Below are 144,179 nucleotides of genomic sequence, written 5' to 3'. Positions count from 1 at the left end.
TCTCCTGGAGTGAATTTTAAATGTGATTTGACTAAAAATTTTTGCAAATGCTGGTCATATGATGCTAGAAAGTGAGATACACAGCATAAGTAAACCTGCTGTGTTTGAAGAATCTTGCTCTCTATGGCTGAACTTCTGAGCTTTTGTCAATTTCAGTGAGCACAGAAATCTGCTTGTACAGATCAGGCCACAATTTCCCAAGCAGGACTGTTTCATTTTTCCATAATACAACATGTCAGCAGAACCATGAAGGGTAGAGCCAAGGGATCCTGGCTCTTGGGCTCCTATGTTTTCTCTGGACAATAGTTTTCCCTTAGAAACCAATAAGTTATGGACTAAGGACTGCTCCATTTAAAACTGTCTTGGGCTTTATGGCTAAAAGGATTTTATTAAATAGGAGTGATTACTAAAGTATGTTACTGTTCAGGGGGTGGTGAGGATAGTTAAATCTCATGAAAAGGCTTTGCTTGCAGCAGAAAAGCACTGTAACTACTTAAAAATATCTTTGCTTATGTTTTTATTTTAAAAATGGAAAAAGTGAGTCAGCACTGCAGGCTCTGTATTCACTGCTAAGTCCAAACTCAGCTGCTCTGGAGAGTCTCCCCATTCCCTGCCCCCATCTGTGCTGTTGGTACAAGTGAATATAGCTACTCCCAATTTAGCAACATGCAGTTGCTACCTTTGCATGGGCTGTAACAATCATCCTGAGAGATCTGCTGCTCTAAGAATTTCTTCTCCAAGTCTGTAACCTCCATAGAAAAATACAAAGAAAATAAATATGCAGGAGTCACCTTTGGGTGACGAGTGTATTCTGTCTCTGGACTGCTGGAACAAGAAAGTGATGGTGGTGAAGCATAGCAAAAAGCAAATGAATTTTCATGTGCCCTTGGACTTATTTATACTTAGTCCAGAGTCTAATACTTTGTGGTGATATCTCTGGGCAAACCAACAGAAATGGATCTTTCTAAATGCTAGGAGATTTTGTATCTCTGATTCTGCACTGCATTTTGTGTTGTGATAAAAGGTAGAATAGCTGTGTTGGAGGGTCCTCAGCAATTACTGGGTTCATAGGAAATAAAAGAGAAATATTTTCGATTCTAAGAAGTAAGTACGGTAGTGTTATCACTACTGTATGAGGTGTGTGAAAATATGGAATGCATCATCTTTTGTCTCCTAATGCCAAAGGTCTCCCTGACTAGCATGCGTTTTTTCTAAAGAAAAGCTATATTCTGTATTTTTATGATTCAGTTCCTCCTACGAGTCCCAGTCTGACAGGGTTTTCAATGCACACTGCAAGCCTAAGCGAAATGCACACCGTGCTTTGAAAGAGATACATTACATAAGAGGCCTCTGAGCTGGACTGCAGTGTAAACTGTCTCTGGGACAGATAAAGACCATCTCGCAAACCAGGATTAGCACTGATTCTTGTCAGGGGCTCTTGATTTGAGAGAAGAGAAGGAAATTTGTGTGTGCTGTTTTAGTGAGTTTTAGCAGCTATATAAACCACAGTTCGAAATTCTGATGTGTATCTAACCATCAGCATGCCTGAACTGTGTTTGATAAAAGGGGCAATGAGCTCCAGTTATGCAGCCCTTACTCCCTCTGGTTCTCCTCTGCAACCAGAGAACAACCAGGACTATTCACATATAAACCCTGAGCATTTGGCACCTTTGCTGCAGCAAGAGAGAAAGGGAAAGAAAGACAAATTCCCCATAAGTTAGTGTTTCAGCCACACTGCAGAAGATTTACTTTATCCACTGCTTGGCAAGTGATCCCCGCAAGGCAGCTGGGTGTCTGTGAGCCTGTCTGCAGATTCTCTACAATGGCCAGAGCCTAGCATCTGAAAGACTGTCTGAAGCTCTGGGGCAACAACAGTGCTTACAGTTTGACCCCTCATACTGTGAGTTTCACTTTGTGGAGTGAGAGACGGACCTTTTCTGAAGGTCACTCCAAAGCTCCTGGCCAGACATCCACAGAGAGACTGCTGCCTGTGACAGTTCACTTCCAGTCTCAGTGCAGACAGACTGCTTCCACTTTAAAGCCCAACAAGCTGCTTTCTATCAGCACATACAGGATGGGAGATGTCATCCCAGACCTCCAGGCAGGACAAGCACACACACCTTTTAAGTTCAGGGGAGAGAACAAAAGCTGTACATTAGTGAGATTTCCTAGTGAATTACTGGCATGAAAGAAGACAAAAAAGTGTGTTTAAAAAGATGAAAAAAGTGGTACATGCCAGAAACAAATCCCTGTAGTTATTGACCTTTATCCTAAATATGGATCTGCATGGTAGAGAAATTGGATCATGTTAATTATTGAACACCTCAAGTCATGCCCATCACAACACCAAACATTTCACTGGAGTTACTTAGCACCATGCAGACTTATAGGAATCCTCCATGTCCAGTTTCAAAGCATGAAGGTAAATTAAGGAATGGATTTACAAGGAGGATGATATAGTATCAAAATATCAAACCTATGGTCCTCCACACCATTATGTTTTCCTTCAACTTTCTTACCAAATTGTTGCAGAAAGCTGTATGTGAAAGCTGTTACGTGAAAGCTGTTACATGAAGCTGTTAGATAGGGATAGATAATGTGTCCTCCTGATACACAGAGCTTTCAGAAAGCCTAGAAGCAAACAATAAAATACTGCAAAATGTGGCCTATGGCAGAGCACAGCCTTATCTTTCAAATCTTCTAGGTAGTTTTAGGCTGCTGTTCTTTTATACATATTTATGTCTTAGGTAAAAAAGATTTAAAAAAATTTATTGTCTTTTTGTTCCCTTTTGCTTAGAGTTGCAGATAAAGTTGCTGAACTTTTATCAGCCAAACCATCTTCAAAACATATTTTCTTTCCAGGAGAAAGGCCTACACACAAGCCTTTTATGGCATTGTGTATTTATAGCTCTAGTCTGTACTGTGAATGAATGGCTCACTCCACAAAACACAATGCAGAGGCATTTGATGAGTGTGATCATCAGTCACGGAATCACAGGATCACAGAATGGGTCAGGTTGGAAGAGGCCACAGTGGGTCATCTGGTCCAACCTCCCTGCTCAAGCAGGGTCATCCCAGAGCACATAGCACAGGATTGTGTCCAGATGGTTCCTGAATATTTCCAGTGAGGGAGACTCCACAGCCCCTCTGCACAATCTGTTCCAGTGCTCCGTCACCTGCACAGTAAAGAAGTTCTTCCTCATGTTCAGGTGGAACTTCCTGTGCATCAGTTTCTGCCCATTGCCTCTTGTCCCTTTGCTCAGCACCACTGGCTCCATCCTCTGACACCTTCCTTCAGATACTGACAGATATTGATGAGGTTCCCTCTCAGTCGCGTCTCCTTGAAGCTGAACAGGCCCAGTCCCTCAGCCTTTCCTCCTGAGAGATGCTCCAGTCCCTTAAGCATCTTTGTTTCTCTCTGCTGGACCTGCTCAGTCCAGTGGAGGTCACTGAACAGGGTGTTAAAGGTGCAAGGAATCTGCTTGGTTTTCTATTCTTGCACAAAGAGAGGAAGGGAAAAGCTTAAAGGAAAGATTGGGTGTGTCACTGCAGGACTGGCTTTCTCTGAACTGCTGCAAAGCCAAAACTCTGCCCCCACTCTTGATTCTTGCATAGATCCCTGCAGAGAAATGGGGAAAAATGTCAGGACAAAGCTGAGTCATTACTCTGGCAACTGGTTATTCAAAACTTTCCAAAAGGTGGTGGGTGGTGGCCTTGGATCTGCTGATGCTCTGAGACAAAACATGCACAAGGCTCACTGGTGCTCCACCAGCCAGCAAGTTCATTATCTGCAATTCCTGCTAGTACTGGAAATAGCTTACATCCAGAAAGGTTTGGGTGTCAGTGCCTCATCCTGCCTCTGTCACCCAGTGATATGGTATAATATTTTACACTTATTTACATATTTACATTTTTAATGCCCAGCCTGCACACTGCTCACAACAGTATCCTTCTAATGTAGCAAACTTAGGATGGCCTTTGTCATCAGCCATATTTTCTGAATCCATCTGCTTTATTGAATCCCGGGGCCTAGAGGAACATCTGGGCCTTAGAAATAAGGCCGTTTCCTTACAAAACTGAAGGATAAGGAAAGATGGCATATTTGACCAGTAAAAAGGGAGATCTAAGTAATTGCTAATGTAAACTGTGAAATATACAAAATATTGCAGAAAATCAATCATACTCAAAATACTGTTTTGTATGTAAAACTGCTGTAAGAGAAATCTTTAACATTTTGAAATGGATATTGCTTTTCATTGGAAATAATGTTTGTCAGTAGTTGAAACCATGATCATAATTAATTCTGTACAGCTTTGATATTTTATCTTTTAGAACTGAAAGCATTTATTATACTGCATGATTCTTATTTATTTGATGTGTGCAGAGCATATGGAAGGATGCTGTGCAAAATCTTGTTAGCAAGTGAATGACAGACCTGAGCTTTTGGGGGAAAATTGATTCAGCTTAAATCTCTTCCCCACCATTAGGTATCTGCCTTTATCTCTTCTGAAAGTGTGGGCACCAAAAATAATTTAGGAGAGCATTTTAGGTAATCTGTTTTTATTATTGTAGGCGGATTTTATAGGAATGTGGATCTCAGTAGTTCTGACAGCAAATGTAAAATTTTCAGTAGTAGCTTCCCATGTAACTGTGCAAATCTGGTGTATGGACACAGTATCAGCACATAACTCCACCTCTCAGAAGCATCCTCCCTGTGAAATACTATGTAAAAGTGGCCCTCAAACTATTTTTGGAGGAGATTTCTGTATGCCTCCTCTGCCACCTTTTTCACCTGGCAACTTCCTCTTAATTAATATTACATACCAGTAGGGATAAACAAGATCCAGGTCCCAGTCCCTGCCACAGTGAGCACAAATCCTATCAGTGTAGAAAGCAGAGCACATGTTCCCTCTCTAACAGGTGTGGGTAGCAGGCATCAAATTGTTTCATTTTTTTTTCTATAAAGCCAGGCTTTACACATTACATTTGTAATTTGTAAATTACAGTTGTAAAGTGCAATTTGTCCCAGAAAAGAAGGACTCCTGCTCATCTCATTTGGAAGCAAGTTTTGAACTGATGTCTCTTGGGAAAGCAAACGAGAGCAAAAAGGGAAAATTTTATGAAGTAATTGTACAAAAAAACCTGTGCAACATAAGGCCTCAAGTTGTCTAGACTTGGAATGAATTTACAGATTTTTGTTTTATTTGTCAGGTAATTTAGCAAATATTGCCAAAACAAAGCAGAATTTTATGAACAAAATGTCTCTCAAAAGAACATTAGGATAACTGTGAAATCAAACACTTAAGAAAATATTTCTTTTGGTACAGTTTTGGGGTTTTTTTAAAGAGCCACAAGAAAGGATGCACCTCTAGATAAGGTGGTTTGGTTCTTTTGCAAATGCAGGCAGATTTGCAGGCCCTTGTTATTAGGGGGTATAAATGACGCAAAGTGCAAGTCATAAATGCGTGTTGCTGTGAAAGATTGGGTGCAGTTTTGGGTGAGCTGTGGTGTGATATTTCCATTTGATAGCTAGAGTCAGCCAATAGTAGCAGGTGGTGAGAGGCTGAGGAGCACAACATGTTCCAGCAGCACCTGAGGTTTGATCTCTGCGGCACGCGTGCTTCATGCTGCACAGTGAGCCTCTCTGTCAGGGCTTCCTTGTCCTCTTTGAACTCCGTGCACACAAACCTGAAGTACTTTTATTTAGTTCAGATCTTCCATAATGTCTGACCACTTCCTTAGAGGTGTATGTCACTGAACCAAGAAATAGTTCTCAGATATTCTGGTGCAGGCACTGATGATGCTCTAGCAAATTTGTATTGAATCCTTTTCTTTCTGCTTGCATTCAGCAGTTGTGCCTTCTGCAGGATCCACTCCCTACCACCCACAATAATTACAAGTGATGGGGTTTTAAATTCTTTGCTGAGCTGTGGTGCTTCTCTGCACAATTTAGAAAATGACCAAATCCATGATCAGAAAATAGATAAAATGTTTTGTACTACATGAGACCAGAAGAAGGATGGATGTTTCTATAATTCATTGTGGAAAAAGAGAAGGTGTGACCAGTGTTACCTCAGGGACTGTCGATGTGCCTACTGTGCTATGTTACTGCTTATAACAAGATGTTCTCTCGAAAGAATGCATCACCCTGGGAATGTGTTTACATTTAGGAATGGGACTAATTTAATTTCACAAATCAAAGGATGGCACCTAAAGGTCCAGTTTTGCTTTGGGCTCTTCATCTACAAAATTTAAATCTTTGACAAATTGGAATGAGCAGTTCTAACGCAGGTGATGTTATGGTTTAACTTCAGGATAAGTGGAGCTCTGTTGTAGTGACCCCAAGGCAGAAGATCACAGAGCTCATTTTGCACATATAGCTGTAGATCCAGTGGAAGCCTTTTGTGACAGCTTCCTATAGATGAAGTAGTCTGGAAAAGGCTCACATGCCACTGAAACCTAGCAGAGGTTGTTTAGGGTCTTTAGGTGGTGAAAACTTCATTTTAAATAAGAGTTTTGACCAGAATTGTCCTGCTTACCTACTCCTGCACCTGGGTTTTGAATTCTTTTTCTTTCAATATAAATATGTGGGCAGATTTTGTCTTTCTTTTCTTGGTTGGTTTCATTTTTTTATCTCTTCCTCACAAAAGATTCAAGTGTGCCTTTATGTCCCCAAGGAATATGGCAACCTCTAAATGGGACAACCACAAATGTGGCCTACAAGGTTGTATTTCAATTTTGCAGAACAAGAAAAGGAATAAGGCTCTAGATGGGATCTGTATTTTCATTTATTTCAGGATAGTACCCAGGACTGGTTGCTGCCATATGGTTATTGATGCCCACTGAATCTGTTGGTGAACTGCACAGTCAGAAGCCCCCAGCTGCATGAAGTTGTATTAGTCTAGACTGTAGTTGCAGAGAAGGGGACCTGTCTGTTCACTGTTTTCTTCTGATGTCTTCTAATGCTGGCTGTAACTTCCTCTGGATGTTGTGGGTTTCAATCTGCTTTCAGTTTTAGTGGTTACATTGGTTTGTTACAAAGCTCTTTTCCTAGTTAGGCTGAGTATATTTGCAAGCTGTATGTGATAGGAGAATCTAATATCTGTTTTTAATTTGTTTTCCCTAAATCTGTGTGGTCATATGTGCCTTTTAATTTTCACTTGTGTAAGTGAACAACTGAGTGAAAAAAACCCTGCAATTTTCTGGTTTTCTGACACACTGGAGTAAAAAGGTTTGGCTTTTCTGACACATAAGGCATCTGGCCATATTTCTGCAGACTCTCCTGTTTTGGACTCTGAATTAGACCTGATTTAAACCCCAAATACCCTGATGTAGGTCTTATTATAATTAAGATATCAGTTGAGAATTTTTCTTTTCAGTGAAAGTTCTTTGTTTTCTTTTCCATTTCCTTATGTACCAGAAGAATTTATATCTACACATTGTTTGCAGAATGCAAACAAATAATAAAGAAATAAAGACAATCTTCTAAGATTAATATACAGATGGATGGTATACATAAGTATATAAGGTGTACATGCAATTAGATTTTAAAGTGTTTTTCCCAGGTGAAATTTTGTGACTGCCAAAGAGAAAATAAAAATTGATGATAGGTGAAAAAATATTATGATATACTTCTAATGCATGAAAACCTTCATCTTGTGCCAGGAGAAATGAGTGTTTCTGGTTTATACTTGGTAGGTAAAAAAGCTGAAGTGAGATTTACAACTTAACTTACTCATATATCTATGCCATTTTCTGTTGTTTTCTGTACTGCATTTTTCTCCTTTCGTTGTCTTCTGGCATATTAGTCCATTCTCTACAGAGAAGCCTAATTAAAAAAAAAAAAAACAGGTAACATTTTAAGTCAGACTGAGTAGACTGTGCCTGATTAAGGAGAGAGTGGACTTGTATTTTGTGGTGCTATATCCTTTTGTGAAATGTTCTGTATATGTTGAATAGCTCCTTATAATGTGAGACCCTTTCCATAGGGTGTCCAGACTCCTCTGTGAGACAATGCCAGGGCCAGCACACCCTTTGGGAGTAGATCTGTTCCTTTAGGCCCAGAAGGAAAAAGGCCCAGTGCCTGTGCATAAGAGGCACTGGGCAGTGAAAAACTCTGTAATTCCTGCTAATCCAGTAACACAGTGAAACCACATGAAGGCCAGTCATTGTCCTGTCTTGGGCTGCTGTGACAGTGTGGTATAACCATTTGTAAGGAGAATCAGCTTATACAAAACTCCAACGTCCTGAGGCACACAAATGCCACATTTCTCCAGGAGCCAACATTCTCACCTTACCCCTTAACACTTAGCACAGATGTAGATGTGAAAGCACATTTGCTTAGACCAGAGAATCCCCTGGCCAAAGGCAGTTTTCTGCAGTTTTACAGTGCATACAGTTTGTGTTTACGATAATGCTGCAAAAGTAACTTGCTTATGAGTTGTGTGTCTTCTCATAACATCACTGGTTTCAGAAAATATATTTTTTCTTCTTTCTTCCTGTGTCAGAATTCAGGTGGAAATTACAGTTGTATGATGTCAGTGTTGATAAATAGGACTTGTCTTCCTGGACAACACCACTCTAAAATGATCTTGGTCGGATACTACTTTGTGAGTTCATTGTGGTTGTACACTAATGATATTAAGCATTCTAGTTTTGAGGAGTTTTATATTGTGGTTGACTGTATTGCAGAGATTTTTTCCTCATCCTTCTAGGTAGTGGTGGAATCACACTAGCAATGATGAGTTAAACATGGAATGAAAAAACACTGACATCTTGGTCATGCCTAAGGCAAAACTGCCCCAACTCTCAAAAAAAACCCTCTTGCCTCCTGAGTTACAACTTATCATATTGCTTTGTAGACTTGCTATTGGCAGACCAAGTTGAAATTATCTCCTATAGCAATATTTAATCCCTTAGCAGTGTATTTAAGTGACTATCCTTCATTTTCTACAAGGTGAGAGGAACTCCCATGACACAATAGTTTCAGTGGAAACTCAGAGCCCTTGCCACTTTGTTACACTGTGTCAATAAAGTGCTTTTGAGGCTATTCTGGTTTATAGTTTTTTAATTGCTCTACACATTTTTAGCACTATGTAAAAATAATCCTTAGTCTATAAATATTACCTTGTCATTAAAATAAATATATAATTGAAAAACAGCCTCAAAAGAGAGGGTTACTTTCAAAAGAGTTTTTCCACACCACTGGAAAAACCCAAGTTCATTTTCAATTAAAAGAAAGAGGCTGCCTGTGAACTTTGAAGTAGTTTCCTCAAGTTTAGAATGTACTTAATGTAATTGCATTTTGGGCTAACAGAATATTTCAATAGTTGAAATAGAAAGCCCTAGATTAATAATTGTAGTAAATGTGGATTACATTATCCAGCTATATCAAAACCCAGTGCTGTGTCCAACGTCCCAGCATTGTGGCTGTGTCAGGGAAAGGGGTTGTGTGTGGCTGCAGCTCAGCTGGTCCTGGTTGCCCGTGTTTAGTGACATCAGCATGGCTCTCCTTACCCCTCCCTCCTGAGGAGGGCCAGGTGGGAGTGTGTAATGGGTGAAGAAAGCTGTACTCAGGCTGGTCCTGCCCAAGGATGCTCTCAGGGTGTGGTGAAACGCCATGCTCTCCCCTGGGAACTGTGGTGCTGTCCTACGTCCTCTGGTCTAGATAGAGATTTTGAATTTCCTTTTCCAAATAGTATGCAGTATGAACTCCAAAGGACTGAAATAGCATGAGGTAAATCAAATATTATATAATTTTTGTTTAGTTATAACCAAAAGCAAAAGAAAATGTGCATTTACAGTGTTCAACATATTTGCTAATGCCTTAGGAAATGGGCTGATAATTAGTCTCCCTTGGAGAAATAATACTGTGTATATTCTACTTTTAAATTCCTTTTACTGAATGATCGAGCCAATCATTTTAGTAAAGCCAGTTATTTGGCTTTACTTTTACATAGCAAGTATATTACAGAGCAGATATATTAGGTCCTGAAAGTTCCAGAAAGAGAACCATGATTTAGTGTGGTTCTGCAGCAGAAGTGCAAAACCTGAGTTTTGGCAAATCTTACTGTGAGTATTTAGGAAGCTCCAATGTGGTGACCCCAAACTTTGCATTGGAATTGCAGGGCATGTTCCCACCTGACAATAATTTCATCCTGGGTGGTAGCACTGGTGCTCAGGAGAGCTGACTGACTTTGGTGTGGAGCTGTCAGACACTGCAGCTTGTCCCTCAGCTACAGTCTGGAGCCAAACAGGGATGCTCTTGGCATAGTCCAGCATGTGATGATCATACATCCAAGGGACTTCATGCCTTGTAGTCACAACTAAGTCTTCCCTGAGGCAGAAGATTTTGTCCCCTTTTGTCCTCTTTACCACTAGTTTGTTGAGGCTCCAAGTAAGTCATACAGCTTGCTGTAGAGTTTGTGGCTGAGCCTGGAACTGAACCAGCATCTTTGTGTCCCAGCCTATTGTCCTAGTCACTCTCTGTTCTTCAGAGTCTGACTCAGCGCTCCTCAAACATCTCAATTTCCATTTCTCCATTTTTTTCTGGTTTGGTGTTTTCCCCCCAAGCAAACTTCTGGCTTCACTTCTATTTTTCCTTCTTGCCATTCTTCATTATTTAATCTTTAAATATTCAGTAAATTCAATGAATGGCAATATAACATTGTGGAGAAAAACTGTTACAGTTGGATGATGCAACATAATCTCATTGCTTATTGTGTTAGAGATGATTTATTCTGTTTTATCAGTTTGTGAATAGGTTACCCTTTTCCAAATACCATGATGTCTTTTTTTCCCATCAGCTCACAACTGATCCTGTAAGTTCAATACTATTTTTTTTTCATTTCTTCAAATTAAGCTCCTTTCCAGAGGGGAAAAAGAGGATACAGAGTTCTCTCTGAGTAAATTTATAGAATTTGCCAGTGTGTGTCAAGTTTGGGCTGGAAAAAAATGTGGAAATGATAAAATGTCATCCAAGATAGAAAAGAAATGGAGGAATTCCTTTTAAGCTCAGTCATAAGAAACAAAATTAAAGATGTACTCCCCTACAATTTGGGGGGAGGTCACTATAAACAAAACTAGCAAGCTCCAGTTATAAACCATTAATGAGACAGACATTAAGAGAGTTTGTTTTGGAGGATGATTTTATGCTTGAAGGTATTAGTCTCAAAAGTACACAATGTTACTAGTAAGAGGAACTATAACACCTCTCTTGACATCATTGCATTGTTTCATGAACTGTTCTTTTGTTTTATCTCCATCTAGTCTGGGAATATCTCTTCTTTGCAGGTTAAAATTATAACATGTTGGCATTTAGCTGGCATCTTCTTGTTTTCTTAGTTTAAAGCCATGGTCAGAGCAATTTACTTTGGAGTAACAATTAGATTTAATGATACCAGTACTAATACTCTTCATAAACTTATTAGCAACTTTTATACTGTGTATGTACCTTTCAGTTTGGTGAGAACTGGTTCAGTTAATTTTGCCATTTAATCTCATTCAAATAGAATAGAGTCATATATATGGTTCTGTATATACATTATGGATGGGAGAGAGAAGGATAGTCCTAACCTCTGTTTTCTGTGGTCTGTTTCATGGACAACATACTGGGTTTATTACAGTGGTAACAGTGTTCTATTTCTTCCTCGTCTTTCACATCCTTTTTCTCTTCATGCAAACTGGATGTAAGAAACAGACTTTTTTGTTTGTCATTTTTCTGGTAATTTTTTCCTGTCTATCGTTGATGGGAAGCTGCAGTGTTATTGCTTGCCAGCAACAGTCAAATCTTAATGAGGTATCTGAGAAGTCCCAATGGAGAACCTGCCACATGTAGAGAAAATATAGAATAAATGCAGGAAATATGCAGGCCAATGCTTTGTTTTATGGATTGTCCTGTCACACATAACACAGAACTGTTCATGTAGTAATTTGTATGACTGTTCTTGATGAATATCTTTCAATAGTAAATTTCTCATAGGAAACTAAGTAGTTGGTTTCATCCAGGCATTTGAAAATGAGCAGCCCCATCTTCTGAGAAAATTCATGTCTATTTTATAGATTTATGCCCAGTTCTAAACTTAATTGATAGTAGATTAATTTCTGTTTCTCCAGTTTTTTGGTAACCTTTTCTTTCTGAAGACTCTCCTTCTGAAGCCTGTAGGAGTTTGGGTAGGGAAGGATCAGAAGCTGAAGCTTCCCTCCTTCTTTCTTTTTGTCAAGGTGCTTTTCCTACTGTTAATTTCTGGACTTTGACAACGACTGAGCTTTCAGCAGGCTGCTGCATGTTAGCACCCTGGAAACCCTAAAACTGAAGCTAACTTGTGCAGCTGTAGTGCTTTAGGCAGTCTGAAGGGTGACTTGCTTTCTATATCAGGGTTATGCTCACACTGCTCTCTGGCAAACTGTAAAGGTAAACGCCCAAAGAGGGGAAGGTAGTGGCTGTGGGGTGAGCTGTAAATACAGCAGTCTGTGAATCAAACCACTCTCCCTCTCCCACCCTTTCTAGAAATCTATCAAGCTGGCAGGCTGCCCTGCTTGAAATAAATGTGGAAAATATTATGTAACTCTGCCCCGTGCACTGCGCTCACAGCGTAGGCACTAGTCAGGTTTTGGTTACACTATCTCTTGTGGCTATTTTTGGTGACCAAAGGCTTCTCTCTTTAAATTTATGTCTGTATTTCCTTTGCCCCCACCCTCGCATTTATGCTTTTTTTAATCTTTTCCATCAACAATAGAATGCAACTCATCTTCTGCAGAAAGAAGAAAAAGCTGTTTAAGGGCTATTCCTTTTTAAAAATAATACACCCTTTCCTCCCCAACAACAACAAAAAGTAAATAAAAACCCCTAACAAACTGCTGGAGGAGGGATTTATCGCCTCTTGACCGGAGCCAAGCACTGAAACAGTCAGTCTCAGATCCCTTCCCCTAGAGTTATACGCTGTGTCAATACCTCCCTCTGCTGAAAGCTCTACATTCTTCCTCTCCTGCTTGACTGCATTTCGCTGTGGCAGGACTTGCATAGACCAGAAGGAATCTGTGACACGTACTCGAGCAGCCCGCTTGCTGCAGCACAGCTGCCCTACTGAGATTATACCCTCTGGGGAGTGCATAAACTTAAAACTATTTGTCCTTCCACAGTGTGACTGTTTGCAGACTAAAATCTGAGATTAGGAAAAGATGATAATTTGGAGTCAGATGACTTTTAAAAATACTCTTTCAGGAGCTCCTGTGATGGGATTCAGTCATTGTCAAGGGACAATCTGAAGACAATTCTATGTGTGTGTGCCTTACAAATTATTTTCCTTCAGTTTTAGTCACTTAATTAGTTTTTGTTCTAGAAATAGTAAAATTACTGTGTGGTTTGTGATCCATTGTGCTGCACAAACTACCATGTAAGACTTTTAAGTATTGTGTTACTCAAACAGATTGAATTATCTTAATGATTGGAAAATCTATGAATCATCTCAGCTATAACTGGCGTGTTTATTAGGGAGCTCAGTTTTTCAGAGGCTGTGGGATTAGGGACCCATGCCAGTCATTTCTCATCTCAGATCATTATAATATAAAGATTTTAAAGTGACCAACACATTTCATTTGTGCTACTCCAAACTCCATTTTAGGTACCGCAAACAGGCATACTAAAAAGGGTACTGATTTTGTCAGAGGTGAATGACTGAACTTTCTGGAGAATCAAGCAACTTCCAGATGTCTCAAGTTAGGCCCCTAATTTTAGAAGAGGAATAGAAGCAGAAGACCAAACCAATTCAAACCCAATATTTTTCTTTATGTTTATCACTCCCTTGGAACTTTTGGAGTGTCTGCCTGTGTTGTGGGAAAGGCTAATGCACTGCAAGGCCATAGCTGAGCTACAGCAGTTCACAGCTCTTTTTAGTTAATAATTTTTAATATTTCCTCATTATGTTCAGTGGCTTCAGATCAGATGAGTTTTCCCTCTATTTGATAGCAGATGGCAAAGAACCATTCTACATCAACTTCATTCTAGAAGAAGTACAAATTGGGTTGCTTCTATTAACTTTTTCAACTGAACTTTTTAATGTGTTGGGGGAAGTTTGGTAACATTGGAGGTGAGAAGAGTAATAAGGAATAAGGAAAAACCATAAATTCTGTGTACATAAAATTGTTCTGATTGGATGGGGTTCAAAAAAAGCAAACAATGCAGAGCACGGGTAGAAAGCAGACAGGAGAGTGCAGGAAGGAGCACAGCTGTAGGGAATAAAACACTCAGGGGAAGGTCATATAAGGAGGAGAAGAAATCGTCGTCATGTGGTGGAGTTTTCAGGAAGGTGCTATTGTATGCAGACTTGTAAGGAGAACTGACCTTAAAAAGGAAGAAATACAGGACTACTTGCTACAAAAATGATGGTAGGAATTAGGCTTTGTAGGAAGACTGGAGGGTTTGATTTAGAGTGTGCTGTCAGGTTGAGGTCTTATGGCTCTGTGGAAGATGGTTTTCCCTAGAAGGAGAAGGCTTGGTCAAGGAAACATGGCTTGAGGAAGAGCATCCTGTAGAGAAACAGAGGTGACAAAGATACCTATGTGATTCATTAAACATATATTTTTTAGGTGGAGGTTTGTTCATTCTTAATTATGGTGCAGAATATTCTACCATTTTTTGCTTCATACCTTAGATATTTATAACTGGTAGAAAAATGCTAGCAAAGTTATTTGGTTTACAGAAGGAAAAGCTTGTCATATATTTGTACTTGACATTTTTTTTCAAAATTACATGATCTGATATTCAGATTTTATTTGGATGTTAAGCCACTCATACACAATGAATATGGAAAAACTGTTTTTTCTGGACTTCACTGGCATATTGGATATGCCAAGGTTTCTAGCACTGGGCTGGATGTTATTACTGCTAAAGAAAAAGACAAGTTTTTTGCCTCTGACTTTTTTTTCCTCCCTAGGCTGTGGTGCACAAGGATGACTTAGAGAGAGCCATGTAACTGACTGAACTTTTCAGTAATTAACATATGAACATTGCTGCACTTTGTGTTAGTTTATTCTCTGTGAGAGTTTTAGATGGTTGTGGTTAATGTACAAGGTACCATCCTGTGCTTTTGTGTTAACTGAGATACTCTGTGATACTCTGATTGAATGTCTCCTCTAAACTGAGCTAGATTTAGATGGGGGCAGACAGGCTACAAAATGTGCATCCTGGCTGTAACAGAGCAGTCAGAAATGCATCTGTAATGCTGTGGGTATGTAGTTGGGAGTCAGCTGAATGATAAAGTCTAAAGTAGTGACCCAATGGGAATCTGCTGCTGGCTTTGGGTCTCAGGTGCTAGGTTCAGTTCTGTGAGCTCTGTAAAGCTTCCCCAAACTCCACAAGGCTCTTAAGGGATCGCTATGAAAGACAGATGAAATGAGGATATTAAAAGCCCGATACTTATAGCACAACTGAACTCAATTCAGTTTTATCACTCTTTCAGACAACAAGGTATATATTTATGTCGGGCTTTTTGCTCAGCAGAGTGGTCATAAAACAGGATGCTCCTAATGAATCTACAGTTTTAGTATCAAAAATGTCTGGACTAGCTGTGCCTACAATGCAAGAAACACAGCAATCTCTAGGATATCTAGAGTAACTTGATAGGGGCACACTTCTCTTGCAAAAGCAGTGCCACATGTTTATACTACTTAGTTTGGAAAGTAAAACAAGAGACTCTAGGAGATGGAATGTGTATGAGAAGGGCTCATTATCAGTTACGCTAAATACTCGATGAAACCTGAGGCCACACAAATCTCAACTGGTTTCAAGTTTTCTTACAGTCGAAACTCAGATCAGGTTCCTCAAGAGTTCAAGAATTTCTAAGCAAAACTAGACCTGCTGAATGCATAGAACTTGAATAGCAGCTTTACAGTACATGCTCAAAGCTCTTGCTAGAAATTAATAACTTTCCACAGCACCCATGTGATTTAGAGACATTTGATTAGCCTCCTCTTACAATTCAGTCCATAGGCAAACAAAAAGTGCATTTGTTAAGGGTTTTAGTATGGAGCGATGCACTTAAACATTTCATTGGGTGACTAACCTCTATAGGTAGACCATCTAGGTTCCTGTCTGGCTTTTAAGTATACACAGACTTTTACAAGTATTGTGCTGAACTGGTCATTTCAGCAAAGTCTGGTTGTGGTTGAGAGTGAGACGATTTATCTTCAATGAAAGCTTTGTGACAACAATATAGGTCCTGATTTTGGTTTGTAAATTATTTTTTTTGTTTTAGTATACTTGATCATTATACAGACAGGTAAGCTATTAAATGAAGTATTTGCATATGATTGAAGATTTTCTCTGTAAATTCTGTGATTTTAATCCTGGTGCTCTCACTGTCCCTGAATCCAGTGGCTGCAAAACCTGGTAATATGCGTAGTGTTTAGGTGTGAATATTTGAGTGAACACATTTTAATGTACATTTTCTGCTTGTTGTTCATTTCTGGCATGAGTCCTATGGAGAAATGGGCAGCATTATCCTACAGAGTAGTTCATTTGGATGTCTGAGTGTCTACATGCACATGTCCTCTCCCCTGGGTCCCCGAAGGAGTTATACAATGTACACATGCAAGATCAACAGGATGGTCCCTCCATTAAGTGACCGAACAGGAAACCAGGAGAGTTAACTCCTGTTCCTGATTCTTTGAAACTTTCTGCCTGCCAATCTGGGAAATCAACTTAGGAAAACTGAGGCACATGAAATCTATCAGTAAAACAGGAGACTAGGGTAACTTTGTGGTTGTATTTGAATAATTTAAATGGGCAAGGAAAAATGTGAATATGTCTTAAAAATACTTTTAAAACTGACTTTGAAGCCTTGAACACATGTCCAAGGATAGAAAATACTTTAAAGATGTGCTTCAGGATTATAAAAAAAATGTTGCTTTGGCTGTTTTCCAATACCAAAAGCAGATTTGGTGGTATTGAAATGCAGATTTGTATTTTTTCTGTTAATCACTCTTGAAATGTTTGTAGAACTCTTTAGCAAAACTTCACTTTTTTTTTTTTTCTTTTTTTTTTTTTTTTTTTTTTTTTTTTTTTTTTCTTTTTTTTTTTTTTCCTTGAAATGTCCATTTTTTTGACATGGGGCAAAAGAAAAATGTTTCTTGTTCTCTGGCTTTCTTAATGACGTCTCAATTTGTGTAGTCTTACCATTCCACTAAAGCAAAATAAGTTTTCCTTTCTAAAACCACCAGAGGACTGAAACTCCTTTTATTCTTTATTCCAATTAATTATAGGAACATTTTTTTTACCACCTCCAAATGCTTTAGGTGCTCTGTTTTGGTTTTAGTGTCAGTGATCTATCATGGCTCTGCTAGTTTCATGGAGGGGGATTATACTCAATTGTGAAATCCTAGGACTGCTAGGACAAGTGAGATCTGATGGCCTGTGGTTTTGTCTTGTTAATATGTCTTGGAAGGTTTTTGTGCAGTGTGTTCCTAAACTTTCTCTGTCCTTTCTGTGCAGATTCCTGGGTGTCTTACAATGTGTAAGACACACAGTTCATTGTAGCTTTTTTGTTTAAATGTCTACCGCGAAGTATCCCTGTTTCCTTCAGGAAAAGTTCCATGTATGCAAGAAAATACTACTGCTAAATCACTACTCCTGGTTAACTGCCTCAAAAAATAGATGGGATAGTTTATTCTTTGTGTCTTTGCTCTACTTAACTGCCCACCTTAAATATAAACTTTGGAATCCCCTAGGCCACTTCAGGCCATGGGAATTGTGCCTTAAAACAGATGAGGTCAATACAGAATTGCTAGATTTTTGAACTTTTTTCCTCTTCCTAGGCCACAGAGACAACATGTTGAAGTTTCTGTATAATTTTTAAAGTAATATTCAGGAATCCAATTTCTTCTTCTAAAGGAGAAATTCAGATGCTTAATGGATGACAGATGCCTAATGGATGACATTGCTTACTAGCTACAGCATTTAAAGTCTAATTGCAACCTGATCTGCTTCTCTTCTCTAGATCTTCCTCCAGCTGAGCAATCTGTCACCTTGCCAGTCCTTTAGCAACTTCAGGCACCTATTTTTGTGCATCAGTTCCTCTGTCACTCCAGAATTCCAACTCTGTGTTTCCCAGCAGCAGGTCCTAGGAGGTGAAGTGACTGGCACCTGCCTGTCCAAACAGCAGGGTGTCCGTTCTGTCTGTCTGTCTGTGTGGAAGGCGCTGGGCTGGCTTTGTGTTTATAAACTTTGATTGATAACTGCACCTGTGCGGCTGCCAAGGTCAGGCTGCCTTTGGGAGAATGTTTTATCACCACGGGCACCTGGCTTGGCGTAAGATTTAGAGACATGGCCTGTCTTTGATGACATGGTTCTGGCATTCTGAAAAGACTTTGTTGCAAGACATTGGCCTGTAAAGTCTAACCAAGTGACAGCTTTGCTTTTTGATAGCTGTCGGAAACTTGGAATGAAGAAGCAAGTCTAAACTCCATCTACTGATGTTAATACCTAATAGGATACAATAAATTTTCCCCACTGATGAATATGCTGCTTCTGAGGGCCTGGGGTTAAAGAGGTTAGAAATTCATTGCACTGTTTGTGTTTTGTAAAGCGAGTACAGGTACTGTTTTCACAGATGAGTACCTTTTGACTTGGTGAGGAGGGATGGCTGGGAAATCAGACCAGGTTACTCAGGACTTTATCCAGACAAATTATAAAAATCTTTTATATAGAGACTGCACAGACACTTTGGCCAACCCATTCTACCATCCTCATGGGGAGGAGAGTTTCTCCTAACTTCTGGTGTGAACTTCTCTTGTTTAATTTTTTTGCCCACTGTCTCATCATTCCAACACATATCACTGTTAATTATCATGTTCCAGACCCTCAGCAACCTTGCCTGTACAGGCATTGATGAGCGCCACAAAACCAATTCTTCTCCTTATTGAGCAAGTTTGGGTTTCTCAGCCTCTCCTTGCTGAGCAAGTGTCCTGGCCATGGTATCCCTCACACTGTTTTTAATAGAGGAGAACTGAAGAACAGAGATCTTAAGGGGGTAAAAGGTAGAGGGACTTTGCAAGAAAGACTAGGGTGGATGGGAGGAAAAAGGAGCCTTTGAAAGTAGCTCATTCTCCTAGAAGTGCCTCCCACCCTTGAAAGACATGGAGGGATTATTTGTAAAGAGGGGCTGAGACAGCCAGTGATAGAAGCTGGATGTGCTGATTGCAGGTGACACAAAGAAGAGCAGAAGATGATGTGGCTGGGAAAATACATATGGCACTTATTGGCAGGCTGAAAGGAAAAGTGGAGAAAGCTATGGACTGGGCACTATTGTCCTGCTTCAGGACCTTGAGCTGAGACTGATATGATGCAATGACTTAGTGATAACTTTAAGAATTGGTGTAAATTTAATGAGGATGTTTAAGTATGCTATAATTCTTTGAGCTGAGATTTCTATCCTTTGCTGTCACTTATTGAGACCAAAACTGCAGAAATCTCTGTACTTGCCTCTTGTGTTGCTAAGTACTGAAAGCCTGAATATATACTACCCTTTCTGCAAGTCTTGGAAGTTGGCACTTCATATCACTGCTGGAAATTTAAAATAAGAGAAATTCTAGAGGTTGCCTCTCAACACTTCCAGGGCCTTGACGCATCACTGTAATGACAGTGCTATGTTGACTACAGCTTGCTTTTTCTTATCCAACTAAGGTCATATTTTAGTTAGAATGCTCTGATCTGGAATAATTAGAAGTAAAATCAGTCAATAGGATGTTTGAATGTTATGTTACTATAATCTCTCTAGAAGTATTTTGAGCTGTACTTGCAGTAAGAGAATAATTTTGGAACAGAACACTTTACTGCAGGGTCTGACTAATGTAGGGGTTACATATGTTGGGTTATGTGGTATGTTTGAATATTTTGTGGTGGTTTGTGGTCCCTTGATATCCATAAAATCGCTGCTTGTACTCGTGACAGGAGCCCTAACATTCATAAATAACCTGTGCTCCTTCTTTTTCACTTCCTGATGGATAATTGGTATGTTGCCTAAAACTCCAGATCCAGCAGAAGCAGTACACTGGAAAATATAATTCTTCCTAGTGATTTGGGTAATAAAAATGTCAGTCAGGCTTAGGCAAGGATGCTAAAGCTTTTCTATTGAAGTCTGTGTCACAGGATAAATACGTGCATGTGTTTTAACCCACACTGTTTCAAAGAGTTCCTTTGGCTGGATCAGATAGTTTAGTCTCCATGTATGGATTTAGGTAGAAAAATGATGCTGAAATACTTCTACTATATAAGTTTATAGATAGTGTGTTTGAAGGGGAAATGCACTAAAAGTTTCTGTGGATGTTCTAAACAACAGAGGAAAGGTCTAGGCTTCAGCAGCTATTTAGAAGATGAAGGTGAAGACCTTCAATAATTTCTTATAATGACTGTCTTAACATGTGGACAAATAGATGTCCTTTTGGCATACCTAACTGTAAGCAAAAAAATGCACTGCTGTTTGTAGTTTTCATCTTTATGCTATATACCACTAGTCCTTGTTCTCATGGGGCACTTAGAAAATATCTGCTAGAAACACAATACAGCAGAGAGGAAGCAGTGTAGGAGGTTCTTGGAGTATGTGGAAGATAACTGCCTGACACAGCTGGTGAGTGAGCCAGCCAGGGAAGATGCCCTGCCGGACCTGTTTGTGAACATAGAAGAACTTGTGAATGAGGTGATGGCTGGATGCTGACTTGGTCATAACAATGACAATTCTTGGAGAAGTAAGTAGAGGGATCAGGAGAACTGTCCCCCTGGACTTCTAGAGGGCAGAGTTTGGCCTGTTTGGGAGACTGGTTGACAGAGCCCCTTGGGAGGCAGTACTGAAAGGCTAAGGAGTCCAGGAAGGCTGGATGTCCTTCAAGAAGGAAATATTGAAGGTACCTGGTTTTCTTCAAACTGTGCAATCTGTTTTTCCCCCTGCTGCTTAGTTTCCCACTTGGAAAAAAAGCATGTTGGCTCTGCAAATTCGCCTGCTCCCTTGACTGTCTGCTTTTCTTGTGTGTTCTTGCATCATGATTGCTGGTGTATCAGAACAGTCTTGTATTTACTCTGCTTATGGAGATAGTAGGGAAAGTTGCCCGAAGATTAATCTGAGGAAAATAGCTCTCAAGATTTGACAGGAAAATTGATGACATGCTAGAAGCCGAATTCTATCCAAATTGCTCATCTAAAGCACTAACTGGAAAGATATGAAGAAACATACTAGGCTTTGGAAAGGCCTTTTGAATCCTTAATTTTGTGGATAATGTCTTTGAATTCAGTGGATTTACCCCACTCTGCCACGAAAAAGGAAGATGTGTGAATGTGACTAATTAATTTTTTTCCCTTTGGAGTAAGAGTTGTACTTCTTCAGTATATGTGCTAGCTGCATAAAAATGTCAAGTGTTTCATCCCCTTTCTAAACTGGGACACTGCAGAACAATAACCAAAAGAATTGTTATCCTGATGGTCTCCCAGTCCCTGTCCAAGCAGATCTTTGGGTATGGCCCTCTGCTGTTGTCATCCATCTTTGCATGGACAATAGTTAAGCCTATTGGTAAAGGCTTTGCAATCTGTAGGCACTCAGCTGCAAATTCATGATCTGTCACTCTTAGACAAAATGAGGATGTCTCAACAGCTCAGCTGAAGTGAAATGTGAACAGGAAGTCAAAATTGGGCCCATGTACCCTAGTGTCATCTTTAATCTGTTTACATCTAATAGACCTGTTTCTACTGAAGCTAATGGAAAAATTGATTTGCTTAATGGAATATATTTGTCTTAATCATATGCTTGTTTTAATTATATGTTCTGAATCCATATCACTTCTAGAAATCCCCAAGTGGGTGAGATTTTGTTGTGCTGTTCACTATAAAAGCAAATATGTGAAAGCAAAATTGTACCCCAGGCAGTGCAGATTTTCAGTGCTGTCATTTGAGACGTGGATAAGTTGAGGGTAACAGGCACCCCCAAGCTCCCCTCTCCAATTCTCTCTTTTTCTTTTTAAGGTTTAAGGATATAAAAGTCTGTAGGAACTGTTGATTTTGGATCACAGCTGGTGATATTTTTTTTAAAAAAGGAGACTTTTGCAGTAGCATTGGATGAATTACAGTTTCACTGCTAAAGTAGAGCATAAAACATGCTTCTAGCTTCTCATAGAGTCAGGGAGTTTATATATTTATTTTAATTTCCACCACTTTCCATTTCTGTGTGTGAGCATTTATATGAAGCTTTTATCTTTACTACGTTCTGTCGTTCGTACCACAGGGTTGCCACCAGCTGGCTGAGGTCTAGTTTCCATGGCTGTAGTGGTGGGGGCAGTTCAAGTGCTGCCATTCCCCCTGCCCAGGGTGAGCAAAGCTCCTCAGGGGTGGCTGTGCCGTGAGCACCGTGGTGCTGCGAGCAGCACGGCGTTTCCACATCAGCCCATGACCTCACGACCGTGAAACCGTGCACGGAAACCACCAAATGGGTACCAGCTTCTGAATGTGCCTTCCTGTTTTTCTGCTGTTTTCTGACTTGCGCTCAGAGTGTAAACAGACCTTTGTTTTTGTTCCTTAGCACGTCTCTGTGGCAGCTTTCTCCATTCAAGCAGCAGCAGAGAAGTGAGATTTTGAGTACCACTGTAAATATGGTAGTCCTGAAAACCTGTAGGCTAGCTTCAAGCTCTGCTGAGCAAAAACTGATTGGCCTCAAGTAGTAGTTTTGCTTGATTAAAGAATGTAGATTTGGCTTTTTTTATTTCTAATTAATATTTAAGACATATAACTTATTGTTCTGCTAGGATACTGTAAAATTAATTTTAATTTTAATAAACTCTTAATTGTAGTAGCCAAGAAATAATGCAACAAACCAGAAAGTATCTTAAAAAAACCTAACCAAACGAAAATCAAACCCAAAAACTTATTGTGCAATTTACATTTTTTTAAGTAGTTAAAAGTAGAATCAGGTGAGGTCAGTGGGCTCATCAAAGGTCTGTTGGGTCATATACAGGCTGCTGCGTAGGAACTATTTGTTAATAGAAAATGAAATATTTAAAAAATGTATGGTACATTCACCTACACTGGTTTTTACCATCTCTGGTTTTGTATTCATTGGTTTTGGTGAACTTCAGTATGAAAAAAATGAGTTTAATGTATTTATACTAAAATACTGAGTACAAAATTGTAATTAAAATATTCAGTTTAAAAGTAACTTATGTAAGAATGTAGATTTGCCATCAGTTGAAATCTTGACCTCCACTCTTGATAGCTTGCTAAAAAATAAGCTTGGCTTTGTCAGATGTTTTGAATTCACTGGGTAAATTTCTTAGTTTTTGCCGGACATCAGCCCAAATGGTCATGGTTTCTTTGTTTCTGCTTCTTGTGTAACTGCCATTGACTTTCAGGCATGGAAAATAGGAGATGGTATGTATTCAGAAGTCATATGTATAAACTTGCTGCCAAATAATTGAGTAAAATTAGGGGCAGTCAAGTTTGCTAAGGGAAGCATTCAGTGCCTGGTAAATGAAAGAATCCACAAAGGATGAATTATATGCATTCAAACCCATTATGAGCTAGTTCTTAATACTAAAATGATCATTATTTTACATACAATATTCAGCCTCTGTTCTAGAGGCAGGTTGATAGAGGGTTTCCCTACAGGGCTGTTCTGTGTCGTTTGCTGTTGCTGTGCAGCCACCAATCTCTGTTAGCAACATGAACTGAAAGGGGAGGGACATCTCTGTTCCACACACCAGATCTGTAGTGGATAGAAACTTCTCTGCATTTCTTAGCTGTTATTTATGTAATGCTCACATCCTTTTACTGCAGACAATTTGTATGACTCGCCAGCAGCACTTTGGAGCTAGCTTGGGCCGAACAGTAGTCACTGCACATTGTTGTTCTGTGTAGACAAGTGTGGAATGAAATCCAAACCTTGTGAGATCCACTGGTATTGATGGATATGGAAGCAAGGGAAAATGTGAATGCCCAGAATTCCATTTCTTCAGACCATAACCTCATACTTTGGTTATGTTTCCCTCTCTTCCCTCAAGCAATCCCTTGTTTTCAGTTTAAAGGAATGTTTTTTAGACATATTGAAGTCCTTCAGGGTTTCACTGGATTACCAAGAACAGACACCAGGTCCCAGCCATCAGCTTTCCAAGCAGAGAAAATAGAAAGAGGTATTAAATTAAGAAATAAAAAAAATCTAGGTTATTCTGCTTCTTTTCAAGCAGGAATGAATTCAGATATCCTGTGGCTGTTGCAGGCAGAAGTTGTGGAAGTGTTAATATTTTTGTTCTTTGAAGAGCATACATGGCTTGACATGACAAGACATCATAGCTTGCTGAATGAAGAGGGGCTAGGAAATTTGAACTGCTAAAATGTCTTCAGGTACAAGTGGAGACTATTTTTTCATTTGCAAAAGCTTAGTGTGGCAGACTGGAGGTGATCCAGGTACTCAGGAACAACAAATGCCCATCCTTGAAGCAAAGGGTTTTTTTGTATAATGTAATGCTCCTGCTCCAAAGTCTAGAAGTGTTAGGGATGCACAAAGAAAAGAATTTGAGCTTTGGAAAACTAATTTACTTTTGACACTTTTTGCTCTTAGGAGCAAAACTATTAACTGCACAACTTCTTCCCTTTCTTCCCCCTCCAAATTTGGTTTAGTCAAACACACAGCATGGAAAGATTCAGCCTTGTTAGTCTTGAAAAATTAGCAATTTGTTTTCAATTCATTATACGGATAAGTCTCTGGATATAATTAAAGGTAGGACTGTGTTCTCCACTGCCTTAAAAATATTTTCTGATCTTCCAATCTAAGAAAACCTAGAAAGAGGAAGAAAATCAGAACAAAGAAAAAACTTTCTTGTTTGCCATCCCAGTTTCCTGGTTATGGTTGCTGATTGAATGGATAGAGGTACATTTTAGTATGTTTACATACATAAATATACATATACTTAGGTTAACAATTTGGAACCATAAGCTCTTAAAAGCAATCATCGTTTAAGTCTAGCTTTTTTTTCCCCCCAAAACAATTTGAAAATTCTAGATTTATACTTTACAACCTGTATCATGTATCCTGAGAGTCACATTCAAGTTCCTTGATTTATTTTTTTAACATAATGAAAGGCTGAACTCCATGAGTCCCTAACCTCAGGTTGGGCACCCAGCACACTACTAATGACTTGAAAGGCTGTTTCTTCAGAAAACATCTGCATTTAAAAAAACCTGGAGGGTTTGTGACAGCTCCCTGATTTTTTTGCGATATCCATGCAACAGAGTGTTGCTCATTTATTAGGGTTTTTTTTTTCTGCTGCACAAGATTTAACCAGTTACATCAGTAAACAGCAACTGAAATGTTAAAACAAATTGGATGGATTTCTCTTCCCCAAGCAGCCCATATTGCATATGAGAAGTCCTGAAAAGTGTAGAGGTTCTTCTCTTAGAAGATTTAATTACATGTGGTTCTAGTTCAGCATTAAGTTTTGTTGGTAAATAGCTCTCTCAATTTTTTAAAAAAAATTATATTTCTTAATCTCTGCTGTTTTAGGTTTTCTCATGCTGCTTCCTTTGTTTGTGTTGATAACATTTTTCAAATTTTTTGAAAGTTGAAAAAGTGAGTCTAGGAAACACTGAATAAAATTTGGTAATAACTGTACCTTTCTATAAGCATAAATAACAGCAAGTTTAAATATTCCTCACTTTTAAGTGGTCATTCTTACACCTGGTTCTTTGGAGGCATATTGTAAGGTTGACTGTTAGTCATTTGGGACCCTTATTTTGGAGCAACTAATAGGAAAAGGAAATTCATTATAGTTGAAGACTCTGGGGACAGGGGTACAAGAGAAGATACTATAGCTGATGCCTTCAGGGAGTGCAAGGTTGCTATTGCTGTCTCTGCTCTGATGAGAATTAAGAAATGCCATGTGTTAATGTCAGAATCCATGTTTATGTTGGTATCTACATTTCCTGCTCCTCTTTATCCTAGATGTAAATTTTTTAGACATCCTTAAGGTCTGGGCTTATCTTTTGCTAATCAGAGTGCAGTCCATGAAATGGAGGAATGGTCTTGCTTCAATAACAAATCCTAGAGAAAGGGGCAATTTGATCTCATGGAGAAAAGGGTAGAATGCTGGTAACCCCTAGGGCAGAAACTCCTGTGTTGGTGGAAGGCAGTCCTTGCTGCCAATGTTTGTACTGGGAAATGCTGCTGCTTTTTGTTTTATCAGCTCGTTTTCTGACTTCCCTGCTTATTGAGATGTCTTCCTGAAAATTGCTGCATTCAAATGGAATAATTTACAAGAATATTTGTAAAGATTCCCTCTGAGCCATCGCTCAGCGTGGGCAATAACAGCTATTTCTATTAATATGGGGGAGTTTCCCCAAGGCAGCTATTCGTACTTTACAGAAATGTTTCTGCAAAGTCCTGCACAGTCCCTTTTTATATTGCAGTAAAAGTTTGTGGTTTAAACCTCTTAGAGGATATAGCAAGATGGAAGTTCCCCTCATGTGGGTACTGTTAGTGGCCTGACAGGTTCTTTGTATTTTTATTGTAAGGTCAAAGAAGTACAATGAGGTGCTATTTGGCAAAGGTGCTAGTTAAGAAAAAGTTTTATAAAGTGTTGTGTAATCCATTCAGAAGCAATGTTTCCTTAGCTGTCTTCTCTAGATCTTGGAGTAACTTTGTTTAAAATCTTATGAAGCCTCATAAGTTATTAATGAGCTGTTGAACCCAGGTACTACTCTATTTCAGTAATTAGTCTAGAACACAACACCCTTTTGTTCTAAATTAGTCCAAATAAGTTTTATCTCTAACAGATCAAAAATAATTCTCAGGCATAAACTTTGTGGAATGACTCCTTAAGAGAAAAAAACCCAATACTAAACCTGCTTCTCCTAACACTAGCTACCAATGGATGACCCTCTAATTTCAGCAGCTGTGATCCTTATTTGTATTGTAGGGTAATCAGGTTGTTTTGTATATGGAAGAAGTCCATTGTGATAGTAAATGTAAAGTCAAAAAGGCTCATTTGGGCACAGTGTGCCCCAGAAATGCAAGTGCAAAACCAAGATAGTGCAAACCTGAGTTCTAGCTGCAACTGTGATAGTGATCATCTCTGATCCTGGATGATAAATTTCAACTCTTACCCCTTTTCTGTCTTCTAACTGACTTATATACATCAGCCTTGTTCCAAAGATTAACCTGAATGTACCTAACAGATAAAAAAAAAATTAAGAAAAGTTGCAAACTATGTGAAAAAATGCTAAATCTCTTTTAATCCATCTGGCCATCATTTGTTTAATGTTTTCTTTCTGTCTTCTCCTATCCCCTCTGACATTTATCATGTATCAGCAAAAGAAGTGTAAAGCTGAGATGAAGCCTGGAGATTGCCCCTTGCATTGCTACAACTTTCCTCTGAAGAAGAAGAGTTGTCTTGAGATTTCCAGTTAATCTTCTGGGTATATATATATGTCTGACCTCTGAATTGAATACTGAGTGAACTGAGAAAGAGCTCAAAAAATTGGGAGCATGATCACTGTGTCTGTTATGACTGACAACAATAATCTGACTCAAAAATCATCCAGTTCTTTTTCATTATACCTTGATCCCACCTAGTTAGTAGATGGGATCTAGGTCTAGATCAAGGTGACTAGGTAACTAGATCTCTACCTAGTTACCTTGAATCCTGCCTCATTACTGGAAAAGAATGGCAGATGCAGCTTGGCCAGCACCACCAGCTCCTATTGCAACTCTGGATTGTCTGAGCAACTTGGCTGAGGAAACATCAGACTGAGAAACTAAAGGAACAGTAGAGTTCCATGGGCTGGTGGGGATTGTGTCACAGTTCAGAGGGGATACATCTGTACTCTTCTCTCTGTGCATACCTAAGAAATAGGACTGCCTGAGATTTGACTGTAGAGCTGCTTATTGAGAAATGCCAGCTGGTTAAAATGCCATTTTCTCAATATGTTCTCAACAACTCCTTTTTTGTCAGTTCTGGAAATATATTTACAGCGTATTTCTCCTAGCTTGAATGATACTCAGTTTTGAAACAACGCATTATTATGACCAACTTATTTTGCTGAAAATGTTTTTTTCTGAAGTTCCTACTCCTGTGAAAAATTAACTTTTCAAGGTGGCCTAATTAGCCCCTGTCACATTAGATTTTACTCTAGGATGCTAATTTGGCATTTGGGGGTTCATTTGGATTGTCACTTGTAAAAATGAGAGACAAATGAGGCCTTTGAGTCTATTCCAATTTTAATTTTTATATAAGTGCCTCAAAAGCCCATAGCAACCATCTCAGGTTTTCTACTCAACAAAATATTTCTAGCATTATATGTGCCCACTTATCAGCTATATGCTGTGAAATCAGGCATAGCTTAACTGGTTTTGCAAGGTAAATAATTGACATACCAGAATCTTAACTCTGTAAGACGTATGGTGATAAAAAAGACAGCTAAAAATTGATATAGATTTTCATTTAAAATGCTTCACGAGAGGTCTTGGCAGCTTCTATCAGCCTCTTATAGCAACAGCAGTGAGAGAGAGCATTTGGCTCTAACAACAAGATGATCTCATTACATAGGACAGCAATATAGAGACAAAATAATAGTCTGTACTAATTTTAGGTTCCACTTGAATCTGTGACATGTATTTAAACTTGTCTTCACAGCATCCTCATTTGGGTTGAATCCCTTCAACAACATCTGATTTGAACAGATCCTCAGTGAACAGCATAACTTCTTGGTGCTGCTCTAGCTTCCTGTTTGCTAGTAAAAGGCTTTTATATTTATTTTGGTACCTTTCTCTTGCAGATTTTTGCATCAGTATCTAACAGAGCAGAGTTTTTTTTCTGAAACCAGTATGTGAGAAACCACGTGTTCAAGCTGCTAGAGTTCAGATGACATTTCAAGTGAACTTTAGTTTTTTAGTCCTGTGTGTTTTAAAAAAAAAAGTTGTTAGGAATCCACAAGAAGTATCCCCTTAAAATGCTACTGATTTATATTAGTAATTTGATTTTATCCTTTTTTAAAAATAATCTTAAGTCACTTCTAGACAATCTGTGCACAGTCAGTGAAGTTATTCTAACTCTGTAGCATAATTTGTGTTAGTACTGGGTGGAAATTCGGGGATACCATACCAAAGCTGATCTAGCACCCATGTGTTGCTCCAACAGCTCAGAGAACTCGAAATCAACTTCTTTTCCTGGCTGGGGATTCCCCAGGCACAGGGAGCTCTGCAGCTGGTGCTGTCTCTGCACAGCTGGCTTTCTGCATGAGCACAGTGCTGCAGCTGCTCGTGGGGTGCCTGTGGGACCAGCCCCCAGCCTGAGCACCAGGACGGCTCTGGGGCTGCTCTGACACTCACTCAGGGGTTGTGCTTTTCCGAGTCTGCTCTGATCCTAAAGGTACTGGAAATACTGCTTTAAAAATCAGAAAAGGGGGGAAAAAAAACCCCCTCGTTCTACAAATTTTTGACTGCAGTGATCCACAGGTGGTTTGGATTACTTGACTATAATCTGAACTGTTGGATATATGAAATATCTCCCTCTCATGCTCTACTGCATTAGCCCAACATAAAAGCTAAGGACTTAGGATGTTAGGCATATAAATCCTATTGAATTTTAGTGGAATTTAGGGTATTATTTGGTCTCTCCTGAAAAATTAATTTTAAATCTGTGCAGGATTAGAGGAAACTCCCACTGTGAACAAAACTTTTTCCCAATAATGCACACCTTTTCCTGAAGCTTCTAGCCACTGTTACAATGTTCAAAATATTACTTCATGCCTGAGGATCTGGCAGAAATCTTTTAAAGTTCCCCTCAGTACAGTAGGCTGCAGACTGGTCTAATTTACAGCAGCAATTTCTACTGCCCCATGAAACTTTGGATTTTCCTTTCATTTAAGTTAATAGAATTTATATAACTATATTAAGAGTTGCTTGAGGCAAAGAATATATTAGATAAAGGATACAACAGAGGGTTTTCCTCTTTTTTTTTTTTTAATAGTAAATTAGGTGGTTTCTGGTGTTGTTTTAATTGAAATTCTTTAAAGTGTATGTTTTTCTTAAAAAGCGAACTTCCCCTCTGCGACAGCCTTTCAGGCTTTAAAAATTGTAGGAGTTACAATAGCCATCTTAAGCAATATTGCCAATATTTCTTCATCCTAAGGCTCTGTTACCCCGCTCAACATAGTGGCTCTGCCCTGCAGAATCTGCCTTTGGGCTCCTGAAACTGCATATGGTCTGCCCTATCTTCTGCTTTTAAGATAGGGCAGTTCACAGGTAGTGTTAAATATTGTAAAAGTAGTTGCCAGACATCTCTCAGAGGCAGAAGAGTTCTGTTTGAGACAGTTTTATGTTGCTATTAGATGTCAGCTATCAGCTTGCAGCTCTTGCCTTGTTCCTCTCCTAGCTGAGCTAGCTGCATTCCCAACTCCCAGAGGAGGAATCTCCTGGTGCTGTTTGGCTTCCACATTATTTACACTGAAATATCCTTGTAGGAATGGAAAGAAGCAAAGGTCATGTTAACAGCCCCATGTTAAAGGTCAGCAGTGCCATGGTAACAGTGGAAATCCATCCAGCTGCCTGCAGAAAAGTTGAACCCCTTACGAAGAGGAAACAACCCAAATAAACAGGGAGATAGATAAAAAGCAATATCTTAGCCCTGAGCCACGTGTCGAGTGGAAACGTAACGTTTGTGAGCTCCTTGGGTATTTCCTATGCCTAACTTTGAACTGCCTTGCTCAAAATAAAAGCCGCAGCAAATATTTCGAAAATAAGCGCCTTGCAACTGTTCTGCCTCTCAACCCAAGGCTTTCTTTTCACTGCAAGTGTGTAATGCAGCCAAGTGTTGTTTAGTATCCTTCCTGTGCCTTCAAGTGTGACTTTTATGGGTGACGTTATGTTTATGGGTCTTTGTTCATCCTCGGCCTCATGTACCCCACTGCTGCTTCCTCTGAGGCTTTGCCGCCACACCGCAGGGTGTTAATTTCCTGTTTTGAGTCTGTCACAGACAAATTCAGAGCCTCGATTAAAACACAACACACAGATACATGCTGCTGACAAAGGCACTAATAAAACTCTAAAGTTTAAAGGTGGCCCTGGTGTTTCCTCACCGAGCAGCATGAGGACCTTTCACCTCTTGAAGACATGCTGTTTGCAAGGGTTTCTTTTCTTTTTAATTAGGGCTCGCCTGGATGACTCTTAGCAAACTCTTCTAGCATTTGGTGTGTTTGGTTTATGGATGTATTGACTATAAAACATGCACAGCTTGCTTGAGCTTTTCTTTCAAAAAAAACCCCAAACCTCAACAAACGCCAAACAAAACTTATCAAACTTACAGGAACTGCAAAGAGGGAAGGAAAAAAAAAAAAGGGCTTAAGCAGTAAGTGTGTTGATTAGGGTGATGTGGTCTGGTATGTGGGTCCCTGCAAGACACATGCTTGGGCATCTGTATTTCCTGACCTCTTATCTTGGTCACTGAGCAGAAGGGGTGGGGAAAAAAAAGCCAGCTTTTTCTTGCTTTAGTGAAAATCCTTTCTTTTGCACTCACATGCACAAGTGGAAAACGTAAAAATGTCATCACTTAGGCATGAATTTTTAGAGGTTTTGCCTCACTTGTTTAGCAGTGTTTCAGCATGCTTATTTTAGACTATCCTGTAGAGTCACAGATCTAAGAAGAAAAACTTTTCCTATTACCCAGTACATGTTTTTTTTTTTTTCTGCTCTTTAGTGTAATGTGTTGCTCCTAGCACCACTGTAAAAGCCCTTCCCCCCCTACATAAACTCAGCACACATGTTTACAAGACTGCATTTTAAACTTGGATTTGTTCAAATGGAGGCCTTGCCATTTTTCTACGGTGTTGGGACCATTTTTTTTTCTATTTCCAGTGAAATATTGCTTATTTCAGTAACCTAATTAATTTTAACCTTTACAAGTATATTTGGAAGCTGAAGTTTCTTACCTAGTCATTCTGATGTATGACTGCTAGTTTGCATGTCTACTACATCTACTCAGAAACCCAAATACCTCATCAGAGTTCCCTCATAATCAAGAGGGAAATTCTAGAGTTTCTCTAGCAGTCCTAGAGATCCCTCTTGCAAGGTACCTGATATTTAACTAAACTTAGGTTAATTATATACAGAGAACAAATTTTGTAGCCTGATTTCTTGCAGATATGGCTGTACCCCTCTCCCTCATATTAAAGGAAATACCAGCTCTTCATAGCCTTCAGGCAGAAATGGCATTTAAAGCCCTGTAGCATCTGCTTCTGACCATCTCTCAGTGGCTGTCTTTAAGACTGCCATGTCTTCTTTCTTCCTTGTCCTTCACTGTCCATGTTTGAGCTTACCTGAATGACTTCTCACCTCTCCTGTGTACTCCACTTCATTGGTGCCCTGTGCTCACACCCAACTTCTCTTCCCCTGTGAAATCAAGTCCCAGTGTGACTGCAAGGATAAGAGCAGGCCTGTTGCATGGAGAGAGCACCTGGAGAGGTAAGCCTCACACATGCTGGAGATGTTGTGTGTCACCCTGTGCGCTTTTTGCTGGTATTGGATGGAAAAAGTTAGCTTTCAACCCCACATTTCCTCTGGTTTTCTGCTGCAGTATTTCCTACAGCTCAGGTTCATAGCCTTTTGCTGTGTCTATGGGCTCTTAGACCATCTGTCTATGCTGTGTGGTCATAGAAGGAAGAAACTGCAGTTGCAAATTAACTGCTCCCTATGATGTGCCCAGCGAGATCCCAGTACTTAGGTGGGCTAGCAGGAAAGGTGGTCTGGGTCACACCCTCAGTGGCTCAGGAAGTGACACCGTGTGCCTACAAGGACACTTTGCCAGGCTCTGTGGGGCAAGCCCAAACAAATTTTTTTGTTGTTTTAAAGCAAGTAAACTGCTGCAGGCTTTTTTGTGGACCTGACTGAATCTTATCTGATCTGAGTTGCTTTATTTCATTTTCTTCTTCCTTTACTTTTCTATCAGTTGTGGTTTGTCCCCAGGATTTTATCTTCACCTTTGTCCAGTTTGCTTTTCTCTTTCAAGACTGTTTCCACATGTCTCCATATACCTTGTGCTATTCTATCTAAATCCTCACCAAGGAGGGAGAAGAAAACCCAAACCAAAATGTTACAAAGAGCTGTTGTGCTGTGTTTTTTTTTTCTGCAAACTGTTGTTGTCCTAGACTATTGTTTCTGTGTTGCCTATTTAGATGTCAGTGTGGGCAATCCATGGATAGGAAACCACTCTTGCAAAAGGTGAATATGTCAGACTTCCTCAGAATAGGTGAATTTTTGGGCAACAAATGTGATTATTAATTCCATGTAAGGAATTTGTATATTTCTTAGTACCGACTATGCTCTCTATATTCAGCAAAAAAAGGAGCTAAAATTACACTATTTTTATAGGGCTTCAGGCTTCACTGTTGAAACAAGCTCTAAAATTTAAATTCCAAGTAAGAAAATCTTGACTTGCAAGTAAGCCTAAAGCTTTGCTTGTGACAGACCTTTTGTGCTACTTGTCCTTTACAAAAAAAAAAAAAAAAAAAAAACAAACCAAAAAAACACTGCAAAAAATGACATAATCAGATATGTAGGCATTCCCTTTGTACTGACAGTATACCTAAGATGCAACAGGATGTGATGACTCTGTGTTCCTAAGGTGTAGCTGGAAAGGGTAGGGAATGAAAAACTACTACAAAACTTTCAGCTAAGTTAGAGCATTTATAAAGGCATCCTTAACTCTCCCTAAGGCTGGGTTTTAAAATATTCTCCTATCTTGAAATATTTTAAAATATTCTCCTATCTTGAAAGAAGTCCATTTCTGCTTTCAGAATGTGTCATTGTTACTTGCTATGGCTGAGTTGACCTAAGGATTGGTAGGAGAATTAAGCTGTAAGTCTTCTGAGGCAGCAATTCTTTGTTTGAATCTGCACTATATAAACATCAATATGGGTGGCAGCCCATAAATGAGATCTAGGCATGCTGCTATATATGTATGACACAAGTGTTGGATGAGTGTTCTGCATTGTTCAGTCTTTTTCTGTTCTGAAATGGTATATTCTTCATTGGTCATGCCTTCAAAGTTTCATCTATAGGGAACTGTACTTCGTAGTGATAAGCTCTTTTTTAAAATTTTTTTAAACCTGGATGTTAACAGTGTGATAGCAGCCATTATGTAGCTGGGATGAGCTGTGCAAGAATGAGAAATGTGATTCATGTTTTAAATGAGTTAAATGTGATGCTTTCCATATGCAGGATATATATCCTTCTCTCTGAATAAGACACAGATCTCATGCGAGTCATGGGTTCTATGTTTTTTACAAAACATCTGTGAGTTCTGACCTTTCCATGCATATGAGCAAGTGTACTCACACACTGTGGAACAAACTTCACAGAGCATAGCAGAGTGAATCTTGGAATGCATGAGAAAAGCTAATGTAGCTGGAGGCCAGTGGCAACATGGGGTGACACAAAAGGCCAGACTAACTTCCCCAGGCACTGAGTTGTTTTAGCTAGTCCAACTGCAATGGAGGTGTTGTCAGGGTTTCTCAATTTTCTGAGTTATGCAGCTGCTGTTCCTAAAGTAATTAAAGTGCAAGAATGGTATGAAAGCAAAGCACAGGGGCTGTTCCAAACTGTTTTATGTTAAAGTCATACCTAGCACAGGCTGTGTCTGCAGTGCATGCACTATTGTCTAATCCATGAAACAGACCTGTGAGTGCTTTGTTATTGTTAGCATGAGGGACACAGAATGAAACAGCATCATTATACATTAGCAAATTCCATAAGTGTCAAAGGTGTTTATCTGGTCCGACCCTGGTTTAAATTGGACCATTGCCTTGCTTGTCTCCTGGCTACTAAGGACTGCATTTTTCCTCTTGCCCAAGAGCGTGCATTCTTTCTCTTTAATGCCTTCCCTGTATTACTGGTTTTTCTTTGTTAAAGCTCTCTCAAACTTTGTTCACTTCTGTTTCTGCTCTCCCCTCACTTCTTTGTAATCAAGCCCAACCACCTCTTTGACAGCCACCCTTCGTGCTTCTATTTGTAGCACTTTACCTGTTCCTGTATCTGGTGGTCATGATTGCCCACTAAATTATTTCCTGATATTGTCCTCTCCCCTCCTCCACCCTCTTCTCCCCCGCCACTGTGAAGCCTCCAGTGTGGGTCTGTTGAAGGGAAACTGCTACCATTCTTCCAGTTTAAAAAGAATGAATGGAGAAAAATCACGCTAAACAGCCCAAATGTCTTGAGATGGCATCTCCCTCAGATTTGCAGCAAACTCCCTGGAAGCAGGAAGTGTATTTTATAGTGTATAGAAAAAGTTGCTGATTGCTAAATGCTTCAGACTGGATCACAGCTCCATCACAATTGCATTAAGATGGTCAGAGTCCTGACTTGCTGTATCTGCAATGAGTTAGATGACAGAGAGAGCTTTTTCTGTCATTCTGAGAAGAATGGTTTCAGCATGTCTCTATCAAAGTTTGGCTAATGTGCTGGAGATGTAGCACAGCTGCAGAATATTTTTGCTTGCATGCTACAAGAATGCTTTTTCAATTTATTTGCACCTTGCAAGTTGAATTTAACAAAAATTCCATCATTCATTTTTTTTGTTGAAGTCCAAGTAGGTGATGCAAGATAAGAGCCTAGTGCCAGGAAAATCACTAAATTTATGGAATAAATCTGTTGAGCTGTAGGCTTCTGAGGGTCATCAGCTTGATCGTGAAGAGGCTGAAGAAGGGCTGTAACTGCTTTTCTAGAAGCTACATTCAAAAATAGACTCAAAATTATTTTGTTGTTATAACTGGCTGTGATATGAAAGAGGTTGCAAACTTACATGCTGTGGACCTTCACATGGTGAGAACCATAGAGTTGCTGAGGACAGTTGTATATCCCACTAAAAATCTTGCCAATATTGCTATGACAGGAGTCACTAGATGGCAATATTACCTGTACTCTTACAAATCCAAGCGTATGGGCATTGTCCAGCCCTTGGAAAAGGTGTGCCTTGCTCTGTAGAGGTTTTCTGTAGTGGGAGCTCAGGACAGTCATAGGGGCTTTCCAACCCTTTCTGAATGGGGAGATTACTTGAATGCTGGTAACTGCATTCAGAGTGTCCAACAAGCCACTCTAATGGTGTACCCACCAATTTCTTTTCACATAACTGTGCCAGAAGCACAGAGTGATTTAGTGTGTATGTGTCCTACTCAGCTGCGCCTACTGCCAGCGGTAAAGTTGTAGTGGGGGGCAGATGGGAGGTAGCAGTCAACTGGACGTGTTTCTGTAGCCCCACTCACCTCAATCTGCCAGCAAATATGAGTTAAGACCCCTTTTAATCTTTTCACTGGAGGCTGTACTGCCAGGGCTTCACATCTGCTACTACTCAGAGAAGCTGAGAGTATCCCTCTTCATTCAGGGCTTGGCAGGTTTTGCATATGGTTCTGATTTTGTGTGAAGTTGATTTTAGGTATGTGCCATAGAGGTTGTGCTAATCTACCAAAAAAATTGTGTAGGATTTCAGTTTAGGGCTTTAGTACCTCTGTGAGAAGTATGGTTAAGAATAATGCTCTATATTTAGCTGTTTGCAGGTGATTGAGAAACTGTCTAGATAAGGCATGTGATACTAATAACTGTGGGTGCTGGACTTGGCTCATTTTGTTAAAGTTTTCTTGTTGGAAATCTGCAGCCATGTTTTACTTGGCTTTTCACTTGGCTTCTTTTTTGAATTCAAATTTTCATTGATAAATTTATGCCTAGTTCACACAGGTTGTCTGGAAATCACAGAACTGTCAAAGTATGCAAAAAGTCTGCCTTTCTACCCTTTTTGCTGCAGATGTTGTTTCTATTATTAACTGTTTTGACTAAAAAAAATTTCACTGAAAATAGTCTTAGGGGGACCCCAACTCAGAAAAGTCACAATGCAGTTGGGACTGCATTAATTTCTTCTTAATTTACACGTGAATGCAAAACAATAAGTAATAACATCATTGCTACAATAAAGAATGTTATTTGGAATAGATTAATAGTTTTCCTTCTCTCCATATTGTTCAAAGTTTCCTACTGTGATGAGGACATTGTAATTTTTTTCTTGCAGCCACATATCCTATCAGGAAAGCCCATCCCAGGCTCACATGTGGGATATCCTTTTCTCAACTCTATAGTCAGTAGAGTAAGTCTGAGAAACATTGATTTTTCCTTACCTGCATCGTATTTTCTATTTGTGAACTAATTCTTGAAGAAAATTCAAAAGCCTATTGTAAATAACACACCCTTGAAATGGGAAATACTGTTAGGAACAGCTTCATCTTGCAAATAAACAGTAGAAATACAGACATTTATTTTTTACCCCCACTAAGGAGAAAATAATTCACACAACCCCTTTGGAGGTCATTGCATTCCCTCTTATCATCCTGAAAAAAACAAAAAAGAGACTTGTGGGATATGAGCTATTGAGCAACAGTATAGACTGCTAGTCACACAGCTGTGCTACCAATCTATCCTCCCCCCATCAGTCCCATAACCTCCTACATTGGTGCTCATCTCCCTGGATGGATTTCATACATAGACATTTAGCTATAACGTCTTAGAGGGTTCATTGTAATATTCTACTAGTAAAGATTCTTCAAAGAAGGACAACAGCGGATGGAGAAGACATCTGTCTATCAATTGGAATTATTTCTCTAGCAAGTACTAGCACAAGAAAGAGTGGAAATCTGATAAATCCTTCTTCTGAAGTTCTGAACACTCACTTGAAATACTAAAATTGTATTCACTAGCAACAGCACCTATATAGGCTACTTGCCCTATACTTACTAAGCTGCTGGATCCAAGTGGTGTTACTGAAAGCCCAGGCTGAGAATTGCCAGGCCAACTTGCTTTGCAGAGCCACCAGGGTTTTTCCTGACTCTTATTTGCCCTTGGTGAGGGTCTCTGGTGAGCACTATGCTGCTGCTCCTCATATCAAGTGAGGAAATTGAAATATACTTGAATTAGAAACAGATGACTGGAATTTAGAGATGAGTTAAAACTGCTATAAGCAAAGGGCAAGAGTGATATAATTAGTCTGTCTTGAGACTGGTTTGCTTATGTTACTTATTAGAATCCTTTCTTAGAGCTTTAAAGAGTAACCAAAGAGAAATGCAATCAGTGAAGATACAAACAGAACTCTTGGATCTGAGCTCTGCAGTTCACTTTTAGATCCAAAATGTCCCAAAGAAAAATACCAGAGCCTGATTCTCTGCTGGTCCAGATCTTGCACAGGTATGATTTCAGTGGAATCAGTAAGACAGTTTCAAACTGAGATGGGAAGTAATAGATGACATTGGAATTATTCCCTCTCTGCCTGCAGAAAATTTGGCTAGGCCTCTTGATTGATAATGAGAAAATTAAAATATGTAATAGAATCTATCTCCTTAATTTTGTACAAGTTTGAGTCGCTATTTAATCTACCACACTTGTATCCATCTGTTTTACAAGCTTGAATTTGATGATGAACTTTGTCTCTGCAGTGATCTCTTAGCTATCAGCATCCTTAAAAAGGGTATTAAAATGAAACCTCCCAAGGAGGAAAGTGGTCCCCATTACTTTTTGGATGCTTTGTCCAGTGCTGGCTATGCTCCCAGGAGTGTGGCAATGTTGACATCCACTGCACTGATGTGTTGGTTGATGTAACACTGCTGAATGACTCGGAGAGCCTTGGTTTTCCAAAGACATAAAGCAACTGAAAACAAAAAAGTGAAACAAATCCAGTAACAGATTAGTTCAGATGCTGAAGACAGACGAGGCTTTCTGTACATAACGCTTGGTTCTCACCTCGTCCTTCAGAGCCCTTAGCTGTTAGCTGAGACTCTGTCTTAAGTACTATGAATGGGTGCACTAAAGCCTCTGATCAAATGAATACAAAACTGCAGATAATTAATTCCTGCTACAGCTGCAGGAGTTGAAGAATAACTTGTGCCAAAGTACAGCAGAAGGGCAGAACAGTTTAATTGATGCAAACAGCAGAACGGTCGGCACGTTCATGCTGCTTGACTCAGAAAAGCCTAGGTGAAAGGGGTGATGGAAACACCCACTTTAGTGCCACAGACTCATCTTGTTTGGCCAACATCAGTCTAAGGTAATGGAGGGAGCTCTGACCTCAGAAGTGGCTATGATGGAAGCAGTCAAATTATTTTCCGTGCGAGATGTGAGATTATCAGAGAATTTTGACAAAATTCATGGAAGCTTGTATTTTCAGGACCAGCACCTTTTTTCGCTGTACAGTGATCTGTGCAGAGGACCTTCATCTGGAGCTCCATAATACTCTATAATTGTAATGGATTATCAGAACTAGAAATATAAAATTATTAATTTCAAGTATTAATTTTTTCCTGAAATGTGAGTTTGTTGATTTTCCTGTGTTTCATAGGAACATAAAGGTTGTAAGCATTTTTTTTTCCCACTGGGGAAAACGTATTCTCTTCCATCCTTTGAGATGTCTTAATTTAGACCTTAAATGCTAGAAAATATTTTAAATGCCTTACTGTTTTTATGAACAATACATGCATTTAGCAGTGAAATCTATTTTTACATCTATAAGTTAACTTTATTCAGATCTTTCTAGAAAGTTCCAAACTCTAGCCTATCACATGGGATGTCTTTTGTTTCTCTGCTTATGAAACCAATTCTGATTTCTGACCCCCTTTCCATATAAAAAAGGACTGTAGAGCATCTAGTCTGCTGATTTTGATGTTTCTTTGCTCTAGGAGGTATGTGTGGCTACATGGGGGAAGAAAAGAAGAGTTGCTTTTCCCATTAAAGGTATAGGGTGTTTTTGGTAGTAAGTTTAAAGCTTGTTGGCACTAATGCACAGCGAACAGTCACAGTATCAACCTGCCTGGATAAAAGGCATTTGGCTGGCTGTTGTGCAGCACTGTTCAGTGGGATTGCTTGTTTTTCTGCCTTTCTGTCTACTTTCCACCCCATTCAGCCGCAGAAGCTGCCAGGTTATCCTGACCCAAGTGCAGCTTAGACTCCCTATTGGTGAAGGCTGGGGGTCACTATATTTTTCCTTTATTTTGCTCCGTGCCCAGACTGGCGTGCCAGGCAGCTGGTGAGGCCTGACACAGCTGAACTCGCACTGCCCTCTCTTAAGTAAATGCTTGAGGCATTGTCAGCTTTAGGACAGATTTAAGTGTGTGTTGTGCTAATTAAGTTGTGCAAAAGGAAAAACGCTGAAGATCTGCATGTCTGGCTATTATGATTTTCCAAGTAATTACTAATGTTTGACATGCAGGAACTGCCAGTTTTTGAATTGCTGTTTTGTTATTGTTAAATTATAGTAAGAAATTACTTTGTCTCCATAACATTCTCTAAAATTGAAAGTACAATTAACAAAAAATCAAATTTTCCAGTTTGTTGCAAAGAAGCATCTGCAAAACTACTCCAGAGGACATGATGATAACCACAGTCTGCAGCTGTTGTGTTTCTCAGATCTGTGGTCAATGTTGATTTCAGTTTTGTACTTCATGTAGGAATTCAACTTGTATTTATAAAGTGCTGTATCCACTCTTTGAATAGGGGATGGGTTTGACAGTTTAGAAATAAATATTGTATAGAAATAGAAATAAATATTGTTATAAATTAGGTCATTTACTGAACAATTCTTAATCAGAAATTTCATCACCATTCACTACTTTTTGGAGAGCACAGAATCTCCAAAGCAGAATAGCAGTTAAAATCATATTTTACCACTGTTAAAATTAATTTAAGAACTTAGGGGCAGGCTGTGTTTGAAGAAACATTTTTAGAAGAAAGGATGACTTGTTACCATTACTTATCAGACTGGAACATGTCGGCGGGGTGTTTTCCACCTGAGAAATTACCCTCTTCAGAGTTTCATGAGGCCTTTTGTAATGGTGGAGTTCAGACATAAGGATCTTGGAACAAAGACAGCTTTAACTCAAGATTGTACAATTAGGACTCTGGGTTTGTAGCATTACTAATGATGATTACAGTGTTACAGTTTATCATGGAAGGGCACCCAGTGATTATTTGGCTCCTTTTGAGAATCTCAATCCTTATGCATAGCTTTCCACTAGGAAACATCTGTTCCTGAGTGGTCTGACTTTGAACCTCAACTTCCTATCACATCCAATGCAAAGATGTCTCCTGCTGGTGCTTATTAAAGAAGAAAAAAAAAAAAAAAAAAAAGGAAAAAGTATGCTTGGTTAATAGTGCCATGCTTTGGGGATTTCACTTGTCATCTATGGGGTCACGAAAGAAAAACTTCCCCACAGTAAGTCATAATTTGATGTGTGTGTTTTGGGTTCTCTGGTCTTTCTCCAGAGCACAGGAGACTAAATCCCTTTTTACTGTGGTTAGGCAGGGTACATTCTTTGGGCAGCATTACATTCTCAGGGATCTGGTTCATGTTTTCTTGTAGACATGTTTAGGGCTAAGACTGCTGGCTTTTAGGTCAAATCTCTTTTGATTGTCATAGTCTATTGGATTTTTTTTTTTCTTCTTCTATGTAGATTCACTGGACTATTAATTCTTTGAATAGGCAGAAGGCTGTTTCAGTTCAGACTGAGATAAATTAGGTGTCTCTGCAATTAAACTACAAATCTAATCTGATGTTGCAAACTAATAAAATACTTTGCTACAACATGTGTATACTGGATTCTCCTAAGTCTGATTGCTCTTATTCTTTCTGCAAAAATGTTACGAAAATGTCCTTGCTATTTCTAATCTGGCTGGCAACAACATGCAATCTTGCTTCAAGTTTCCAAGCATCTCCCTTAACATGTGCTAAAAGGTCCAAAAACTGCATTTAAAGCTGTGATTAAAAGCTTTCATTAGACTTGAGAAAAACTTCTTCCCCAAAGAAATTTCATTATGATTTTATGGAAACATCAGCTACAACATAATAGATAAGGAAAAACACAGAATTCCACTGCAAAGGTGGTGTTGTAGTGTAGTTTAAAGGACCTGATAGCAAAAAGCTAGATTTGATGGTTTTATGAGTCTTTGTATACTTCTGTTCCTCTACAAGAAGCCTTTCCTGTCAAAAATTCAGTAAACTTTGCTACCCTCTCTTAGACTATAGCTATATGACAGGCTATACAACATCTATTTGAACTCCTCTGAATTGGAAGGTATCTTCAGTATAAAGCTTAAAAGTGGTCTAATTTAAATGGGCACTAAAATGAAGTTGATGCCTAAAGTCTAATCAAAGTTACTGTAATGAATCATTTAGAGGAAACTGATTTATTTGTATGGGGATATTTTAAAGGGGTTTTAAAAGATGTAAGAGAAATAACTGCATTGAAGTACAATTAAATTTGTATCATGGAGCCTGATGCATAAAATTTGAAGATTAGAGGCAAAAATGGATTCTTTCAACTTTGTGATTAGAAGTGGAGTCCTTATTTTTTTCTGTTTAATACAAGCAGTAAAGAACAGCTGCTGCTCCAATAAATCAGTGCTCCATCAAGAACTGAGAAGATGAATATACTGTACTACAGGAATGCAGGGCAAGAAAACAAGAAGAATAGGAATTGTTTGCCTTTTACTCAGAACCACAATGGTGGTGGGAATGGAGCAGAATAAAGGAGGGGTGGAGCAGAAGAGACTCAGAGAAGAAAGACCCTGAAACTGGAGTGCAAAGCCTTTGCAGTATTCAGTGTAGATGGACTGCAGAAAAACAAAACTTGCACAAGTATTCTTGCTTTTATCTCTTTCCTGAGTGGTGGATGTCAGGGACTTTTTTCCACTAGCCAAGCTTCTGTGTTGTCTTCACACCTGAGGGAATTTTGCCTCCTGCTAGCTGGGAGTAGCTGATAAGGGCTGTGTGAGCATGTGCACGTAACACACACCTGTGACAGACCCCAGTGGTCATTGCATTCTTTTAAAGCTCAGAGTGACAAAATTTCCCTCTGCGTGTAATTGTTACTCATTTTTTTTTTTGTTAATGACATGGAGTGTAGAGGAGGTTAAGTTACTCATACTGCCACCCTGTTCTCTGAGCATACTTAACCTGGCGGTCACTCCAGGTGTGTGAGTTGAGTAGTGATATGGTTTACTGCTCTGAATGCAATTGCTAGTATTCAATTTCCTAACACTTTGTTGGAGGCCTTCAGAGATTAATGGCTAAACACAAACCTACTCATGCTTGTACAACAAAAAATGCTCTCTAAATTCTATGTAATATCAACCCTGGAAGGCAGAAGGACTGAAAATCGCTAATTCTCCAGTCAGTAATAGTAATTTTTTAGTAATTTCTTTATAGGCTTTATGAACAATATTTGAATATTACTTTGTTTACATGTAATTCTGGATTTAGGGTGGCTGCTCATGTCTTTGCCATACTATACCCCACGCAGGTCTATGTATCTGCAGGGGGTTGTATAAAATGTATATTGGAAGAGAGATTGGCTCTGTAATTTTACTGTCTAGGAGCTTCTGTGTAAGTACTTACATGAGAAATGGCAGTATCTCTTGTTTTCTAAGCATAATAAATAAAACAATGAAAGAGTATTTCTCATTTTATATCCTTTTTTTTTTCTGGAGACAGGAAGAATCTCCAAGATTTATTCAAAATTTCTCTTATATAGTTAAAAGGTTAGATTTCAATGCAATTGTAGCATGTGGAGTTGTGGCTCCCTTATGTTTTGAAGTTTACATTTGCAAACATTTGTTTTCAAACAACCACCATTCATGTTTCATGCTTCTTCAGTGCAAATTTTGTTCTGCTATCTGCCTGTCATTGTTGCTACAGTAATATCTCATGGATTACTGTGAGTGCTTCAGGAGTCTGTCAGCTAGGAGATCAAAGTCTATTTTGAAAGCCACTACTCTCACCCCTCCAGACTGGTGAGTAATCTGTACAATCGTTATAGAAGAAGGGTGACTGTAATAGAGAAGGTGTAAGACACAGCTCACTGGGCTATGGTCAATACCAGAGTTGCTTGCAATGTATGTTTGAGTTGTCTAAGTTGATTGTCTGCTACGTAGTATAGTAGGGTTCAAAGATTTTGCCCCAAGATACAGTTCTTGATGTGTGTACACCTCGTACATTGCTCTGCTTTGCTTTCTGCTCAAAGCTATGGCATACCACATTGCTTGGGACCTTATGGTGAAATAGAGAAAGACAAAGATTGTGAGTACCTTTCATTCTTGTTGACTATGTTAGTCCCAAATGGCTAAACCTCTTTGTCTTTGCAGTAGAGATCAAATTCAGGAGGGGCCTTTACTTAAGGAAAATAAGTAATTTTAAGTAATTGAGCTGGACCCTGAATTTTGTGAGAGACAACTCTTGTTTTGGTTTGTAGGCCTGTGCTAGAATTGAAAAGCCTCTTGGCACAACATAGAGCTAAATAACAGCTTTGAGATTTGGCCCCTAGGAATTTCCTGTTTAAAAAATTCTGGGCTCGGCCATGAACTTCGTATATGCAGCGCACACAACGCCAGATGCGTGTTCTCTCTTTTGCAAAGCTAAGGGAACTGAAAGCACTCCTGGATTTTAGCAGGATCTGCAGAAGCTCTGACAGCTGATAGATACCAATGTTGTATCCGTAACTCATGAGTTGCCATAATAACATATATAGTAATGCATAGCAATCAAGTAAGATCTGTAACTTTACTTAAGATATCTAGAGCTTAAATAGAATGCAGTGTACAAAACTTTTTTTATATTTTCTGCTTTATTTCATACTTACATAACTTTTAGTATGTGGAACAACAAAGCATGATTTAAAATTTTAATTTGGAGAAAAGTATGTAAGGTTTCCATAGTTCTTTGAAATAAAATAAAAAGAGTACTTGACTGCAGGATAATCTCCCTAAAACTGGTTCACCCTAAGTTGTTGCAGAAGCTGCTTCAGGATCATCACCTGAGCATCTGTTCTTAAAACAAAGCTTTGATTTGATTACAAACAATGCCTCAGACATTTAAAACCACATCTGGTATTGTCCTGAATCCAACAAATATTTAAGGAGACTTTAAAAAAATCCCAGCAAAACACAAAAATCAACAAAAACACCAAGGAAAAACTGTAACTGAGTTGGATGATTCAGCCCCTGAGACAGGAGGAGCTAATGACCAAAGAGTCAGCATAGAGAATTTGGGAAGGATTTGGAATGCTTCTCTTTTGACGTCCTTGCAAATGCCCAAATGTAGAACCTCACAACTTTCCATTCAATTTAGAGATATCACATAGATAAAGTTCTGTACAAATATATGGCAGATGCTGTTTTGCACCAGCACAGTACAATCTAGGATAGGACAGCTGCTTCTGTTGAATGAGTCTAGGTTCCTTGGAAAGGGGGTGTTAAGGCTTCAGCTGAGCAGCTTCTCTGTTGGCCTGGTTCACATTTTAGTAGTAGTGGCTTTTTTTATTCCTAACCAGTTTTGTGTCTGTCTCATAATTATTTCCCCAATCTCTTTAGGAGAATATTAGCGGGCTCAAGTAAGATTTCACAAAACCCAGTGTTTGCGTGTGGCTACAGAAGATGCACATGCTATGATTTCCTTAGGGATACATCCTATTTATCAGCAGAAGAATTTAAATTAACATTTCTTTGTTTGTTCTTGGCAAGTCTGTGCCAATATTTCTTATCCCATCACACACTTTTGGATTGTGGTACCTCCTGGTGTTTTGAGCAAGTTTCCAAGTGGTCCACAGCTGGACTCCTACCTGAGCAAGTGAAAATATAACATTTGGAAATGATCTGATATGTATGGTTATATTACTTAGAGGGCTCCCGATGGCCTTTTTAGTTCAATACTTGAGACATGACTCTCATATATCTGCTTACAAATTGTTTCATGACCTGCATGATACACAGATCCCAACATCTGCTTACAAATTGTTTCATGACCTACATGATACACAGATCCTAAGAGGCCATAGTCCCTCATGTCATTCAGTGCTGTCACATTTCTACTTCCTGGATTCCTTTTCTCACCTGGAGGCTTTGTACTCTTTGTTCTCTTTTGAAGACTGAAATCGCTGAAACTTTCTCAATAAAACTCCATCAGTCCCTGCTGACTATAATTAATCTTATCTAAATAGTTTTAAGGTGTTCTGGCTGATATTTCTTCTCCCCTGAAGTATCATAAATGTTTTAAACATATTTTCACTGTTAACCCTTTGTGGTAGGAGGAGGAAAGCTTAATCTTTGTTGGGCTGTAGCAATAGTGGGATCAGTTGTAGTTGTGATAGACAACAGGTGTAATTTCCTATTGGCTGGAGGTGTTTCAGGACTGTCAATCCCCTCTACAGGTGATCATCTTGTTCAGCATCTCTTCTTTTTCAGCAGTTCTTCTTGACTAACTTGGATGGTTTTTTGCTTCACTTTTGTCTCAATTGCCATCTTTGACACTAATTTATTCTGATGTGCTCTACCGTGGACATTGAGATCTAATTGAGGATTTTGGATCTCACTAGACACCAATCATATTTATGCACAGGGCTGAGGATGAGGTCCCTTACTTTTGAGTCAGACAGCCTTGAAAACTACACAACTATTGAACTAAAAATTCTTCATACTATGTTTGTATTTATGCTGGCAAAACCTCATGACCATTAAAAAATAAGGAAGAAAAAAATTAGTCTTACCCAACTACAGGATGATAAAGCACTCTTATTTATTTAACAAATAATCACTTTGGGCTAGACTGGGTTTACTTTTCCTGACAGTATCTTCACCCAAAGTTTTACTGAGGCTTTGTCCATATTTTCAAGCTTTGCCAACACTGGAGAGGCCGACAGCTGTAAAAAAAAATAACAAAAACACCAATAAAAAAAAATTAAAAAATAAAAAAAAATATCCAGGAAGTCCTTTGGGTAAATTTAGATTACTCTACTTATCATCAAGTACATTAGTATGGACTGAAAACATAAGAAGTGAGAAACTTTTAAAAGTGATTCTAAATGGGTCAGTTTCTCAATCCTCTTGAATTATGATAAATAAAGGAGGCCCAGGGAATTAAAGAAGGAAATTGAGGAAAAATAGAAAAGGACAGAAAAAATGAAGGATAAATTACAATGGAAATGAAAAAATATTAAAGGTTGAAAAAATTGACGGCTGAGAAAGGTCCACATAAGTATTTTATACATCCTTCACTGTGAATGAAAAATTCATTGAGTACTGCATCCTCCTCCAGAGCTGCATGCTAGTTAAGTATTATAACTTGTCTCAGCTTTCTCCTCCTTCACCTCATAAGAAAAAAGCAGTAAAACACAGTTTTAGTGTGACTGTGAATAAAATATTGGCTTTTGTTCTTTTTGTCCTGTCCAAATTTTAGCAACGTGAGACCTCTGTGCTGTGAATGTCAGGCATGGGCAGCTGAGTCATACAGAATAAAATGGAAGTACAGCTGACCTGCCATTGTTAGCGTGTCCTATCATAGCTGGTTTTGCTGCCCATACAAGAGTTTTTTCTTTGCAACAACTATTCCTCTCTACGTCTGTCCCCTTGATTGTGTTGAAAACTGGTCCCTGCCTGTAAACTACCTAAAATTCACGATAGAGAAAACTACACATAGACTAAAAAGATACTTGCAGATCCTAAAAGGTACCACATGTCCAACTTCTACTTACGTAAATTTCACTGAGGCTGGAGAAGAAGCATCAGTGAATGCTGAGCTGGCATCATTCTACAACTGAATGATCATGAGAGGCTGTGATGTGATGCCAATATATGTAATTTATGTGCAGCTGGCAGGGAGGAGTTGAGGAAGACTGCAGGTAGGCAGCCTGAATCCAAATGTTGCTTTTTCTTGTGTGCCTTTCATCATGTGGCAGTGCCTGTAAAATATTGGGTAGGGAGAAAACTGCCACCCTGAGAGGAACAGAGCATTATAGAGAAACGTGAATCATGCTATTGCTAGCCAATATTATTTGGTTTGTATTTCCTTGCACTAACAAGTGGAGATTTGGTTCAAAATGCAAAAAGTGCTGTGATGGATTAGGGTGTGATGTTATATAAGAATTATTAGAATGTTATTTGCAAGCTAGCAATCTTACTTTTGAGGCACAACATTGCAGGTGCTTTGCAACAAAAAGATAATGGATATAAACTGTTGACTAAGTTTCTAGAACCTTTTGCTGTTGTTGTTCACTCTTTGTAAACTATTTAATTCCCTTACACCTGCCTTTTCCTAAGACCTTATGGGTGCAATGGTGTAAAATTAGCTGCTGAAGCTTTGGAAGGAAGCTCCAGGAAACAGATGATGTGCTTTCAGGCTAGACTGTCAAAACACTTCCCCAGCAGATCAGATTTATTCTGTATTGGATATTCAAAAGGGAAATAGTAAATTATGTTGCTATGTCCCTTGGCTGAGGAACAAACCAATTTGAATTGAATGCATGATGCTGGAACAGGGAATCCAGTATTTCTCTGGGGTGGGCTGTGGCTGAAGTTGTTCACTTTGTCCTAGATTCTGGAGTGAGTGTCCAGAGAGATGATTTCACGTAGCTCTATAATGAATGACATTTGGAAGAAGCTCCTTCAGGAATGCTAAAAATATCTTGCTCTACTTAAGTCTTTTTTTTTTTTTTTTCCTGTTTTAAGCATGTCAGATGACTTGACAGGAAGAATTTTTTGAAAATAAGAAAATAAAATGGAGGTGTGCATCCTTGCATCTATATCAGGGGTAGAGGAAATTACTGTCAAGAAAAATTCCTCGACTTTTTACTGTAATGGTATCTTCGGGACTTGATTTACAGTAGCCTTTGTCCTATCCTCAAGTAGGCATATAAAGACAAGGTTCTTCTCGTCTTTTTCCAGGCATCACTAACATCCATACTCATTTACAATGTATTTCCCTTCCATGCACAGCAGCAGAGTGTGGTTACACTGAACTATGGCATCGTTATCAAGAAAAGGGTGGGGGTCACGCTCTCCCTGACCTTACACCTCTCAGTGCAAGAGGCTGCTGTAACTACAAGTTCTGGTCAGATTTCAGAGTTCTTATGGAAAGAAAGAATTTATTCCTCCTGTGAAAGAACAGATGGTGTATGAATACTGACATACAGGTCACAGTGGACCCTCTTAGGCCCTGCACAAGAGGTCAGACTGTATGTGAACATTGTCATAAAGTTTGCTGCAAGAGACAAGTACAGGTGTGACTTAAAGGAAGTGGTAGCCTGGTTTGAAGTTAGGATAACCAAGAGGATTATTGGAAAAATTTGGAGGCCTATACATCTATCCTCTCAGAATGGGAATTTATCTCTACTCTTTTAATATTGATTTTTAAAATTGAAATATCTCAGTTGTTTTGTATTTACACTTTCTTTCTATGTATGTCCTTTGACTTAGAAATATGCAAACTGGTTTTCCTTTGATAAGAATCCTCAAGATGTTTTTTATAAAAATCAGTTTCTTGATTTTTATGCTGTGTCTGAAAACACATTCATAGGTTTTGAAGACAGAGAGGACTGTTGAGATCATCTAATCAGATCACTTATGTAAGACTTCCTAGAATTATTTCAGTTTGGGACTAGAGGAAATCTTTCAAAAACAATAAAGGCAAAAATAGTCCAGTTTTGATTTTAAGTAGAGATTTCCTTTATTAAAAATAAAAATAAGTCACTTTGATTTGTTGTGTTTCATTCAATCCATAGCATTTTAAGGCAGTTTGAGTTCATCTTATTTTCAAATTTTAAAATTATAAACTTGCAAACAAATTTGATGAGAAATAGGGTTAGGAGAGCCAATATTTGCTGTGTCTGTGTAACCTTTCATCAACTTTGATTCTTCTCTCCTCCCTAGTACTCCTAGTTAGCCCAGCTGAGCAAGGTACTACTGTGCTATGCTGATTCGGAAGAGTGTGTGTGTTGACTGCCATGTCATGTGGACTTGCTGCTGCTGCTTTCTGCCTGCTTTTCCATAAGTAGAGAGCACTAAATGAAATCTCTTAGCCACAGTTTTTTTTACAAAACTTTGAGATTTCTATGCAGTGTTTAAACTTGAAAATGCCCAGCCAATTCCAAGATGAATGGGGAGGCGTGCAGGAAGTAGGGGAACAGCCACATTGGCTAAGCCCCATTCCCTTCCATGTCTAAGTGACACATGGTAAATTCTTGAGAGCCGGAAGAGTGAAAGATGTAACACTTCTAATTATGGCTTTGAATTGACCCCACAGATTCAGATCTTCTCTATTTCTGCTTCATGAGGGCTGTAAACTTTGCAGCTAGCTCCCATTCATGGAGGGTGTAATCAGTGATTGTCTTTGGGAAGTATGAAGTTGGATTATGCATATTGTGCTCCCTCTAATGCTGTCCATATCTTTCTCTGCCAATACAGCATGATTTTTGTCTCTGGGCTTTTTCATGGCAACTGGAATATTCCATCTCCCAAATTTGTTTTCAAAAGCCAAATCTGTAGTATCATTTAATTTAGTAAATCTAACATTAATTGAGAATTCAGTACCACATGGTCATGGTGGACACAGAATTTCAGATGTTAAGATGTTCTATGGCTTTTTGGATTTGCTGAGAACTATAATTGTAAGAGACATCAGACACTAACGAGTATGGAAACTGAGCTGCTGCTATGTTGGCAAAGGAGAAATTATTCCTCCAGGTCATGGGTGAAGTGATGAAGCAACAAACTGAAGGGAGTCAACAGCACACTGTCCATGGGCAATTACTTTTGGACTGTGGCTATAATGACTTTCCATATGTTACTGAAAAGACCTTCCATCTTTATTATAGACAGAACTAGCAATAACAGTAAGAATTAATCTCATTACTGAAGGTAGAGTCTATTTGAGCAGTTATCAATATTCATTTAAATTCCTCTGTTGGAGATTTAAACTGGCACAGGCAACTGTTGCTGAGGTAATAAAAGCTTGCATTTCCCTTGTCCTAAGATGGCCAGCTGGTCTGTTGTGCTGCATGTGTACATGCTATTTTTACAGCACTGTCTATTGTTGCCAGTGGTGATGATCCAGAGCACTCCTGCCCAATGGCAACAGGCTTTAGGAATGCAAGTTATTTCATGATTCTTTGCCTTTTCACACACAGAAATAAAAGTAATAATAGCCTTGGCTGGCTTGTATAAGGGACCATTAAAATAATCAAATAGAAAACATTGAACTCACATGTTGGAAGCTTGATTATGAATGGAAATGTAATTAAAAATAGTTGCTGTCATATCCAAATTAGCAGAAGGCAAATTAATGTTTCTGTTTCTGCTGTTTGATGTGACAGCATGTTTAAAGATCTGCCATTTAATCCAGTGACAGGGAGGACAGTCACATTAACAAAAAACAAGTACTATCATCCTCTTTCTGGCACTGACTTGAAAATCAGTTTTGAAATTGTCCCATGGCTTGAAAGGGAAGGTGATTGCATTGACTGTCTGTGAAGATAGTATTCTGAATTGGGTCTTCTATACATGCTATATATGTAATAAGATATGTGGAAGATGCATTATGTTCTGAAGTTTATATATGTAAACTTATTGCATTTTCAGAAATTTACATTAACCTGGGGAGGAACTGTTTATATGTTATAAATTTTAGATTCCAGCTTTCTTTAAAATTGAAGTAATCTTTGAATTTCCTATATTGGTATGATGTCAAATTCAGAAGAATCACAAAAACTATAAAAAGGTTGGTTTTTTCAGTCTATGATCTAACCATGTTGACTGAAGACAGGTTCCTAATGTTTCAGCATGGCCCGCTGGTTGCAGCTTGCAGCATGCATAGCTCTTCACTGGCACTTGGAAAGAAATTGTCTGAATCTCCTTGCACCTCTGCTCTCATGAGTCTTAGGTTAGTGACTGCTAGCATGCAGATGATGAAGAGGGCCACAAGATATTTCTACTTTTATCTTACCTGGTTCTTGACAAAATTAATACCTTTATATAGCTTAAGCAGCTCTGGATTTCTCTTTGAAACCTGTGACTAGTTAATTCACGAGAAATTCAGTCTTGGAAGCTTAGGTTTGACTTTCATGTTCTAATTAAAATACTAGTGTAGTTTAGGAAACTTTTCTTTTTCAGCACTAACCATAATGTTGCCTCTTTCCTGTCACGCACAGGCATTTGGGTTGTTTGGTTTTCAGATTCTGTTTGCCACATAGAAGCGTGGTGCACGCAGCTAGTTCCTAGTGGTACAAGGTGTGAATGAGCAGCTGAGAGCAGAGATGGATTAAGATTACTTAATAGTCTTTAATAATCAGTATTGTTGCTGAAAGTGTAACCACAAGCTCAAGTTCTTGCTGCTTCTGGTAACAAGTCCAGGTTTAGTGTCTCTAATTTCTCCTTGGGTGGCGACTGTGGGAGGGAAGGCTAAAAACAGCTTGAGTTTGCTGGAGCTATGACTCTGGTTTATATGACACCTTCATAATGAAGTGAGGGACACAGAAAATGAGATTCTTCCAGGCAGTGACAAACTCAATGAAAGAAGGACGTTTTCAATGATCCTCTGTTACAATAGTGTGCCCCTGTGCAGGGCTCTGGGGAGGTTTCTCTGGACCTTGGTTTTGTTGAAAATTTACACAATCTGGATGATGACACATTCCAAGTTTGTAGGTAACAACCAAGCTGAGGAATATCTAAAATTTGAAGAAAAATTGAAGAACCATTCTGAAGAAATAGGATGTATTTCTATATGAGTAAGTGCAGAGGAGGATGATGTGAATAGGCAGCAGTACTGATGCAGGACAGAGAACACTGAAGGTAGTTTAATAGAAAAGAGTTTGGTACAGTCATGGCTAAGCAGCTGAACAGGCATCAGTTGGGTTGTGTGATTGCAAGGAGGATGAAGGCAGGTGCTTTGGAAGGTTCTAAAAGGTCACAGCTTTTCAAGCTGCATAAAATGAGCCTTCTGATCTCACATTATTTTCCTGGGTTTAAGTTTTTGTTGCAGGTAGAATCAGTTGGGTAGAAGAACTAAAATAGAGGTTTAAGGGATTGAAGAAACATCTGCATGGAATATTGAAATCAGATTTTCTTAACCTACATGAGAAAGGAAATAATAGATTTTGAAATATGTACCAAGCAGCTGCAAAGAAGTCAATTTGGTGACCATAGCCCTGGCAGGTAGGAGAGGAAGTTAAAGGGCATAAACTAGCCTAAGAAAGGCTTAGGTTGGTTCTACTGGTAAAGACAGATAGATAGATTCTTGGTAAAGAACTGGTAAAAATTGTCTGGGGAAGCTGTAAAGGACCTCCAGTAACAGAAATTCCAGTAGATTAGACAGCCATCAGGCAGGAAAGACATAGGTAGAATTTGTCTTGCCTTGGGGCAACAGTAAGTTGGTAGAATAATCTCAATGGCTTTTTGAAGACTTTTGCAGGCTATTTTTTCTATTAATCTATAACCAGTTGCCCATCCTTTTTGAGCAATAGTGGAACACGGCCAAAGTCTAGAAAAAAGTGCTTCCTTATATGCATTTTGCTCTAGATATGATCTACTACCCTTTGCAAGTTACAGCTGATGCCTCCCAGGTATACTGACACACTGGCCATGGCCAGGAGCTGTGCTCACTGGCACCATTTTTCAGTAGAGGAAATCAGTGACATTACATAGAGGGAGAGGCAAGCAAAGTGTTAGTACAATGCTTTCTTTCAAGGCCAAATGGACAAAAAATTAGTTTGTTACTTAAATTGCTAATGAAAACATCATTTGGCTTTGAGTGTCAGCTTGAGTAAAATATCCACAAATACCTGTTTACTTTGTCATTTACATATTGCCTCTTTATAAAGCTAATAAGATATCAAGCCAACTGTAATCCTGTTTAAATTTGAAATAAGAGGTGTTAAACAGAGTGAGAATTTTCACAAATATTTGATTTCTGACATGGGCCAAACAAATTTAATTTATAGGATTGCCTGATCACTTTTATTTCGTTGTATAATACATTATGCCTTTGCTAAACATGTATTTGTGGGAGCTAGCTATGATTACCTCTGTGTGAAGACCTGATGCTGATTTGAATAAAAATGGGATGCAAGATGACATGCAGTATTGTTGCTGAACCTGGAGCTTTATTGATGCCAAGGCTGGTGTTCTCTGTGGTATTGTGTCCAGGAAAACGTGGGAAATGATGGAATGGCTAGACACAATAAAAATCAGTGCACATGGCCTGGTTCTGTCTTGAAATGAAGAGGCACAAAATATCAGAAAGATTTGGGAATGAACTCCAAATAAAGCACCCGAACCTTTCACAAACCAAACTATGTCTCCTGAGCTTCTTCCAAATTCCCCACATTTTCCATCTATGCAGAGCAAAGTTGTCTAGTTCTAGTGCCTGCAGCAAAATTCTGTCACTTTTTTCTGCAAAGCTTTGTATGCAGGATAGAGTCGCTCTACCTAACCATGAGTACAGCTGCCTGCGGTATTCCAGCCCATGAAGGCATCAAGTGCTGTAAGGGAAAAGGGTTTGTACTTAGACCTGGTGTTTGTGGTGGTGCATGTGCTGTGAGAGACAGTTTTCTGGAACACAGTTCCTCATTCATGAACTCTCACATAATGCTTTTAGGGAAAATGACCTTCTCATCTGTTGATGTCTTTTAAATAACTGCAGATTTAGAGGAAGAATGAAGGATACTTTACTCTTTTCAGATATGCTGTCTTTTCTTCCCTGCATCTAAAGTATTTACATTTAAGAGGAAAGACAGAATTGTATAGGCTGATTAAATAGCTTAGTATGTGTATCCTGAGCTTGCAAGCCATCACTGATCCCCCCAGCCTTACACTAGAAACCACAGGGTCTTTTCCAGAGTACAAATTTCAGATTTGTGGAAAACTGATACTCAATTCTCTTGTGGCTGCCAAATAATCAGAAGATATTTTCTAAGGCCAAGCCAACATTTAGCTAGTTTAATGAGTCTGAATGAGTAAATAAATCCATTTTTTTGAGCTGGCAGTATAGGACTACTTAGGAAATTGTTTGTGCTGATGCTGTTGAAATAGCAACGAGGCCTGATATGGCTGGTGCAAGAATCTGAAAATGTTTCAAGAGAAAACTGCTATCACTAGACCTCAAAAGAAAATTATAGTTACCATGCTGACTTTATGAGGCATGTCAATGCAATGCAATGACAGCTGCAGGAGACTGAAACTGTGGTGAGGCTTTCCTCATTGCTTCAGATAGTCTTCTGACCCCTGAGTTGGAGTCTGTTTGCCCCTGTCTGTTGCAAGTTGGTGAAAATAAATTTTCCTAGCAGGGAACTATGGTTTTGAGTCCACAGCATTAGTGTAGGAAGTGCTAGAGAACATGCTGTGTGCTTGGTGCAGTCTGAAACCATGTGCTCTCTCGTGCCTTGCACTGAGCCAAAGCATATGGTGTGTGATCCCATTTCCATGGGAAATGGTCCTTGCAAATAACCATAAAGTAGCACTGCAGTTTCATCCACACCAAAGCCATTAGAGTTGATGAATCTCTTCTAGAGGACAGCAATAAAGGACTGGATCCTTAGCCATCATAAGCAACTGAGAAGCTCTAAACAGAAGAAGAATCAGGTCTTGTAATACAGCTTTTCTTTTTTTTTTTCTTCATAATTAGATATCATACAACTTGCTATTGAACACAAATTCCATGGAGAATTGTAAGAGGCTCTGCCTCAGTGGTGACCCACCTCTCTGACCCTGTGAACAGTGTATTTTTATACGATGAAAGACACAAGACCTGTACCATCATCAGGGAACCAGCAGTATTTGAAAAGTGAAAGACAGCAGGGCCTAAAGTCACTACAGAGTGTGTTCAGGTGCCCTGGAGTCATAGCATGGCTGGGGAGTGGTGGCTGGGTCTCCTAAAGCCAGGTACTGAGGTTGTTCTCCAGCTTCTGCCTCAGGAAGGTGTTGGCTCTACACAGAGTCTCTGCTTGAACTCTTGGAAACTACAGTCTGTGCCTGCCTGTGTCATGATTTGCTGAAGTCTTAGTGAGCAGCCTTTCAGCTGACCATGATCCATGCATCTCTCCAACAGTTCTGTTCTTCCTCCACTTACTGCCTTCATCATACAAGAAATCTTATTTTCTCTTCTCATGCACGTGGATGAAATCTCTGTGGCAACTTGTCTTCAAACAGAGCAGTGTTTTTTGATCTAGTTATTTAGCTGATCCTGTTATCAATAGAAGATCTTATGGCTGTTGATCCTGGGTAGGGATTTGCAAAACTGTTCTTCAGAAGTTTGTGATCCAGTTCATTTCCATCTTTAGTTGTAGTTAACATAGTTGTAGGGCAGTTACCAAGAAGTTCTTAAATTCAGGAGGAAGTCCCCTGTGGTTCTTATGCTATTGTCATACTCTGATATCAGCCTTTATTGTCTTCCTCTGAATTTTGCTTACTTGATAGACTGTATGATTAGGTCTATGTGAGTGTATTATATTTCATAATGACACACACAAATGGGATGTTATTATTCATTAATTTAGCAATAACAAATAGAACTGAGCAAGGTTTTAAATCCCAGTACATGTTTTCTGATTTAAAGATCTGTGTCATTCTGAGTCTTTTCTCAGATGCAGCAAAAACCAATGCAAGTTTGTGTACCCTGCTGTGAAATGGGGACATAGACTGGGAACATACTTCTAATGATGCCCATGCAGCAGTGCATAGCTGATATGTGTATCTAATATTGAACTGTAAAAGAGAAAAATAGTTTTGTCGCTTGTTTAGCAGGTGCTTGATGCACAGTACTCCTGACATCTAAATAGAGATCAGATTTTGAGATGTACCTGGCCATATCACAAATAACTTACGCAAATTGTGGTTTTTAAAAGATGTTTCCAAGTTACAGATTAGTTAGGGAGTTTTATTTCTTCTGTATATGACTTTTCTGGTAACTTGAAGAATTTGACATGTACCTAAAGCCTCATTAATAAAGTGTGCTTATATTCTTATTTTTTTATTTTATTATTTATTTTTTTTAGATCCCAACAGTCAGGGACAACTAATAACTGTTTGGAAACAACCAAATCCAAGTCATAGACGCATTTTAACCTCTCACTCTGGGTCCTGTAAGTTCAGTGGGACAAAATTAAAAGCATCTTGCATACAGACTATCCTTCTTTCTTATATCCTCAGCCCCCTGAAAAACAAAGAATTAGGGGTATTTTCTGTGAAAAGGAAATGCATCCTTCAAGACCTTGTGAGAATTCTAGTTGATAAATGTGAAGACAAATTAATATTCATATGACACCGTTCCTGCCAAATTTAATGCATTTGGGTAGTCCATTGATCTCCATGGGACTATTCCTGTGCTGTATTTTTGGTCCAGTACTTACCAGTTTGTTCATTTGGAAAGCAATTATAATTGTTACTGGAGACTCAGAAGGACTGAGGAAGCATCTGAAGCCAAGATATTTGCCAACATCAGTTTTTAGAATGGCTTTTTAGAATAAATGTAGAAGCCTGGAGCACCTATGACTGTGCATCTGCAATGGTGAGTGATGTTGATGTTTTTCAAGCTTTAATAGTCAAGCTTCAATAGTCATGAGTGGATGTTGCTGTGGTTTGACACAGGAAACAGACAGTACCAGAGTCATCCCTGCTGTCAAGGTACTATAGGGCAGTAGAGTTTCGTTGCACCACTGTTACAATTTGTATCCTTGAATTTGGCAAGCTGGAGCAGTTCTGAGGTTGCACAGTTCAGCCTGTATGTTCTGAGCATGCAAAAATATCTTTGAGTACTTATAATGATAATTCTATGCAATCTGTCATGTAGACTTTTCTATTTATTAAAAGAAGAGTGCAAGAAATAAATCCTTCTCTTGCTGGTAGTAACTATCTCCAAACTGGGAGAAGCATAAAGAAAAGTCCGATCAAGATTTTCTGCTTTATTTAAACTTAAGTTACTTTTATCTGCACTGCTGGTGGTTTATCTAAAATGATGCCACTTACTGAATTTTTGTGGCTGAAAATAAAGTTTAAAAACTTGTTGATAAGTGATTTTATACATATATGTATGCACATGTAAACATATAAAGACACCATTGAGACAAGTTTCATGCAGCTAGTTCTGCAAATGATCTACATGGAGATATCATTTCTTATTTTGTCATAGTTACCAGACTAGTCTGTTAGATTTGTAGGTTGCTGTTTACAGATTAACCCTTTGTTGTGACATCCAGATTTATTGTTCTGATCTTTTCACTTTCAAATGTTGTCCAAAGGCAGACTAAAGACTAAGAAACTACACAGCTGCTTAAATTCAAATATCTCGCTGGAGTGCAAGGCCAACCTCTCCTATCCTTTTTTACGAAGGTCCTGATATGTGACAATGATGGCACTCAGTCACTGTCATGCTGGGGAAAGTATGCCATGCTGTGATGTATGTTACTGTTACAATCATTCCGTAATTACTTCTCTGCGAAGATGTTGATTTGCTGGGTTTATATCAGCTTCTCGTCCTGGAGGTGGTGGTGTGTGCCTCTGCCATGGGGTGTGGTGGCAGCTACCCCACTGCTCCAGTCAAACATGGGCTGCATTTGCTCTTACATAATACAAAGTACAGTAATGTGTGTTTTGTGCACCTCTCTGAAATCTCAGTCTGGCAGCAGATATTGAAAACAAGTTCCGCATCTGATCTCTTCTTCCCAATACTTGTACACTGACAGTGCAGTGGAAAATTAGGAGCAGGAGAGCTTTTGGCATATTGAGAGGAGAACCAGGAGTACTGGAGACCAAAAGAGAGGGATCTTGGGGATACATTTCTCTCATGTGCCTCTGGCAATCATGAAAAATGCTGTGTTCCTGCAGAAACGTGCTTAGATTTTTATGGTTTTCATATATATAACCTATGGGTTCTATATGTGAAATTTCTTTCTGGAATATTTGTGTACTGCGTGTTTTTAGGAAAGCTGTAAAAGATCAGGGTATTAAAGATGTTTGTGAAATACATTTATTTGAACCTGACATCATCAAGATGCCAACAGGACTCTGTTAATGCCATGTGACTGACTTCTCTGGATACCAAGGATTCAGCCCACTTGTGCTTTCTGCTGGGAATTCTGACAATAGGGATAACAGCTGATAAAAGTTATGAGGCTTTCTATAGTACAGGCCCTTTCCCTGTTAGGGTGGTGCAGAGAGGGCTTGATTTGCCAAGACCTTTCTTGTACTTTTTCTTTAATTCAGTTCTTGAATGTGAAGTCACAGTCTGCCTTTCTGCATTTAACTCATGGACATGATCAATGCAATACTAAAAACTTTTGTGTCTGCATGATTCTTTACAAGATAGGAACTCCAAAGTTTTGGTTGCCTGTCTTCCAAAAGTCTTTTTCTTTTTTTTTTTTTTTTTTCCCCAAAGCAAGATAAATGAGTAGTGAGTAGGGGCACAGATGCAGACCTGAATGATGCTAGAGAAACATTTGCCACAAAAAGGGTTGACAGGATCAAAACAACAAAAGACTAAATTTAGATCTGCATTACTTTATCCCAATGGGTTTTGAAACATTTACCAGCACCTTTGAAATGATGCCATAGTCTGTTAAAAAAATAGTGAAAAAGTATTTATCACTTAATATTTATATAAATACTAGCAAAAAGAAATCCCTTTTTTGCTGAAATGTTTTTCAGCATTTATGTTTGCCCCATCTTGGCAGCAGCAAACAGAAGACAGTAGTCTCCTTTCTTACCAATAACTGCATTTTCCCCCATTATTCATTGTGCTTCCTGATCGAAGTCTTCTATTTTGAGAAAACAAAGATCTTTGAAGATAATTGTTTTATTAAATGTATGTAAAAATGTGGTGGGTCAGCTCTGTGGTACACCACCCTTGACAGTCTCTCTTGACACTTCCTTCTGTGCTAAAAATAGAATTACTTGGTACTGTGGTGAGGAATGAGTGAGGGCAGGGGGAAGAAAAGACTTTTTATGAGGTAAAGTCAGCCTGTTTAACATGGCAGAAAAGATTCATTCTAGATGCTTCTTGTAATAGAAACAGTGGTCAAGGCTGCAAGGTGACTTAACTATGGCAGCCAGGGGACTTAAAGACATTTCCAAAGTACTTTGAAGCCATTCCTTGAAAAAAAAAGAAAAAAAAAGCTGATGACAGATTTTGATGGGTCTTTTTGGTACCTGTTTGCTGCCAAATGAGTTATGTAGCTCTTGGCTGATGGCCTGTAGCTCTGAGAGACTCAAAATGCATAATTATGGAGCTCACACCAAGTGCATAGTTTAAGCCTGCATATTCATCTTTCTTTTGACGTGTCATATAGCCTGTTCTTCTAGAGTCTATCAACTGTAATTACAATAATATAAAATGGTCCTCTGTGTTTTGTTTCTTGTGATCATTTATGTACATAAAACATGCAGCTCTGGCTGGCCTTTGGTGCTTTGGACTTAGTCATTCCCTTCCAAGAAAAAAAAAAAAAAGAAAAAAGGAGAGGAAAAAATGGCCACACCAAGAAGACCTAAGGCCTTTTTAAAATGTCTCGTCAGTTAATGGACATCTGGGGGACAAAGTCTGAGTTTATTGGGTGAATCCTGAATCTCCAGGATTTGCTGATTGAACTAGTTCATTAAAATTTGGATGCACTCCCTGTGTCAGGGTTTTGGCTCCCTTTGGCCACTTTACATTTGTGTCTAGCTTATGACTCTCAAACAGTCTGTTTAGCCTGTCTGCTCTTGAACAAACTCTAGCTGTTGTTGCCAAGTGCACATCATCTCCAGGAAGAGTTATTTATTTTTGATTGTCTCTATGACATTCCATGCATGTAGAAAAAGAAAATTGCACAGGGGTTTTGAGAGGCTTAGATGTTTAAGGAAACACTCTGCAGATTTATTGAAACAGTTTAGAAAAGCAGTGGCTGCTGACAGCACCCCTTTACTTGATACCTCTTTTGACAGAATCACGTGCCTTCAATTCAGGGTGTGATATAAATGGGTTTACAATAGGTCACTTAGACACTTTGCTTTATTCCAGAACCAGAATTTCTGTTCTTTGGCTATTAACAATGTCCTGCTTAGTTCAGGTGATATCTGTGAGGCTCACCTAATATCCTGCACAGAATAAAGCAAGGGGAAGAATTGAAGAAATTCCTCATATAAGGACAGAGAGTTTTCCACTAGGTGCCAAGAGACAAACTGCTCGGAGCATATCTACCAGCTGTTGCTGGGGTGATACAATAGAGAAGTGAATCAGGACAGGCGGTGACCCTGGCTCAGGTTTAAAATGAAATTTAGGCATCATTTAAAGTTGTGACGCCCAAGTGACTCCAGGGTCTGTCTGCTTTTGGAGCTGATTTATACTGAGTGCAAAGCACATGTCCACACCACGCTAAAGGGGACAGGGTGGAGGGGGCTACAAGACGTTCGTGTTAGCAGAGATGGGGTTGGAAATGGAAAATATATTGCTGGATTAGAATGGTGCTATAGGGGATCTCACAGGACCTGCCAAGTAGCTAAAGAGATGCTGCTGTGCTGGTTCTTGTGTGACTCTGCAGAACCAGAACTCAGTGGGGAGGCCCACTGAGATTGCGCTACCTCAGACTTTAGAGCTGCAACGTGGCTATTGCTCTGGTTTTCCAAAATGCTTCTGAATAATAATGTCCCTCTCTTAAGTGGTTTAGACCTTTGTGCTGGTTTAAATAGTGTCAGAAGAAACTGTTGTGTATTTAATAGTCCAGGCCAAGTGATCTTTCCATTTGGGGAATTCAACCTTTTAACATTTTTTAACTTTGGCACCAAAATTATTCAGAAAATACTTCTTAGCTGTGTAATTTTCTAAAATTTCTTGTCATTGGGATTTTCTAATATTGTTCACTTTTGAATGTAATCTTGCTGGCAGAGCCTGCTCTATTCCAGCAACAAATTGCTTTCAAAGGAGAGTGACACTTAATGTTTCCATTGTTACCTTCACATGGTGGAGGTTAAAAGATATGTTTTCACCATAAAATGGGGATTTTTTTTTTTCTGACATAAGACTATGGATCTTGAGATAACTAGCTGACTGTGAAACCAAAGCAAACCAGAAAGTAATTCCTTTCCTGCCAAAAAAAATCCCCTTCTACTCTCCCCCTCCTCCCCAGTATTGTGTTGACAGTTTATACGTCTGACTGTAATTATGCATACTGACATAAAAATAAGCCATACTTCTTCGGTTACTTATCTCAGTGTAAAATCCTACTTTGACATAAAAAGCATACACTTTACTGTTATTTTTCTCTTTACTTAAGGGGAGCCTCTGGTTATGCAGTATGTGGGAGGGTGGTTGGGTGACTCTTTGTAAAGGAACACACTCAATACAATTTTTTTGGGCAGCTATAGGGTCGCCAACTATTTTGTAGGCCAGTCTGGTTGAGCATTAGAGTTTCCATCACCGAATATCCCTGGCAGGCTGAATTCAACTCAGTGATGTCAAAGCCCAGAATGACTCAATAAGGCAGAAGTAGAAACATGGAAGCAAATTGCTTTAGAAAGTACTGCATACAAATAGATGGCACCAAATGCTGATGGGAGGATGTGAGGATATCCAAGTGACTGACTAACTGCACGTGGAGCCTATCTGAGTGATATGCTCAGAGTATGTGCAAAGTGAGACTGGTGAGACTCTGTTTGGCTTTGGAGTTAATGGGCTGCTTGAAACAGGTGTGTGTGTATGTGATTGGCTTTGCATACAGAAGCAAATCTGAGTGAGAGGAAGGATGTTTAGATGAGAATTAAGTTCACAGTCAAGCTTTATTGCTCACATGTAACCATTGTGCCTCAGTTTCTTACCTATAACATAGAACTGGGGGTGTCCCCTGCCCTGTCCCTCAAGGTGTGTTGTTAGCCTGAGAACAGCTTTTATTCTGACATGCCTTGTTAGAGCAAGATTAAACTTTTTAAAAATTGTTATTATTATTTTCGGCAGCACATAATCCTCAGTCTTTACCTGTACTCGTGCAGTCTGTGTTGTTATTACATTTGCCTCTGAAGTTTAATTTAAAATCTCATTGTAATTCAAAATGAAACTGTCAATTTTTTCCCCATTTTACCTAGTTTTGATTTGAAACTGTACATTTCTTATAGTTCTTTAGTTCATAAAGCTTTGCTTGAGGCTGGGCCCCAGTTGACTGAATAGTTATGCAAACATTAGCAAATTTTCCCTTGAGCTAAGTTTCATGTTTGCAATGAAATCTGAACTCAGGCAAATTTTGGTGGTTTTCATTGCAAACATGTAGGCAATGCATGAAAGCTGTGCATTTTTCTGTCTGCTCTCCAGAATGATCTAATTTTTCATTTTTCTGAAGTCTCCTTTGTTAATGTCATAGCAGAGTTGTCGTTAATTTGCAGTTTAGCAATTTAATTTTCATGTTAGCCATTAGGTAGATTGTTTGCTGTAATTTTGCAAGGCATTTTGAGTAATTTAGGCAATTATTTGACTGATGGCTCACATATTAAGATTTTAGCCCATGCATTAAAAAAAGTCTCCTTTTTCTTAGCCTGAAACCCCAAATATACTTTTGTTTGTTTACAAGCATGTGTCATTTGAAACAGAAGGGTGGCAGATTAGTGTGAATGTCTAGTCCCCTTCTGCCAGATTTTATATTTGGGCTGGAGTGGTGGATGGCTGTTGTTTTTGCAGGCTGGCAAGAAGTGTAATTACACAGAGCCCTTCCACCCCCTCACAGCACACTCAGAGTGTCTAGCGCCGCGCTTCGCAGTCCATGGAAATCTGCCCTCGGAGCAGGAGCCCTGCCAGCTCTGAGCAGTGTTAATTGAACTTCTGCCATCAGCAATAATTATCAACAGTTACACCTAAAATCCCCCAGTTGTACCACATACATAACATGCAAGGTCTAGGTTCTTTATGATTTTTGTTTGTTTTTAATAGATTTTGGGTTTCTGCTCCATTTCAGTTCATTTTTTAGACAGTTAGGAAAAATTAATTGCTTATGCATATTAACAGCCTACGGGAAATCTTGCACCTTTCCCCCCTATTCCCTCCCTCCTTTCCTCCTTCCCTCCCTTCATAAGCACAAAAAGGAATACTTCTAACCTAGTACATGAGTCAGTAATCTTGATTTATTAAACTGAGATACCTTTGTCTGTATGTGATTAGAGACAAATTAGAAATTCTTGTTGGTGCTAGTTTGCAACCCCAGATGTCACAGCTTTGAACAGAAAAGAGAGCAGAAAAGTTTGCAGCAGTCCTGAAGCTGCAGAAGCTGTTACTGTTCTTGCCTTATGCTTCCCTCTCTCAGCAGGGTTTGAGGAAAGCAGTGTGTGCCCTCAGTGATTTCCATACACAGTCAGATCTGTTAGCTTAAATTTCCAGTGGAAGTGGTGCATTTGCAGCCAAACACTGGCATTTGCAATGAAATAGGAGAGGAGCAGATAGTTTTCTTTTACAGATCTGGCTGTGGTAAGGGAGTAACCTTGTGCAGGAGGATATGCTGGGAGGATGGGGTTTCTTTCTGGAGTTAACTGAAATGACTGGTGCAGTACTAGTTATCTAGCAGGACAGTTAATAGGACATTAATCTCTGAATTCTTTTACCCTTTACTAGCTAAGGACAGATCGCAGAAACACAGGAGCTGTGGTTTTCCAAATCCAGCAATTTGTGTCCTAGTACCCAAGTGGCAATGAATATCTAGTGCTTTCCAGCAAGAAAGGCTCTTTATGAGCAACTAGTCATTGCATAATGTGGTATAGAGGATATAAATTAGACTGACTACTGAAGGGAATCTGTGTCCTGAAACATAGTATTTAGAGACTTTTTTAGGCACAAAACTGTCCTATTCTTTTCATTTATAATGTACATAATTTTACTAACTCTTAAATGCATTAGAGTTCTCATTCATCCAAGCCATGTGCACAGTAGCCCTCAGTGGGGATTTTGATGGTTATCCTTATGCTCCTGGATGCAGAAAGAGGGCTGTTTGGACTGGGAGCAAAACAAAGCTCATAGGGCATGGTCCTTTACAAATGTAGGGACATTATTATTGTTTTCCAAACAACCAAATCCTCTTGTTTTGCTAATATTATTTTGTTGCCTCATCCCTCTTCCTCACTTGTCTTTACAGCTGAATGACCTTTCATGTGCCTAGGGTCAGTCTTTGAGATAAATTTCCATCTGAAGAAAGAGAAACAGAAGGTATCACAGTGATAAAGCTACAAGTTTGAAGCTTTTTTGAGCAGGCAACAAATGTGTAAATGCATTCAAATGCATAAATTTCTGCTTATTACAGCTGGATATGCTTACATGATTTTGTATACTAGCTTCTGCCCAAACATTTTATGATGTACAGCACACTAGTTCAAGCAGCAACAGCCTGCTTCCCTCCTCTCCCTGTATGTTTGTGCAAGTGTTTGGGTGAATTAAGAGGCATGCAATGTTAAAAGAAGAGGGAGATGTAAGAAAATGGTGTAAAATATTAATGGAAAAGCTTGTTTATTAGTAGTCATTATGAAAAGCACAACAGCCCACAGTATGACAACTAAATACATCTAGAGTATGTAGGTACTTGTGCTTCAGCTGTTTAATGAAAATTGATTATGACTTTTAACCATTTGCCCTCCAGCTTGGCCACACAGGCGCTGTATGGGAGGAACTGTAACATGCAGTGGAGGCCACTGCAGGCACGTTGTCTCCTAAACTTCCCTTCAATATAGAACTTTGTTCTCTTTGTAAGCTTGCAGTTAGTGAAGCTGGTTAAATTGGGAAAACAGGGCACTGGCATTTTTCAGCTCTCTTTGGTCTGTTTGTTGCTTGGCTAATATTGGCATCTTTTCACATGTATGTTTTGGGTCGGTATAATTTTTTAGCAAGTCTTTCCCCATTCCCTTTTTTTGGCTCAGAACTCTAAACCCTGTTCCTGCTGCCTCACCTCCAAAACTCACACCTCCACTATTTTTATGGCAATGGAAAAATCAGGAGTGACACAGAGCAATTCTGGATGATTGCTGAACCACCCCTGGATTGTCTGCATACCATGGCAGTGTTCACCACTCCGCAACAGAGAAAGAAGCAGGCTCTTATTGCTATCACTTATATATCTTATTTATCACTTTTCATGAAGAAGCTAGAGATCTAATAGCATTGACAGAGTTCTTCTGTTAGGGTACATAATGCTTTCCTGCTTTTATTCATCCTAGTTTCCATTTTGCTGTGAGTTCTTAGAAAGGCTTTTAATTTTTAATTTTTTATGTCCTCCCACAGCTGTGTATACAGAATTTAGCTGAAATTCGTGTACTTCCACTGAATGACACAAGCTGCAGGCAACTGCTGTCTGTAATTTTTCTCCTTTTCCTTCTAGGTTTTCCTTCTAGCTGCTCAAGTACTAGGGGAACCTCAGCTCTCACTAGTTTATTAATGAGTAATAAGAGTTCAATTATCTCTGATGCAAACGCGTTTGTTCACAGTGTACAGCTTTGTTTCTATTATAATTACAGATGAAAGAGATTCTAACACTTCTAAGAAATTTAATGTTTCAGATGAATATTATTAGCTCAACTTAATTCAGGCTCATTAAATCACTTGCTTTCTATGAATCTTTTCCTCCCTTCCTATACCCATCTGTTGGTTCTTATGGTTTTTTATCTATATTTTTTGTTTCATCTACATACATTTTTGCTACTTCTTTGTTGCTTAAACCAGAATTTTGCCTGATTCAACACAGCAAACAAAACCATGGGCAACATGGAAAACATCTGAAAAGATTAGTGCCAGCTGCAATCATGTCAGCAGTGCAGTTTATATTTAGAGGGGAAGCGTGCTGGAGAGGAGGTGAAGAGTTCAGGGTGGGATTCAACCTGGCTGCTTGGAACTGAGTGAGGAAGGACTGGCTGCTGCTAGCATCGAGCTGGCCTTCCCAGCTCTTGAACATGGTGCTGATTTCAGTCTGTTATCAGGGCTTTTTCCACTGCAGACCTAGAAAAGCTGTTTGGAAGGAGGAGCCACAAGGAGCTTTCAGTGTTTTCTATTCTTGTGAGTTATCTGGCACAAACCTGACTTAATTCTGTATCCTTCTCAGTGGACCACAAGTCTTGAGACTTACCGTGAGTTTTTCTGTCTTGATAATTGCACGTCGTCCTTCAGTGCTTGTTTTTCCCAAAATTCATGGCTTCATTCCTACAGTTCTCTTGTCATGGAGGGAACTATTTATGGATCCCCATGTTACACATGAGGCAGTAACGCTGACAGAATGGTCACAAAATAAAATTCTGGAAGAGCAAGAATGCAGCAAGCCTCTGTTGATAGAAATACCTGAAATTTGACCCATGGATAGGTTTTGGACCTGATTACTGTATCAGTAGGCTTTGTTGCAATATTTCCTCTATTTCTTGAGATCAATTTCAGGAGAAAAAAACATACAAGCTCTTTTTTTTAAATATTACACTATATCTGCTTCTTGTACAACAAATACAAAAAGGAATTTTTAAAAAACCCACAGTCAAGCATACAATAAAGCATTTATTAAGAGGTCTTATTTAATGTCTTTTTGAAATAAGAAGTTTAATGAGATGTCTTGGTGACTGAATGTTCTTTCCTCCATATTGTCTTCACTAATGTACTGCTGAAAGCAAAGATTAGAGATTCCAGCTAGCATAAAGCCAAAAATTTCAAATAATGATTTTGTGATATTATAATTCAGAAAGATAAGCAAATAGTAGCTGCTTTGTGTTAACACTATAGATAATAGGACATCTGGAAACTGGAAAAGAAAGCCATTACCTCAAATGATGTCCTTTATTAGTTGAAGGAAGTGCAATCTTTCAAAAAAAAATGGCCTGGAAGAAGTATAAATAAACCTTTTAAAAATTATTATTTTAATTTTTCATTTGTGGAGACTGAGATAAGCAGGTCTTATGCCTCAGTATGTGAGGAAAATAACCAACTTAATCACATCAGTATGGTTTAATGGCAATATACTTTATAACCACAGCCATATCCATTACCTCTTAAATAAGACTTTAAATTTCTGGAAAGATTAAACCTGAGCGATAGCAGATGTATCACTGTCAGCCAGAAGAAACAGCCATTCACTCTCTGCACTCCCCCCACTGCCACATGTGAAGGCATCCTGCAGTGAAAGGGTTAAGAATGCACAAGGGTGAGTGTTGTAGCTGAATTTATCTTGGTAACCCAAGATCTTCATGAATGTGGAACACTGGTACTACTGCAGCTATTCTTGTATTGGCTTCCCCACCAAGCCCTGACATGCTTTTGTCCATGTATGCTTCTTGAGTTTCACTCCAGGGGGAAGCTTGGGCAGATCCGGTGACAAACAGGCCTCAATCCCTTGCATGCTTACTGAATCAAGTTGTTTATATTTTCCACACATCCTGCTTTTTTTTATGCTGGAATTTTTATTTCCCTGTACTTTACTATTGTGTACTAATTCAGATTGCAAATTATGTAAGAATTTTCCTTTGAAAGGAGAAAACAAGTGTAAGTCTGGAATTCTTCTTAGGTTTTTTAAATTTTATTTTTATAATCTAGAATTTAAGTAAGCAAGTAGACAAAGGAAAACTGTTCACTGTGCTCACAAAAGTCAAGTGGACTGATGCATTTAGATGCGGACTCCTTGCAGATGGCAAGTATAGATCTGTGTTGTTAGAGGATCATGATGGAAGGCTGAACTTTTTCCCAAGATTTGGCAGTTCCTGTACTTTCTGGTCTTCCAAGGGGCAATAAATGCTTCTATGAAGACAGCAATTTCTGATCTTTATCATGTGAAAAAATATTAATTTGTTCTCTTTGCTGTGGATAGTGGCTCATATCAAAACCTGAATTAGATATTGTTGGGGTCTTGGGAGAAAATTAATTTGCATTTTTGCAAACAATTTCCCTATCCTGTTCATTTGCTGTATATTGAGCTGAGTTCTAGATCCAGATATGTCCACCAAGATAGTGTTAAACTACTGTATCCAGCTGGTCTGGCATGGGCTATAGCTGTGCCTTGTCATGGTGCTGAGAGATATGTGTTTTAATATCACTGTTGGAGTGATTATTACATATGGGAACATTTCATTGCATTTGCCTTACCCCAGAGTATTGCATTCAAATGCAATTCCACTAATCTCTCGGAGCACGGTGTTTATGGGGTAAAATGAAGAACACTGCATATGCTTAGGCTGGGTTTCAACTCTTCAATTCTTCCAAGCCTGGAAGCTCAGGAAGCAGCCAAACTGGATCAAGCTTTATTGGAACAATAAGATGAAAGGTTGGGTTTATAGATTAAACTGATATTTATAATTTGTGGGATTGGGATTGTAACAGTGCTGTTACTACTCTGATACCTGAAGCAGAATTTTGATAAATCATTTGAAATCTTCTCTGGTAAGAGAATGTCAAGCCAGGCTTTATTTGGATGAAATTCCTATTATCCAGAATAAGAATATACCCAGAATGATTATTATTTTGTATTTTCTTTTAAGTCTTTGCAATTTACTAGCTTCATTAAAAGGCTTTGGTAGGGAGAGCAATCTCTGGAATTGGCTGCATGGGGGTAGTTGTCCTTGGTGGCTTTCCTAAAAATGTATGTGCATAAGTATGTGTTTGCATCTGTAGATCATCTTGCTTCTTTTGGGGTATCTTTGTTTATATAGATTTAAGATTCACTTGTAGAGAGTGATAATTAGTCTTCCTATTATCAATGCAAATGACTACATCCGTATTTGCAGACATGAATAAATACTTAGTTAATGTTTATGCCTAAATAAATAACTTGCACCAGCAATTATCTTTTAATTTAGCTGGATGACTCTCTGAAAAAGAAATGAGTGTTAATATTTCGAAAATGAACCTTAATACCAAAAAAAATGCTGAAATTCAGAGATGCTGAATATCCATTTTTGAAAATGCATAATGGAAGATTTCTATCTCTGGAAAAGCAAAGAATAACTCTAGAAGTCCAACTCTAGGCTACCAGTTTTAAAAATAATTGGTACATATTTCTTCACTTCCAAAATTGGTTATCTATTCAGAAGGGAAGTTGTGGAGTTGCATATGCTCTCACTCTGAGAGTGAGGTCCTTTGAGATCGGTGGATGTGAAGTGCTGAAGAGCTGTAGCATAGACTTGTTCCAAATGAGCAGAACATTTTTTGTGAGTAGAAGACAGTATTTTTAACCTGCTCCCTCAAAGCTGGAATGATGTTTGCTCAGCTGCTAATATGATTGTGGTGAAGGATACAAATAACATAAAAAGGAAAAGCAAGTGCCTTGGTGATCTTGATAGTAAATACATCCAACAATGTTACTATTATGAGGACACTTCCTTTTTTGGGAAAAAAAAAATGCTACTCAGCACAACATCAGCAGAAGTTCCTTTCCTTCTCAGTTCTGTGTGGGATTAAACTTCACAATTTACAAGTCTGTGGTCTTTACAGTAAGTTGATATAAGCAATGCTGACTACATGCCTTGCTCAACAGTGTGTGGTCAAGTGCATGTTAGTAAAGATGAAAACTCTTAGTGGTTTGGCCCAAATTCTTTTGGCTCCATAGGCATTCTTGTGCTGCATGTTGGAATGGAAATTGAAATACTCTGAAATCCTATTACAGCTGTGATTATAACACCAGGAGTGAGAAAGGAAGCTCTCACTCTGAAGGCAGACATCTCTACTGATTTCTCAGCAACTTGATGTTGCTTGGGATCTCCTGTCAATAACAGTGTCCTTGGGGTAAAATGTGGCAGACTGATTTGACAAAAGTCCACCAGAGGACAGCAAGATGGGGGGGATGTCTAAACTCCAGTGCATTTCTCAAGATCAGTCTCAGAGTGTGCCATTGATCTCACTCTTCTGCCTGTGTAAATTTCTACCATCTGAGAACTCTGGTGGGATGTTGCTGAGACAAGTGGCTCAGCTCTGATTTAACTGCTTGCTGAGCTGTGATGGGTTGCTCAGGTGCCAAGCTCATGGATGATAATATGGGTCTCAATGGTATAAATGCTGGCAGAAAATATCAACAAGAGTGAAAATTATGCAAAATTTATTCCACCTTCTTTTCCCCAGGAACAAAAGGCCTGAGATTTGTTCTTTATCTTATAATTTAAAAACAAAGTCTAACGCAGGCAAGATTCCTTACTCAGTATGATTGTGGTTAATGAATGGAAGTGGAAGCTCCTCAAAGGACTTTCAGCTTTTTATCTTTGCTGAACCTGTTAGGCATGGAGGTCTCAAGAGCTTTAATGAACCTCTTTGTCTAGATGGGCTTAACTCATGCTGAAGTGGGAGTCTGAGGGCAAAATCACAGCGAGCTTGAGTGGAGTTATCAAAATCTGGGGACAGCTCTGAGGGGCTGAGCTAACCTCAGTGAACAGCCGTGGAGCTTTCAGTGTCTCATCCCCTTTGAAAAAGAAATTCTAGGGAGAGTAATGGCCTATGGGCTGTTCTTTCCCAGATTAGAGAAACCTGACATCTGCTGTTGTAGAATTGTAAAAGTTGGCTTAAATTTTGAATCTTCACCACTCTGGAACAGCACTTTCCTGTGTTGCTTGGAAAGGAACAGAGGCTTCCCTGTTCTGGAGACTGCTAGCTTTGTCCTCCATCATCACGTGCCTAAATACTGGAGTGAATGTGAAACCCTGGCCTTCAGGAACACAAAATCAAAGGGTGGACTGAAGTGGTGAATGCGAGTGAAGCGTGGGGAGGGACAACTAGCATGCATTTAGTACACTGAGTAGGGTAGTTTAAGTCATTTGTGGAATCCTAGTTGCTGCACAGTATATTTGAAGACATTTGTAGGACAAAAAATTAACTTGTGTTTTAAGTAAAATTGAGAATATATAGTATGGTGCCTGATACTTCCTTCAGACTTCCTCCCTTGCATCTACAGGGAGTGCTTTTCAGTCAGCCCATGTCACCCACTCTCCAAGTGCCAACTCCTCTAGAAAATTTTTTCTATTAAAAAAAAAAAAAAACAAACAACAAAGCCAAAAAGCAACAGCCCACATGCCCAAACAGATAACTCTTTAAAATATGAAAGCTGTTTTGAAAAAGTTGACTACTGATATGTTTTCTCAAAAGCATTTAAAAAGTATCTGGCTCATCCCAGCTCTACAGATTCAGGCCCCACAGAGCCTGAACTTGAGTAGTTGGAACAGATCTTCAGGTACTGTGACTCAAAGTGGCCCTCCTGACAGAAATGTAGTAGTGCCAACCTGTGCTGTCTTAGGATTTATGTAAAGCAGATCCCTTTAACAAAAGTAAAAATCATGTTCTAATAGAGTAATTGCCTTTTGAACCTCAGCTAATGTTTGTAATTTTTTTTTTTCCATTTGTTAGCTGTTTTGACCTCTTATGTGAACTTGAGTAATGGTGCTGTGGAGGGGGAAAAACCTTTGAAAAGAGGAAAGTAACCCAAACCCATATATTTTGAAATGATATGAAACAGCTGACTTAGTATTGCCAAATTCTTGTTTTAGGACTGATAAACAATTTGTCTGTCCCTAATTCCTTCTTTTTTTATTATTTCTTTCAAAATGGTCTTTTACTATTGCAGCTTTTGAGAACATGTAAATTCCTATAAGCCTGTCCTTTTCTGGATATGCTGTGCTGGTCTTTCAAGAGATGTTGCTTAGACACTGATGCAGGATTTCTTTGAGCATGTACCCCTCTGCTGTTTTCCCTCTGCCTCCCAGCCAATACTTTTTATTCTCTTCTGACCCTTTTGCTATTGTAAAAGAGCAGAATTGGGTGACACTTGGCCAGTTACACCTCCTTAGGTGTAAAGCAGTGGAGTAAGTACTACAATCTCTTTCCTCACAGCCAAGGAAGCAGGAGGGTCTGGTTTGGAAATGTTTCAGAGACAACAGCAGTTATATAGTGTTCTGCCAGCTGTCAGCTGGTGTGTAGCTCTGAAGATGCACAAGTTCTTTCATGGCAGGAGCTTAAACAGCTGAAGGAGTAATGCAGCAGTCCTTTCTCTCACCCCAGAATAAACAAATCTTGTGTCACACCCTTACAGCACTGATGGCAATACCAAAACAGTGTGTGATGACTTTTGCCATACTGCTGTGTATGGCAAGGTTGAACTACAAATACCCTAGACTACAGGTCCTCTTTCATTTTGGTCCTAGGATCTCAAATCTTGGCATTGCTGGTCTGCTTCCCAGAGAAAAGAAAAAATCATTTTCCCCCTCCCCTTCCTCCTTGTCACCTATTTTGGATGGTGTTGTAAAAACCCTCTCTTTCACCTGCCTCCATTCCCTCTCAGGAATGAAACTGCACTTAAAGCTTGCTTGCTTTTCTGAACTGGCTTTTCTCTCTCTTCCTTTCATTTGTTAGCTGATAGTTAAGTTTTCTTAGTAGTGAGCAGTTGCATCAGGAGTATTCTCCTATAAGCATAAGGGACTGTATCTAACACTTCTCTGGCTGTACCAAAAGAATTTACAGTTTGAGCCTCTTAAAATGCTTACATCACTTGTTTTTGTGTTTTGCAGAGAACTACTGAAACAATAAAACTAATCTGGGTGCTCTAATTTGCCATTCACTATTTGACATTTGCATTTCTGTTTCTGTTATAAACCCTAGTTTCTGTTATAACCCTGTATCTGTTATAATGCCCAGGCTTTAATCACATTCATGTTTGATTGCTACATCTCACAGATCCAGTAGCTGTTGCACAGATGTTAATGGTAGACTTTCTGTAGCAGGCCTTAGCACAGGAAAATCTTCAGAATTTGGCCTGTTGATTACTTCTGTTGGTAGCAGCTTCCTGGGTTTTTCTTCAAAACTTCCAACCTTGTTTTCCATTTCTTTAAATGAGAATTAAATCACTAAACTTTGCAAACATTTTGAGTAGAGTTAATTACACTGATAGTGGTTTTGGCATAGTTTTTGCACAGATTAATCTGTTCTCACTTGCTTGGGCTAGCATGAGGGAGTGCTGTGCAGGCTGGGAGAAGTGGATGCAGATTGTACTCACCTGGCTCAGCTTCCCTGCCCTGGAATGCCTCTTCACTGCAGCCAGTCTGAACAAGATCCCAGCCCCTGTGGGGAACTGAGGTGTGAGCACAGCTACTGTGAGCTGCTATTGACACCAATGGCTGGATCCTCTGCAGGGAGAATAGAGGACTGAACAAAAGTTTTTGATATGGTTTATTTCCAAATTTAAAATAGCAACAAGCAAAACATGGTTGGACTGTCAGAATTTTGGTTTTGGTCTTGCTCCTTAAAACTTCTAGTAAGACATCCTCATTTCAAGTGAAATAAGTTAAAATATTGTCACACCCATAGCACTGACATTTTTGGGGGCTACAAATAGAATTGGAAGTGTGTCTCCATATGCTGGAAGGAATCACATGATTCTCTCCAGGGCAGCCAGCTGCCTGAAAGTCTTTAGTATGTAGGACACAACAGCTAGACATGGACCCAGAACTATAGTACATTTAAAAGTGTGTTTGCAAGTTGATAGCAGTTGATTTTGAGAGTGTTTCAGGCTTTCTCAGAAAAAGTACCTTGTTAACTACAGGTCTTTTAAGTAAGTTTTACTGGTGTCACCACTAAACATAGCTGTACAGTCAGGAATTGGAGGGAAAACCAGGATGATGGTATCCCTTAGCTGAAATACCAGATGTATTATGCATATCAGCTCCAAGAAGGGTAAACATGTGTCCAAGGTCACGGTTTCACCCTTGGCTGACTGAGGTCCTTAGGGGAATTTTGGTTTTGCCAGAGTGTATTTAGTCTCTGAGAGTTGCACATCATTTCCCAGGTGCCTCTTGTTTTCTAAAGTCCAGCTTTAGAAAGCTCCATGTTCCAAATTGCCTCTTTCATAATCAGCTTTGGCAGACTGTGCTGCAGAAGTATTCTGTGTTTTAGTGGACCCTCCACATAGGAAAAACCCAACTTGCATTCCTGAAAAGAGACCGTAATTGAGAGGGGTGCTGCAGCAAGTACAGATGTGCGTTATCAAGTATTGACAAATTTCTACTGATTTCTCTTTAGATGGGGAGATAAGTGCATATCTAAAAGGTCAATAAAAGGAAAAACAGTCACATTTTTAGAAGAGAATCAGCTGTTGCACAGTTTCAGCTTGTCCTGATTGTGGGTGAGAAGAATCTCACTATAGTTTCAGAAAGTGCCTTGAAGCAGTGCAATGTGGTTTTTTTTCCTCTTTTGTCACTTCCTATCTTTCTGAATAAGCTGCTTCCTGCTACCCCAGAACAGTCAGTGCCACCCCTTAATTTACAGTTAGGAATGCAGACACGAGGGAAGGCGAGGGGATGAAATATGGTGTCAAGTTTGTATCTGCTCACATTTCACACACTAAGGAGACAAGCCCCTTTGGCCAGTTGCCATGGGGAATTTTCTTGCAGAAGTAAATAAGTCAGAAGAGAAAGAACTCAGATTCATACTACCCCAGCTGCAGAATGTCATTAAGTCTCAAAGGGTGCTATGTGCATTGTGTGAAAGGAATTTTGTAATCTGGCTGTAACTGTAGTTGCAAAACTATGTTTGAGTTTAAACCTTTATTTTGAACTTTTAATGATTAGCTTGTTTCTTGCATTCTGATTAAAGCACACATTGTCTTATAAATAGTTTCTATTTTTAAATCAGAAGAAGGTTTCGATTAAATGTTTCAATAGCAGATGAGTGGTTGATTTTGTTTTGTTTTCTTGTTTCTTCCCGTGCCAACTTTGATCTAACCTCCATTTCCTAATTCAGTTTTTAAGAGTGCTTGAAAAGGGAATTAAATCTACAGGGCACACAAAATATCACGTAGATAGCTTTTAATTTTAAAGTGTCATTCATTATCCAACTTTGTGATCCCAGTTAACTTCAGAGACTTGGGCATAGGATGGGCTGTTTTCTTTCTCCCCCCCTCCCTTCCCCCCCCCCCCCCCCCTTTTTTTTGGGTTTGTTTGTTTTTTTTTTTCCTTAAAATATGTAAACATTCCACTAGGAGGTTTTTTTTCTTCAGTTCTTTTTCAGTGTGAGTTACATGACTACGGCATCCGTGAAGTTGGTCCTGGTACACACAGGAGGAGTCTCATGCTGTGGCTTCATTGTTCCAGAGGAGAAAATAGGTTCTGTTTTGGTGGGGTGTCTTCTGGTGCTAGTAATTCCTCAATTTGGTGAAGGAATGGGGAACATGTATGCCTTTAGCACTGATTTTTGAAATAAAACTCATTATCTGGATGAAACAAATATCTACTAGAAAAGGGCATTTTTAAAGTTGCCATTTAATCAGTTTCTGTATATCTGGAATAATACACAATGGAACAACTTACATTACAACTTTTCTTTAAATGTTTTGGATGTTGTAGGCACCATGAATTGCCCGGAGAAAGGTTGATGCCTGCACAGCTGCAGTCATTAAACCACAGGTTCATACAGAACTTTAGTGCATTGAGCAGCTCATGCAAGGCTGTTTTAACTGGGGTGGTCTTTGAACCAACTGATCACCAAGACTGTTGTAGTGACTGCAGGGTGCTTGGATGGCAGCAGGGCAGGGGATGTGTCTGCTGGGACACAAAGCCCTGGGACCTGGGCCCACATGGCCCTCTCAAACCTCCCTCTTGCAGAGTGTTATTGCTGGCAGGTCTGACTTAGATTTATCATGTCAGAGGAACCAAGGCTTGGCTTCATCACATGCTCCCAGTCTCATGTCCCCCATCTATAATGACATCTCGTTAACACAAACTTCAGCCTGAGCTTTAAACTGCTTTGTACTTTGTGGTCAGTGGGTAAAATGTAGGCTAGAGCCTGCAACTCCTAAGCATCCCGTGTGATGCTCGCTGGCTCTGTCAAACTTCCCTGCAACCCAGGGAAAGGGAGGTTAGAAATAAAAATACCACCTGGGTGGGAGGGAGAGCACACGTGTGTGTTTGTGTCATTGCCCATTAGGTCCCTGAGCTGCAGTTTGGTGGAACATGTACCGAGCACCACGCCAGGAGACAGTACATCCTGCTCCCAGCTCTTCCCCCTGACTATTTTTGTGCTCTCCACAACTGTTATTAAGCAAGACCACAGAGTATTTTTACAGCATAAGCAGAAGAGGTCTATGCTGCATTTTAGGGCTGTGAACCGTCAATAACCCACGCTGAACTATAGGGATATGTCATGCCTTTATGCAATCTGAAGAACATGTCCTGGGATAAAAAGGAATTTGGATGTTGATAATATTTTGCAATGTTTGATCAAACATATTAGTTTGCCTTTGGACCCACCTCTTCTCCTTCTTTAAAATGCTGCCTGTAAGGTTTTTAAAGGGTTTATTAACCACTTTTCTGATAATAGAGTTCTTATTTCACTTTGGTTTTTGTGCAGCAGGAGTTGCATGGGACATCCTAGACTGGGCACAAAGCTGTAGTACAACAGATTATTCTACCTAGGCTAATAGAGCCAAGCAAATGGAAATCTTCTGACCTAAGCATGGTCTGTCTGAGACTGGGCTTGGATCTCTGGGCTTGGATCTCTGCTATCCTGAGAGTCTCTGTAATGTTCCCCTTATTAGAGCTGACAAGCCAAAATATTTATTCTGTGTTTAATTGCTCTTACTATAATACTGGATGCTTGCAAAATGGACAAATTTTAAGAATGCTTTTGCCTAAAATTTAAGCCAGTGTTACATTTACACCACGGTCTTCCTGGTTCGTTTTCTAAAGAACATTTTCTCTGTGCTTAAAATGCATGGCTCTATATATTGCATACTTCAGCAAGATCTGTTGAACTTTAAAGTTAGAAATTTCTATCCTGAGTTATTTCCTGTGCACATCTAGCTGTTATAGCTGAGAAACTTTTTTTTTTTTCATTTTTGTGCTCCATTTAAGCACCATTTTGAAGTTTTGATGCCCAGTTTAAACACTTTGGATGACATTAAGTAACTGCATTTACTAGACTCAAACTTCTGAAGGATTACATTTCAACAGGGAGATTAAGACAAGGTGGTATAGGTGGGTCACTGCACTTTGTAAATTATGAAGGAGGCAGCTGAAAATAAGAGGGGTTACACAGAGTGCATGTTCAGTACTGTGCTCGTAAGGATGGACAGGGGATTGTAACCAGGTGTGCTCTGGAATATTTCTGTTCGTCATGCTGTGGCAGTCCCTCTATGGAAATTTCTTGGGCTATTTAGATCTGGAATTCATATAGAAGACAGAGTGTTGCTTCCTCTTGAGGATGTAACAGTAAAATTTCTCAACTTTTTTTTTTTTTTTTTTTTTTTTTTAAACCCAAGGTGATATCAGAGGAAGTGATGGGAAAATTTGGCCTTTCATTCCTCAATTTTTCTTAGTATCAGGCCCTTTTGATTTGTGCTTTTATTTTGTACTAGAAATTACTGTCAATTAAAGCCCAAGGTTTGGAAGAAGAGAGGTGGAGGGAAAGAAGGAACTAAATTATCTCTGAGTTATTTGAGTTATTTGAAAACATAGAGTAAGCACTAAGAGAAAGGAAGTTAATGACCTATTTTTGAGAGATGAGGCAGACAGTAAGTTTGGAGGAGTGGCACTGAAATGCCCCATAGCAGACAAAGCTACTGCTGCAAAGCCCTGCTTCCTCTTTTGATATTAAATGATCCCATTTTAAGAGTATTTTTGGTGAGATTTCAATGTGGCAGCTGATGCAGAGTTAACAGAACCGAGCTAAAATTTCCCCTCGTGTTTGTGGTGGATGAGAGCGCAGCGTGTCAGGGCTGTGGGGGTAGAGGCGGCTGGACGCGGGCCCTTGGGAAGCGGCAGCGGGGGCGTCGAGACCCCGCTGTGCCCGCGGCCCCGCGGGGCTGGGCCGGGCCCGGCTGCTCCACTTGCGGTGCTCCGCCGCGTTATTTGGTTGATCTGCTTCAGCTGCTGGCTGGAGTATTTATCCGCAGATGAGTGTGTGTGTGTGTGTGTGTGTGAGTGGAGCAAGCTAGGGAGGGCTGCAGGGTGGCTCAGCTGGCAGATGCAGGGTGAGGCAGGGGCTGGGCTGAGCATCACCTGGGTGTGGGAGCAGGGTGAGCAGCGGGATGTCTGTTTAGCTTCTTAGCATTGCACAAATGCATAGGCATGAAGACGTGTTGTCCAAAACTTTCAGGTTCCTCTTTGACCCTTTCTGTGAGATGCAGGATTCTGATATCCTGCTTCTTGTCATGCCTTGGTTTTCTTGTCTAAGGAAGAAATACTCTTGGAGGTGTTTGAATGAAAGTCTTGACCCATGCCGCACTCCTTCTCTGTGAAGTAGTGTGGCTGGGGCAAGGACCTTCTTCCTCAGGAGGCAGACAAACTCTGCTCTATGCCCTCTCCACCTTTAACACAGGAGTAGGAATAGCAAATCCCAGTCTCTTCTGCTTTCCTTTCCAGCCATACCCTTTTCCCTTTCTTGCAAGAGGGGCAAGCCTCAGCCGCTTTGCAGAAATCTGCAGCCTTGCCAGACTCCCCTTTCCCCCTCCGTCACCTGCCCGGTGTTGCTGCCAAACTTCTGTCATCCTTGCAGAGAGAACAAGTTATTTTTTTTCACTGAAGCATCAGACTTGGGTTTTGCCTGCACACCCATAATGGTTCCTCTGGCTCTGCTCCTGTCCTGGGTGCGCTTCAGAATTTCTACACGCTCCCCATGTAGTGCCAGCTCCATGGGTGGCCTGCAGAAGATGGGTCAGTGTGGGAGTGAGGCAGGCTGCTTGTGCATTGCTAGGAAAGGTCCTGACCGTGGCGGGTAAGCCCCTGTGGAGAGTCTGCCAGCAGATTCTCAGCGCGATCTCATGCTCAGAACAGTGCAATGCAGAGTCCAGAGTATGGGGATGGGATTCAACACTGGCTTTTTCTGTCCTGGCTTGGACTGTCTGTCCTTTGCTCCTTGCAGTCTTCACTGCCAATTTTGAGACCTTGAGATTTTTTGTCAGTTGAGAAAAGTCAGGGCTAATTTAGGTAGATCTTTTACTTTAAGTAGTGTTAGCACTACTCAGGATGTGTTTAGCTGAATGATGCTTTTTTTTTTTTTTTTTTTTTTACCTCCACCAGGCTTTCTCTTTCACAGATGTGAAACCTTTCATTGTTCCTTTCAAGAAATGCCACAGTGTTATGCAGAGTTGTTAGATTAATATTATGAATAAGGATTTTTGATGCAATGCCTCAATATGGATTTGACAACATCCAACCACTTGTGATAACAGTTGCACACAATCCAAAGTGGCTCATTATGTTGGCTGGGAAAACAAGAGTGGTGACATTGTCTTGCTTTTCCTACACCCCAGGAATTAAAGAAACTGGAAAGAGGCTGTATGGATTTTATATAACAACTTAATGTTTTAAACATTTCTCTGTTTGTCTGGAATATGAGCTACCAGTACTTTTGTTGCTGCTGTTGCTAAGTTACATACAAGTGTTTCTTCATAAAGTGACACCCTTAAAAAAAAACCTCCACTCTTTTGAAAGATATTGCTGAATCTTGTTTTCTCCTTTTCAAAAAATTTATTTAATCCTCATCCCTTCTTTTCTCCCTGCACTTCCTCCCCAGGGCAAAGGGAGATCATAGAAAATTATTCTGTGACAATAAGTCTAGAAATAGCAAATGATGACAATGAAAAAACACAAATGTTTGGTTTTGGTTAGGACTGATTAGGATTGCTCTGATGTTGTAATTTTTGTGCACCTATCTTTAAACAGATGCATCATCCAGCAGGGTGCATTTTTCATTGTGCATGCTAATCTCTTCAGTGCATGCCAGACCTCTGAAAAGTACCACACTTTTTACTCTATAACAACATGTGAGTTCTGAGTAGATCAACTTTTAGGGAATATTTTTGTTCCTTTTGACTGTGGAGAAGTCCCTGCTGTTGTAAGTAAGGGCTGCCTGTTTTAATATGGGGGCTGTTGGTTAGGGTGGCTAAAAGATCCAACTTCTGAAAATATTTCTGAAGGTAGTGAGCCAAGTTTTGTCCTGGCTAAACCCACATAACCTCACAGCATTAGTGCTGCAGGAGCAGAGAGCCTGCAAGCAGCTGGTCCCTGTCAGGGGGGACAGCAGAGCCAGCCAGAGGAGACAGAGAAGCATCTTTTCCTCCAGGCACCCACTCTCACAGCAGGGCTGTGAGCTTTTTCCACCTTGTCTTCCAAAAGGGAAATGGGACAATATTCCTGAGTATGTGCCTGCTAAAAATATTGTGAAAAGTGTGAGAGATGGCCAGGTGATCTGGACAGAGTAACTGACACACTTTGGAGGATGAGCTTGGGGGGAATGAAAGCAGGGTGCTGGCTCTCAAGACTGAATTTGTTTTTCCATAGCCCTTTGAAATCCTTCTAGGCAGAGGCTTTTAATTGCGATGTGATTTGGAGGAAACTTAAAACAACTTATGGTTAGGTTACATTATAAGTTCAAACAGGATATGTATCAAATACCTGGAAGGAAAGTATGACTATTTTGGATTGCAGGGAAGCCTAGATTTTGCATAGAAATGCCATTTCAAAGCTCCAAGGCAGACACAACATGCTTCCTGAAATAATACCAGCAGTAATCCCTTCAAATATCCCCAAGTGTATTGGCTCACGCATGTTTTAAAATTCTTTCAGAGTTTTGTTATAAAAACTTGCATATTTCTCTCCCCTTCACCATATGAAAATCTTCTAAGAATTTTTTATGAGCTTTTGTAGACTTCAGAATAAGCCCTCCTTCCCCTCCCCTTCCTTACTTTCTAATCCAATTTAGTCAGATAGTTACTTCAAATCCCTTGGAGGCCTGTAGTTTGTTCATTCTCCCACAGTGCTGAGATTTCCCTCCAGCCCAGCTGGCAGGAGTTTTTAGAAATAACAAAATCTCAGGGGGAAGGAGCTGAAGATTGAATGGGGTCTTTTGTCCAGGTCTCTATGAAGCCAGATTAATTATGCATTGCAGAACACAGTTTAAAGCGCTGAATTAGGTCCTCATTGCAATGAAAGGAGAGCACAGGCTTGAAAACTGAAAGAATTCCCATTTCTATCACAGGGACAGACATATAATGACTGAAAGCAGGAAGAATTTTTGAAAATTGCAATTAAACAGTATTTTGTATTTACCACTCAGTAGCAGTTGTCTTAAGCGTTTACAAAAGTGATTCTTTGACATTTTTTCACATGATCACTCCATAGGTGGCTGGACTTTGAGGATTTTCAAGTCTTTTCTGTGTTACTAGGCTACTCTTGAAAGTACTTGTGCTTTGATGAATGAGAGGGTTTTTTTTTTGGCCAGCACTTACCTGAATAGAGGTCTTTAAAACCTCAGCAGTACAATTAGCAGTTGGTCAGATGATACTGATGGTACAGGAAAAAAGCGAATGGTTTTCTCCTTTACTTCTGGGGATTTTCTAAAGCTGCGTGACCCAGTGTGATGTGCAATAACATTCTTCTTGGTTTTCTAATGCACTTTAATTCCAGTTTGAGGAAAGTAAAACTCTTTTGTGGATAATAAGTCCATAATTCTATACAGCTGCCAAATAAAAAGTTGTCCACAGGCATTTGGATTCATAAGGGCTTTCTATCAGTGTGGGAGATTGTGTTTTGATAGGGGTCTGGGGCCAAAGAGGGATAAGGAAAAGGTTAGCTATGAAACCTCTTACTCTAGAAAATCCTAGTACTTTTAGATATGAGCAAAATGGGATGGATGAGGTGTGAGCAAAATAAACTGATTATTTTCCTTTTTATCATCCTGTTGAAATCCCATGTATGGAATAACATGCTGCAAAATAACTCTATCATAATGAACTCTGCAGTTCTATAATTTTATTCAAAGATTGCAAACGGTAAACATCCAAAAAGATAGCCAAATGAATACTTAGAAAGATAGCAGTGTTTGGAGGCTGAATAAAAAATTTACTGAATCACACTAGAAAATCTGTAAGTTGAAGCTTAGTGGAAGTAACTTGATCCAGATATTATGCAGGGGAAACATTTTTACAGAGCAGGAATACATTAATGAAAATTAATAATGTGTTTGGTCAGTATTTGAGGCACACAGTTCATCCTGGATTGTCTCCATGTTGCTTCTCTAGATGTGCAAGGAGTTAACTGAGAACTGTGTTGACCCAAAGAAATTGCTGCTGGCAGGAAGGGAGGGATGGGCATCTCTGGCAGTGGCCTCCTAGTTTGCCTTGAAGGGAGCAGAGTGAATGTGGCTGTGTAAGAACAGTTCCCAGCTGGTGTGCAGTTATGGAGAAGCTGCCTGCAATTGCCCTAATCCAGGGTCACCTCAAGTTGCTCTACTTTATTGTGTCAGAATGGGGCTGGTTGAGAGACAGAGAGAGTGAGAAGTGCGCTATAACGTCTGGTGAAGGCACATCCAAGGAGTTTACCTCATACCTCTGCTTCTCTATGCTTCTGCTTTGAGTCTGCTTTGCTCTTTTGCAACAAGAGCTGAAGAGCCTTGTTTTTCTCTTCTCTTTGCTTGTCTTGGAATCAAGCAGCTGGAGTAATTAGTACTTCCCAAGTTTTTTCCAAAATTCAAATTGAAATAAGGTTTCTGTGTTTTGAAAGAAATGTGAATGTTTCCTGTAATTTCATTTGCAAGCATCTATACCAAGGAAGGATGAGAATAGCTTCCATGGACTTGAAGTTCTTGGTGAAAAAATGCTCCAGAGAAAGTAGTGGCAAGGTTGGAAAAACCCAGGTCTGCAGAAATGTTCTAGCTCTTAATATCTGCTGTTTTAACCTTCTCATTCCACATTGTGGATCATATACCAACTCTGTCTAGGTGGTCTCTAGAAAATAAGAACAAAAGTCAGGTTTGCCTGGTAACTTGCAGAGTAATGGTAGGGCTCACCACACTAATTACAAGGATGTGTGCAAGAAGTCTTTTCCATGTCACTGATCTTGCAACAAAACCAAAAGTTCTTTCAAAGGTGAGAATACAGGGACAGCTAGAGCTGTCCAGAGCCTTTCCTAACAAAACATCTTCTATAAAGCTGAAGAGAATGAAACAAAATTTAGGACAAAGGGTCAGCTTTGATCCGCCAATAGAGGTGAAAAAGGCTTGCTGAGAAAATGGGCCTCTTTTTAAGGAAACCCTTTTAATAGTCTGCAACACAGCCTGCCTCGTGCCAGTCTGCTTGGGAGCTGCTGTAGTTAAGAACCTGGGAGCCTCACTTGGAGCCAGGAGGTCTCAGGGCTTCCATGTCTCTGCTGGTGACTCTGCAGGCTTGGCCTTAACTTCCTGGGCTGAGAGCAAAGGAAAGGATTTCACAGTCATCCAGAGGACTGTGTTGCTTGGTGAATCTCAATTTGAAAGTCTGTGCATGAGAGAAGCATTTTCATTAAAATAAAATAAAAATATATGTAGTAATCATTCTGCCTTGAACTTAGCATTAATAAAAACTGGAAAGATGATGAAGTTAATGCCAGGGCTAGGAGTACAGTGTCAGATTTTCACTTTTGGATGCTCATTATCTAAACATTCTGAACAATCCTGTCAAAAACACTCAAGTGATTATATTTAATTTATTTAATTCCTTTCCTCCTCAGACTTCAGCTCTTACACATTTGGAGAAATTTTGAGTTTTTCCAGCAGAAGATTAGACCTGTTTTAGGGTTCATAAAAACATTACTTTAAAAAATCAACTGTTTATTTTAAAAACCCTGTTTATCTAGTTCGAACTTCTGTTCAGATATTTTTCTGTCATTGTTCTTGTTGTCCAATGAAAATGAAAATTAAGTAGAAAAACCCTTTTAATGTTTGAAAGTGACCAATGTAAATCCTTAATATCAGTAATGTTAAAGACAAGAATTCTGTACATTAAAATGACACAAACTTAAAAGCAGAAGACCAGCACTGTCATGATGGCTGATACCCAGTTGTCTCTGTTAGTGGGAGATAAGGAAAGTTTATAATAATAGTTGGTTTTTTCCTCCTCTTTCTAAGTGGAACTTGAAATTATTTCCCTGAGCCCTACCAGGGCCATTTCAGGTGATCTAAAAATGATGAATTTTGCCTAGTTTAACTGTAAAATCTGGGATCTGCAACTCTTGAAAAGCTGACTTACCCCTATTTGTAGAAGTAGAGGCTCAGCTGCAGTTCAGCAGTTTTGGCCCAAATAATCCTTCTGTCTTAGCTGGAGTATTTGCTTTCATGTCAAGAGCCATGCTGCCGCCACTCAAACCTTTCAGGTTTTTGTTTTTTTTTTTTTTTTTTTTTTTTTTTTTGAGCTGAGAGACTTTTATGCATTTTGCTCTTACTGGACTAATTTAGTTTCTGAGTTCTGCATATGTGCAGTTGTAAAGAAATCAAATATTACAGCTGGAAACTGTGAGATCAGCCTTGTCACTGCTCCGGCCTCCCATTTACTGTGAAAACAAACACAGTTCTCTTCTCATGTCTGCCAGCAGGAAGGGGGTGGGGAGGCAGGCAGAAAGGCAGAGGAAAGTTTTTTCTTCAAAAAGGAAGAAGGTCAACTATTTTGGGAAACCAAAAGCTCTCAGCAATTAGGAGAATTCTTTTCTCTGCTCAGTGATTAGAGAAGTCTGCAGGCAAGCAGCAATTGCTGCAAACAGTAGAGTCTTGAAGATGTACGATGCACCCCTTTGCCTTTGCAGAAATATATCTTTGCAGAGGATGAAGTGAATAATGCAACATATTTTGCTGTGCCAACAGTTAAATCTTGACACAGAATCTATAAATCTCTGTGCTGGGTAAATCAGTTCTTCAGGTACAGTCAGTCAGCTGTGTGCTGAAGGCAAGGACTGTGTGGCTGATTTTTACTGCCTGCTTTTGACATCTCTGTGGGACTCACTGTGTTTCTTAAGGCTGTATCCTCTTAAGATAGGAAAAGAAACAGACCTTGGAGAAATCCTTACCCACAAGATGCAAAACAATGAAAAATTTTAATTCAAAACTTTAAAAAAATTAAATTCTAAAGCTGGGAAATGCTGTTATTGCCTGAAGAAACTGCAGAATAACTTTTTAATGAGGCTTTGTTTTGGAGCCCTTGAGTTAGCCCCACATCTTACCATGAGTTCAGTGTCTCTGCACTCTTCTGGCAAACAGACCCTCAAAGGAGTCCACACAGAAAACTGCAGACATGTTCCTTATTACTCTCTTGAATGTGTTTGTGAGTGTCCTTAATTTCTTTAGGTTTCACATCATTCCAATCAATAGTTAGAAAACTAGTACAGGGTAGAAATCTGAAAAGCATATTTTTGAAATGACTTAGTCATCTGGTCTTCTGTTCTGCTAGTTTTCATGCAATGAAAATTCCCTCATATTTTTAAGACATTTTTCCAAGGCCTGATACTCTTTGTTCAATAGTTTTTTTTTTCTCTATAGATGCATTACTTTTCTCTGCCTAGAGTTGTAATTTGCTCTCTTCATTCTTGGTGTTTACACTGAAAATACTACCAGGCTGCTGTTTACAGTCTGAGGCCTCTTAGATGTGCTATAAATATGTTTATACAGAAAATTAAATAGTAATCTATTACAAAGCATTGCTTGGGTCAGAAACTGCACTAGTTTTCATCATATGGTTCTGGTAATCTGATGCTCAGCTGACTGTAGTATTCCATGTAGGATCATCTGGGAACTGTATTAACTGTTAAAATGTCCACTCTGCACTATCTCCAGATGCATATGTGCATTCAACACAGATTTGTATTGATCTTTGCAGCTGTGTTGCAAGCTGTTGTTTATTGCCTGTCTGCAATCCCTCCTAGGTGTCCTTTGTTCTTCATTCATTGAGTTTTTCATCTATCGTGGGCATACATGAGGACATTCTTGCAGATGGAGTCAACCTTTGTGCAGTCTTCTAGTGACTGTGCCTCTTTTTTGTTCACTAGTATCTGTGAAAGAATGTTTCCACTTCCCCACATCCTTTAGGAAGAACTATAACACAGAACAAACTGGGCTTTCCTTCTCTCCATACTTTCAATGAGGGTTTAGCAGAATATCTGGTAAAGAAATTCAGATCATGCTGCTCAAAGTACCTTTCCTCTGGTTGCCAGAACTGGGTGCCGCCACGTAGGCACATCCTGGAAGGCACAGAGTCCACAACACCAGTAGGGACTTCATAGCTTTTGTCTTAACTGGAGCTCCTCCTGCAGCAGTCATGATTTTCTCAGCCACTGGAGTAACTATTTCCTTTCTCTGTCTCAAAGATAAAATAATTCCTACTCAGAATGTACTCTAATTGAGCTTTGTGCTGTCCTCTCTATTTCCCATGCCTGTTAACTGGCTTTACAGGCAGCTAATGCTGTATTTGGAGAGAAGCACTGTGAGGAAGGGCCAGAAAGAATCCTGAGAGAAAGATCCTTTCCTAGTGTTGGGTGTACACAGTCTTCTCAGGCCTTATCTGTAGTAGCCTTTCCTTCCCCAATTGACATTGTTATAACCATAATTTCTGTTTCAGACTTCATGTTAAGTGAAAGATTTATTTTGCTACTGATATTGCTATAACATTTCCAAGTTTTTCAGACCTTGTTGAGATAATATTTTCAGCATTGTGTTAAAAGTTGTTTTTATGTATTATAGTTTTCATTAAATATTTAAACAGATACTGTATTTAAATTTTATTTTATTTTAATTAAAATTTCATGTGTCTTCTGTAGCATTTTGTTGCCAATAGTAACATGAAATGGAGGGGGCAAAAGAAGTATTTAGGAGATCTGATGTGTCCATCTTCTGAGATGGCTGTTTCATTTCTGTCAGGTGTCTTTGAGATCACATACCCTTATTGCAGAGAGTTAGAATACTTTGAATGCTATGAGGAGAGAAAGAGGAGGGGGAGATTTTAGCCAACAGTCAGAAAGTTGCCTCAGGTCTTTCATCTGACAATGCTTGTGCTTCTCCTGTGCTGATCACAAGATCATTAGATTATCTAGGAAGACAGTTAATGAGGCTGATACCAGTTACAAAATTTTCTGCCACATGTTGAGATTACTATGCATTTGTCAATTCCTACATAATGAGTTTAAATTGCCAGTTCACTGGGATGCATTATTATTCTGCTTTAAGATAATTCTCTTTTTTTTTTTTTTTTTTGGTGTCTTTGTGGATGGGATTGGTACTTTTTGTATCTAGGAGTACTAGTGGACAGAGTACTGCGCTGGAGTACTAGGAGTGCTACTGGAAGGCCTTGGAGAAGATCTAGCCAAAGGTTTAAAAATGGCTATTACTATAACCCAAAACATTTATTCTTTCATTGCTCATCCTCTCTTCTCAGATGTCATCCTATGAATGCAGTATGACACATCAAAAAAACCCAGTGAAGCTGTCCAACAAATATTTGTTCACAGTAGGTGCATGATTCATGAGGTGGTGTTCTGCCAGCATACAGACATGTTTTTTTTTTCCTGTTTATTATTAACTACTTGGAATATTATAATCTTCTCTAATATTGCATTTCTGCAGTGTTTATTTTGGAGATTTTGCTTTATTTTTGAAGTTATATACAATGCAATATCATGAATCACTATGCCATAGGGACCGGTATAGTTTTTAATAGAAGTCGCTGGCATCCATAAGTTTTTTTCTCACTAATGGGTAGAGATTTAGTGTGGGTTTTCTTACTTTGACCTAGGAAGGTTTGTGATGTAAGTCTAAGATAGCCCAGTCCTAAGTGGAGTTCCAAGTAGTAAAGGTAAAATGCATTTCACCTACACTTAATGGTCTAAATTTGACTTTAAATGCCTATGAGTCATTTTCTTTTTCTGCTTTCTTTTTTTCATTAATAGAAAAAACCTGTGTCCAGGGAGTGATTCATCTGGACTATGTAAACTACCTAAATTAGGATGGAATAATTAATCTCTGGTAGCCCCTAATTTTTTTGTGATGAATAGGGTGCAGGAATCCTAGATGAGATTTAGAAGCTATAGCCAGCTTTTGCATAGGTAAAAAAGCAGATGGGATGAATCTGCCAACAAAGACAGCTGTAGCATTCAAGCAAATATCAACTCTACTGCTTAAATACCTTCTACTGCTCTGACATGGAGTGAGACTTAAAGAGGAATGAACTGACATATACCACTGACATGCTTTTTAGCACATATTTTTGAGGAATGTAGAAGGATTTAATTAAAGATATAGCTCTGAAAGAAAAATAAGTCTTCTTGATTCAACAGTACAAACACAACTATGCCTTATAACTCATTGTCTAGTTGCACAAAATTAATGTGATTGACTTGGAATCTAGAATAACAGAGGGCCACAAGTCTGGTGATAATTCTTGTACTGCTACTTGCAGAATGTGCAGAAACTTCAGTTTAGAAGATGTTTTAGGGAAAAATTCTGTTTTAGAAAACAAGACTGAAACTTTACCAGGGAATGGGAGGTTGCTGTGCTGTGCATCTGTCCTGATGAAAATCCTTGCAGTGAACCTTAACAGATGGTGCTGAAAAACTGAGTGGAGCAAACTGGTGAAAGTAGCTACTTTCACTGCTTTCACAACAGTGCTTTCCACCAGTCACCCAGCTTTCTGAAATCCATTATCCTTTTTGGCTGTAGGACAACATTTTCTGAAACAGAAGTTAGACTTTATCAACATGTTCTAATCATGTTTTGATGATTAGGTACTGAAATAAATTATCTTCCTTCAGTAACAATTCTGTGAGTGTCCAGGTTCCTGTCTCTGTGACTGCTGCTGAAGTCAAGGGTACCAGTCAGAAAGTGGTTTCTTGCAAAGGGTTTATTTCAGCACACTTTTTTTTTTCACTCTGCTTTATAAGGTCATAACTTGCTTTCTTACTCATGTGAACATCTAAACTGGTTACTTTCTGTTTTCCATAGGAGTATTTTAAAAGCACGAATGATCTCATTCTCTTTTCACTTCAGAGCAATGCTAACATGATTTCTGTTTGGTAGTAGTGCCAATACCACTAGGCCCAGGAACGTATCATAGGTCTTGTCCAAATTCAAGCAAATTCAAGCATACCAGGCAAGATCTCAAGTATTAGCTAATATTATGTTATAAGTCTTGCAGCTAATCAATGATTTGTTCAAAATTTCCTCCAGAACTTCTATTTGGGACTTGAAAAATTTTATGGTCAGATACAATAACTGTGTTTTTGTGTTTTCTTTTGCTTTACAAAGACAACAAAATCTTTAGCAAATTGCAGTTTTATGTAGATTCACTGGCATTCTTTGGAAAGCCTGTGCGACATAATGAATCATTAAGATTTCAAAGTTTAATACACTGGAGGGAGAAAATTATCCAAATTATATAAGACCTTGGAACGATAACTATTTTATTTTCCTTATGCTGTGACGTTTAATGACTGTAAATTACAAACCAGGATTCCTATTCTTATACAGCTGCTGCTTTTACATGTTTCATTCACAATGCTTTTCCATGACGTGGCAAGCTGACACTTGCATGTTTTCAAATCAGTTTTCTCAGAGCTCTAGATTGGAATGACATAGGCTATGAACAGTGTTTAAATCTGTGAGCTATGTTTGATTTCTGTAGGCATAGGTCCAAAATCAGTATAGCTCCGTGTTGTTTTGATCTGAAAAAATGCAAAGCATTTTTAATAGAGGTTGGTGCCATTAGCCCTATTTTACAGATATAAAAACTGAAGCAGGTCTTGTATAGCCTCGTGACCTGCAGTTAGTTAAACGGTATTGCCTGGTTTTCACTGGGAACTCATGGAAACAGGACTCATGAGGTTTTTGAAGTGGTTGTGGGATTTGAGGTCTGAATCATGATAGGCAGTTCTTGTTTTCTGTTTAATTTCTGAGGTATTCTTATAACTAGATCTTAAACCTTTAGCACTTGACTGCTGTTGCTGATTCTCTCATTGATTTGGGAAGATGGTCAATGTTTCTGTGCCTCAAAGTGGTATAAATTAATTGATGTTAGCTTCACTGCAAGAATTAACTAATGTTTGGAGCTACTAAAGTGAAAAGAACCTTGATTATAATCCATCCATGTTTAATATTAGTAACTTTTAAGTGTTCTTTCTACTGAAACAAAGGGTAATCTTCCTCCACACATACAGCTTGAGACTTGTTAGACCACAAATCAATGGAGCAGAAGTACTTGTGATCTTTGGTTAACAGAACTGAGGACTAAATTTTTAAAAACAAAATGTGCCTGATAACTTTTATTCCCTTCTTTCCAGAATTCATCATTTCAACTTGGGGAAACTGGAATTGACAAATCAACAAAATCCCTGAAATTTAAGGTAAAATGAAGAAAAAAATATTTGTACGTGTAAGATAATTATTTGAAAATTAACTGTGTCTGATAGAATTATTCTGATAGAATAACAAAACTTTCTGTTGCTGTATTAGAAATAGCTTTTATATTCCTCAATTTTCATCTCCTTTATTTCAATACATATGATGAAATGCATTGAAATTTATGTTTGGATATTTTGTGCTTTGAAGGTTCCTATCAGTGTACTTTTCCAGTACCTTACAAATCCTTACTTTAAAATTAAATACATTGCCCAGATATCCTGATTCCAAGTGTCTGTGTTGAAGTCTGCTGAAAGACCTGGGAATCTTTTCAGTGAGTGTCATGGATCAAACCACCCAAAGATACTTTGGCCTAAATTTTGTATTTACTTAGACACAATTTTCATTCTTGAATAAATTTTCATACTTTCTTAAAGAATGAGCTGTTTGTTAAGTATATTAGCAACTGCACTGGAAACAGAATCATAAGGAAACATTCATAAGAATTTAATAGTGTTTTGAGTTCAAGCCTCCATTTTGATATTTGGTGCAGACATTTTACACTAATTCTAACTCTAGTGCAATTTTATTTAAATCTATTTCTTCTATTTAAATTTAACCAAGGAAGTAGAGTTTTATTATTTATCTGATGAAATATATTGACTAATATTAATACATTCATGTACTGGCATAACACTCCCAATGAATCCAGATTGAAAGAGCTGTCCTGCATTATTTCCTCTTCATGCGCTCTAATTTAGATCTCTTAAATACTTACATGCTCTTATCCATGTGCCTGATTGATTTTAATTATATAAAAGTGGCAGAGTGGCTACAAACGAAATTCCTCACTCAGGAAGTGACCCAATAATTATTTCTGTGAAAAATTGCCGAATTTTCCTGAAAAGCACTCCAAATTATTCCATTAGGAATAAACATATTTCTGGGAGAAAGATTGTTCTGAAATGTAGGTTTTTACTCTCAAAATTAAGTCAGAAAAGCTATTATTCTATCAATACAGCATTGTGATGAATATATTTTGATTGTAAACCCAGTGTTTCTTTTGCACTTGCCAAAGAAATGAAGTTTTTCCAAGTGATAAGCAAAGAAAAACTGCTTGTTTCAGAAGTGTGGGAGGGGCAAAACCATGTTTTCTCCTCTATTTTTCTTTTCCGCTAGCAAAAGCTAGTGAAGGAGCATAGGGAAGAGTCCCCTTACATGAAAAACAGATATTGTTGTGAGGGAGGGAGAAGGGATTGAGGGAAAGCACAAAGTGCTGCCATTGGAGAAGTCCAAGACAGCTGAATCAGGGTGATGGAGACTTTTCATTATCAAAAACAATTGCTCCAGCAAGAACAGCATTCAATTTCATGAAATGTTTTTGTACTCAGATTCCTGATAGGAGCTCATTACATAACTTATGCTTTGTGAGTGCTGGCAACTGGCAACCTACAGAAAGACGCAGCCAGAAGCAATGTGCTCAGCTGCTTGCTTTTTTTCTTTTTTAAATCACCTATATCTGGGCCAAGCATTAAACAGACAAGCCTATCTTTACTCCTCCCCCTGCCCCTTTCATCAACAGAAGTCTGGTTTTCATCACAGATTAATAAATGAAACCTTCCGTCATTTTTCTCTGCTTCCCACAGCCTTTTGGTAGGAGCTAACAATGCTCCGAGTCAACATTGCCATAGTGCTTGAAATGTCTTTGCATGTTTGTTCACTTGAAAGAGTTGTGGCGATGGGATTAGAGAAAGGCTTTTAATCCATCAGTGCGTACAACCTCAAAAACTTTGGGATGGTTTTGATCACATTTGGTTTGACAAAAATCTGTTGAACTGTCTTGCTTATTGTCTTTTATAATAACACGATTTTTTAAAAAAGAGCCCATGTTATATATTCAACTGTCTCCAGAAGTGATTATTTGTATCATATGCTGTTAAGGAAATAAGTCTAAGTGCTGAGGAATTCCAATTAAGCAGGCTCAGCTGGAACAAATAGCTGTAGGATTTCACAATACTGTTCTGAAAATATTGGCAGGCCCAGAAGCTGGGGAAATTCTTGAATTTTGGGGTTTTACCATGGTGGACATAGCCACTAAATCTTATTTGTTTTCAAATCAGTGGGTTTGTAGACCGTGTGATTTCACAATTGCTGTCAGTGGCTGTTCCTCTTTCTTACTTTCTCTTCTGTCTGCCCTAAAAAAAGATTAAGTTTTAGCCAAACAAGCAGAAACTCTTCCACATTTCTAAAAGAATTGTTTATGGGTCTAAATACCATAGAATTTCCTTGCATTCAGATGGGTTATTTACGAGAAAAAAACTTTGGTTATTTTCCTTGGAGGTAGAGGCAATTCTGTTTGGCCTTTGAGAGGAACCATATTTTAGGTATTTTCTGAATCTGTGAAAATTTAATAGTAAAATCACCTATTAAATTTTGCTGTTAGATATCATTTTCTGTGTAGTATGCTCATCAAGTAGCAAGTTAAAACATTTCTGTGTTGTGTAACTCTAATTCCTTGTTTTTATGATAAACACTTCTCTGTTTTGCTTTCCAAAGGCCATCATTCCCTGACTGCCTAATCTATTGTTGCTAACAGGAATGACAGTAACAAACCAGGGAGTAACAACCTTCTCTGGCCCTTTGCTTTCACTCTGCCAGGTGAACACATGTATTTTTCCCCCCTTTGCCTTTCCTCTCTTCTCCTTTTCAGAGAAAGGAAACCATTTTTATGGTGCACTAAGGAAAAGTGATTGAAAAGTGGAAGCCCATACTTTTCTCTTCAGCAAGCGGAGATCTGTTTTCAGTCTGATGTTTGGTGAAAGGAAGCTTCAGAGCTGCAGGCCAGCTGCCAGGAATGTCTGATTTCCTTTCCACCCACTCCTATGATCCTCCCTTTTGGCAGTGATTACCAATGACCACAGCTGTCATGCTAGGTCATGGTAAGCTGTCAAGCAAGGTAGTACATGAGATATACGAGGCCCAGTCCTTGATCTGAAGAACAAGATCTTAAATTGAATCTGGTATCAGCCAGCATGTGAACATACCACAGCAAGAAGCGCTGGGCTGATGTCAACTTGCCATTCCGGTTCCTTGAGGAGATGGGCAAGCTGTAGGTGCTTTTCTAACCTTTACACAGCACCTGATATCCTGAAGAGTGAGGAGGGGTTGTAATTTAGTCAGAGCAGACAATTGTCAGGAATGGGCAAGACCTTCCAGCCAGCTGAAATGACAAATAAGCACTTTGCATGGCTCTCACTCAATAAGTATGTAATGATAGAGGCCAAACTCTGTAATCAGTGATCAGAACAACAGCATTCAGGTGGTTGTGCTGTGTACAGCACTGTGTGGGTGACCACCTGTTGACATTATGGATGTGACTGAAAATCAGCACAGGATTGCAGACTTCAGAAAATGATGGATACTTTTGTCAGGGACGTAATTTCTATAAATAGGACTTGCACTCTACATAAGGCAGTATTTTGTTAAGCTTCATGTGTTCAGTGCCAAGTGCATAAATGTCTTTTGAAGGGGTAATATTTTACTATGTTTTATGCTGTTATGCTGGGTTCAGAATGCACTTTTTGCTGTAGCATCTGTTCTTCTTCTAGTGGCATATTAAATAATGTGACTAAAATCCATTAGGTGTTTGCTCTGTATGCCTTCCTCCAGAGGCGGAGGCATTTGCAATGAAGTGTTTGTTTTTAAAATATTAAAGAAAAGGTTGCTTTCTGTTTCCCAGAGAAAAAAAGGTCAACGCTAGAGGGACAGAAGGTCATAAATGCTGTGATTGTCCATTGTTTTTGTGGAAGTTTATTGCTGCTTTAGGCTGGCACAGCTAAGGAACTTGTCTTCAAAATAGTGTCAGGGTATGTGTATGTAGGTGATGCTGATTTCCTTTGGTTCTAATTTAAAATGACAGGGTCTGATACCTGTGGTCTTGCTCCAGTTGGAGGATGATCACCTTAGCGAGTTCCATGTATGATTTACTCCAGAACAGCAAACATAATTTCAGCCCTTTTGCTCTTTGTTCTCACAAAACACCTATGGCCTTGTAACAAATCTTACATAAAATTGAATTTGACTTTATGAAACTCTTACACAAGGTTGGTAGAAAATTCCAGGAATCATCTGGACAAGAGCCAGTTTCTTTACTGATTTCTCCTAGCCAAAAAAGGCAACTAATGACTACCTTCACAAGGCTGGGGAATCCACAGCTACAGCTAAGAGGGGTAAAAAAATGTCATAAATAAACAAGTTCATCCACAAACCCTTCCTCAGGAAACCAGCATGGGAAGCACAGACATTTAGAATGACAATCCAGCATGTTTTGCCAAAGAGAGACTTTCCAAAACAGCTGTAGCAATGGTGGCAGTTTCCTTGAACATCCCTTTTAATAGCATTATACCCTCTACTGTTTATATCTTAATCTAATTGTTTTCTTGCTGTCAGCTGTATTTATTGCCATTGTATAAGGTTGTTAACCTTTATAAGTAACCCTTGAGAGGGAGTGACAGGCTTCAATAAATGCTGCTGTCTATGAGCCCCTGTTCATTCAGGTACAGTCAGTGCCTTACCTTTCAGCCCCTGTTCATTCAGGTACTGTCAGTTTTGAGGCTGGGACAGAAGCTGTTGTTCCATCTCCCTGTGGGATACCATTTGCTTCATTTGTTCAGAAAGCTTTTCATAACTGTCCCATGTCTGGAGCACTCAGGGGTGAATATGCTTCCTCTCTTTGAATAATGGTTGAACTCCCAGTGGAAGAGGAGGTATTTAAATAACTGTGTTGCCATGTAGAGTATCTCATGATGTCAATCCTCAGTGTCCCTGAGCTATCTGAGCACGTATTTATAATCAGCTTAGTGAATGCTCTCTCTGGCTATTTATCAGCTATGAGTCTGTGTTTCCATTTTACAAGTGCAACTCTATAGCTTAAGAATATGGTATGTCCAGTCGTTAGCAGAATTTTTAATTTTTTTTTTGTCTCCAAGAACAGAAAGTTCCCAGCATAGGACAAACCTTCTTTGTGTAACAAATACACATATACTTTTTTCTCTTTGCTTTGCCGACTTGGACTCTGGGGCATAGTTGCTGAGACGCAAAAGGATTTCTGTGTCTGGCTCTCACTCCCATGTTAGAAGGTTTAGCCCTAAATATATTTGCAACTGGCAGGATCTGTGTCCATACTGTTGAACTCTTCTACACTTCATACTCCCAAACTGACTTTTGGAGGCAGTCTCTGGCCTATGCTAACTAACTTCTGAGCTGTGTCTAGGAATTATATGCAACCTGACACTCTCCCAAATGCTAGCTGACCCACACTACATCTGTGTCAAGGCTGCTCCACCCCTTTGATGGGAAAGACATTTGACATTGCTTAATCTACAAGGCCATTAAGAGTTCTTAGCCATAAACAAACTCATCTGTACTGGGTAAAGGGAAGACTCAAGGCCCTTAATGAGACTCAGATGCCTAAATTTCGGTTCAAGTTGAAAGTTTGCAAGGCTATCTGTAGTTATCATGGCTTCTGAAAGCCCAGGGATACAATTTTGTAAATAATTTCTTTTAAAGTAGTATTTAAAGTACTTAAGTACTCAGAAGTAATACCATTTTGAGAAGACTGAATGTCCTGGCATTGTGAAAGCACCATCAGAAGTCACAAAATGGGCTTCCCTGATTTGACATCTCCTGAAGGTTTCAGTTTGGTAGTTCTGTTCATGGTGACGTAGGTGGTTTGAGCACAGAAATGAGCAGCTGTGGCTGCTTCCATTTAGGGGTGTGGATAGTGCTGGTGGTGCAACACTGAAAGCTGCCACCGAAATGTTCTGTATCTTTCTGTATGAGCTGTATCTTTCACCTCAGATAAGAACACTTACATGGAAAAACTCGGGTTTTCTGCTGAGCGAGGTATATATGGATATGGGATCCTAAGGGCACTGTGGGTGTAAGGTTCTGACTGCCTGTTACCTTCAGAAGTCTTCTGTCCTCTGTGCTAAAGCTTAAGGTGAATGGTGATATTAACATTGGTGTCTTGGAACAAGGAAGTGAGCTTGACCTAAACATCCTCACCCAAAGGGATGTGCGAAGGCCCTGAACACCGAAATGGTTAATAAGTATTTCCTGCAATGAGCAGTGAGTTTAAAGAAGATCTGTGGCTTAGAGAAATGATGATTTCCTGACACACTCTTCCATTTAGTGTTTCCTTCAGCAGCTTGGCCAGCTGAGGCAACCCCTGGCTGCTGAGAATCCCATCTCCATTGCACCTGTGTGATCACACAGGCATTGCCATCTGGGCTGAGACTTGCCAGCCTGCCCTGGTAACTGGGCCTGGCAGCAGAAGTGAGCATAACAATCACCATGAGTCCCACTGAAATACAGGCAGCACTGACCCAGGGAAATTGAGGGCAGGTGCATCCTCAGTAGTGCCTGGACCATGAGGCTGTATGCTCTGGGGTACGTCATGTTGCTGTAGATAAAAAACTGTGCTTTGAAGTGACAGTGGTTTTGTCTGTCTCAGTTGAACTTGTGCTAGCAAACAAGGAAATTCCAGAAAAATGCTGCAGAGACCTTCATGTTCTCCATCTATTGACCTTGCATGAGAATCATCCATCCCTTGCAGCAAGACTCTGCATTTTTCTTGTTTTGTCAGCCAGCCTTCTCCTTATAATTGAGCTCTATTTGCATCTCATATTTATTACTGGGTAACCATCTGCTTCAAGACTGGCTTTGGACTAAGACTACTCTGTTGGTCAAAGTTTATATCCTGTTGTCACCAGTAACTCCACTGAATATCAGGGAATGCTGAAGACACACTTTTTGAAGGCTATAAACTGACTTGTGTTAGATAATCAGAAATGAGAATCCATACTCAGTTTCAAAAGTTGAAATTTACAGTTTTATAACAAATCTTCCCACTTCCAGAAAAATATTATATGTGGAAAGAGACTGAACTGAAAAATGTGCTTAAGAACAACATAAACTGTTGTGAAATGTGGATTGACTTAGAATTTTTACAGATGTGCTAAAAGATTGAAGAAAAAGACCAACTGTGAAAAGTGAATAAAATTTTACTTGTTTGCTATCCAAATAAGAATTTAACTGAAGTGAAATGGATATAAATTTCTGTTCAGACCTACTTCAGCTGGTTCACATCTTATCCTACCTGGGATAGGACATGAACCAGCTTAAAGAGAAAATCATTTAACACTTTGTGAAGAAAAGAATTTTGCTGGGATGAAGGACTGGATTAGAAATGACTGGACTCCTCATGAAGGAGTCATCAGTCATGAAGTTTTATTTGTTGTGCGTGCTCTCAAGAGAGCAGGCAGATCTAATCTGTGAGGAGCTGACTGCTGACTCAGGCTGCTGTGGGAAGGCGTTGAAGGACAGCCAGGGAAATCTCTGACCTTCACTTTGCTGCTGACCGCCACTTGGGGTTTTCCTGCCTGGAAAGGTGGCAGTGGGTTGGGGTAGCTGGGGAGGAAACAGAGACCAGAACCATTGACCTCAATCTAAACAGAATACAGAAAAAGACAATAAACTCCAGGAGGAAAAACATGGGATTTATTTACCTAGGAGGAAGTGAGAATATTAAATTCTTTCAAGTAACTTCAGGAGGTGTAATAGAGGAAATCCATTGAAAACACACAGAGTAGACATCTGTCTCTAGCCAGGGATTCCTATGGCGCACAGAATTGATAGATATCGACTATATAACCAATATTTTACAACTGATTAAACCTGTGAATACTGTGGAATTATTGCAGAGAGTGAGAGGCCTTTGTGCAGTCAATCCTCTTTTTAAAAAACATGGGAGGGCCAGAGTTTAACAGTGGGCAAGTTGCAAATAGTAACTTAACAAAATCACACCCTGGACAGAAATTCTTTGTTTCTTTTTTCCTTACAGTACTTTGTTACATTGACTCTGGTTTCTATGTACCAGAAGCATGTATCATATCCTTATCGTATCCTTAGGTTCTTAGGCACAGAGGTCAATTAATATATGTCAAGGGAAGTTCTTACACTCCAACTGCACTTGGCTGACTGACAGCACCTACATGTATGGCGAGAACAGAGCACCAGAATTTAGGAATTGTGTCCTGTCTGATGATGAAGATGAAATAATGGAAAGTATTCTCTTTCTCTCCAGTCTGTTGAGTTTGATATTTTTATAAATCTTAACCTAGACTAAATTTTCATATATTTTGAACATGAAAAAAATAGAATTTCTGTCTTTTATGAGATACACATTCATTAAGAAGGAAGATAGAAAGCCATGTTTAGAGTAACTCCTTTGATGACAGAGAGATGAAAAAAAAGCAACTTGTTCCCCCCATCTCCACAAGCTAAACTGTAATAACACAATTCTATAATTAATGTGAAAATAAATTTTACTCCTTTGTTGATGCCATATTGCCAGGTAATTGCAATCCTTTTTTGTTTGTGTGCTTAGGACATTGTGTTCAGGCTCAGTGCTGTGAAAGAAAATCCAGTAAAAAAATCTATTTTTCAATATCAAAAGTAGTTCTTATTTCAAAGAAAATAATGAATTTTGTCAAATCAACAGTTATGACTAAATGGGCCCAGCTAAAAGAAAAACTGAATAAAATGGTATGGTTGTAAACCACTGCATTTTTTTCCCAAAGTACCTTGAGAAAAAATTTCTTCAGAATCTACCATGTAGCATATGAGTAAAGGAAAAACATACCTATGACTTACTATGAGTGTGTCTCTTCAGACTATAATTTAGCACATCTTTTCTTTATTCCCTATATTAATGTTATGAGTGACTGAACATGTGGAAATACACCTTACTGTGTCAGTATTTACTTGATGTTAACTGTGTCAAACAAAGGCTTGGCAAAGGAATCACTGCTAGGTTTAATGCTCTATTGGCTGGCCCAGAATGAAAGTGAAGTTTAACATTTTATTTATTGCTTGTTTGTTGTATATCATCAAGGCTACATGATGTGTTTGGGCAGCCTAGTTATCGTTCTCATAATTAAAGAATTCCTGAGTGCAGGAATTCTTATGGGAAAGCGGCAGAATTAGATCAGTAGAAGAGATTTGATTTATGTGAACTATTGTCTCTCTGATATTGGATGTCTCCAGTCTTCTTAATTTAGGAAGATCAGGATCTCAAATGCATAGGGATTTTGTAACAAGAGCTTTAGATTCAGGTGCACTGTGTATTTAATTTCTCTAACCAGTTTCCTGCCCTTCTAATATCTTTAGAGTTGAGTTAGTCTATTTGTAGGGTCTAGTAAGTGGTTAAACCTAAGTTTCTGAAAATGTGCAGGTCACAAGTGATAGTATGACCAATTGAAAAGTCTTTGGAAGGTTCTCTTCTTTAGAGAATATAAAGTTATTTTTCACCTCTGAGTTGAGTCTAAGTGTTCATCCAAATGAGCTGGTAGGAATAGTTCTGTAGTTGCAGAGTGACATATTAAATAGGGCTGAGAAATTTCTAAAACTGTTCGTGTTCCATTTCAGATGGGCACTCTGGCAGCATTTGCTGCGTAAGGGAGTCTTCATCAGCTAATGGCAGACTCAGCTGAGGCAGTGTGGCAGATCTGTGGTTATATACTGAGGCCAGAGAACCTTTGGAAAAGTCATGATCCAGCAGCTCATGTTCCCTTGAGTAGGATCTGAGAGGATATGGGGAGAATGCTTGGTGCTGTGTCTGCCTTAAGAAATACACAAAACAGTATACAAAAGGAAACTTTGTATGCTGTCAGTTGGCATCTACTTCCAGTAAGAAATGAGAAAGTAGGGGTTCATGTCAAGCTTCCTGGCAGTCTTTTGTGTTTGTCTTTCATACTGCGCAGGTAGAAATATATAACCTTAATATGTAATTTGTATGTTTTCAACCTACTCTGTATTTCAAATGGTGAATGAAGAGCTGTGTTACAGGCAAATTCTGGAGAAGATAAAAACACGGCAAGCAAGCACTAGAGATGAACCAGGTAGAGGATTTCATATTATGAGGCTGAGAAGCTATTGCAGACACATAGCTGGAGCTGTGGGTTGGGTACTGTGTACATGACCAGCACTTCCAATGTTATTTTATTCTTCTTAAAACCACTGGCACTGCTGAAAAAAAAAACTGTGTGGTGTACATTCACTTTTATTTTTGGTTGTTGTAACTTTTTCCTTTAGATAATCTAAAATGAAATACTCTGTGGATTCAGCTACAAAAGCTCAAATAGCTGGGTATGTAAAAGAAACCTCCTGGTAAACTGAGCATCCCACTGCCACAGAGCATCACTGGCACTTGCTGTGGGATGTTTGGTCTGCTGACAGGCTGGAGCAGGACAGGGAGTACATGGGGACTTACTGGAATACATCCCAAGAGTAATGGCTTATAAAGAGTTGCAATAAATATTAAATGCCCAAGGTAATATTCTTTTTAATGAACATTTTAATGGTTTCTTTTCCCCAGTAGGGGACTTTCAGACTTCTTAATAGAGGCACAGAATGAACCCTTTGTGCTGCGGCTGTCTCTCTCCATCACTTTTTTGTTTTCTTCTTGCCTGTCCCTTATTGCTGGCTGCCGCTGCTTCACTCTGCCCCCAGCTGTGAGGGCAAAGTTTACAGTGTCTTCAAAACCTGCTCTTTGTTTTCTTTGGTTGGGGTAAAGCTTGGTGAGGGACAAAGCAAAGTGCCTCCCTGCCCACTGGAATGCTCTGTGCCTCAGCCCTGCTCCCTAAACCAAGCATGAGCTGGGAACAGAAGAGCCCAGCCTGTGTCTGCAGTAAGAAACCATCACAGGCTGTCCATGGTGGAATTAGCTGGATAAGGTTTTACACCATCAACCTAGGCAAACTTCAGACATTTTCACATCTCCAGTGTACCCATGCTGTCTGCATAGCTCATCTTTTCCTTTAGATTCTTTGCTAGATGCAGGATTATTTCTCTTTTTCCCCCCCACAGTTTGCCTAAAATTTTTATAGGAAAACAACTTCATGTTCTACCCTAGTTATTTACCAAACTCCACAATAACAGCAAATACAAATATTGGTTTCCTATCAAAGTGTTTTGTGTTAAAATTCAGTCCTGCTGTGAGATTATGCCTAGCCACCTTTAAATAGTTAAGAACTGTATTTTTAACCGGAGTTAGAATATTTCCTAAAGGAACCTACAGTCTGGGATGGAGTCCAGATGTACATTTGAGATGGCTAAAATGGAAAGTCCTGATTTTTTATTAGGCATGCCGTTCAGAGTGCAAAATGAAGTGTGAGCAAAGAGAGCATGTTGGCATGGCAACAGCAAGTAAAATTTAATGCAACAGGTTTTGATTCTGACCTGCAAAAGGAACTGTTTGTCCTGAGAGACAGCTTGTAGCTCATAAAAATTTTAGAAGACAGTAAGTTGCCTTCACTACAGGCCAGAAACTGGGGAGCTGGATACCTTAGAGGTTTTTCGCCAACAAAAGAATCTAAATATTTTAATGGTTCTTGTTCTGACATAGATGTGCAAAAAGGAATTGCTTCAATAATGTGTCTATTGCTCACATGATAGCCACCTGCAGGCAACCTCTTAAGCATAGTCTCTCTCTGTTATTTTTAATAGTGTATGTGGTAATTGTAAAACAGTAAAACATAATGAGACTAAATGCTTTGTAGAAAAATACATAAAGTGTCAATAACCATGATTAAAATTTTGGTTTTAGGAATTCCCATCTCCTAAATCTATGATGCATCTGGAATTACGTCCTCACTATGTGTTACACTATTCAACCAAAAAGACGGAGAAGCAGCAAGTTTGGGGAAGCAAGCTGTTTTCTAGATTAGTTTATTTAAGGCTGGAACTAATGGCAGATAGCTTAGACTGCATAACTCATGCCAGGTATTTGATTCTGAAGGATGTGCTCATTTTCGTTTCAAGATTAGCTGCCCTGGATTCCTGAGAGCAGAGCTGGCTGCACAAATCACATTCAAAACATTTGACTGTCTAATTCTGTCTGCAGCCACCTCATCTGTCTCCATGGGAAGAAGCAAATTTACAGGAGCAAAATGAGGAATGAACTACTTTCCAGTATTTTGATTCACAGGAAGAAACAAGCTACTCAAATCTTAAGAGTAACTTTGATCTTCCAGGATTTGCAGTTCACCCTCTGGATCAAAGATGCTTGTAGAAGTTTGGCTAAGGATAATCTTCCAAAATTAAGAAAAGATTCTAGACATGACTCAAGACTCACTTTGGAGAGGACTTGGGTCACCCTACTGGAAGTGGCAAGTAGGCATCTTTGTGCTCTTTGTGACCTGAGGGTCATTGTATTGTTTTCACCTCACTGTTTTCAGGTGTCTTCATAGAAAAGTAGGCAAAGGCATTTGTGCTTACAAGCCACATATGCATTGCAGGCAATAAAATCTTCCACTGCTCCTGTGAAGTAAAGCTTCTCCAGTCTTCTGACACACCCTGCCAAGCTCTCACTACTGACAGATTTGAACAGCTCAAGGTAGAACCAAAGCATAGCAGACTCTTTTTGCACTGTGACTTTTTGTTGGTCAAGACTTGTATGATCTTCTCACAGCATGAATGCTTTCTATAGGGGACAAACAATTATAAACCACACAAGACTTGAGTTTAGTGCATTTCTGACACTGTGACTGCTGGTTGTATTTGGCATGTGCATTCTAGTTAATATAGGCCTATCCTGACCTACAATAATAGTCCCTTTGTCTATATATTTAATACTTTATTTCATTTTAAAATAAAAATGTTTAGAATGCTGTGTGGCTGAAAGCTTTCAGTAGAAGTACACTAAAAATACATGTTTGTTTTTTTTTTTAATCCTATTGAGAGAAGAAACAAAATGAGGGGGGCTGCAAGCAGTGAATTTCAAAGTCTTTTCACACAGAATGGGTCATGACCTGAAGTCCTTTCTAACCCCATTTTATGTGAGTCTTCCTTTTCTGGTCTTGGTGAACCTCTGGAATTTTCAGCTGTTGGTGAGGGTTTTTTTTCCCAGAAGTGCACATAAGTGAAATTTTGCTGTTTAATAACATTGCCTAGATCATTTCCCATTGCCTGCTGAAATCAATGGAAAGCCAGTCTCTTGGAAATTTTTTTGCAGTTCTGATATTTTTCTGAAAGGTTTATTTTCTTGTTGCAAGTATTTGGAATACAGCAAGAACCAGTGGTAGAAAGAAAATTCATCAGTCCCATGTACTGTAAATTGCTGCCCACTTAAGATTCATCAGGTAGACAGAGCCCTTGGCTTCATGACAGTGGGATGCAGCCCAGGAATGCAGTAGCTTAACAATGCATGATAAAAATACTAAAAGGACAATATTCTTTCCTTCCATTTAAAGTGTACCACACAGCACTTCCTCTGGAGGAACAGAGAAGTAATTATCATCATACCACCATTTCCTCAGTGTCTAGATTAACAACAGGTTATGGCGGTCCAGAGCTGAGGATTTTAGCCTTGTTACCATTTATAGGTTCTCTCTGTGTCCTATAATATGCTTTCCCATTAGCTAAAAGTGCCATTTCAGGAAATTGCCTTAATGCTTGGTTTGATTTCAGGATGGTGGGGGGGGCGGTGTGAGGGAAAAACACAGTTGCCCTGTTCCACTGTAGTTCTAGACAGTCACTAAGAAGTAGGTATGCAACTTTTTTATCTGTCAGTTCTTTTCCATTTATGGTTCTATAGGATGTCATCTTCAAGAAGTTCACACAGACCACTGCATCTTAACCTTTTACAGGTAGACAGTAATAGAGTAAAAAGAGGGAAGGGATAGCAATAAATGATCTTATTACAATTTTCTAGTTTTGCGAGTTGCTAAATTTTATTAGACAAAGACCAGAATATTAGCTATATTAATATTCATTACTCATAGCTACATGGAAATATATTTTCCTTAATCCTCAAGACCAGTAATTCTACTGGGATTATTTTCCTTTTCTGTTGTAAGTGCTCCTGACAGAACAACTCCTCCTGATCTCGAATGAAGCAACTGATAGTCCTGTAGGCCATGTCTACCATCAATATTTTTTAAAGACCTCAGTAGTTTTGATTTGTGGTTTGAGATGTTTCTGTCTCCAGGTCTATATTTATTGAAAATTGAAATTCATACATCTTCAACAAAACAGTCGTGCAGATCAATGTGTTTGGTCTCAATTCCAATCTCAAGTACAATGACTCTTTTTCCCTTATTTTTTTTTTCCTGTTACTGAAAATTCATAAAGAATATGTTATACTTTTAAAGGAAGTATTTTTAATCCTGAATGAATGAGATTATTAGGTGATAGAAATTTAACAATTGAAACTCTGGATAAATTTGCAAGTAGAAAACCCCATAAATATCTAATTCTTTGCAGAGATGTCATAAATGACACCAGAAGTGAATGGCCAGCAAGGGCCTCATGCACTATGTATGAAACCAAATTTTTTTTCACTTGAGCTATTTATTATAAATCTGGAATAACTCAGTTTTAAATTAGATTACTCAAAATCTTTACCCAAACAACTTGTGAAATTGTATTTTCCAACTGTTTTTTAAGCATAATTTCAAAAGATGCTCTTCCAGCAACACATTTTGCACCAAATCATCTGTGAGCAGAAAACTTCAGTAATATTCTTGACCAAATACAATAGATCCTGTAAATACTGATCTACAATTTAATCTATACTCTCATGGGCTCATTAAAACAATTACTTTTTATGAGTTTTTTTCCCTCCTATTAATGCAGAAATCCTCCACACCTAGACATAGAATGACTATAGTAACCATTGTTAGCATTAGTGAGGATTTTGTTTTAATTGTTATGTGTGGAGTTAAAGCAGGAGTTGTTTATGTATATTGTGCATTTGTATTTTATTTTTCATAAAATCTAATAATTCAGCCTCTTTATTTTCAAGGGTAATTCTATCAGATTCTTACATCTGAATGCCTCTTGGTCTTCCACATGACTTGTCATAGGATAAAAAGTACATCATCTATTTTAGTAGTAAATCTGATCAGGGATGTTGTGCCACTTCATTTTTAACTCAATTTTCATTTGACAGATGTGTATTTAGATAGCTTATACCATCTGACTGATGCACAAAACTTATTCCTCCACAGAAACCATGTGTCTTCTGCACCTTTTCCATCTCATTTGTGCATATGTACAGATAGGGCTGACTATTCAAAAGATATTAATATGAAAACGATGACAATATATTTTATAGTCAGAACAGGGCATGACTGGAGCAAATCAAGTATGCTCCAAAGACTGTGTGCCAGACCTCCTTGTCAAGAGCAGGTGGCTGAAGAGTCAACAATATGACATAAGTGCTTTGAGTGTGATCCGAATGAGCATAACTGATTCACTACCACATGGTAGCCAGATACTTTGTGGGGGCCTTTATCCCACATTGAGGCATTGAGACATAAATCAGCACTCAGGGATGTTTCTACTGTGCTGATCAATGAGATACATCATTTATATGAGATGCATGGTGCTATGCCTACTCAAGACCTCTTACAGATGCTGTCCCCATAATAGTGAGTATTTGAAGAATATGTTTTGCTGACAAGGAATTAAAAAGTGCTTTTGATTTTTGCATAAAATTAATTTGCATGCTATGCCATGGCAATATTTGATTGTCCGTTCGTACTCAATGAGAAGATCACCAAAATCCCTCTGAAAAAATTCCAAATGTTCTAAACATTCCTAAGAAAATACAACATAGCATGGACAGGGGGACTGTCTAATAACTTGTTAAATTATGACAAAGTAAACTAGCTTCCTGCTCTGATGATGTACACAGGTCCACAGGAAAGACTAAGACTCCAGCTCCTATGTTACTTAAATTTTGGAACTCTTTTAAATGATTCTCTCACCAGAAAGCTAAGGAAACGAAGTCTTGTAAGTAAATGCAAAGCTGGATTAAAAGAGAAACTAGATTATAGTGACCTGATTATATTGTTTAATTGAAATATACTGAGGAGTTTCTACAGGGGATTGTTCTCAATTAAATATTGTTAAATACTCTCATGAATTATCTGAATAAAGGAATAATATTCTATGCAGTAAATTTGCATATGACAGGAGATGGGGGTGGTTCTGAACATGTGGAAAGCAGAATTAGAATCCCAAATGATTTTGACAAATTGGAGACATCATCTGAAAAAAATAGGATTAAGTTCAATAGGAACAAAAGCAAAGTGTTAGGCAGAAATAATCTGCACAGATACAGGATGGGGTAATACAATAGACAGCAGTTCTCTGGAAAAGATCTGGGAATGTGAATCAAATTAAACATGAGTTGATGAATTATTAAAAAGCTAAGTGACCAGCTAGTATGTATATGAAAACCAGAATGCAGCCTACAGAAGTAATCTTCTAGGAATTTATACTGGTAAGGACTCTGGAGCACTGTAGCCAAGGAGAACTTGAAAAATTGTAGTTATTGAGCACTCAAAAAAGAAGATGGAAGGGTCAGGGCAATAATTAAGATGTAAAAGAACCATACTGCTGTAAAGAGGAAAGGAGTAATGTGTTCTTTTTGTTCATGGCAGATATAATAAGAAAGAACAAGCTAAATTACACCAGGGGAGAGTCAGAATAGTTGCTTGGAAAACATTTGTAAACATAAACATAGCCAAGCCTGGAGAGGTGATGAAGTCACAATCATTGAGAACACACTTTTGTAAAAAGTGACACAAAGATTGATTCTGCCTTGAGGACAAAGAAAATGACCTTTTAAAGTACTGTGCAGCTCAACTTCTATAATTTTGTATCAAGACAGGAATAGGTTTTGCACCTTTGCTTATCTCAAATTTGATTATCTCAAATTCTCTTCTCCATGAAGAGATTTAATGAATCACAGGAAAAATTCCTAGTCAATGACAGCAGTAGTTACTTTTGTACAAGAACTCAATTTTGTGAAGTTATTGCTTAACATTCATGCTGGGTGAATTTTGTTGAACTTATGTTGACTTATAGCAGGAAGTATTTTAAGATCCCTATTTCAAGTTAGTATGAGTACAATAATATAAATTGTAGCTTCTGAAGTGATTTGATCTACTCAGAGAATAAGGGGGAGTATTCAGCAAAGCTAGTTCTTACTCAATTGCCCATGGAAAGTTTTTGGAAAAGAGAGATGACTGAATCACACCACCTTTATAGATACTCCTGCTGTTTGGACTGCAGCTCTCTAGCTCGTGGCTGGAAGAGACCCACAGGGAGCACTGTGTTCTGGCACTGCTGGGAGACATGAGCTGTATAAAGCCAGCACACTAACTTCTCACCTGGGCTTTCTCTTTGGTTATTCCTTCTCTGCAATGCATATGGGGTGATCAAGGAACAAACTGTATTAATTTCATTCCTGTGTCTATCCAGAGCTCTCTCTCTTGATAGTCTTGATAGGGGCCTGACGTTTTGAAGTGTTTCTTGAACACTACTCTCAGTCTGGTTGTTTAGGCTGGTGATTAAATGCTTAAAGGGTGTAGTGGTGGAGAAATATTTGCACCATCCAAAAAAAAAAAAATTGGTTTCTGAATATTCAGGGAAGCTTGTGGAATTCTTCATACCTTTCTGCTCCTTGAAGTCTGTGGTAACTCTTTTGTATGCTACTTCCTTCCAGCTTTATGTACCACATGGTACCAAATATCTGTAGCAGAGATTGGGAAACCTCTGTTTAGCAGGTCTGGTTTATGGTTATGCTATAAATAGAGGTGAAACATGTAACTCATTTCAAGAACATTTTCTTCATTGAGATCACAGGATCATTTAAAGCTGTCCAAACACTTATGGTGAGTGTCCAGGTAGTCTGGATTTTTTTTTTTTTCAGGAAATTTGGAAGTGGGACAGCTTACTCACTATAGATGATTCATATCTTTATATCCTAGTTTGAAGTGGTTCACCACACCGTGGCCACAACTTCAAAAGTGTCAGATGATCATCAGACAACACTCCTGCCTGTAAGAGTGATTGATTTTCCCAGCTTTCTAGAGTTTTCATAACTTAGTAACCTCTGCCCCTAAAACCAAACAATTTAGGTTCAAGAACAAGCATTAGGAAACTGTTTATGAAATAGTGAATATACTAAATTCCCCAACAGAGAAAGCTCTTAAAACCAGAGCTCTGGGGACTCAAGTGCATAGATTCTGCCCTTCTCATGGATTCATAAAGCATTTTTCCATGTTCCTTTACAAAGGTTTTATCTTTTCCAGTTTTAAATCTTTTTGTCTAGACAGCAGTAAGTAACTTGCATACCTTTCTGTCAAGAATGGTATGGTTAAGTCTTTCAGATAAATATAGCTGGATATTTTAATACAAAAATAAATGTCTAAAGCTCTACTTATTAGTAGCATCTGTCTCGCACTTGATGTGTACTTCTCAGAAATATTCTAATACCTACAGAGGCTATATTTAAGCAACCTTGCTTCTGCTTTGGTGATCACATGTCATGCACTGCCTATATTGTTGATTTTGTTGCTAAGACCCGCTGTGAGTTCTAGTTTCCAGTGTTTCAGGTTACATGTTTAAACCTGGCCTTCCAACTGTTTCATGCTATCCTGTGCGTCCCTATCTACTAAAGCTGATACTCTGGAGGCCCTCTCTTTCCACACTGGTCCACATTGGCATGAAAAATTGAGTGGAAAGAGGAGTTAGGATTACAGATTTTTTTTTTGTTTATGGTCGTTGTTAATTTTCTATTTTGGAAATATCACTAGGAGGAAGACTTAGGAAGCACATATTGGGTGTATGTGGTCAGCAGATTGGTCTCTGTCACCTTCTCCCTTCCTGGAGCATTGCAGCCATTAGGGAGAAACCCAGAAACTCTGAGGAACCTGGCAGACATCAAAGCTGAGAAACAAAAGTGGACTACAGAGAAAAAAAAAATTACTTTAAATCTCTTTTCCATAAGCCTTTGATTTAGCATCTTTGATTAGGATGGATAAGGAAAAATTTGGTCTTTATGGACACTTATTTGGAGGATTATATTTAGGCTCCCTTGTGCTACTGGAAGTGAGCTCCCTGTACACTTGTGAGGTTTTAAGTAACTTAGATTTTAAAGTGTCAGTGGGACTTGGGCTATCCCAGTTAAGTGCTGTGCATGATGACATATCAGTCAGCATGATAGGGCTTCAATTCTGCAAGTAGAAACCACCACTGTGTTGTGGAAATTATTATTCCATGCCAAAAAACCTATATGTTACTCTATCAGGCTCAACTCCATTTCTTTGACTATGTCCAAATATATTTTGTACATGGCAATGGTAGTTAGTGAATAACTTCAGTGAAATAACTCTAGGGTTTGTATCAATCTTTTAATGCATTGTAAATTTTCATGGCAACATGTTAATACTCCTTTGATTAGAAGAGCTGCCACTGTTGTTTGTTTTTATATTTAGAGCAAAGAAACGCAAACATCCTTACCATCAAGACTAGGTGGGGTAGCACTGAAGGTAGGTTGTTGTGAATCTCTGAACTGTTTGTATTCTAAACTTGTGTGTGCCTGTTTTGTCCTCTGATCCAGCAGAAGCTGCTGTTTCTAGGATGCAATAAAAACTTTTCTGAACACTTCTTCTGAGGGCATAAAGGGGCAGAGTAGAGGAAAAAATCCAAGCTGAACAATTTCATACACTGAGGCTAACTTTACCTTAGAAGAGTTTCTTGGATTTTCATACCCCCACATGGGTTCATTGATCTACATGCCAAAAAGCTGTTTGGTTTTGATTTACAGATTCTACATTGTTTAGGAGATTATAGTCTAATTCTCCTTCTGCTGTGACTAGTCAGGGCATGAACTGCAGTCATAATGACAGGCACTCTGTTTCTGGATTTTAGCATGCCAGGCAAGGAAGTCACTTCAAAGTAAAGCTGAAACACGTGAAGAAGTTGTGTGGAGAGAGCACTAGGAGAAGGAAATTAGGTTGACCCTGGCTTATTAAAGTGTAGTATACACTGATGAACGGGTGAATTTAGGCATTGCTGCAAAGGATAATGCAGGATGAAAATTATGTCTGCCTTTATTAAAGGAGTTGGTATGAAATAGCAAATGTAAGAAAAATGTAATTTGGAAAAGGGATTATTTTTAATGGGAAAATATTTTGTTGTCAATGGTTGTTGGTATTATTTGTGTTGGAATTGTGTTCAGGATCTGCTTTGAGATGAGAGCACAGACAGGAGCCACACTTGCACTTTTTGCTCTGTGTGTGTCTAATAAGAGTCCTTGTCTTCAGTGGTTCACAGTTCCCACAGGGGTGGGATAAAGGGACTTCCTGCTTACAGAGAGCATTGTGGGCAGGAGCTTTACTTCAGGACTTTGAAATATCCTTGAAATTGCTTGGTAAAATGTAGCTCATGGATGCGTAAAGCTCTTCTATGCATTTCGAAGCATTCTGGTTTCATTTACTTTCTTTTGTAAATTTCTCCTCTTCTAAAGTCTGGCCTGTGATCTTAAAAGATGCTGCAATTTAGAACATTGAATTTTCACATCTGACTCTTTCTAATCTCTTATTTTAACATATATCAATACGCTATAATGGCACAGATGGAGTGCAAGAAACCCTTGACTGGGTATTTGTAATAGACAACTTATTTGGTATATTTTGCTTCTTTGTAGCCAAACACAATTCTCTTTCCTTTGATATTTTAAATTATTTCCTTAATTATTTCTGAAACTAATATTTGGGTTGCTGCTTGTCCAAGAGTACTCTATTGCATGGTCTAGTGACAGTGAGCAGATTAGGCTTGCTGGTACTTGCTTCTATCTCAAATAGATGAGTGTCATTGTGAGGGCTGAGTTTCTGACACAATATTTACAATTATAACCTCAAAAGCTGGTTTCTGTGCATTTGCTTAAATAGTCAATTAGGATTCTTTGTTCTGGTTTCAATCAGTAAATTTGCTCATTAGAGCGTTTTTATGTAGCAACTTTTTGATTGAGACATCTGTGGAAAAGTAACAGGGAAAGGTTAAGTTAAACTGAATATTAAACTTTTAAAAATGTCAAATTTTGAGGCATTAGAACTGCCCTTGGTCTGAAATATTTTTAGGTCTTGATTCACCAGTTCATCTTCATTCTGGAAACACTTCAATTTGGGGGCTACAGAGAGATTTTAAATTAGGTGTGCTCCTCTGCCCCGTAGAATCAGCCCAGTGTTATTTTGCTCACCTGGAGATCTACTTCCGCTAATAGATGGAGGCCAAGTTTGTTTTAAAACTTGAATATTAATGTGGTACCATATTCCTTAGAGGAAGTTTGATTTAATCTGAAAGCCTAAATGCTTCTAATTGGATATGCCCACATCCCAGCTGCACACATTCCTGGCAGCGAAGAGAATGTGACGAAGCAAAGATTTCTCAGATGTCGGCATTGTAGAGCCGCTTTCTTCTTCCTCTCCTTCTCTCCCCTGCCCTTTCTTTTGGGATTGAGGGGTCAGAGAGGTTCAATTTAGGTATTGAATTACAATCCTGGCACTATTTTGGAAAGAAAATGTTGACTGAAAACCTGAATACTTTTTTTTTTCTCCTGTTTGGCACAATGTGTATCTCCACAAGAAAAGTCTATGGATGCAACTGCAGAGCCAAATTAGACAGTATCAAAAGCATGGTAGCTTTAAAATTGTAGATCTATGTGGCAGACTGTTTAATCTTTCACCTGCTGTATGTGATATAATAACATTGATATATGTTTGAGCAGCCTTTTGGGATTTTATATATCAGAGAGACTGTGTATTTTGAAATTTAATCCTCATGAAATATTTGACATTCTGAATGGGATAATTGACAGAGGGACACTAATTAGGGAGTTGTAATTCAGAAGGTTCTGATCATGTACTTTATCCTGACACGTATATTGTCCCCCTGGTAACTGTGTTAATGGTGCTTAGACGTGTGCATCAGGAAAAGAGTGCATACTCCTGGGAGCTCTGGAAATCAATCTCCTATGTAATGCCATTTTATAATGCTCTAGAAGGAGCAGATTTACACATTTTTCCATTTATTGAGCTGATGGTATATAAATTATTCTGGCTTTGAAATAGTTTGACTTGGTGTTTTCATTCTTAGAACTGTGCTTTCTCTGAAACTGACCTTGTTGCCTAAACTGCTTTGCATTTCTTAGCGTTCACTTGAAATCTTGGATAAATCTGCTCTATTCAGCTGAACTGAGTCCTGTTTACCTTAGGCAGGAATTATTTCATCAACTCCTGAAATGCAAAACCCGTGGCAAGAGAGAAAAGGCAGTCTTGTGATTGCACCTCTGACCTAAAGGACAAGCTTTCTCCAAGTATGATTTCATTCAGGTAGTGAGAGCAAGACCTGGATTAAGAAACAAAAATATTGGCCTTAGGCAAGCAGGTGAGCTCAGTTTTTTCTGTTTTCCCTCTGGCTTTGTGATCATACTGTGCACATGATCAGACTGTCTGCCTGCCCCAAACAGAGCATTCCTTTATGGCATTTCAACAAATCCAAGGGCTCTTGAACTCAGTAGACTTTTCAAACTTTCTGCATGATCATATAGCTTAAGTCAGGAAATACTTTTCAAGCACTAATTTGCTATATGGTAAGTGAATACAGAGACTTGTTAATACTGCTCATGGTGCAGTGTTCTACCACTGCAGAAAACAGAAAAGCAAAGAACAAGCTACAATCCAGTTAAAATTTCTGGAGTCTGGCAAAATGTATTTACCAAATGTAAAACCACTGGGGGAATAATGAACTCACTCTTGAAAAATGTGAAGAAGGATTTTTAACTTTTTCAAAATTAAGAATTTTTTAGGTCTCCTGGTGTGCAGCTTATACAGAAGCTGGCTCTTTCTGCAGTACAGTGTGTCCTCTGATGCTCATGTTTGGACATTGCTTCAGCAATGAGTCAGAGTTCCAGCTATTGTTTCACTAACATCAGTTCCTGCTGTGCTGGGGGTTTCCCCTCTCATCTTTTTCCCAAATTATCAGCCAGACCCAACCCTCTTCTGTTCATAAAGTCTGTTGGGAGGCCCCAGATTGGGCTAGAGTGGCTACGAGGTACTATTCACGGAATTCTAGCTCTGCATCTACCCTGCAGAAGAAATGCTGGTTATTCATTTTCATGCCTGACCTGGGAGCCCGAGTGCTTTGAGCAGCAATGAGAGAACAGTCATTATGAGACAGCGCGGGCCACAGTGCTTTGCCAAAGAGGGCACTTGGGTGGGAGGGCCTCCTGTAATCAGCATCGTGCAGCTCCGTGTGGCTTCTCTGCAGAATAGTCATGCTGTCATTTCAGGAGTTCACTTGGGGGAAAAAAAGGTGGCAGATAGGCTTAAAAATGTTAAGAATTACCAATGTACAAAAATCCGTGCAAAGCGTGGGGAGAACCTTTTGCTATTTAAAAAAGTACAGATAGAGAGAGATGATGATGTATCTTGGGAACAAGAAACCAACCACATTGTTCTACTGCAGCTCTAAATTCAGACTGGATGGGACTGGAAGGAGGTGAGAGTTGTGTCCTGTAGCACAAGGATATGGAGAATGGGAAAATGAACATGTGATGTACAGACTAGGCCTATGTTGTAAATGTGTCTGAGACACCACAGCCACCTAGTCTGGAACTTGTTGTCATTTGGTCTGATACTAAAGGTTCATAAAGCAAGCCTTTCACAAACCTGAACTGTTTATGACAGATGTCATCTGTACAGCACAAATGCCACTGATAGGATTTGCTTTTGTGAACTTCTCTGATGCAATTAATCTCATCAAGTCTAATGAGAATAGCCATTACCTGTGTTCAGAAGTGTCCCTGACTTATGGCAATGCCCGCGTCTCATATGGTTTCAGTCTTCCTTGCATGTGGATATTTCCAGAAGTTGTTTTTAAACTTTTCATTTATGTTTCTTGTGGCAATACAAAAAAAAAAATATGTGTACAGTCTTTTCTCTTAATAATACTTAAATCTTTTTAATATGTCCTTAATCGTGCATCTCAGCAGCTGACTAAAATTCAACTTATTCACTATTTAATGATATCCTCAGAGATGGGCTAGGAGGTAGAATGAGCAAATGTCCCAGTCAGACTGAAAAGTTGTTTGGTGTTTTGCTTCATTTGTGATGTTTCAGCATGAGACAGGCAGATTTCCATTTTAAGTGCCTTTGTAAACATTGTTGGTAAATTCTAACAGTAATAAATATGATCATTCTTCTTGGGTCTTAAACTTTACACAGACTTTTTTTATTTTGTGCTGCTTACAGCCCTAGGACCCTCAGTATAAGAGAGAACAATGCTTTATTAAAACAAGCTGCTATATAAAATGTGTGCTTACTCAGCTGGAAGCTACTTGGCCATTTCTGCTGCTGCTCTCAAGCTCCAGAGCTGCAGATGGAGTTGGGTTAATATAACATAACTTTCCCAAGAGCCTGCAATAGGACTTGATGTGTTTTCTGCTACATATCCTCATCTTCCAAATTAACCTGAAGACAAATGGGATCTATTTATTTGCTACTTCTCTGAGACGATATATTTGGCTGTCATAGTAGTGTCTGCTTTGTATTTTGTATAAAACTGGCTCCCCAAGGATCTGGTTAACTAAGACCAGAGAATACCCTATGTGCAAAAAAAAAAAAAAAAAAAAAAATTATGGCATACTTGAGCATGCAACTAGACGGGGAAAAAATCAGAAGAAAAAACCTGAAAAATTTTGTGAGAGATGGCTTGTGTGCCGGATCTTTGGTCCAATGTCTCCTTCCTGTTGTCTAGGCATGTGGCATTCAGTTACAAGTAAAGAATCAGAGAAAACCTGAAAAACAATGGCAGCAATGTGGAAATCAGCCCATGTACCCACACTCACTAAGTGGTTCCAGAAGATGTGGCAAATTATACTGATGGAAAAGCTGATTCATACAATTCTCCCTAGCCCAAAAATTTGACAAACAAAACCACTGACTATGCCAGGTGCTAACAGATGATTCCACTGAACATATTTTTATCAGGAAAGCAAAATCAAATATTTGAGAACAAAGTTTCATGAAAAAAAACACTCTGGGGCAAAAATTAGATCAATTTTTGAGAACTCCTATTCCTCCTCTTCATGACTCCTTGAAGACAGGAGCAGCAGTAGATGTGCAACTTAGTGACCTGCTATATCTGCTCTTTTATTCAGATTGTGATGCCAACAGTTCCAGTTGTTACTGACCAGGGATCCACTTGGAGATGTGCGTACACCATGCCTCTTGTGACCTGTAAAAGAAGCGAGAATACTGTGAAAATGAGGTTGGGATGCAACCCTAAGCACGGAAGTCAAAGCTCTTTCATGCTAAAAGTTGAATTCCTACTGCCTTCAATGGATTTTGTGTTTTGTTCTGTTATATAGGTGTCTGTATTTCTGATGACCCAGCTTTTTGGTAAGGGGGAAACTGCTTTCACAGAGGAACATTGTGATTCAGAACTTTTAACAATGAAGTAGCACAGGAAGGTAACTTTTCTCAATGACTCCAGCTTGTATGAAACAGAACACATTGTTGGCATTACCACTTAGGACAAGCCAAAGCCCCTGCAGAGATGTACAAAACTTACAGATGAAAATATGCCCCTGCTGTAGACAGACCAGTTTGTTTTTGAGTCATTCAACATTTCAAACTAAGTTTTTTCATTATAGCTAAAATCATCTGTGAGTGAGTCCCCAGCTCCCCATGGCAGGCTGTGTGTCTGAGTGTCTTTTATGGCAGCTGCTGCAGGACTCCTCAGGGAGACCACAGCCTCCTCCCACCTGCTGTTTACATCCCCACCCATTCAGCTCCAGGGTTAGGCAGGGGAAGGAAATGGTCTCACCCTGCATGTGCCTACGTGACACAGTACGTGTGTTAGAAATAAACCAACGGGTTTGCTGAGGATTGAAGTTACCAAGGGCCTCTGATCAACGCTAACCAAAGCCATGCTGGGTCTTCAGCTGCAGGTTCTCCATGGGTGAAAGGAGCAGGTGACAGGACCACCTCAATGTAGGAGTCTCAATACAAAATTGGATTAAAGCAAATTAATTTGAGAGAAACAATTTAAAATTCAAAAGCTCTAGGAAAACACTTCAAGTGGCACTGTGTCCAGGACAATTTAGGGTACATTTGCTCTTCTCTGTGCGTGAATATTGATCAACAGGCTGCTTTTTTAACCGGCAGTGGTGATGGAGATGAGGTGATTGTCATTATATTCTGATTGCATTTCTTTAATGAGATAAGTCCTTAGACTATTAGAGGTGATGAAAGGTGTCAGTAATGGCAACATTAAGAGTGAAGGAAACCAGTCCCATTACATGTTTTCTGGTAATGTGGGGAGCAGATATGACTTTCAACTTTTTAGAAAATACTTGAGAAGTCATAGTAAGAACAATTAAGAAACCTCCCAAACACCCAAACCAGTGAAAACGTCAATATTCAAGGAGATAAAAATACAGCTCTGGATGACATGGTTTGATCTGAATTACTGCAGGAAGTTGAAGAAGGCAGCTTTTCTTGCAGCATCTAATAGGCTGTGAAAGAACAAGATGTGAAAGATAAGTGCAGACAACATGTGACAAATTCCTTTAAGATAGTTATTGCTCCTCCTCTTTTCCATTTCATTTGGAATAAAAGAGAGTCAAACAGCCTTTTCTGTTGCGTTCACAATTTGCTAACTGTTTACACTTCCCTGTTAATTACCTTCTACAGTTTAATGGAAAGAAAATCTCAAATTCTTTGTTTGCTATACCAAAAAACTCATCAAGTTCATGATTGTTTCTAGCTTTCAATCCAAAGTAGGATCTTTCAGAGATTTAAAGAAAAAAAGAGCAAATACCGAAATAGACTTTAAAGTGCTGCTCATTCTGATACAACATCAGATAGGAAATGAAAGTCTAACAGTTCAGCTAGGGAATATTTCTTCAGCTTCTAGGGCAAGACAGAATTGCTCAGGAAGTGTGTCATTTTGCCAGAGCAGAGAGCCTCCAGGAACTGAAAGGTAACAGTACTGGTGGCCCTTTGCTGCCTCAGACCAGCTGGAGAGAAGGAGGCAGGCACTGGAGTGCATGATGCCACATGAAAAAGGAGCAAGAGTACATGAAAATTGTCATATCAGTATTTGGCTGTGAATGTGTGTCTTTGCTGGTGGGAATGTAATGTTTCCAGACTTAATGTGCTCTGGAGAGATGCTTTCTCCCTTTCCACTTCAACTAATGAAGAACATAGACTAAGAAAGAATGACAAATGGGACTTGTAGCATTTTGGTGGCCCAGACAGGGTAACTTCTCATTCCTAACTGGATCTTCTCTGTAAAGAGATCTGACCTGAGTGATAGGAAAGTGTGTAGTGATTCTGCTGACTAATTGTTGGATACTTGCTTTCTGTACTGGCTGAGGTGAGGGGAAGGCACCGGGGCTATCCCTGCCAGCACTACACACAGTCCATGGGCTGCATGAAGCTTGTGAAGGAATGTGTTGGCTTGCTGGGCAGCCCAGAATCATCTTGGGACTTTTGCTGCTTTCCTCTAGTTTTGCCTCTGGATTGTTGGGCTAGCAAAAAAAAAACAAAAACAAAAAAAAAAAAACCAAAAAAACCAAACAAACAAACAAAAAAAAAAACCAACAAAACAACCAAAAAAAAAAAAAAATAAAACAAAAAAAAAAAACCCAAAAAAACAAACCAAAAAAACCAAAACCAAACAAACAAGCAAAAAACCCCACAATATCCAAAAACACCCAAAAAACCCCCAAAAAACCCCAAATAGATGTAGCTAAGAAGAATGGGAAATTTAAGATGTTCACATGGTGTTATTGCATTTAGGTTCACAGGGCATGTGAGGATGGGAATATTTCAGTTGGAATAAGAAAAGAAGAGCCAAATGTTCAATAGGGAACACATGCTTGTTAGCTTGCACTGTGCTGACACACAGTGGAGGGCTCCACAGTACCCTTTCTAAAATTCACTCCAGTCCTTAGTAAGAAAAGTACAGATTTTGAGTACAGAGGAGGCACTCAGCAACCCTAGAAGGAGCAGCAGCTGTTGAACCAGCTACAGAGAGGGCTAACCAGAAAACACTGAATGCTGAGATCAAACAAATGAGAATGAATCAAAGAAACAGCAGGAGACAAACAAGGGGATGTAGCCCAATGCACTGCCTTGAACTCAGTTCTCTCTTAATCCATAGTGACCTGGGTTTTATCCTAGAATAGGAAGTTTCCCAAAACATTATTAGCCCTGAATGGGTATTTGATTAAATTTTCTCAATTTTTACTGAGGTATGTTCATTTGTATTACTGAAGGAACTTGTTTTCCACATAATTTTACCTCTCAGAAGTTATAACTATCCATACTGCTACATAATTTTATTTTTGGCAGAGAAAGGGCAAATTCACTACAAGTAATTGTTAAGCACTTCTTATCTGTATTTCCTGGATAAGAATTCCAGAGCACGGCCTCTTTTGAAACTCTTCTCACCTGCTTGGGCATGATGCTGCTAGCTTAAATGTATTTCCTTCTGTTTTGAAATAAGCCACGTGAGAGGATACTCTTGATGTTCTTGGCCAAATTGATAGTGCTACGTCCTGCCCTGGGAGTCACGAGCATTTGCTGTGTTCTTCAGAGATATGTATTTGCAATTAGTCATCCATACGAGGGGACTGTTTAGGACAAGCCTTTCCCCCAAAGCAGTTAATTCTTCAAAATGAAAATAATCAGATAATGAGTTCATTTCCGATTTCACATTTAATGCCAAACGTTTTTGGGTAAACAAGATATGCTGGCAGAGTTCTGCTCTCATTGTATGTTTTTTATTAACTGGGAAACAGACAGTTGATTCTTATCCTCTCTATCAGCTCAAATAAATTACACATATTTTAGGAGGAGAGACTTGTGCAAACTGGCTGGCTGGTTTCAATGTGGGAGCCCATCAGCAAGTCTGTGTAAACTGCACCCAGGCCCTGCTAGCAAGAAATGAAAACCAATTAAGACCCAGCTTGGGAGTCTTCCACTCAGTGGAAAGTCTTACCACAGTAACTCATATTCCTGCACCATGAAAATAAGTAAGGCAGCAGGGAGTCTATCACTGGTGACTTTGCCAAATCAGACAGAGACAGGCCCAGTGTTGGAGCTGCTGTGCCATTCCTGCTGACAACCCCTTGGAAGTGCGAGGGAGCTGATAGAAGCACCTGCGATTCACAGTGCTCAGGACAGCAGACACTGCCAGGTATTCTGGGGCTGAGTTTTAAAGAGGCTGTGGAGAGAGGTGACAATATAGCAAAGTATGGGACCAGAAGTATTAAATGCTGTTCTCTCCTCCTGGGGCTCAGCTTTGGTCAGAGGACTTGCTACTGGTTTACAGACCTGCCAAGGAGAACAGAATCTGGCCCAGAGTCTGGGACCCCTGAATCTTTCAAAATCAATACTTCTTTCCAGATAGGAGAAGCTGAAAAGAGAGAAATTGAAAAGATCTATTTGGAAGTGGTATTTATGACTTACTCTATGTCAAAAGAAGATTGTTCTTAAGGTGTGGTGAATTTTAACAAGAGGTCAAAGGATTCACAGTAATTTCTAATTTTGAACATTGGAGATTTGATGTTTAATGCCTATAGTACAAGTAATATTCTTCCTATCTGTGCACAATGAACTTCAACATGTCATGAAGAGACTAGCCATTCATAAACAAAGCAAAACTGTCTTCCCTGTTGATCCTTTATATCAGCTTAGTGCTTAGGTTGATGGTGCTTGTTCCTGTCCAAAGTGAGAAAAAAGATAAAAGCAATCGCTGTGCAAAAGAACTTACAGTGCAAGAGGAGTCAGGAGATGAACACAGACAAGAGGCAGGAGTACCAAGAAAGCACTATGGATCAGCACAGCCTAAGCCAGCAGTTGAGATTTCAAGTGGATGTTGCAGAAAATGAGTATTTCAAGGTAAGAAGGTTTGAGAGAGGGCAATGAGCTTATTTGTATAGATGTTTTTGTACTTTTTAAAGCTAGTGAGAAACAGTGTCAGAGAAAACAGTTTGTCTGAATCCAGACTGCATTTTTAGGAAAACATAGTTGGCCCCAGAAGCCTCGGATTCAGTTGCTGGACAGAAAAAAAGATCAGTGACTGAGATGATTGTTTTTTCTGATCTACAAAATAACCTCCATGACGACGGAGGGTGTATCAGAGCTATATGGTGCAGCTGGAGGAAGACTTTGGCTCTGGTTTGCAAACTCTAGACAAATCCCAGGTTTGACAACTTTGCTGTATAGCTTCTGAGCTTTGAAAAGCAGTAACCTGAGATTTTTCTGGGGTATGGAGCAGAGGGAGTCTGGTGTTCACAAAATAAAGCCAATGAACATTGTGATTTCTGGGAAAAACAATATTTGCAGCATGGGCTCCAGACAGGAGAAGCTGGTGTATTAGTAACATGTGACTGGAGGCAGTCTCAGAAGCACAGATCTTGCTATCAAAAGAATAAAGGAGTGTCTTGAGAGAACTTCTCCCTTCCAATCCTCCCCTGCAGGGGAAAAGTGCAAATATTTTTCTTTCTGCTGTCATTTTGAGGATGAAGCCACCATTTGGACTTTCTTAATGCAGTGTTTAGCTTTCAGATAACAGAAATACAACAGTTCATAAGAACTCAGGCCTCACACATGCTAGTTAACACATTCATGGCTGAGTAAAATGCTAAGAGACTCTGAGTCACTTAAATAAGAATTTGGTAAATTACAACCACTACCATACCCCACCCCCCCCACTGAACAGATAAATGTATGTAACTCTTCTCTTTCTTTTTTAAGAGCCTTCTCAGATTATTTATTTTTCTCTTTCAGTAATAGCCTGATTTGGAAAGTTTTTGTCTGGAGGCTGTATTTGCATAAAGGAAGTAGAGTCAACCTGCATTGTCCAGTGTCGAGGAAAAAAAAAAAGAAAAAAACCTTCACAGAAAAGGAAGGCAGTTTGCTCTTGTGAGTTATCAGGAGCTGGGTGCTGAAGGAAGGAGACATTCTTGAGGAAAATATATCTGGCATGGGTCAACTGCAGGGGAGAAGCAGTACTGTACTGTGGATATAGTTCCACTAGGAAATTGGGTATGTGCCCTGTTTTTGTGAAGGCTGTGCTCCCTGGTAGATTGATAGTGACAGTGGTTTGTTGCAATGTATCAGGTTGTTTTAGCCACTTCAAGCCCTATACCTGGTGTTTGGGTTTAAAGAAGTTTGAATTTGCTTAAAAGTCTACAACATTCCCATACAAACAACGATTAGGTTCTGGGCCAGGTACATCCTTAATCCAAAGGTGCCTTCTGTGAACTCCTCTGAAATTTCTGGTTCATGGCTGTTTTCTTAGGAATTGTTTTGTATCCTGTTGGTCTCCAGTTACAGGAACTTTAGTATTATGTGGTTTTTCAAGGAAAAAAGCCTATGGTGAAGGAACACTCAGAAGAGCACCCAGCTTCTCTGCAGGGTCCTTTGAGGAACTCCACTGCAAGAAAACAAAAATGTTATACCTGAATGGAGTGATATTTTTCTAATAGGTCTTAATGTTTTACCATCTGGTTTGCCTGCCTATTTCAGCTGTGAAGGGATGTTTGGCATAAGCACCCCATTTCATCACCTAGGAGGGTCACTACATGGTATAGCAACACATGGTATATATAACCTTTCGTTCTGTGCCCCTGTCACTCTAGAATATATATATGTATGTATATATATACACATTAATTTTGAGTAGGAATAGCCAATTTAGACTACTCCCTTGCCCTCTCCAAGGTCTGCTCCAGAGCAAATGTCTCCCTGCTCAGACTCAACCCTGAGAGGGCCCTCACCGCCAGCAGAAATGTCCCGGGACCCGTGCCGCGACCTCCAACTAAATGTGTAGCATTGGTTTGTCTTTCAAGTGTGAAGCCAGTAAGGACTCTCTACCACAGTTTTTGAACACATTTCCAAGTATGGCAGAGTTTAGTGGCAGGCACATAATAGGGCTTTTGGCATGTATTATACTGTGCTCAACAACTCCACTCTCTGATCCAAACATGCCCACCAAAAATAACTTCAGTGAACAGCTTTTATTTTAATTATTCCAGTGTGGAACTCATGAAGTTTTGCCAAAAATCTGGCTTGTAAAGCTTTTTGTACCTAAGCACAGAAACCCCTAGTGTGTAGTTAATCCCCTACTGGGATTTTCCTGATCCAGTCACAGGTCTATTCTGCAACCTCATCTTTCTTTACCTATCACTTGCTCTCTCTGTTCACCCTACCAACTCCTTGAATTCTTGCCCTTTCTTGGCTTCTGTGACTGTTCTTTCCCAGCTATCTCCTCTAATTTTCTCTTTTCTTTTCTTGTTCAACTCCACATTTAGTGGTGGATGGTGTTTTTTGGTAGTTCCACAGTAGTTCTGACCTCTGAAAATATTTCAGTGACATCAGTATGTGGACTCCTCTCTCTTCCCTTTATTTTCTCTGTCCAACCTATTACATGGCAAAGTAACCAAAAAACTGCACTTTTGCCAATGACTTGCAAACTTGTCTTTTCCTAGATGATCTTTTTCATTTCATCACTGAGGCTCTTTTCTTCCAGTCTCCTTCCCTTCTTCCCCATGTAGCACATGTGCATACATTTTTACATGTAAAAGTCATAAAGCAAACATAAGAAAAAGGGATGTCTCTGTGATGTGGTTGGACAAGCTACTGGGCTGTGCAGAATACTTCTAGTGCCTGAGAGGGCTGACTATGGTAGTTACTCTCTCATCTCTATGCTGGATTATTTATTTAACCTTTTCTTCATCAAACCCTAATTTGCTTTGTGGGGAAACACTCGCAATTTAGGATATTAGTATTTAAAGAAGTATTTGCTGTTATTTTGTAAATAACCTTATATAGTTAATAAAGTGTCCCTCTAAGATTATGAAATGTGAAGGAGAAAAACAAAAAAGTTTTAATATGATGTTCAGTTTTGTTGGGTTCATTTCCTAAACTTGCCAAAAGAGAAGGAAAAGGAGGAACTCTCTAGAGCAGGATAACCTATAGCATGATGGTTTTCAGCATAGGTGGGGAAAATACAGATTCTGATGCCTGGAGGGAAGTGAGCCCAGCTCTCCTGCAGTCTGATGGAGTGCTCTGGTTGTAACTTGGTTGCTGAAAGCAAGTCTGGCAGCAACAGCACCCACTCCTTTATTGTTGTGGTGGAGGAGGTCTGGCTAGCAGTGGAGGAGGATGGTAATCCCTGCATGGAGATAGGTGACTAAATTCCAGAGAGGCTTAAGCTAATTCTAATACCTTCTGCATTTCCTAATGGCTCACTTCAGCAGCTCCTGCTCAGTTTTCTGTTTGGGATGTCTGTATTCTCTGCTTCCCAAACCTCTGGATCCAGCATGCAAGCACACTCCTGGAAGTCAGGAGCTGTGGTTTTCAGCCATGTAGGGCCTAAATATTGCTTGTGTCCAGAGCAAAATATTTGTCTGTATTTATGTAAATGCTTAGCTTTACAGGGTCTGTGCTTGCTTACCTTGATAAGTGCTTCTAAAAATAACAATATGGACATTTTGATATTTATGTGCAGCATTCATATAACATCTGTTACAACATCTATAACACCATACTGGAATTTATGGAGCAAAACCCTGGGGAATGTCTTTGCACCAGCTAGGAACAGACAAGACATATACTTTTGAAAGAACCCCTTTGCATTCAGGATATGTTCAAACTGCTGCTTACTAGCATGATACCCTGCATTTGACTCAGCCTGAAACACAGTATATAATACTTGTATTTTCATTTTGTCTCACATTTGGACTGTGCTCTGGTTCTGCTACTGTAAGTTTCTGTGCCTATCCAGTGGGGAATATGAAATTGGGGATTTTTGAAGGTCTGAAGGTCCTTCAGTGTCAAATTACTTTTTGAATTCTATTTCAGCACTTCCATAGGGCCCCAAGTATTCTTGGCAGTTTACAATAGTCCTTGTCCCAAAGCATTTAAAATACATTTCAGATGTGCTGAGAATAATAAAACTAGAAGGAGGGAGAGAAAAGGAATGAAATAATCCAGGATATAGTTACTGTATCAGTGATTATATGGGTACACTTCAATTTATTTTTAAGGCTTGGATGGAAGGACACTTCACTTTTAATTTTTTATTGACTTATATTGTGACAGCATAAGGAATATTTCTAGAAATCAGATTTGAATTAAAGGGTTTTACATGAACTGACTGTGTTTGAAAGAAAGAGTTGCAAACACTAGACTTCATTATCCTGTAGAAAGACTAGAAACAAAATGGTTTATTCATCTTCTTCTCATCAGCTACTCTTTTCCAAATATATTGATGCATTTGCCCATCTGTGATTGAAAGTATAGATAACTGAGAAACTTTTGCCTTATGGTTAGTGCAAAGAAATCAGAACATAAAGTTCTGCTTTATTATAAGAAGAGGGATGCTGCAACATTTGAGCAAGTATCAGCCACAAGCTGTTAACCCTAAAACAAAAAATTTAAAAAATAATTTTAAATAATGGAAAAGCTTCTACTTGAAAAATTTAAAACTTTTAAAAAACAACAACCTTGGATCATGTAGATTTGGTGCCTACTCACTGGAACATCACCAGATCTTACTTGTTTTGCTTGGGCCTCACTCAAACATAACTGGCCTCAAGCTAGTAAGCAAACCAGCAAATGTCTTGGCTTGTAAAGAAATCTGATCCAACCCTGTAAACCAAACCCAGCCTAAGAGCAGTGGTGAGGGGAACATATGGAAAATTAATGACAGATAATAGAATGGTGGGATAGACTTAAAGAAAAGATTGTTGTTGAGTTTATGCAACAATGCCAGCTAATGGTTTTCTGAGTTAAGAAAGTTATAGAGTATCTGAGCAATGTTTTTGACTTAGCCAGCACTTAAGCTCTAGAAAGGGCTGCTGTGTTTCTCCTGTCCCATTACACATTCTTAATTGATACCTGTAGCTGCTGGTTCAGCTGCATCAGCACTTTGGGAAGCACAGAGATCCTGGTCCCTACCTGTTTAAATAAATGAGAGCCTCAGGAAGAGGAGTGCATTGGAATTTCCTTGGGTTCAAACTGGGCATAACAGCAAAGGCCAGGCTGAGTTTTAGAAGCCTGCCCAAGCACTGGGAGGAGGAGATGAGGGTGGTGTGTGTGTTTACTTTTTTCCTCTGCAGACCTCAAGTCATTTTGCAGAGATAAGGTGCTTTGTGTATGATGTCACAGATGGGGAAGTAGTCCCAGGGAGCTCATCCTTTTACAATCCCTCTCTGGTGAAGAAACTGGAAATGGAATGAATGGAAAGAATTATTTTGGTGAAAGTGTTTGTATTTCTGGAATACACAAATCACATATTTATTTGGGTGATATTTAGGGTAGACTGTGAAAAGTGACACCTTAGAGTAGCTATTTTGTACCAAGAAAAAAGTAATCCTTTTCCCCTCATTCCTCCACTTTTGTTTTATTGAAGATCAGCTAAAATCCTAACATTCTTCCTGCCTGGGCCCTAAAATGTCTCTCACTCCTCCAGTGGCTGCATCCATCCTGCTGCACAGGCAAATGTTGAGGTTGATTTGTCCACTTGGAGACCCTTTAGGCCAAAACTCACCTGTTCATTTGGGTGTTAAAAAAACTCTTGTGCCATTCAATATACTTATTTTTTCTTCCTGAACCTGTTGCCTCTGAGCCAACACAGGACCCTTCCCAGAAAAATACTGGGGAGGCTGTGGAGAAGACCATGCTCACCTCAGATTCCTGAAAAGCAGGCACTGAGTATCTCTGATGTCAACTCTAAGCTTGTCTCCCTGCTCAGCTGAGAGGACAAATGGATTTTGCCAATAAAAGTTGTTCAAGTGAGTTACTGCATCTTTACTGGAGTTTAAAGGAATATACTGAGATCAGTATGTCAACAAACTGGTGAATTCAGTAGCTTACATTAAACAGATGATCATATTAGACAATCATAAGGATTCATACTAAGCATAGAAATGGATGTCTATAAACTAAGAAAAAAGAAAGCTGACTTGTATGGGACAAAATGAATATGTAACACACAAATACATAAATATATCACATATAGACATACACAGTGGTTATTGTAATGCCTGTAGTGTAACAGAAAGCTTTAATTATGTGTGTGGGGTGATTTAGCAGACAAACTTTTTTTTTTTTTTTTTCCCTGAGAAGTAACTTTTAAGCTACTTCACATGGCTCAAAGACTGGGAATTGGTATCAGTGGGAAAGGGAAGAAATGAGAAATGTTTAGAAATACCAATGGTACCAAACATAAATATTTCTATTTCAGGTTTGTTAAACCTGTTTTAATCCTTTTTGGTTCCTGAGGAGGAGTGAAACAGCCTAAAGGTAAGACTTATGATGTAAAAGAGTGTTTGCTATGACCTTGCTAAACCTATGAACTGACCAAGAGAGATGATGGCTCCAGAGTGCACAGTGCATGTTTTACTTTTCTAAAGTCTAGAAGATTCAATACATCTGAAATATAGCAAAAAAATTTCCTGCAGGGCAGTGGAGTTGTCCTACTGACAAGAGGGAGCTGTATTCTTTTCTCATCACCTCATAAACAGTGGGGTTCTGACTGAGGATGTTAGGTAATGCTTGCCACAGACAGAACTCAAAGTGAGTATTACTTTCATTGTATAACCCTTTGAGATCTGAGGCAGTATTGTTTAACAAAGCATATTGTTTTCCCCTCTTGCTTTTACTGAGCTTTGATGCTGATTTTAGAACTTGACAGCTGTGTTTAGACTTCTCTTACAGAGAGGGGGAAATAGAGATGTTTGGGGCAGCAGGCAACATGAACTGTGTGAAGGGAACAGAGTCAAGATTTGCCTTGTGAAACTGTGGAATTGATCCACAATGATGAACTTCAGGCCACCCTCCTTTTGGGAGACTCCTTAGAGATGAAGGGGCTGCTGGTCCCTTGTGCTCCACCCAGAGCTGAGTGCCTCAGGGAGGGACTCATGGCCACTTGTCACCATTGTTGAAAGGTGTGAGCTCTAGCTAGGCACCATGCTTCAGCCTTTGCTTGGGATTGGCATCCACAAGATCTTAATAGACTCCCAGGACTGCCTGATTTTCCCTGTAGTGCTCTTAATTTTTGCAGTGTTTAGGTATGAGTATTTTGTATGGCAAAATAATTAGAGTGGAAGAATAATTATTCGGAATGGTCTCTGAAAAAAGGTCAGAATTGTTACAGCTATTGTAATAAATGACGAGAAAACAAACTTTTTGTCATTAGGTTCAAATCACTAATAACAATTCTTGTAGAATTGTGTAAGTTCATCCTCTATGGCATAAAGAAAAGTGTATAGTTTGTTTTTGCTCAGTAGCTGAGTTTATAGGCCCATCTTTGACTAATTATGGATATCTTGTCCAATATCTGAAAATTGTGATATTCTGCCATCTCTGCAGATACCAGAGGAGAATGTCTCAAATGAGTTAGTGGGACTGCACACAGGAAACCAGGGACTGGGCTGAAATAAGAAAAATAAAAAAGAACATTCAAAACTAATAAAATAGAAGTCAGCACAATCCTATTCAAGTTCTGAATATCTTGTCTCTCCTCTCATCACCTCTCTTCTCTAATCTGGAAGAAGACCAAAGAATCTTAATTCTCAACTTCTGTAAGGTACCATGCAAACAAGGGCTCTTAATAATTGTGTGTCACAATATTGTTTGGTTTTCTTTTGAGAGAATGATATTTCAGTGGTGTTTGCTTAAGTCATAGCACTGAGGAGAGGATTCCTGAGTTTCAGTAAGATTGTATCAAAAGGAAGGTGCAAAACCCCAGGTAGCCTCAGATATTTGTTTCTATGATGTTTAGGTACATTCTGGTTTCCAAGACAGAGTGAATCTTATGAGAACAGAGCCCTGGGCAGCTTCTACAGTTTCTCTGTAAAAACACCACCTCCCCAGACCATGAGCTTGTCTGTGCTGTAAAAACACTTCTCCCACTTTGATATGGGATGTCCTCAACTTTGTTTTCTCAACTTCTTTCCAGAACTTCTTTGCCTTTGGCAGCTGATGGATGTGGCGTGATGAGCAATCCTTGCCATCCATTGCACACACTTGAACACAATTTGAATTAATTTTTAACTGGGTATCAGAAGCAAAGATGATTTAATGACTACAACTTTTAACCATTTCACAACTGATCAGTTTAGCATACTTCTAATCAGTATACTTCTAAGCCAGTATCATATAGTTTGTTATGGGTCAGTATAATTTGTATCCTGTATAAATGAAAATTAGAAATTCAGAGGCTTTATTTGGGCACTGAGTCCAAATTGCATTTACTTTCAAAGAACAAAATGTACTACAGGATTTTCACTTCTAACATAAGATGCTAAACAATATCCCTATAACTTAGCCCCTAGGTTTCAGTCATTTTAGAGAGGAAAAATCTAAAAATTCTTAGAGTATTTTTTGGCAATTTAGAACCAAACCCGAATTTCATTGCTTTCACAATTCTTCATTTTTAAACTGCTGTGTTTGGTGGAAATATCTAGAATGTGGAATATTGTATTTAAAAATAAAGCAAAACAATTCTTAATAGCCACTCTATCATTTAGTTAAACAACATCCCATACCCACACCATTCTGGAAGCAGGGAATAGTGAGGATGGGAGAAGTAGTGGAAAGAAAAAAGCATTAGGAATAAAACTGTATATACAGTGGCCATAATTAATCACTCTGAGGTTTGGAACAAAGACGAAAATGTAAATTAAACAAAACTGCCTTATTCCATAAAAACTTAAAATGCTAGTGCAAGATTTCAGAGGGTGCAGTGTTTAGTTCCCAAGAAAACTGTATGAAAGGCCAGGAAGCCACTTCTGCTTGGTTAGCCTTATACCAAGGATCAAAGCAGAAAGGTATCTCATGTCCATGTATAACTTTGAAGTGTTTTATAAAGAATTTCAGAAAATGTGCCTTTGAGTATTTCTTACCAGGCTGCCTTGCATCAGAAGAATAAAAAAAAAAACTAGAATGTCCTTTTCTGGAAGATGTACCAGTACTGTATTGCTCAAAACTTCATCTGTCTCTAGTAATTCTTGGTTTGTGAAGACCAAGAGTCAGACAGGTTTTTTATTGCCTTGGGATAATTTTTCTTTTTCCTCTGGTCTCATAAACATTCCATATGCTTCTACATCCATGTCTTGTTTTCAATTCTAGTGGAGGTTTTTATTTGGAGTCTCATAAAATTCTAATTTATTGCAGCTTCTTTTTATAAAATGCAGAGGGAAGGAGGGGAGTATTGAGATAGCATGTGCAAGGCAGTACCGAGGAATGCATTTGAGAATTTATAATGTTGAGTAGTTTATCAACCCCTCCTTCAGTTATTGGCAACTACTTTTCCTAACTCTCCAACCTATGAGCCTGTGTTCTCATGGTGTGTGTGTAAGACATGTCATATCAGTCTATTTAAGAAAGTCTTCTTTCTTACTTATGCAAACTGTCTGCATTTGCAGAGAGTGAAGGTAAAAGAGCCTGCCCAGTACATGATGTACTCCTACAGCTATCAGTTCTCACTGTCCTGTTGGACTGTTGGACTCATTTCCATCAGTGTGCACTATTTGTTAAACACTCACAAGAAATAAGATAGGAGTGATATATCCTTCTGGAAGTCACAGATGACAGCTGACCCTTTCCTAGGTTAGGAGCAGAGTGTTTGCCTTTGAGGGAACAGGAATACATCCAGGCTTACCTACTTGTGCTCTGTTCAGATTTGACTTAGGACCAAACTCAACAAAAAGGAACAAAGTGTATTTCCCACAGCAGAGCTATTTTTCTTTGTCCCTCTGGTGTTAAGTTGACCAATCTAAATGAAAACCTCATACTTCAAATAGTGAAGAATTGTGGTGCTAATGTGTTACCATGGCTAAAAGTTACTGTGAAATTTCAAGTAGTCCCTGGCTTCAGCAGAATGAACACAACCTTTTTTTGAGCAAGGAACTACATCACTTTCACATAACTAAGTGATGTGCTGAAAGCATCTGTGAAAACAACTGTCCAGAGTTAAGGGTATAGTGCAAGAGCACAATGTACATAGATGGTGTCATCAGGCAAACCAGTAGTTTAAGAATTTTGTGCAAATGACAGGTATACTTTTGCTTATATTGTATGTTTGATATACATATAAACATATATATGTACACACATGCAGGTATTTTCTGAACATAGTCTTCTTTGTGAATGTGACTCCCTTCCCACTCTGTACATGTTGTGGGGTATCAGTAATACAACACTTGTGATGTTTAAATGTTTGAGGAGAAGACCCTCCTGGAAAAAGTTCACAGAGGTGGGTCAACCTAAGTATTGAAAGAGAAATTCAAGTCCCATAGCACATTTGGAATCTTTTCTTGCAGTGGCTGTAAGGAAATATGAGAACTGCTCTGCTGGAGAGAAACTGCCGGGCACTGGACCTATTTTTTTCTCCTCTAAATAAAACATAGAATAGGCTTTTAACTGCTTTTTCTCCATAATAGCTACTTAACTTGTTCACTAACATTAAGGAAAAAAAAAAGGAAAATTCCAAGAAAAATTCCTATTCAGAGTAAGAAATATAAATTAAAGCGAAGTGCGCAATGCACACCCTTTTCTTTCTTTCCTGTTTTGTTTGGTGTTTTCTAACTCTGCTTTTTTGGACAGCTGAATGGGGGCTGGGAAAGTGTTTACAATATTTTCACATGATTGAGATGGCAGAGTTCTTGCACTCTGTGAAAGGCCTTCTGTTTTCAGATGGCATTGAAAGTTTACCGTCTTTCCAGACAAAAGGAAGAGAGCCCGTTGCCAGCGGATGAGTAATGGGCATGGCCTCCGCACAATACCTCCTATCCAGTCCTAAATCTACATGGTGTTCTTAGGCTTCCCAGCTTCTCCAAAGCAACCTTTGTCTCTGCTCTGGGAGACCAAAACTGCTCGTTGGGCAAGTGGGGATGCAGCCAAGAGGGGAAGGCTCAGTGACAACAGTTGCTCAGTGCTCAGTGCCCAGTATCTGCCTCCTTACCATGCCACTATAATAGTTGGGAACCCGTCAACAATTGAGCATCTTCTATACAAATATGTTGCAGACCATCTGTATAGTTTTCAGTTCCAGAAGATTCCAGTAACTCACCAAGTTTTAATACTTTTTTTTTTTCTTCTTGTTACTCTGATGGGCTGCCCTGAGATAAGTGATAAAAGCAAAAGCCTGACATAATTTCTTCGGAGCTAAAACTGCACAGAAGTTGCCAATTCCTGTATTTGTTTTCTTACGAGAAACTTGAAGCAGGCATTTTCCACTCTTAACAATTTTAAGATTCTATCAAGTCTTTATTTTTTGGGTCAGAAAAATATTTTGGTGAAAACGATTGCTAACATAATCTTAGAAAATATTTGAACAGGCAATTCTGAAGTTTTTCCAGAGACTTGGTGTTATAGAGACCAGTAGGTAATTTTTTCTCTTGTTTCTCTTACAAAGCTTCCTAAAGTTTGTCTATTTGGAATTTATCTAAATGTGTATATGTGTATATAGGTAACCTATGCATGGGGCATGTATGTGTGTGTAAGCATGTCTCTCTCTGTGTACCTGTCTGAAAGAACTTACATTTCACTGTGCTGTAAAGAGCATGAAGAAGAGCTTTCTAAGAATTAACTAAGCATTCATTAATTGCACTTAATTTTGACTATGTTCTTGGCTAAGAAATGTCAGTATTAAGTTCTTATTCCTTCATGCTAATTTGGTGTTGCATAGCGACTCATGTATTGTTGTCAGGAAAATAGAAGCAAAGACGTAAGAGATGCAGGATTTCTTCAGGGTTGGTTGTAGCTGGTATCAGCAATTTACTGACTAACCTGTAGTAACCTGTAGTGCTGACAGTCCTGGGTAAACAAGCAATGCATTAAGGTTATTAGCAAACCAATTTTCTAAATTACCTGAATTGAGCTTTCAATGTAACTGATTCTATTCTTTGGACTTTTTTTCCTCCCCTCCCTCCCCCGCCCCCACTCACGCCCTCCTTTTCGTGTTTTTTTTTTTTTTTTTTTTTTTTTTTGAGGCGTTAACAATCTAAAGCAGCATTAAAATAATCTGGCTTAATTTCTTCTGCTGAAAGAGCAAGTCAGCTGAAATTTGGACATTTTGCTGAAAAGCGGGGGGGGAAACCAGGTAGTTTTTGTTTTAAAGGGCATGACCATACACATTCTGCTCTGGTGCCTTTAACGGGAACTTCCCTGTTTAAATGCCCTTGAGCAGAGAAATACCAACACCTCTTAATTGTTTAACATATTGCAGCCTAAAACATTTACAGAAGTGCTTTCCAAGTACTTCACTGTTCCAGGTGCTTGGTCCTGCACCTCCTAAAATAATAGGCTATTTCCCCTCAGTTTTCCTGTGCTTGGTGCCACAATGAAACATATGCTCTGTATCAAGGGAAGGGGAAGTGAGGGAAGTAAGTGGGATGCCTGACATTGGTGGTGGTGCTTGCCGCATACACAGACCTCTCTGTCTTGCGTCACAGAGCTGCTAAAGAAGGAGAAAATAACATGGCTTGTACTTGGGCTGTAAGGTCCAAGGAGAAAAATATCATATTGTTAAGCATTTGAATGTCACTCTGCACAAAGATCTCTTATCATTCTGTCCTCTGAGAAGCATCACAAAAAGTATAATAATTCTACTAATCAGGAGGGCTGGACATACACTGGTGCACAGCACAGCACAGCTGTCTTGCAGCTGCCTTAGGGCCATGCTTCAAAATGTATTTATTCCTTCATGGAGGTGTCATGAAGCCAAAGTCCGATGTCTGGCACATGTAACCATGTTCCAGACTGAGGCAAAAAGATTATTTGGGAAAAAAAAAATTATGCCTTATTTTGATTCAGTAGGGATAAAGTAAGATACAGTTTTCTTGGCCTGTGCTTAAGTAATTTATTTTTCAACTTGCTTAGCCAAAATGGACTGAGGTTTTTCCCTACTTAAGAAATAAATCTCCTAATACAGAGCACTTAGGGCTCCCTAGGTTCTGTGAGACTCTGCCCTGACATATCAGGATTTGAGCTGCACTGTCACTCTTACCAGCACATCCGTGGGCTGTGCAGTGCAGCCATGCCACGAGCATGGATAACTCCATGGGCACTGGGTGAAACTGGGCAGGCAAAGCGACTTAGTCTGGAAATGCATCCTCAGAAAGTTCTTCTTCTCAAAAATCCTCCCTACTGTGCAAATGCAGACTAATGAAAATGGTTTAAAGAGCTGGGGTCTCAAACCCTTCCAATAGTTCTGTGTAAGGGAGCTGCAGCTGGATGGTTTCCAGTAAGGAGCTGGAGAGAGAGAGAGGCTCTGTCTGGCCCGAGGGAGGAGATAATGTGGAGTTAAACAATTCTGTGAGAGTGGAGGACTGAATCTTTCTGTGGCTGCAGTTTCCATCAAGCACTTCCCTGCACAGTTGCCTGCCATCCCTTTGAACCCACGTCTCCCATGTGACAGAGCAGTGATCTGGCTGCTGAGCCACTAGACTAATATTGTTCTTTTAATCTCACAAAAATGTGTTATAAAAGAGTTGGATTCACATGAGAAATTAAGTGTAAGATCTGTCCTCATAAAGACATTATACCATGAATGCTCTCTTTCTGCTGGCTGTAAGAATAGGTGGCTCAAGGGTGAAAGGGTAGCATTTACATTTAAATACACCTATTGGAATTGCACAAACAGAAGGCTAAAGCTACTGCTCCCTCTCTGAATGCTTTTAGAGTTTGCTGCTTTTTTTTTTTTTTTTACATAGTAGCATCTTTTTTTTTTTTTTTACCTAATCAAAAAGGGGAATCAAGATGCTTAAGATCCCATAAAATAAAGTAAAGGAGGTCTTTGTGCCAGCAAGATAAATGGATGAGCCTTTCCAAAGTAATTATTTTACTTTTTTCATCTGTATGTGCCACTCAGGATGTGAAATCCAGATTTCAACCAGAGCTTTCTCTGCTGTTACACTAACTGGTAGTGCTGGCTGGGTGAATGCTGTTTACATTTCCCAGAGAAAACGAAATGCACATTTATTATATTTTTTTTTTCTATCTGCCAAACCCAGATTTACCCTGTGATAAAACAGAAAGCTCCTTAACATCTGGACAAAACAGAAACTGAAACAGGGTGGAAAGGGCACTTAGTGCAAGGATAGCCTGGCAGCCATAGTGCAAGCTCAGTGAAACCCTTGAAATGCACCTGCTGACCCAGGCCAGGCCTTATTCCCTTTCCTCTGCAACATATTTCTCCCCTCTGTACAGTGACAGAGGCTTATGGGCTGGAGTTGCAAAAACTCTGGGCTTACCTTTGCTCTTTAGGATTTCTGATTGAAGAAAAAAAAAAAAAAAGAAAGAAGAAGAGAAAAATAAAAGAAAAAAAAAAGAAAAGAAAAAAAACCCAAGTGTATTTTCCTTGATTTTTTTCTTCAAATTTTTGATGGCTCTTTTATCATGATTTTCCACTACGAACACAAGGGCCAAAACCAAAGTGCATGAATAAATGCCTTAAAATTACAATGTAGCTGGAAATCAGAAATCAGGAACTCCATGCTGAACAATTTTTGCACATACTTCCTGTTACATATTAAATTACTACACAACATATAGCTAATAACACAAATCATTAAATATGTTCCAGACACCTCTGAACATTTAAGAACCTGGAATCCAGATCTGGATGTCTCAGTTTCTTAATACGTAGTTAATAATTTTTCCATTGAATAGGTATGTAAATCTGCTATCTTAATATATAACTTGGACAGTGGGGAATACTAAGTAATTAAAACAAAAATAATCAAATGATATGAACTTTGGAATCTCTGTAGAGTGAAATGATCCCATCATCAAAATACATGCAAAGAAAGGAAGAGTGAAGGAATCCATAACACCATGGTCAGTATCCCTTTATGGGTCCTTGTTTTTAGAATATATCTGACTGTATTTTGTTTGGGTTTTTTACAGTTTTGGCCTATACAATACTGAGTGTCTGTATAAAACAAAACATGGTCTCCCTTGGTCTTCCTAGTCTAGCAAGTACTAGTCCTCCTAGTAAGTCTGCCTAACTTTTATGGTCTAAGAACTGCTGAATATTTTTTCCTGTATACTTTCTTGTTTTTTAATAATATTATGTCAACTACTCATCAGTCATCTTTTTTTCCAAGACAAGGAATCCTCTGCCACCTAAACTCTCCATGTAGAGAAGCTTTTCTACACATTCTACAATCCTTGGACCCTGCTTTAGCTCTCCTCCTTCTGCTATGCCTTTCTGGAGGTGAGGGGTCAGAGGTGTGCTCAGTATTCATTCTGAACATCCTCAGCATTGTTATTCTTCCCCTCAAAAGGACTCTTGATGTGCTGTGTGCTTTCTGATTGGTAGTGAGCATTGGGATGACATTCTCTTGGAGTTTAAAGGTCCATTTTAAGGAGGATTTATCCTCATGGCCCACGGATTCATAGGGCCATATTACCTGAATTCAGAGGATTTTATGTTCTCTGCAGGGCAGTTTAGACTAAATTTCATACCTGTGTTTTGAACTTACAGTGCAATGAATGTGCCTCGGTGCTCCTGAAGGAGAAATCCCTTCCACAGAATCCAACAGTCAATATTATGTGCCTCAGCCCATTGAAAATTTAGGCAAAAATTATCTTCTCAGTAATAAAATAGAAAGTAAAGCCTGTATTCAAAAAGTAGAGGGGATGGTAGATGTTCTGAGGTTCTGGTTCCTGGCCTCAGTTTCCTGTTTTCAATAGTAGTGTAACATAAATTGCAAAGTTTTTTCCAAGAAAAAGAACCAGAATCAATCTACTACCACTATTTGAGAGGTAAGTAATTTCTCTTGTTTCTGGAGAAACCTTGTCACGTTTCTCTTCCAGGTCAAAGAAGGAAGCTTGTAGTTGCTTTTGGGTTTTCATATCATTAGACTGTGGTCAGAAGATGGGGCAAATTGCTGTCTGAGGTTAGAATCAGACACTTCCATTCAAATTCAGGCAATATTATTGGATATGGGCAGAGAAGTTACTGAGAGTTAGAAGTTACTAGAAGTTTAGTATCATGAAAATATATCAAGCATAGCTCAGCTACAATCAAATATTTATTTCCTAGTTTGAGGCTCTCATTTTACACTTTGAATGAATAAAATACAGCCTGACCAAACACAAGCTGTGAGACAAGTGCAAGCTCTCCTTAGAGGTTAACAACCTGATTTCTCTCTCACACCAGTTTTATGGTCATTTAGCTCCATTGACTTTGGTGGAATGAGTCCTGATTTACAGCATTGCTTCAGTGAAGGTTTAAAGCTGTGCTACACAGTAGCAGTGCCGGTGTCAGGTCTTTGGGAGCAAAGTCTCTTTGCATTGTGCTTGCCACAGTAGCATCAGCACTGACGCCATAAAGGAAATATTTATTAAATCTACGTCCATAGAGAACATATTTTGCAAAAATTATTTTGGTTTCTCATTTGTGGCACTATTTTGTCATTTAATATCGGTTATGAGGATTGTTGGCTTTTTTTTTTCTAGTGACTTGTCACTTACCGAGGTAATCCTGGGGTTTCGGATCAGAAATATAGGTCAGAGGTTTACAAAGTCCATATCTGAGCATAATTTTGGTTGGAATACATACCATCAAACTGAAATTAAATCTAAAAAATGCTGTTAAATTTAAAAACAGAAGCCCAGGAACTAAAAAGATAGAATTAGTAATTTTAGGCATGACTTGGAAATTAGTTTACATTCTGTCATCTCTCCTAAGTGTGATTGTAAGTTTGCACACAATGGACTACCATTTCTTCAATTTAATGTACACCACCATAGGAGGTCTCCTGTGCTGCTTTTCTTACCTCGTATTGACTTCCTAGTGTAGAGTAGGCAGGAAAAAACATCTGAGTGAATGCATCTTATCAAGCAATGAGAATCTGTGCTCTTAGCTTGACTCATGTTGAGACAAAATACTGTGGGAAAGCTGAGCAAGCTGAACACAATAAACTTTCAGTCTGCTTCTCTGCTAGGTAGATACAACCTTGCCTGCTGGAGTTCTCCTTTAGGATCTTAGGCTCATGTAGGCTGAGGAAATGGAAGAACACATGTGCTTTTGATGTCTCTCTGGTGTACTGCTTAAATCGCCAGAGTTCACTGTTTGGAGTCCTTAGTCTGTCACTGGGAAGCTGTAGAATGATCTTCCTTGTGAGCCAGCCCTTGTCTTCTTATCCAGTGCAATGGCCATGTTCTCTGGAGAAGAGATCAGCTCTCTTCTCTTTCCCCTTAAGACAATCTGAAGTGTGGTAGGAACATCAGGAGGGCAGGGCAGCATTAAAAAGAAGGATTTGTTTCCTGAGAGATGGCATTGTTTCTCAGTTCCCAGCAGCAGAAACTTTAAACTAATGACCTTTCCAGAACATGTAAGCCAGCTGAGCCCAAGACTCATGTTCATTTTGATGATTTGATATTTTGTTATGATCACTTCTAGCAGGGACAATGTTTTGCAACATCATATTAATGATAATAATAAATAAAACCATACTCCCTTTTCTGCCCCAGAAACAACCTCCACTGTTATTTACCCAGTGGGTCTTGAGGGGCTTCTAAGCTTTTACAGTTGTCAGGGCCAGTGCAAGACAGACTCTGCTGAAAGAACCAGGTACCTATAGTGCCACTTCTGGGTTTCTCTTCCTCCCCCTCACCCAAACCCTGACTTTAGGGACGGAGCAGATATTTTTTTCTTATGTGTCTGACTTGCTGAGAGAGCCACATATCTGTGGTCTGTTTGCTCAACATTAGCTGTGCTGCCCAAGAGTGAAAGCAAGCATGGAGTGTAGATTCTCTCTGACTTCTGTGGGATCTGGAGCAGATCCATGAGGAATGCTACTGTTTTCAGCACTTCCCTTGCTCTGCCTAAGACCAGGCACACTGAGGTATGAATGTTGTTACAGCTGCCATATACTATATATAAGCTTCATGTTGATAATTATTGCTTTAAACTAGGAGGTCTTTGTTTAAAAATGTTTTCTTCCCTCTAGAATCTACCAGGTTGAGTTATACTTAAAGCAATGCTTTCTATTTTTATTGCTGTTAACAGTGTACCTGGAATTTACATAATATCACAGTTTGTATTTGTTTTAAAATACTGTTAATTAATTAATTAATTAATTAATTTTGCAGACAGCTTTATAGTACTGGAGAACTAGCCTCGAATTATATGAAACAAATTGGCCTATTCATTTTTCAGTTTTCATATAATTTTCTGTTTTGGTTTCTTTATTACGTCGGTGGATCTGTTTCGATCTACTCCCTCAATTATACTGCTTTTCTTTAAAATATAATTAACTCTGTTGCATTTCAGAGAGCTGCATGGTCAACTCATGTCACTTCTGTCAACCTGCTGAATGCCATGTAACACTGCCAGTGCTTGGAAGCACTGACTGCTGGCTTCTGCAAGACTGGAAGGAAAGGAAGACCTGGACACATTGACTGCATCTAAACTGTTAAACAAAAATAGAGAATTTTCCTGGAGGCCAGCTGGCATGAAAGAGCTTGAATCCATGCAGATAAACTCTCTTGCCCTCCAAGTCATGGTGGCCACTTCCAAAATATCTTTTGGAGATGGTGCCTGACTTGGGTCAATACCCAAGCTGTGCTTTGGCATTGTCTGGAAGAGCATTAGCAGGCTTGCACCAAAACCATGCCAGGGACCAATTTAGTGGTATGGATGGATTCGGGCCCATGCCTTGCTGGTCTTGTTTAGTTTATTTAATGTCAGAGGGAAACCTCAGCAATTCTGCCAGGAGTCAACAGGAAACCCCTTCTGGCCTCAGCAACCAGAAGCTGCTGAGAAGTATAAATATTAGGTTGTTCACCTCCTTCACATTTGGATTCTTTTCCTCATGTTATTTTTTACCAAATGAGCACTGAAATTTTTTGAAATCTCATAGAGTAATAAAATTGGGTTGTTGCCTGCACAAAACTTGTTGGTTTTGAACTACCAAGAGATTTCTCACACAAGTTGAGCTTCTGTAAAAGCCAGTTTCAGCTCTCCTCCCTGATGAAGGGTCTCCTATGGCTTTGAGCAAGTTGCTAAGAGCTTGTGTGACCAGCGCCCTGTTTGGATACAGGGGTAAAAAGCAATGAGGTGTTGAGATACAAACACACCATTTGCTTGAGGTCACAGAAGCATGCTGAACTGATGTGAACATAAAACTCCCCTTGATTGCTGTGGCAACTTATTTCATATGTCTGGGAAGGCAATTTATTTTAAACCCTTCAAAAAGGACATGAGTACGTTGTTATACCAGGATCTTTTCATGGTCAGAGCTCTGGGGCTGGCTTTGGATAAGCCTGATAAGTCCTTCATACAGTGTGAGGTAGTGGAGAACTCGTGCTCTGTGTTTCTAGAGCTAACTCTGTGCAATGGTACCCTCATCATCCTATGGAACACTGTACTTCACAGTTCTGTGAAGCCTGCAGCAATATAAATCAGAATCAGGCAATTCATGCCTGAATATTTTTCTCTATTCTGAAGATAAATGGCAGTGAAGGCCAAGTAGTTTTAAAAAGCTCATAGTACAAAATTATTGTATTAGGCCATGCTGTATTACTGAGATTACAGAAAATTACCTACGTGTATTGAATTAAACCATGATTTTCCAATGATCTCAGCAGCAGCAGCAGAACTGGGACAATTTAATCATTGCATTATCAATTTGGTAGGTAACTAGTACCCTGAATTGCTGCTCAGAATGAACAAAAGGTATAGCTTTATCCAGAAACTAGCCTTTATTTAACTTCCAGCACTAGCCCTTACTTTTCTTAGACCTCAGGCATATATTTGAATTTCTGAAGCTGACAGGTACTGATTTCAACAACATTTAGAGCAATGCATGTTTTGCCTCAGGTTTGCTACAGGATGAGTGTGCTCTTAATTAATGTGATCATTTGATGTACAGCACCTTGCTGACTATTAGAACTTGACTGTGTGCTTTTACCCAGTGTTCCTTTTTGAGTAAAAAGTCTATTTCATAATTTACTTATTCATGGGTCAGTCTCATAAAGGAGGTTGTAGAGCCCTACTTGTGTATAGTCATACCTGGCATAGGCTGTGTAAATCTTATTAATGAAAATATTATGAAGCAAAGAATCGAGTTGTTGCTCAGAATGATATACTCAGAAACTGGTAATTTTTCTGTGAGCTGGATTTTGAAAAGCAGGAAGTATGGTAAGGCAGAGGAGGAACATTTAACCTTATCTAATTTTGCCTCCCTTTTCCTTCCCTTTTCTGTCTTGCCCCTCAGTCTTCAAGCCCTCTCCCATGGATGCTTGCGTAAGGCAGTGGTCCTACTGAGACCAGTGCATCAGTTAAGGTTTGTAAGGCCACAATGTGTTTATTTTTGCAGCCTGATCTTGTGAGAAACTGAGGAGGTCTTGCATCTCCCTCCTACTGATAACAGTGGTGTTGAAAGAGCTCTGTGCATTCCAGGACAAAGCCTTGGAGGTTAGAGAGCTGCTAACTCTCCTTTGGAAGCACATGCAGATTCCTTTGGCCTTCACTGGGGGCTGGCTCCCCACTAAAGAAAAAGAAAACAGTGAAAACCTAAGATACAAACCCCCAACACAATAGTAGTGGTGGTCCAAATAAAACATAAAAACCCCAGTCTCAGCCCAAGCACTCAGTCTAGGGAAGCTTCGGAATTAGGAGCTTGAAGCTCGATCCAGGGATGAGTCCATGGTCTCTTTGTGGAAGAAAGGTACAGGCTCTGGCTATGCTCAAGTGGGCTTTGGTGTGCAAGGACGTAGCCCAGTGGCCTGGGCTGGTAGTCCCTGCCTGCTGGCTCAGTGCTCATTCACCCTGCACAGGCTCTGAGCTGTGCTCTGCAGCCATCACCCCAGGCTTCATCTCAGGCTCTTTTTGACCCTCTTTGGCTGTTTAAAGGTGGATGCTTTCAGCTTATATTCTCTCTCAAGCAATTTGCTCTCCTCCCCCCCTGCCCCTTCTCTACTTCCACAATTGAACTCACTTTTCCAAACTCCCCATTCCACCATCTATCCACTCCATATGTTTATATTTTCCTATTGCTGAGGCATGGCATGCTGACCTGCCTGGACAGAGCTCCTTTATCACAGAGATAAACATGATGTCCGCCTCACATAGAGTTTCTATCATGTGTGACCTTTCATCTTGAACTGCCATGACCTTTTTTTTATTAATGCTGTACTGTGCTGCTTGCAGAAGCCAGGAAAGAAAATCTTTTGTTTCTAGATAGAATACTGCTAAAGGACATGATACGGTCTTGTTTTTAATCCAGCTAATTAAAATCTGCATGTGCAGTGTAACTGAGAATGCAGCCTTCGCCCACCACTTTCCCACAGGCAGGGAATAAAGGCCTTTAGTGCAGCAGCAGCTAGCCACCCTTGGATAACAGAGAACAGAGACCACAATTCATCCCAGCTTTCCTTATCATATTCGCAGAGGGCTTTCCCCTCCCTCCCTCTTTTCCTCCTCCTCTCTCTCCATGGAATCACTTACTGTAGCTATGTGCCTCTATATATCACTGCAGAATGTAATCAAGTTAAAAATATGTTAGCTCGCATTTATCTATGCTCCAGTGAGCTTCAAATATAATTCATTTCTAGTGAAAAAAAAAAAAAGAAAGAGGAGGGGTGGAAGGGGGAAAAGAGTAAGAGAAAGAAAAAAAGAGAAGGGAAAAGAAAGAAAAAGTGTCTATTTCTAATCAAGTGTCAACCCTACTTATTTTAAAAGAGTTCTGCCAAGAATTAACTGAATATCACAGTTTAGCAGTTCACACTTTTGTATGTTCATTATGTTGGCTTTTTTGGATTTACTGGATGGTTGTGGTTATTACTAAAGCTGCCTTTTGTGTGTGTTTGTGTGTCAGGAAGAGGGTGCCATGGAATTTTTTCTTATGAAACATTTTCTTGGTTAGTTTTTCACTTGTTGGTTTTTGTTGGGTAACTGAAGTGGGGAGGGAGGAGGAAAAGGAGGGCAGCCTGGTGGGAAGGAGCAGTGAGGGCAGAATGGGAAGCATTAAAATTGAGCCTTCACCTGTTTTCTCTTTCTTCAAGACATGTTTTGTATGATGATGATGATGAGGTCATCAGGATGCACAAAAATGTGCCAGGAGATTCAAAACTTGGAAGGAGATTGTACAACATGAGTAGAAAATACATTTCAGTGCATGTGCAGAAGCCCTTCCCCCAGAGAAGCACACAAACAGGCTTTCTGTGGTCATTCCCTGGTAACCCACACAAAGAGCTGCTCAAACAGCTGTGCCTTTGGCTGAGCACCATCCATGGGGCTGATGTGGAAAATGCTGATTTTGGGGCATTAACTTCCCCAACACAAATTCGGAGAAATATACTTACAGTTATTAATGGAAGGGATTGTGAACCCTGAATAAATATGTGCCGTGTTGGGAAATTATTTCCTTTACTGATTGTAACAAAAGATTCATAAGTGCGTTGTACTCAGGGAATGGTTAAAGATATATGAAAAAAGTGATGATTTGAATTCCAGTACAGCTTATTAGGTAATATCAGTCTAACTAAAGTACCTGACACCACATTTTAGAAATATCGAAATATTTTGAAAACAGAGAACAGTACAATTAAAAGATGACAGAAGTATCATGATGCCTATATATTAAAATATGCTATGTTGATCAAGCACGAGAGTGCTTTTCATCAAAATGTGGTTATCTTATGCTGAAAATTTGGTTATCTTATGCTGAACTTAAGCAGGAATAGAGATCTGTACACTTTTCTGCTTTTACTGCCTATGGAGGGACAATACTAAATGAAAAATAGCTATTACTATACTTGTATAATTCTGATGTATTATATTCATATGCCATGGCATAAGTTTTTATGTATTTTGGAATTAGGGTCAAATCAGTAGAACAGTGGTAGCCAAGAAGACATTTATATGCATTTTACCAAGTTAAGGTTTTCTGTTTCTCATCTTTTGAGGAATATATTCAATAATTGCTTTTTAATAGTAACACCTACTTTGACACACTGAGAAGATTGTTAATGTCAAGTCACATATTTGATATAAAATTAGTGTTTGCATATTGCATAAGCAACATAAGATTTATGAAGCTTCATGTATTCCATTTAAGTGGGCTAATCCTAATAAATATGGCATTTTTATTGTTGCTTAGCAGTCTTCCTTAGACACAAAATTAATTTGTATTTTGGGGGGCAATTACAATTTTTTATGGGCAGAGACAATGTTAAATTATGTCTTGTGATTCTGTGTAACTAATAACATAAATTAGGGTGGTGATTATTATTTTTGTCACTAATAGCTGCTGTTGTAGAGCACTTTTTTAAGGAGAGGGCACATAACAAGAGCTGAAAATCAACCCATTGCTATGTTAG

The 144,179-nt window shown here is 39.1% G+C and overlaps 2 long non-coding RNA genes across 2 annotated transcripts; both read left to right on the top strand.

Annotated features, from left to right (window-relative positions):
* The first annotated feature begins 32,359 nt into the window (after positions 1–32,359).
* Positions 32,360–127,136, top strand: LOC128784947 (uncharacterized). Its single transcript, XR_008429693.1, has 3 exons — positions 32,360–32,480; positions 90,840–90,902; positions 127,084–127,136. It is a non-coding gene; the product is annotated as an uncharacterized LOC128784947 (long non-coding RNA).
* Positions 127,137–131,867: 4,731 nt separating this feature from the next.
* On the top strand, positions 131,868–139,800 carry LOC128784946 (uncharacterized). Its single transcript, XR_008429692.1, has 3 exons — positions 131,868–132,228; positions 135,617–135,683; positions 139,129–139,800. It is a non-coding gene; the product is annotated as an uncharacterized LOC128784946 (long non-coding RNA).
* Positions 139,801–144,179: the final 4,379 nt, after the last annotated feature.

Source organism: Vidua chalybeata, chromosome 3 (assembly GCF_026979565.1).
Source record: "Vidua chalybeata isolate OUT-0048 chromosome 3, bVidCha1 merged haplotype, whole genome shotgun sequence".
In the NCBI taxonomy this organism is placed as follows: domain Eukaryota; kingdom Metazoa; phylum Chordata; class Aves; order Passeriformes; family Viduidae; genus Vidua; species Vidua chalybeata.
The sequence above is the reverse complement of the archived record's forward strand: the minus strand, read 5'-3'. Positions and strand labels throughout refer to the sequence as shown.